This window comes from Felis catus, chromosome E2 (genome assembly GCF_018350175.1).
Source record: "Felis catus isolate Fca126 chromosome E2, F.catus_Fca126_mat1.0, whole genome shotgun sequence".
NCBI classification, from domain to species: Eukaryota; Metazoa; Chordata; class Mammalia; order Carnivora; family Felidae; genus Felis; species Felis catus.
Window position 1 is genome coordinate 14557172 of NC_058382.1, and position 123202 is coordinate 14680373.

Genomic DNA, 123202 nt, shown 5'->3' on the forward strand with positions numbered 1-123202 from the left:
TAAATAAGATTAGGTATTCAGGGCACATACACCCCCCAACTTAGTACTATAGTAGAAAGCTGTTTTCACAGGAAGGAAGGACCAAATTAGATAAACAGGCAAATAGGGCTATAGATCAATGCAGGTAAAGCTGCCCAGAGTGGAGCTAATTAGCAAAAGAAAGGTGCCTTGTTAATCCTGAGGTTACATGCTCTATCTGTCTTATCCCCTAGGCTGGCTAAGATAAACAGACATGGCCATTAACATCCATCTACCCAGTGCCAGGATTTTGGTTTATATTGACCCAAACCCCTAACACCATATATTTTCAAACCCCCTTCCCCTCATGCCCATGAGTTCATGTTCACAGATTCATTGTCTCTTTGTGCACGTCCATCACGTTTGTAAGCCTTCTGATCTTAATAAATACAGAGCAAGGATCCTTATTCGGGGCTCTTATCTTTTCCCGGACATTAGCCATCTCTCACATTTTAATCCTGCGTCTGCTTTTTTGCTGGACAAGAAAGAACTTTAGACCCAGAGTCTATGACAAAAATCTTAAGAAAGAAAGAAGAAAGAAAGAAAGAACGAACAAATACATGGGGATACTGATCTATACCTTTCCTTTTTTGTGATGTCTTTATCTGGCTTTGGTAGCAGGGTCATGGCCTGAAAAAATGTTTTGTAGAATTCAGCAACAAAGCCATCTGGTCTAGGGTTTTTCCTTGTTGGGAGATGACTGATTCAATCTCTTTACTTTTATGGGTTTATTCATATTTTATATTTCTTCTTGAGCCTGTTTTGGTAATTTGTACATTTCTAGGAATTATACATTTCCCCTGGCTTATCTAATATAGCCATATAATTGTTTATAATATTCTGGTATAACCTTACTTATTTTGTTAAAGCTGGTAGTAATGTCACCATTTTTATTTCTGATCTTAGAAATTTGAGTCTTTATTCAAAGTCGGTCCAGCCAACAGTTGGTCAATTTTGTCAAATTTTTTTAAATGTTTACTTAGTTTTGAGAGAGAGAGAGAGAGAGAGAGAGAGAGTGCATGCAGGGGGAGGAGCAGAGAGAGAGGGGGACAGAGGATCCTAAATAGGTTCCACGCTGACAGCTGCGAACCCAATGTGGGGCTGGAACTCACAAACCGTGAGATCATGACCTGAGCCGAAGTAAGACGCTCAACTGCCTGAGCCACATAGGTGCCCCTGTCAATCTTATTAAAGAACGAACTTTTGGTTTCATTGACGCTATTCTTTTTTGTTGTCTCTTTTTCATTGATCTCTGCTCTAATCTTGTCTCCTTCCTTCTGCTAGCTTTGGGTTTAGTGTGCTCTTCTTTTTCCATTTCCCCTTAGCACAAAGCAAGGTTATTGATTTGAGTCAATAAACACAGATAAGAATGCTTAGGGGGCATCTGGGTGGCTCACTCGGTTGAGCGTTCAACTTTGGCTCAGGTCACAATCTTGAGGGTTGGTGAGTTTAAGCCCCGCATCCAGCTCTCTGATGTCAGGGTGGAGTCCACTTCAGATCCTCTGTCCTCTTCGTTCTCTGTTCCTCTAGCGCTCGTGCTCTCTCTCAAAACTAAACATTAAAAAAAAAAAAAAAAAATGCGGGGCGCCTGGGTGGCGCAGTCGGTTAAGCGTCCGACTTCAGCCAGGTCACGATCTCGCGGTCTGTGAGTTCGAGCCCCGCGTCAGGCTCTGGGCTGATGGCTCAGAGCCTGGAGCCTGTTTCCGATTCTATGTCTCCCTCTCTCTGCCCATCCCCCGTTCATACTCTGTCTCTCTCTGTCCCAAAAATAAATAAACGTTGAAAAAAAATTTATAAAAAAAAAAAAAATGCTTACTAATGTGATGCTATGTCATGGGTTTTCACTACCCCACTTACCACTAGCAATGGGTCTTTATTGTGACCAGAGCAATAAAATTTCCCATAATAAGGGTCCAGCTGCCTTTTAGGATTTTTCCAGCATCCGCTTGGTTTCCACCCTTCCCTCTTAGCTGTGCAGTGTTTCTTCATACTCTCTGCCTAGGAAAGAAAAGGAAGTATTTTTTCATCTTCTCTCATCCCTCATGTTAAGAAGCCACCCTCTTGGGGCGCCTGGGTGGCGCAGTCGGTTAAGCGTCCGACTTCAGCCAGGTCACGATCTCGCGGTCTGTGAGTTCGAGCTCCCGTCCGGCTCTGGGCTGATGGCTCAGAGCCTGGAGCCTGTTTCCAATTCTGTGTCTCCCTCTCTCTCTGCCCTTCCCCCGTTCATGCTCTGGCTCTCTCTGTCCCAAAAATAAATAAACGTTAAAAAAAAATTTTTTTTTTAAAAGAAGCCACCCTCTTGGGGTGCCTGGGTGGCTCAGTCTGTTAAGCATGTCAGCTAAGTCTGTCAGCTCAGGTCATGATCTCACAGTTTGTGGGTTCGAGCCCCACCTAGGGCTCTGCACTGACAGCTTGGAGCCTGCCTGGGATTCTCTCTCTGCCTCTCCCCCACATGTTCTCTCTCTCTCTCTCTCTCAAAAATAAATAAATAAACTTAAAAAAAAAAAAAAAGCCACCCTCTTGGCATTAATTTCCCTGCAGTGAGGGTTTGTGAGTGTATGGGTGCTGAGAGGGCTTCGCAGGGGTGTTGGGCCAAAAGTCAAAGACGCCCAGTGGCAGGCAGAGAAAGGTCCTGAGGAAAGGGCTGTCGGCTCACACCCACTTGAAGCCAGCAGGAAATCTGTGCGGCCCTGGTCGCCTCAGTAAAGCAGTAACGGTGCTGTAAAGGTGAGCCTGAGGTTATAAAGGGATGCAGATAAAGCCTGATATACTGGCTTCCTTTCAGTTCGTAGTCACACCAAGCTCATTCCTGTGCTTGGAGCCTTTCACATGACAACTGTCCTGGAAACTTCCCAAAATGACATTAACAAGGCAGGGAGAATGTTCTAGATTAAAAGAGACTAAAGAGAGCAACCCTACGGAATGCCCGGCACTTGATTGGATTCTGGGTTTTAAAACAGCTATAAAAGGGGGCTCCTGGGTGGCTCAGTTAAGCACCTGACTCCGGGTTTCAGCTCAGGTCATGATCTCATGCTTCGTGGAATCCAGCCCCGAATAGGCTCCGTGTGCCGACAGCGTGGAGCCTAGTTGGGATTCCCTCTCTCTCCCTTGATCTCTGACACTCCCCTGCTCATGTTCAAGCACTCGCTCCCTCGCTCTCTCTCTCTTAAAATAAATAAACTTTAAAATTTTGTTAAAAATAAAACTGCTATAAAGGACATGCTTTTGGATGATTGGAGACATTAAAAAAATTTTTTTTAATGTTTATTTTTTTTTAATTGTTTTTTTTTTCAACGTTTATTTATTTTTGGGACAGAGAGAGACAGAGCATGAACGGGGGAGGGTCAGAGAGAGAGGGAGACACAGAATCGGAAACAGGCTCCAGGCTCCGAGCCATCAGCCCAGAGCCTGACGCGGGGCTCGAACTCACGGACCGCGAGATCGTGACCTAGCTGAAGTCAGACGCTTAACCAACTGCGCCACCCAGGCGCCCCAATGTTTATTTATTTTTAACAGAGAGAGACAGAGCACGAGTGGGGGAGGGGCAGAGAGAGAGGGAGACACAGAATCCAAAGCAGGCTCCAGGCTTCCAGCTGTCAGCACAGAGCCCGAGGAGGGGCTCAAACTCACAGACCTCGAGGTCATGACCTGAGCCAAAGTCGGAAGCTCAACCCACCGAGCCACCCAGGGGCTGACAATTGGAGACATTTAAGTGCAGACTGTGTATTCGTCTCTAATTCTTTAGCAGCCTCAGAGCAGAAGGGCTAAGGAAGAGACAACAATGGGAGCTTAGTGCCCGCCAAGGGGAGGGGATCTGGTTAACACCTTCAGCTAAAGTCGGAGCCCCAGAGGGATACACCCTAGGGGAAGGGGTGTACCAATCAGCTCTCAGAGCAACCAAAGACTGAGTCTGATCAGCTCAGACCCTATTTGGATTAAAAGAATCTGCCTCCCCCACCTCCACCTCCCCATTCTCACTGTGTGAGAACCTGATCCACTTGAGACAAAGCTAATACCTTTTCAAGTTGGAACTATGCCTGCAGCTCCGTGACAGGAGTTAACACCCATTGGGTATTTACTTCATGCCAGATATGGTTCTAAGGTGCTTTCGTATATTATTTCCTTTAATCTCCACAGAAACCCTGTAATGCAGGTCTGGCACTGGTTTTACAGATGACGAGCATAAGGGACAGACGTCTCAAGGAACCGGTTCCTACCCCTGAGCTAACAAGTGGCATACTCAGGTTCTGAATCCAGCCGATCCGGGTCCAACATTTCCCACCTTAATTGCAATGGTATTCATTGTTATCAGCCTCTCATCTGATCTTGAGGCTTGTGCATCTCGACTTCTGATCTCATCGTGACTATCTCAAAGGATCACTAAATCTCCAAAGTCAAAGTCCCGCTTGCTCGGGGAACCAGTCCCCTTCCCTCCAGGTAGGTCAGGCGTGGCCTTTTCCCCATCTCTGTCAGATCCTAGACCCAAGTTCTCAACGTCTCCCAGTGGTGGGAGCCAGGACTCAGTGCCCTCCCCCCCAACACCCCATTCTCCAGGATGTAGTAAGAGGTTTTCTTTCAAATGCACATCGAAGCATGTCACACCCTCTCATCACACGCCAGTGTGATATTTCCTTGCTTTATCAGCTCAGAGGACCTAAAAGTAGCAACACTCCAGTAGTAAGGGTCACACCCACCACCCAGATCAGACACAAGGAGTGAGTGACAGGGTCACATCTTAAAAGACATTTGTAACAATATCCTTACCTAGTACTTACTACATGGCCAAAATCCTTTCCCAATTTCAGACAGCTAAACCAAAGATGTCAGGTATCTGTCAACTGCCGCAGAATTATAATGGTGGCTGTGGGGGGCGGGGAGGGGGGGAGGGAGGGAGGGTTACTTTGTAATTTGAGGAACGCCAGGTGAAAAGTTGCCCTCAAAGAATGCCTTTTCCTTCCCGTAGGCAAAGATTTATTTGCGAGACTTTTCCAGTTTCTGTGGGCAGACATAAGTTTGGAAATGAATTGTCAGGGTTTTAGACCAAGGAAGATAGCATTTGTTAGAACAAGCGCAATTCATACACATGGATAACAGTGACCAGACTCCTTGTCTTGCTGTTGTTCGAGATAACAAAATAGCAAAGCGTTCCCAAATGTATTGGCTTCAAACAGTAATTTATGATTCCCTCGTCCAGTTTTGCAGGTGTAATACGCCCATGGGTCGTGCACCGTGTGGTTTTTATCATCACAGTGGGGACTCAAGTTTTCGGAAGGATACACCAGGCTGGGCTTCCACATGGATGTGTTTGCTCACGTCTCACACTTCACTTGGTATGGCCAGAACATGGCTGTCTTAGACTTCCTCAAATCCCAAGGATCTCATGGTTTCTGGACTTAATGGTGACTGGCTTCTACCATAGTGAGCCTATATGCTATCCAGTCTCCTCCATTTTTCTTGCTTCTTCCAGCTGACTAACCCCCACAGGGAAGTGGGGTTAACACAACTGAAATGTCTGGGGTTTTGGTTTTTTTTTTTTTTTTGAATGGTGCTTTTGTGAATGATCACAGCTTCTTTCTTGAAGCTTGAAACACCTGGAAATAAAGGAACAGTATATTCCGCAGGGGTTCCCAGTAATACAGTGCCACCATTGACAAAGTACAGCAATCCAGGCACATTAGTTGCTAAACATCTTCATATTTTCCCAGGACACAAATACAGAGAGAAATGGACAAATCCACCATCACTGTGAACAATTTTAACACATCTCTCTTATAAATTGATAGCTCAAACATGTAAAAATATAAAATGATTAAGCAAAACAATTAAGGAAATTGGCCTAAGAAAGTTACACAGAATACTGTTCTATCCAACCAGTCTACAGAGAGAAGATAGAATATGTATTATTTTCAGACGTACACAGAATAGTCACAAAAATTGGCCATATGCTCTATGCTATATAGCATATATATGCTTTGCTATATGCTATAAAGCATATATATGATATATGCTATATGCTATAAAGCATATATATGATATATGCTATATGCTATAAAGCATATATCAACAAATTTCAAAGTAACAAAATGATTTAGAGTCTAAATTTTTATTTTTTTAATATTTATTTATTTATTTATGAGAGAGCGAGAGAGAGAGAGAGAACACAAGTGTGGCAGGGGCAAAGAGAGAGGGAGACACAGGACCTGAAGCAAGCTCCAGGCTCCGTGCTGTCAGCAGAAAGCCCGACACGGGGCTCAAACTCACCATCTCAAGAACTAGGAGATCGTGATCTGAGCCAAAGTCGGACACTTAACCAACTGAGCCACCCAGGCCCCCCTAGAGTCTAAATTTTTAGAGCATACTCTCTCCCCCCAAATGTATAAATAATGCATGAGTTAGGGAAGAAACATACATTGAAATTAGAAAATAGTTTTAATCAAACTACAAAAATTCTACATATCAAAATTGTGGGGTGCCAAAAAAGGATTCGTGTGTAGGATATTTTTTTATAACTCCTACAAATCAATAATAAAGTCAGATGACCCCATAAAAATTGAGAAAAGACTGAAGCAAACATTTCACAAAAAAGTATATCAAAAAACACTGTTCAACCTTAGTAATCCTTGAAATAGCAGTTAAAATGCAAAGACATAATATTACACCCCACAACTAGTAAAAAACAAATTGTTTGGCATGTGAAGAAACGAAACACTCTAGAGGGTGTGTAAGTTGATACAACTACTTAAAAAAAATTTTTTTTTTTACGTTTATTTATTCTTGAGACAGAGAGAGACAGAGCATGAACGAGGGAGGGGCAGAGAGAGAGGGAGACACAGAATCGGAAGCAGGCTCCAGGCTCTGAGCCATCAGCCCAGAGCCTAACACAGGGCTCGAACTCACAGACCGCGAGATCGTGACCCGGGCTGAAGTCGGACGCTCAACCGACTGAGCCACCCAGGCGCTCCGATACAACTACTTTAGAAAACTTTGACATTAGCTAGTAAAGTTGAAGGTATGTATTCCTTTTGACCCCCAAATTCCATCCTTAGATATATATCCCTAGGGAATTTTTTAACATGTCCATACAAATATCATTCATAATGGCCCAAAACTAGAAATAACCCAAATCTCAAAAATAAGTGTCACTCCCCATTGCCTCCCACTTACTGACCTTCCCAAGCAAACTACACCCTGAATTTATCAGGATATTTTTATTTAGAGTGTTCCTACCTATGTCTGCAAAACAATGATAAAGAAAATTATAAAACTCATGTAATAGAAGACCTGAATAAGTGGACACACATAGCACATTAGGGGAGGAGAAGAATCCGCTTTAAAGATGCCAGTTCTCCCCCTAAATTCATCCAAGAATATGCATTTCTAAGCAAAATCCCAATAGGATTTTAATGGAAATTCTCAAACTGACTCAAAAATTCACACAGTATGAAAGGCCAGGAAGAGTTAAGACCATCTGGAAGAAGAACGGGGGAAAAGGACTCAGCCTTCTCAGATGTCAACAAAGCATATGTGTATAAGTGCCTGATATAATTATAGTAGGATCATTTGCATTGGGGTAGATAAGCAAATGCATTAATACAAGAGAACACAGGGTCCGAAATAGACCAAGCAGAGGGGTGGCATTACAAATGGGCCTGGAAGACAGATCCCCTAGAAGCAGCCGGGGCTGGAACTTTGCGGGGGGGTGGGTTTACAACAGGAGGGTAGGCAGAGAAGTCTGCTAGAGATTTAGAGTTAAGAGGGAGGGCAAGGGAAGGAGGAGATAGATAAAAGAAAGGAGGGAGGCTGGGAGAAGGAGAGAGGATGAACAGGGGCAGAGAGGGAGAGGAGGAGGTGGAGGAGGTTGGAGGAGGGGATGCTAGGGGAGGAGAGGAAGGATCAGGGAAAGAGGGTGGAAGGGAAGGAGGGAAGGGAAAGAGAAAAGCAGGAGCAGAACGAGAAGAGGGGGAGACCATGTCACACAACAGTAGCGGTTGGAGGGACACTTTTAGGTTTCCAGCATGGAAAGTTACATAGCTTTCTAAACCAAGCTAGGGACTGAGATCCGATCGTGTAGGTGTGTCTTACAAAGAATTAACTTGGCTAGGTTTTAAAATACGAAGCGACTTTTGTCCTTCCTTGGGGGTTGGGGACAACTAGAGCCTGGCCGGAATGTTGTCCACGTGCGGATTCGTCTCCCAGGCACGGTCTCCACGAGGGCGCAAGGGTTAAACACGCACGCGCGCGCAGGCGCACAGGCACGCGCTAACGTGTTCCCACGCACCATGGCGCCGTGGCGTTTTTTCTGGTCTTCCCGGGAGCTGCCCAGCGGACCCAGCCGCCTGAGGTGCCCCAGCTGCCCGCGGACAACAGTGTCCCGCGGACAAATGCAGCAAATGACGACCGCGACGTCCTGCAGGCAGAGGTCCCGATCTGGCTCTGCTGCCCTCTCGGGAGACCCCCAGGCAAGCGCAGCCTCTGGGGGAAAGACGCCCAACACCCGCGGCAACCAGTTAAGAGGGTTTGACCAACCCCGCTGAGTGTTCCTGGGTGGGTTTGACCAACCCCGCTGAGTGTTCCTGGGTGTGTGCAGAGAAAGGAAGCAGCCCAGGATGCCAGCTGGCGAACGCGTTTTCCCAGCATCTATCTGGATTATTTTACATTTATCGAAGGTCTACTTTGCATCTGTGGCTTAGTTTCTGGCTGCAGAACTCGGCTTGTGATAGGCTCAAAGATAGGGAATAGTCACATGCGAGGCCCTTTACATCACCAGGGAAGGAAGCTACCTTCCGGGAACCGTGCCATTTTTTTTTAGATTCAAGACCATCTCTCTCTCTTTTTTTATTTTTTTATTTTTTTTTTTTCAGCGTTTTTATTTATTTTTGGGACAGAGAGAGACAGAGCATGAACGGGGGAGGGGCAGAGAGAGAGGGAGACACAGAATCGGAAACAGGCTCCAGGCTCTGAGCCATCAGCCCAGAGCCCGACGCGGGGCTCGAACTCACGGACCGCGAGATCGTGACCTGGCTGAAGTCGGACGCTTAACCGACTGCGCCACCCAGGCGCCCCTCTCTCTCTTTTTTTAAATGGTTGTTTATTTTTGAGAGGAAGACAGAGCGTGAGTGGGGGAGGGGCAGAGAGAGAGGGAGACAGAATCGGAAGCAGGCTCCAGGCTCCGAGCTGTCAGCACAGAGCCCCACGTGGGGCTTGACCCCACAGACTGCAGATCATGACCCCAGCCGAAGTGGGTCGCCCAACCCACTGAGCCACCCAGGTGCCCCCGGCTTTTGCCAGGGGCTCCTGGCGGGCTCAGTCCGTTGATCACCCAACTCTTGATCTTGGGGTCATGAGTTCACGCCCCATGTTGGAGATAGAACTTACTTTAAAAAGAAAAAGAGAAAGATAGTTGCTTGCCAGTCCTACAACTAGAACGTTTTTATTGGGCGGGTGGGGGGGGAGGGATATTTTCGATTAAGGGAGAACAATTTTTACACGACTGAAGAAGAGTAGCATCAGAAACGACAGAAAACAGTGGAATGCTCGTGGGTCTTTTGAAGCCTGTTTTCAGAAAAATCCTGAGTGATGCAGATTCTTTGCATCGCAGGAAGTATCTTTCCTGTTTGCCTCCCTGCAAAGCAGCTTGGCTTTGTGAGAATAAAACTTGACGCAACAACTTGCCATGTGATATTAACCCAGATGAGGAAAGAAGTGACTACAAGCCCCAACTTTCTAAACCTTTATCTGGAAAATGAGGACTGGAAGACTTTTGAGAAACCTCCGAAATTTCAGAATTTGTAATCTCTTCGTGTCATAGTCAACAAAGACAATTGCTTAGTGGAAGATTAATTTGATGTTTTCAAGGTATTTAAGACGACAGGTAACATAAAAATACAACAGAGCATGTATCACATATATTATGTGTTAGTGTTTTCAGGAACATGAAATATGGGAAGGACGTGTTTTTGTTTAACTTTTTTTTTTTTTTAAGATTTTATTTTTGGCGGGTGCCTGGGTGGCTCAGTGGGTTGAGTGTCTGACTTCAGCTCAGGTCATGATGTCACCGTTCGTGAGTTCGAGCCCCGCGTCGGGCTCTGTGCTGACGGCTCAGAGCCTAGAGCCTGCTTCCAATTCTATGTCTCCCTCTCTCTCTGCCCCTCCCCCACTCACGCTCTGTCTCTCTCTCTTTCTCTGTCTCTCTCAAAAATCAATAAACATTAAAAAAATAAATAAATAAAATTTAAAAAATCAATAAACATTAAAAAAATTTTTAAGAAAAAATTAATGTTCCATTAATTAATTAATTAATTAATTAATGGATTAATTAATCAATTAATGTTCCATTAATTTTTTTATGCTCTGAAACAGCTTAAAATGCATTGGGGAGGCAAGTTATATTATGAGTCCCAAGAGAGGAATAGACTTGCCATCCACTGACCTCAGGCTTGGCCAGTTTGACTTAATTTGACCAGTGAAGTGTGAGCATTAATGATGAATGTCACTTCTGAACAGAAGTTTGGGGGCACCTGGGTGGCTCAGTCGGTTGAGCGACCGACTTCGGCTCAGGTCGTGACCCCGAGGTTCGTGGGTTTGAGCCCCGCATCGGGCTCTGTGCTGACAGCTTGGAGCCACAGCGGGCCCAGGGCAAGTGGGCCCTAAACTTCCTAAACCGGCCTAAACGATTGAGCTTGTGGTGATGTATATTATCAGCAAAAGCTGATGGACGGAGAGAGACAAAGTCCTTTTTGGGGGACTTAGTAGGATTTCCCTTTGGAACCATTTGGAATGGTTCTTTTGGAAGGTGAGCTCTTTGCTTTGGGAAAAATATTTACACGCTGATTGAGAACATCGCACTGTCTGAATTGTTTATCTCGAACTTACTCGTTCCATGCCTGTCTCACAGCCTTAGGGTAGCAGCAGGCTTTGCTAACCTAGCTGAATCATCAGGTAATGTGTAGATCTTTTTTTTTTTAATGTTTATTTATTTTTGAGACAGAGAGAGACAGAGTGCAAGTGGGGGAGGGGCAGAGAGAGAGGGAGATACAGAATCTGAAACAGGCTTCAGGCTCCGAGCTGTCAGCACAGAGCCCGACGCGGGGCTCGAACCCACGAACCGTGAGATCATGACCCGAGCTGAAGTCACACGCTCAACCGACTGAGCCACCCAGGCGCCCCAGCCTATTGTTTTTTTTAATGGGTAATGTGTAGATCTTAACGTTACACGCATTTTTAAAATGTATTTATTTTGAGAGTGAGAGAGAGAGAACGAGTTGCGGAGGGGCAGAGAGAGAGGGAGAGAGAGAATCCTAAGCAAGCTCCAAGCTGTCAGCGCAGAGCCCGACTCGGGGCTCAAACTCGTGAACCTTTAGATCATGACCTGAGCTGAAATCAAGGGTTGGACGCTCAACCGGCCGAACCACCCGGGTGCCCCTGCGTTAAAAGCATTTGAACAGTCGCTCCCGTAAATTCAATTTGCACTTCACCGTTTCCTGCTCCGACAGTGCAGGTGGACATCTAAAGGTTCGTGGCGTTTCCTTGAATTTCCTCAGATTTCAGAAACCTGCTGGGAATCTTCCTTCACCAGGGCTGCCGAGGGACCCCAGGGGCCACGTGTACTGGAGAAGGAGGTCCTGGCTGCCCAACAACAAGGATGGTGAGAATTTGATGCCCCCGGCTCGTCCACAGCTTAGTCACTCCCTGGGTCACGTGAATTGCTTGCTCAGGAGGGACTAGAAGTGAATGTGAAGTCGTCCCGGGTCTGTCTGACTGCTCTCTGCACCGTCCTCCGTAGCATGCCGTCCTCGGGTGGCGTCAGCCCTCGAGAGGACAAAGCAGTCAAGTCAAGGGCACAGAGTAGAGCAGAGGGGTCAAGGGCACGGCCTCTAGAGTCCGATTGCGTGGGCTCACACCCTGATGCTGACATTGGCAAAAGCATGAGCCTGGCCATATTTCTGGCCCCTTGGGTGCCTCACAGGTGTATCCTAAACCCTCTCTCCATTTTTTTTTTTCTCTCCTCTGCTTTATCACCGATGCAGGATTAGATGGGGGCTGGCAGGGGGGTGGGGGTGGCGGGTACAGGCCTTTGAGATCCGCGAGAGAAGGAACGAAAGAACCCGGGGCTCCTAGACTCACACACGGGTTCAGGGAATTCATGCCAACGGGAAGGTTCTCGGCTCCCCTGGTGGTGATGGTGACCGTCCACTCACATCTGAGCTCCGGGCTCAGCGGATTTTGGAGAGATGCCCAGCCCCGCCCCGCACAGAGGCCCGGGCAGGAGAAGCGCTTCCGTGGAGAAGGCAGCCGACAGCCAGCTCCAGGCGGGACCGACAAGAGACACACTAGGGAAAGGGAAGAGTAGACGGAAAAGAGAGAAAAGGATGTTCTTTCATCCCCTTGGCTAATAAAAAAATTAGCTAAAAGGTTCTCATTTCCTCCCACATCTCCGGCAAGAAAAACAACACAGGCCTCCACCTCTCCTGGAATGGGTAGGTCTCGGGGCATTGACTACATGAAAAGGGGAAACATCCCCAGGGAAAAACGCTGTTGTTGTTGTTGTTGCTGTTGTCTTTAAATGGTCTTATTCTCTTTCTTAATGGTTATTTATCTATGGGGGGGGGGGGCAGAGAGAGAGAGGGAGAGAGAGAATCCCCAGTAGGCTCCACACTGTGAGTGCACAGGCAGATATGCGGGACTCAGTCTCCTGAGTTGTGGGATCCCGACCTGAGCCAAAATCAAGAGTCAGACGCTTAATCGACTGAGTCACCCAGGCGCCCCCAACCCACTTTTGAAACAAGAGAATGTCCTGATTTTTAAAAAGACGGTAGCCCCCCAACTTATCTGCGAGGAAATACGTTCCAAGACCCACTCCCCCCCCCCCACCGTGGATGCCTGAAACAGTGAATACCAAACCCAACACGTACGCTGTATTTTTTCCTATGTATGCATACCTTCGAGAAAAATCTGTAAATTAGGCACAGAGACAACAGCATATAATGAAAAAGGACAGGGGTGCCTGGGTGGCTCAGTTAAGCATCCGACTTCGGCTGGGGTCACGATCTCGCGGTCCGTGAGTTCGAGCCCCGCGTCGGGCTCTGTGTTGACAGCTCAGAGCCTGGAGCCTGCTTCGGATTCTGGGTCTCCCTCTCTCTCTCCGCCCCTCCCCCCCTCGCGCGCTGTCTCCCTCTGTCTCAAAAATCAACATTAAAAAAAATTACAGTACAAAAAAAACTTTTTTTAATATTTGAAAACTAAATAATTAAAAACGAATTACCCTCCTGCAATTTTAATGCGACACAAAATTTCACAGCCCGGTATCGTGCCCTTGGGTATTTTCTACATGATTTGTAATCGCTGCAAACAAGCACCCGTCATTTAGATGAACTGTGACCAATTTATCCAAGCCCCTGTGTGAGGCATTTTTGTTGAACGGCCCCCAAAAGGGGATGATACAGACCCAGGCCATGCCCAGGAGAAGCTGGAGATTAAGACGACCTTCATGTTTCTGGCTAACAGGACAAGCGTCCTGTATAGACAACTGTCTTGGGCCATCCAGCCGCATTCCAGAAAGCTGTAGCTTCGGGTCATTTGGAGCCATGCGGGTATTCTTAGACTAAGGATGAAGAAAACGAAGCGTTTGTGTCACACCCTGGCACCGGAAGGAGGCTCCCGAGAAAGTCTTCGGTTACAGAGGGGAAAGGCTCCGAAAACAGAGCAAGTGTCTGGGGCGGTCGCATGAAAACCCCCCACCAGATACCCCCTTGAAAAAGTGTCTCCCCATGGGGTGCCTGCGGGGCTCAGTCGGTTAGGCATCTGACTCTTGGTTTGGGCTCAGGTCGTGACCTCATGGTTTGTGAAATCGAGCCCTGCATCGGGCTCTGTGCCGACAGCACGGAGCCTCCTTGGGATCCGCTGTCTCCCTCTCTCTTTGCCCCTCCCCTGCCCCCGTTCCCTCTCCCTCAACATAAATAAACATTTTTACATTTGTTTCTGTAGGGGCGCCTGGGTGGCTCAGTCAGTTAAGCACCTGACTTCTGGTTTCGGCTCATGTCATGACCTCAGCGTTTGTGAGTTCGAGCCCCACATTGGGCTCCACACCACTGACAGTACAAAGCTCTCTCTCTGCCCCTTCCCTGCTCGTGCGTGTCCTCTCTCACTCTCTCTCAGTATAAATAAACTTAAAAATGTGTTTTTAATTTTTAAATCTCCTTTAAAAAACATTCTCTTTATTTTTGTCCTGTAAAAAAACAAAAAAACAAAAAATTGTGAATCCCCTAATATGAGTTCCTTTAATTGTTTAGTCTGTGGCATGATTGACACTGTCCTCAAATGATCCAGAAATAGTGGCAGCAAGTCAGAGACAAAGATGCTTCAGCCACTGGAAGTACAGTCTTGGGAGCACTAGCCAACCCGGAATCTATCTCTAAGTTTTACTTTTATCTCCCCACGTGAGCACTTCTATTCAAGACACTATAATTTTGTTTATAGCCATTCCTATGCCCAGATAATAGGAAGGATTTTCAACTTCTGCTGTAAGGTCATTTGGGGCCTCAGAGAGCAGGATTATATGTGCCTCCATAGGATTATAGCAAAATTACTACAATTTCTAGTTCCTCCCCTAATAATATATGTTGTTACCTACGTCTGGGAACTCTTTTGTTAAGTATTTGTGATTTTCTGGGCAGCCTGAGAGTGGGAGCACGGACCTGTGGGTCTCCAGCCCAGCCTGGGAGCTGCCTTGAAGGAGCCCCACATGGGGTGTCTGTCTGGCTAGGTCACTGGAGCACACAACTCTTGATCTCGAGGTTGTGGGTTCAAGCCCCACACTGGCTGTAGAGATGAGCCACACCTAGAGTGATGGCAGAGAGTCTGGTGAAGAGCTGTGTTTGAAGCAGCGAGGAGGCTGAATGTTGTGTTTTATAAATGCGATGCTCGGACCAGGAAAATTAAATGAGAACATATAGCTACTCCTTTAAAAAAATTTTTTTTTAAGTTTCATTTGTTTAAGAAATCTCTACACCCAACGTGGGGATCGAACTCATGACCCAGAGATCAAGAGTCACATATTCTCCTGACTGAGCCAGTCAAGCGCCCCCAGAATAGCTACTCCTGATAGGGCAGAGAGCAGTGAGTCATTAACGTTACTTGCTGATGCCCGGGAATCACAGCCATCATGATGGGAGTCACCACCAGCAAAATCAAAGATAGAATTTCCTGGGGCGCCCGAGTGGCACAGTAGGTTAAGGGTCCGACTTTGGCTCAGGTCATGATCTCAAGGTTCATGAGTTCAAGTCCTGCACTGGGCTCTGTGCTGACAGCTCAGAGCCTGGAGCCTGCTTCAGATTCTGTCTCTCCCTCTCTCCTCTGACCCTGTTACCCTCTGTCTCTCTCTCTCAAAAATAAACATTAAAAAAATAAATTGAAAAAAAGAATTTCCCTCTCTGAAGTCTTTCCATTAATTAGAATAAAGAGAACGTAATTGGAGAACCAATATTTAAGATGTTGTAATATTATGAGACACATAACAAAAATAGCAATGACTATGTACCTATCAAGAAAATGAACTACTGGGGTGCCTCACTGGCTCAGTCCACGGAGCATGTGTCTCTTGATCTCCACTTGGTGAGTTCGAGCCCCACATTGGGCTTATTAGAGTTTACTTAAAATTTTAAAAAATGTTTAAAGAAAATTAACTATTTATAACCACAATGGAAAACATGGGTGAATCTCATAAAAATAGTGCGTGAAAGAAACCAGACACAAGGGTATACAATTTCAAAAAGTAAGCGACACTGGCAGGTCTGGGTGGCTCAGTCAGTTAATTCACTGGATTTCTGCTCAGGTCGTGAGTTCTAATTCCTCATCGGGGCTCTGCACTGAGGGGGCGAGCCTGGTTGGGATTCTCTATCTCAAAAATAAACTTAAAAAAATTTTTTAATAAGCAAAACTAAAATACAGGAATGCACCCCCAGGAATAGAACAAAAAGCAAAGCAAGTAAACAATGACCATAAATACCAGGCTAGTAGTTACCTCCCGGTAGAAAGGAGATTCTTGTGAAGGGGGAAGGGTTCGGGAGTATGGGGAGTCAATTTCCAGTGGTGGTTACATGGCTGTTCACTTTCTGATAAACCATTCCGCTGTATACTTTTGTATACGTTTCTGCATATAGGTTATGTCACACAAATAAGATTTAGAAGAACATAACCGTCCAAGAGTAGCTAAAGAAGTTTTAAAGATAACAAGGGGGGGGGGGGGGGCGCCTGGGTGGCACAGTCGGTTAAGCGTCCGACTTCAGCCGGGTCACGATCTCGCGGTCCGGGAGTTCGAGCCCCGCGTCGGGCTCTGGGCTGATGGCTCAGAGCCTGGAGCCTGTTTCCGATTCTGTGTCTCCCTCTCTCGCTGCCCCTCCCCCGTTCATGCTCTGTCTCTCTCTGTCCCAAAAATGAATAAACGTTGAAAAAAAAATTAAAAAAAAAAAGATAACAAGGGGGTATTATTATAAAGCTTTAATTGTTAAGAGGATTGTTATGGGGGGGGGGGGGCACCTGGGTGGCTCAGTCCCTTAAGTCTCCGACTTCACAGTTCCTGGGCCCCATGTCCGGCTCTGTGCTGACAGCTCAGAGCCTGGAGCCTGCTTGGGATTTTGTGTCTCCCTGTCTCTCTGCCCCTCCCCCACTCGTGCGCACGTGCGCTCTCTCTCCTTCAAAAATAAACATTAAAAATGTAAAAAAAAAAAAAAAAAAAGAGAGAGAGAGAGGATTGCTATGGGGAAGATAGGCAAATGAATAAATGGAAAATAATAAAGAACATCCTCCCCACCCACCCACCCACCCCCCAAACAAACAAAAAACCAAGAATCTAGGATATCCTGGTGTATAATACAGGCAGCGTTTCTGTTTTTCATTGCAAAAAGCTTTATTGTTTCCATCGGGTCGACAGTTTGGGAGAGGGCTCCGTCGTCGTGGTTAAAAAGCTGCTCAGACAAGCCCAGGCTGAAGCCCTGGCACTAAGGGGATGCCAGAGGGGCCCCTCCAAGGTTGCTGGGCTCCAGAGGCTGCTAGTCGAGCTTGAAGGTGAGCCTTTCGAAGAGATACTCGCCCAGCGCGGCCTGAGGGCCGGCCAGCCTGCGGAGGTTAGTCAGGTGGCTGCCCATCTGCTTGATGAGTTTCACCTCCTCGCCCAGGAAGTGGTTCTCCAGGAAGTCACAGAGATAAGCGTCGGCACGGGCAGAACCCAGGGCATGCAGATCCAAAATTGCCTCGTTCAGGTTCTTCTCCAGGACTAGAGCCGTTTCCATGGCGTCCAGGGCTTTACCCCACTCGTCGTGCGACGGCTTCTGCACGTCCTGGAAGAGCGCGCTGCCGCTCCGCTGGTTTTGCAACTTCAAGAGCCGCTGGGCACCCTCGCGCTTCTTCAGGGCTAACTCGCGGAAGAAGTGGCCCAAGCCCTGCAGAGCCACATCGCTGCTGTCGAAATAGAAGCCCAGAGAGAGGTAGGTGTTGGAGGCCCGCAGATGCATGTTGACCAGGCAGTTGACGGAGGCCTCCACCTCGGGGGAATAATTCTGACGACACTGAGAGCTCATGATTGGCCGGCAACAAGGCGCTAAGCTCAAAAAACGGTGTTGGTTGGCCCCAGAGGCAGAGGGTGGCTGAGAAGGTGGTTCCGGGGGTTGAGACTGTAAAGGCGGCTGGAGGGTGGTCTGAGGCTGGAATAAGGGGTGTCCCTGGGTCTGGTCAGTCCAAGTTCTGTTGAAGCACGAGGCAGATCCAGCGGACCGCCGGGCGCACTGCAGATGTGGCATTATAATCACCAGAGAACAAGCGTAGAGAGGAGCATGTTGGGTGGAACCTGGGGAAAGCCAACAAGAAGCAACCTTGTAACACTCTCCTGGGGTAAACGTTAAACTGACTCAAACGGAAAATAGGGACGCGCCCTTCGACGTGCCGTTGCCCGCTCGGGGCCGTTTCGGCTGTGATGACGCTTCTGGCCGCGAGGTGGCGCCCGGCGGGGCACGGGCGCCGGGAATGACGCGTGCGCAGCGCTCCTAGGTGTATCCGTAGGATAAACGCACGCGCCGCGTTCACCGGTGCGCACAGCGCTCGCGCACACGCACTTACGCGCCCGCCCGTAGTCGCGACGTCCCGTTTTTCCAATTTTTCTGGGAGCGGCCCAGCTGACCCCGGGGTCCGAGATGTCCGAGCTGCCCCCCGACAGCGGTGTCCGGCAGACGGACGCGGCGAATGGCCACCGCGACGCCCCGCGGGCGGAGGTAGGCGGCGGGAGGCGGGAGCCGGCCCCGGCGGGGCCTGCGGAGCCCGGGGAAGGTCCGGTGGCGGCGCCCGGGGAGGCCCGCGACGCACAGGTAGCCCGAGTGTTGGCGGAGCCAGCGGAGGAAGAGGGCGCGCAGGCCAGACCCCGATCCCGGCCCGGGAACGGCCCGGGGCTGGCTGCGTTGCCGTACCTCCGCCTCCGTCACCCACTTAGCGTTTTAGGAATCAATTACCAGCAGTTCCTGCGCCACTACCTGGAACACTACCCGATCGCTCCGGGCAGAATTCAGGAGCTGGGAGAACGCCGCAGGAGGTTTGTGGAGGCCTGCAGAGCCCGGGAAGCAGCGTTTGATGCCGAGTACCAGCGGAATCCCCAGAGGATGGATTTTGACATTTTGACATTTACGGTAGCCCTCACTGCGTCCGAGGTCATCAATCCTCTGATAGAGGAACTTGGTTGTGACAAGTACATAAGCAGAGAATAGTCCGGTGGCGAAACCACTGCAGAGGGGAGCCTCTGTTTTCAAGTCTCGCGCCAGTCCTGTCCCTCGATTTTAGAAGGTCAAAGTGTATGAGATAAGGCGAGGCATAGTTGCGGGGGGGGGGGGGGGAGGGCGTTTATCGCGACAAAGCCTCAGAAAAGAAATTCAAAGCCTTGTGACTCCTGTAACTGTTGAGTTTGGGGTTGATACAGAGCCTTCTCCCTGTGTTGTGGAAATGACTTTCAAAACTGCTTCACTGAAAAGTGAAGGATAGTTTTCAGGACGTTGAGACCCGATGAAGAACTGTGGCCGGTATCGGAGCCCGTGATGACGAAAGAAACTCTCAAATCGTGATGGGGAGGAGTAAGGAGCCACGGCGGAGTTACCCCGTGGAGAGACTGGAAGCCTATGGCGAGAACTTGACATTGTCCGAATATGTGCTCTGTTCACGTCCGGTTCAACAGAAGGTTTTAGCACGAGATCGACTTTGTGTTCTGTGAAGCATTTCAAACGGCAAGCAGTGTAACTTGTTGTATATATTACCTGATAAACCTTGTATTCGAGAATAGCTGAAGATTCTGGATTTTTTTTCTTTCATTTTTAATGTGTTTAAGCTTTTTTATTTATTTTTTTTTTTTGGTAAACCTATTCAGAAAACCCCCAAAACGTGAAATATACACGGAAAGTTCTTCCCATCCCTGTCCCCTCCATCCAGTCCCCGCCACAACCCACATCTGCAAGGTGCCTCTCCTGTCGTTGCCTTGTGTACACACAAGCAAATGCAAATTTGGGTGTTTTTTTTTTTTCATTTCTTCACAAAAGTGGGCATACTTACTGATTTACACGTTGCTTATTCAGTAAGTATGTACCTTGAAGATCCTTCCAAACCACTGCATTGCCTCGTTCTTTGTTCTTTTTCAGAGCTGCGTTCTGTTTCATTCTGTGGTTGATTATGTTGTAATTTACTTATCCAGGAGCATATCGATGGGCATTCACGTTCTCCATCTTTGTCTTTAGATTTTTTTATGTCAGAAATTCATCATTTGGGGCGCCTGGGTGGCGCAGTCGGTTAAGCGTCCGACTTCAGCCAGGTCACGATCTCGGGGTCCGTGAGTTCGAGCCCCGCGTCGGGCTCTGGGCTGATGGCTCGGAGCCTGGAGCCTGTTTCCGATTCTGTGTCTCCCTCTCTCTCTGCCCCTCCCCCGTTCATGCTCTGTCTCTCTCTGTCCCAGAAATAAATAAACGTTGAAAAAAAAATTTTTAAAAAAAAGAAAGAAATTCATCATTTATTTTAGAAGATAATTCTTAGTAAAATCTAATTTTTGATCCGACAGATTTTCCTTTTTTTTTTTTTTTTAACCTTTTATCGCTTCACCCATTTTCTGTTGGCAAAAAAAAAAAAAAAAAAAAAAAAAAAAATGGCTGTGAAAGGTAACCTTGTATGCATATCACAGGGCCTGTGCGCAAATGCTTTGATGGAAATGACCTTGTCGTGTTTTGCCATCTGTGCAATGGGGCATAGCGTAACCTTTGATGGTGTAATACGGCATTTTTCCTTGGGGCATCTTCTAATCAGCAGCTTCTTAGATGCTTTGTTATGTGTAACATCCATAGTGTGAATTTCCAGAAGTGAGAATTCTGGGCCAGGGTACTCATTGGAAATTGTATGTATACTCCCTTTTCTGTGAACCCTGTGTTCGTATCTTTTATCCATTTCTCTCCTGAAGAATTGTTGTTCTTTGTTGATTCCAGTAGCTGGCGGTGTAATATGTGAGATAGGATAATAGCTTGTAATGTGAGTTATGGATATCTTTCCCCAGTTAGTCACTTGTGTCTGGTTTTCCTGAAAGCCTTTGGGCAGGCAGGTTTTTGGTTTTGTTTTGTTTTGTTTTGTTTTTTTTTGCTGTTTTCTTTTAAACCAGTAAGGTATCGAATCTCAAGATTTTCTTGGGGGGTGTGTGTGCGTGTGTGTAGTTTCTTTGTGCATATTTGAGTCTCTGAACACTTGGAATTTATCCTGATGTACAGTAAGAATTCAAAATTTATTTTTCAGGGGCTACTGGTTGCCCCAGCACCAGTTACCAACTAGTCCTTCTTTTCCCTGCTCACTTTGTTTAAAGATGCCCCTTCGTCATATGCTAAGCTGTGTTTTCGATTTTCTGACTACGTAGTTTTAAATCTGGTAGTTTTTTTTTCAACGTTTATTTATTTTTGGGGGGGACAGAGAGAGACAGAGCATGAACGGCGGAGGGGCAGCGAGAGAGGGAGACACAGAATCGGAAACAGGCTCCAGGCTCTGAGCCATCAGCCCAGAGCCCGACGCGGGGCTCGAACTCACGGACCGCGAGATCGTGACCTGGCTGAAGTCGGACGCTTAACCGACTGCGCCACCCAGGCGCCCCAAATCTGGTAGTTTTTGATGTTTATTTGTTTTTGAGAGAGCGCGCGAGCAGGGGAGGGGCAGAGAGAGAGGGAGACACAAAATCTGAAACAGACTCCAGGCTCTGAGCTGTCAGCACAGAGCCCCATGCGAGGCTCGAGCTCACAAACTGTGAAATCATGACCTGAGCTGAAGTCAGATACTTAACTGACTGAGCCCCCCAGGCGCCTCTCAAGCAAAGCTTTTTTTTTTTTTTTTTTTTTTTAGAATCACATAACAGTTAATTTATCATTAAGATACTGAGTCTTCCTATCCCAATGGTCTATTTTCCCTTTAAAATTTTTTTTTTTTTAAGTAATCTCTACACCCAACGTGGGGCTCAAACTCACAACCCTGAGATCAAGAGTCACGTGCTCTGCAGACTGAGCCAGCCAGGCACCCCTATTTTCCCATTTTTTAAAAGACTTCCCCCCCCCCCCCAAAAAATGTGGCACCCAGCTGGCTCAGTTGAGCACCTGACTCTTGATTTAGTTAGGCTCAGGTGGTGATCCCAGGGTCCTGGGATGAAGCCTCATGAGCCTGCTTGAGGTATTCTCTCTCGCTCTCTCTCGCTCTCTCTCGCTCTCTCTCGCTCTCTCTCGCTCTCTCTCGCTCTCTCTCGCTCTCTCTCGCTCTCTCTCTCTCAATTAAAAGAACAAACAAACTTCCTTTGTGTCCTTCAGAAGAGTGTTAGGAGCGCCTGGGTGGCTCAGTCGGTTCAGCGTCCCAACTTCAGCTCAGGTTATAATCTCGCGGTTCGTGAGTTCAAGCCCACATCGGGCTGGTGGCTGTCAGCACGGAGCCTGCTTCAGATCTGTCCCTTTCTCTCTCTCTGCTCCTTCCCTGCTGGTTCTCTCTCTCTCAAAACAAATAAGTAAACTTTAAAAAAATAACCCTAGGATCACTGAAGATTCCGCAAAGGCCTTTGACAAAATTCAGTAATCATTCTTGATCAAACACCCACCGAGCAATAGACACATATGTGAAGAACTTCCACAAAATCAGGAACAAGACAAGGGTGCTTGACTATCATTCACATTGTTTTACAGGAGACAGAAGGCACCGGCCCAGGAATTAATAAGGAGAAAGAAATTCAAGGTAGAAAAGTTGTAAAGAGGCATTACTTTGACTGTTTGATATGACCTGTTCTTCAACCTAAGAACCACAGGAAAAACTACTATAAACAAGAGAATTCGGTGTGTTAACAGGCTATCAAATAAATGTGGAGACATTACATTTTTTTGAAATCAATTATCCTCTTTCTATTTGAGAGAGAGAGAGAGAGAGTGCTAGCAGGGGAGAGGGGCAGCGGGAGAACGAGAATCCCAAGCAGGCTCCACGCTCGGCGCTGAGCCCGATCCCGCAACCCTGGGATCACCACCTGAGCCGATGTCAAGAGTTGGACGCTCAACCGACTGAGCTCCCCGGGTGCCCGGAAATGCATTATTTTCAAACACACAGGCAAACTTTTAGAAAAAATGTAACAGAAAGAATCCTCATTTATGCAGAAAAAACAGGAAAGATAAAGTAGCTAGGAATAAATAGATCTGCCAGAGATCTACTTTCGGAACATTCATTTAGGGGCAAACAATATTCTTTTGGTTTAAATATTTATTTTTTTGAGGGCGAGCACGCGCGAGCCAGCGTGGGCAGGGGAGGGGCCGAAGAGGGGGGTGGAGGTTTTGAAGTGGGCTCTGTGCTGAAGCCAGATCAGGACCTGAGCGGAAGTTGGACCTTAACCCACTGAGCCACCCGGACGCCCTCCTACGGTTATTTTTATAGTCCCCACCATGATGAAGTAGTTACTGATAATGCACGATCTTCGTGTGCCTCGAGTGATCCTTATTTACAAATGAGGTATAAGCCTTTTGATGTGCTTCTGGATGTCTGTCTTTTTTGTTTTTTCTTTCAGTAGGCTTCCCGCCCAGCACAGAGCCCACCTGAGCTGAGGAGTGGCCGGGTGGCTCGATCAGTGTCCCAACTCCTGATTTCAGATCAGGTCATGATCCCAGGGTTGTGGGATCGAGCCCCACATCGGGCTCTGAGCTGAGCAAGGAATCTGCTTGGGATTTTCTCTCTCTCTTCCCGCCTCCACCCCCTCCTCAGCCTCTCACCCTCTTCAAAACAAATAAACAAACTTAAAAAAAAAAAAAAAAAAAAAAAGGCCTGAGCTGAGACCAAGAGTCTGACACTTAACTGACTGAACCACTCAGGCGCCGCCCCCCCCCCCCCCAGCTTTTATTTAAGGATGTTCGTAGAAGTGTTCCCTAAGTGTCATTTTCTTGTGCACTATTTGTTAGTTTTAGAGTTTTTTTGTTGTTGTTGTTTTGTTTTTTTTAATTTTTTTTTCAACGTTTATTTATTTTTGGGACAGAGAGAGACAGAGCATGAATGGGGGAGGGGCAGAGAGAGAGGGAGACACAGAATCAGAAACAGGCTCCAGGCTCCGGGCCATCAGCCCAGAGCCCGACGCGGGGCTCGAACTCACGGACCGCGAGATCGTGACCTGGCTGAGGTCGGACACTTAACCGACTGCGCCACCCAGGCGCCCCAGTTAGTTTTAGAGTTTAAATTTTTTTTCTTTATGTTTATTTTTGAGAGAGAGACAGAGCGTGAGCAGGGGAGGGGCAGAGAGAGGGAGACACAGAATCCAAAGCAGGCTCCAGGCTCTGAGCTGTCAAGAGCCCAACTCGGGACTTGAACTCACGAACTGGGAGATCATGACCTGAGCCAAAGTCGGACGCTTAACCGACTGAGCCACCAGGCGGCCCTGTTACTTTTAAATTTTAATGTTATTATAACATCATTTAAATAATTTGGAAGTTTTTCCTTTCCTAAGTTCTGGAACACCTTAAAATCCACTGGAATTGTCCTGGTGAGGTTTGATAGCATTTCCTTTGGGACTGTCCAGGCTGGTGATTGGGGACAGTGAGGGTGAGAGTCCTGATGTCCCTTTCCCTACTTTCCCCGATGGTAAGAGCTGTAGATTTTGAGGTACTTAGAATTACAAAAGTGTCCACACTGAGTCAGAATGTAGCATTTTTCCTGACTTTATTTTAATGTAAGTTTTTTTTCTTTTTTTTAATGTTCATTTATTTATTTTGAGAGAGGGCACGTACCAGGGGAGGGGCAGAGAGAATCCCAAGCAGGCTCCACGCCATCAGCACAGAGCCCAACAAGGGGCTCGATCCCACGAATGGTGAGATCATGACCTGAGCCGAAACCAAGAGTCGGATGCTTAACCGACTAAGCCACCAGGGGCCCCTTTCCTGACCTTCTTGATTAAATGCCTTTCTTTACACTCAGTGGTAACAGAGGGGAGTTGCTGAACTTGGAGAGTGTTATGCGATAAATAGAAGCACGTGACCTGTAAAACTGCAGAATAGTCTTCGAGAAGCATGTGGTGGGATCGCAAGGTCGGAACCGTCTCTCTGGGTTCAGGAAGTCAGCCTGGAGTTTCTGCTTATCAGGTTACCCACAGAGGCTGCTTATTCTCCCGAGTTCTTCCAGGATCTGGCCTGAGACAGAAATTGCAGGTTTCTGCCCCGCAGGGAAGCTGAACTGGGGTTTAGAGAAAAACGAGGTTTGTTGCCCAAACAGGAAGCATTGTGATAACTCAGGTTTCCACAGTTCTAAGCTGCTTCGTCAAACGTTGTGTCCCTTAGTTTGCCCAGAAAAGGACACTGAGGCTTAGAAGGTCAAATTGTTTTTCCAGATCCATCTGACTCCAAATCGCACCAAGGGGCAGTGACCTAACCGGGCGTTAGCCTCTCAGGAGGGCAGGGAGTGGGACCGGGGGCAGGAGGGTGAACATGAAGAGCATCACTCGTGGTGCCAGGTGTCTTGGGATCGAATTCCGATTTTGACATCCATCTGTGAGGCCCCAGGCTTATTACTCAATGCCCGGTTTCCCATAAGTTTATGCCACCCTGCTGCTTCTACATCTTTCTGACTGTAATCTTGTAATAGAGGTGAAATATATAAGCTTTTGGAATTTCTGAGGAGGGGAACACAAGAATCTAGAGTCCTACACCAACGCACATCCTTAGAATACATAAATATTGTCATGGAAACCAAATTAAGATTTTTTTAATGAAAATCAATACATGGGGTGCCTGGCTGGGTCAGTCGGAACAGCATGGGACTCTTGATCTCAGGGTCATGAGTTCAAGCCCCATGTTGGGTGTAGAGATCACTAAAAAGAAATTAACCTAAAGAGGCGCCTGGGTGGCTCAGTCGGTTGAGCAACTGACTTCGGCTCAGGTCATGATCTCGCGGTCCGTGAGTTCAAGCCCCGCGTCGGGCTCTGTGCTGACAGCTCAGAGCCTGGAACCTGCTTCGGATTCTGTGTCCCCCTCTCTCTCTGCCCCTCCCCAGCACTCTCTCTCTTTCTCAAAGGTAAATAAACATTAAAAATTTTTGAATTAAAAAAAAAAAAAAGCTTAGAACTTTCAGCCCCACCCCCAACCTCTGGGGAAGAGGGACGGGCTGGAGGGTGTTAATCACCCATGGCCGGCGATTTGATCAGTCATGTCTACATAATGAAACCTCCATAAAACCCCTAAACAACAGTTTGGGGAGAGTCCAAGTTGGTGAGCACATTGAGTTACTGGGAGCGGTGCACCCAGCGAAACCGGGGACGTGGCGCCCCCCTTCCCGCAGGCTGGGCCCTATGTCTCTCTCCCATGTGGCTGTTCTTGTGTCTTTAATAATAAACCAGTAATGGTAAAGTGCTTTCCTGAGTTCTGAGAGTCATTCTAATGAATTCGCAAACTCGAAGAGGGGCTGCGAGAACCCCTGAATTGATAGCTCCTTGGTCAGAAGTGCGGCGACAACCGGGGATTTTGAGTGGCATCTGAGGTGGAGGCAGGTCTCGCGGGGCTGAGCCCTTAACTTGTGGGAGCTGACGCTAACTCCAGGGCAGAGTGTCAACAGTGAATTGTAGGACAGCCACCCAGTGTCCAGGGAGTTGGTTACTGGTGTAGATAAAACCCACACATTTGTTGTCAGGCTCATTCAGGATTAACTTCAGTTTGATTCATTCAAAGCCCGTGTAAAATCCTTTTTTGTCATTTAATGTGACGTAGCCTTGGGAGTGCTACCCCATCATATTCACATGTCCCACCCACACTCAAGGGAAGGGGGATCATATGAAGGTGTGGGTCATTGGGGGTCACCTTAGAATTCTACCTACCATAAAAAGTAAATAATTTTAAGTAGTTACTACCTTATTATGATTTATCATATTATGACATAGTTAAAAAAAAAAAAACATAGTTAAAGCCTCTGGCTCACTCACTGCTCTCACCTACTCACTCATCACATCCTCCCAATCCTGGGGTATTTGTTATGATTTGGGTTTGACGGCACATGACGGAGACCCAAGATAACAGCATCTTAAACAGGGAAGCTTGCTTTTCCCTCCTGTCCATTTCTGGCAGTTCTGCCGAAGGACCCCAGGCCCCTTCCCTATTGTTGCCCCATCCTCCCTACTCAACCCCCATGGAATCATTCTGTCTCGTACCAAGATGGCGCACCATCAAATCCCACTTCCAGACACCAGGATGGACGGCACAACCCCCCAAACTGCAGGCGTCACTTTTGCTCACGTCCTATCGGCCATACCTAGCGGCCAAGGAGGCTGGGAAATGTAGTCTTCGGCTGGGGACTGTCAGGAAGTAGTGCCTCTGCCCCAGCGGCCAAGCCTGTGTCTTCATTTTGCAGATGGAGACACCAAGCTCAGAGTGCCGACGTCACCAGAAGGCGATGGATAAATCAAGGGCGGAAAGAGGCGAGGAGAACCTCCTTGTATCACAGCCCAAGACCAGGGCTTTTACCAGCTCCGAAGAGCCGATATCTCATCACTGATGCGGTAAGAGGCATTTAATGAAGGTGGGGAAATGCATACATTTGACGGACAAGTGCTGGGGGATCTAGCGTCCGGGTGTGAGATTGTGGACGGCGTGAGAAAATACCGAAGCACCAATCCTGAACCCTGCCTTCCCCCCGTGCTCCTGCCCGGGCCACCCAGTGTGGTGGGGAAACTCGGGCTCTGCAGACAGACGCGCCTGGATTCTCTGGTTCAAAGTAGAAATAGCCTCGGCGACGTAATAAGATATTGGGTCCTTGCACGGCTTCCATTCCGGCGAGCAGATGTGCCCTAAGAGGTTTAACGTTCACGCAGCTCCTGGGCTATGAAAGCCCTCTCCCGAGACTCTCACAGATTTAACTTGTTTACTCTTTTCAGCAGCCCCGAGTGAAGTGCTATTACGTTCCCCACGTTACAGAGGGAGCAACTGAGGCACAGAGCTGGGAAGTGGCAAAACCGGGAGTGGAATCCCGGCAGGGATTTGGCTCCAGGCTCTGTGCTCTCAGTCGGTAGGTTCTAGGGTCTGCCCCGTTATCTGCACCTGCTCCTCGTCGTCAGGAACAGAAAGAGTCCAGGCTCTTGGCAAACGTGCAGAGCTTGGCTTTGGAAGCCCGGGCAGCGTGTCTGATCTCGCTCTCCAACGATCACGTAGCACCCACTGTGCCACCTGCACGATACCCATCACCTCTTCTTCCGCTGAGCCCAACACGAGCCGTCGTCCTCCCCACCTCGACCCCCGACATCCCCTCCCAGGAGGAAGACAGATCCACCAGGCTGCAGGGGAGTTTGAAGTGTTTGTGAACGGACATCTGGTCCGTTTGAAGAAGGTGCTGGGACCCTGGGGGTGGGGTGGGGAGACCGACAGACAGACTGTGCCGAAAGGTGATGGCTTTGTGGGTGAGGCCAGGCTGCAGAAAACTGTGAGCATCATCGGCGAGGAGAGCAGGTAACAGGCAGTGGGCCGGCGAGCTGGAGGCGAGGTGAAGGGGGGGGGGGCAGGGGACAGGGGCAGGGTGCAGGCGTGGCATCACAGCAGAAGACAGGGTAGAGGCTGCCAGGAAAATCTTGCCTCCCTAGCAAAAAGAGAGTGACCCAGCAGGCAGGTCCTTCCTCACGAACCCTCTTCCGCCTGCAATAAGGTCTCCAGGGGTGGAGGTGCAACAATGAAACGACGTGTGTTAACCATGGCAGGAAAGCAATACGGGAAAACTCTGGGTCGCTGACGGCATCGTCGGACCGCCAGCCGACTCCAGCCCCGTCCCACCAGCACACGAGAAAAACGGTGTATTTGTTGGATGGTGGAAGCCACCGGTGGCCCGGTTCGCCGTCACTTGCAGAGAGGAGCACCCCTGACAGAAACCCACTTTTTCTGTGCCCGGCCCTGGGGACTCCACATTTAAGTAGTGTTACCACGCCCATTTGACAGAGGAGGAAATTGAGGCTCCGAGAGGGGGTGTCCCTTACTGGAGGTCACGGCCACTACATGGCAGAGGTCCCACACCTTGCGGTGACCTCCCGGCTCGTGCCCAGGGACCCCACGGCACCAGGTGCAGTGTAGGCGGCCCATCAAGGTCCGATGAATCCCCAAATGGCCCTCCCCCAGGTCACTGACACCCGCCTCCCGACACTGCGAGTCTAAATTTTGTTTTTAATGTTTCTTTTTGAGAGAGGGAGAGAGACAGCGAGCGAGCAGGGGAGGGGCAGAGAGAGAGGGAGACACAATCCGAAGCAGGCTCCAGGCGCCGAGCTGTCAGCACGGAACCCGTCGTGAGGCTGGAACCCACAAACTGTGAGATCACGACCTGAGCTGAGGTCGGACGCTCAACCGACTGAGCCACCCAGGCGCCCCGCCAACACTGGGATTCTAGGACCTGTGGGTTTAGAAAGTGGGCTCCAGGGTGTAATGAAATTTGGGTTGTCAAGTGTTGGAGACTTGCCACAGTCCATATTTCCATCCCACCCCCTAAAACTGCCAATAAAATGAGAAACTGTCAAAACGTATCCTGGGGCACCCGGGTGGCTCAGTTGGTTGAGCAACCAACTCTTGATTTCACCTCAGGTCATGATCTCACTGTTATGAGATCAAGCCCTGCATTGGGTTCCATGCTGAGCCTGCTTGGGATTCTCTCTCTCTCTCTCTCTCTCTCTCTCTCTTTCTGTCTCTCTCTCTCTGCCCCCCTCCCTCACACTCTCTCTAAAAATTAAAATTTTAAATTGAAAAAAAAAAAGTATCCCAAACCAGGGCATAGGAAATGAAGATGCCACAAAAGAAAGAAAGAAAGAAAGTGGGGCACCTGAGTGGCTCAGTCTGTCAAGCGTCCAACTTCAGCTCAGGTCATGACCTCGCAGTTTGTGGGTTCGAGCCCTGCCTGGGGCTCTGTGCTGACAGCTCAGAGTCTGCAGCCTGCTTCGGATTCTGTGTCTCCTTCTCTCTCTGCCCCTCCCCCACTCCTGCTCTGTCTCTCTCAGTCTCTCAAAAATAAATAAACATTAAAAAGAAAGTGACTCAACAGCACCAGGAGTTGAGGCTAGCCAACCAGGAGCAAACCTGGGGAGCAACAGGAAAACAGGGCTAGGCTTCTCTTCAGGAGTGTTCTTCTTCTTTTTTTAATGTTTATTTTTGAGAGAGGGAGCGAGACAGTGGGTGAGCAGGGGAGGGACAGAGAGAGAGGGAGACACAGGATCCGAAGCAGGCTCCAGGCTCCGAGCCGTCAGCACAGAGCCCCATGCGGGGCTCGAACCCACGGACCGTGAGATCGGGACCTGAGCCGAAGCCGGACACTTGAACTGACTGAGCCACCCTGATGCCCAGGATTAGGCTTCTCTCCAAACCTGCCCTTCCTTCCCCTCCCCACCGCCTCCCTTCTCACCTCAGGAGACAGTGTGGCAACATTAGACGAGGTCAGGCCAGAACAGAGAGGCAGATTGTATTTATTTCCGTTTTCACCCCTCCCCGACTCACCCCAGCCCCAGCTCCCATCAGAAAAGGACCTGACTTGGCAACATTTCAGCCCTTCCCGGCATCCTGCTGAGGCTCCTGAAACGGAGAGGAGAGAGAAAATACTTTAAAACATCAAGAGCGATGACAGCAACACTATAAAAATAATAGCATTTATACAGTGTTTGCTCTGTGTCAGGCACCATCCCAACGCTCCCCACTCTAGTCTCCTTGCCATTTCTCAAACACGCCAGACACATTCCTACCCCAGGGCCTGTGCACTTGCTGCTCCCTCTGCCGGCTATATTTTCCATAGATAACCCCAGATATCCGCACGACTCAACCCCTTCCTTCTTTCAACTGTTTACTTACCATCTTCCCAATAAGGTCTTCCCCGACCACTCAAGTTAGGATTGCAAAAAACTCCCAGCAGTACCCACCCCCGCTCCTTTCCTGCTTTATTTTCTTCTCAGCACTTATCTCCACCTTCTATTTGCCTATGTGTCTTGTTCTTGTCTGTCCCCACCACTAGAATGTCAGCTTCACTAGGGCAGGAGTTCGCATCTGTTTTGTTCATGGCCGTATCATCCCCAGGACCTAGCACAGTATCCAACACAGAGTAAGCACTCAGCAAATATTTGTTGGATAAAGTGAAATCCAAGGAGGTAACGGCTACCATGGTTTCTGCTTGCCAGAGGAGAAGACCAAGGCAGAGAGAGGTGAAGGCATCTGCCTGAAGTCACACAGCCAGTAAAATAGGGATTTGAAGCCAGACAATACTGGCGTAACCATTGTCTATCCTTCCGTTTTTTAATACAGTTGATTGTCGTTCTTGTCCACCCAAAGCTCTCTCCCCATCATCCCTCCCCATGGGCTTAGGGAGACCAACTCCATTCCCAGTTGGAATAGCCACATGACTCAAGACTGGCCAATGAGAGCTCCGTGTTCCCTTGGGCCTCGGTGATTGGTTCAGGGATGAACATGTGACCTAATCCAGGCCAATAGGGATTTACGCCACCAAGATAGGGAGCCTCTCTGAAAATAAAGTTAGCCCAGGGAAAAAGCAGAACACAGAGTAAGGGAGGGTCAGATTCTCAATGCCAACATTTTGCTGCCTGGATCAAGCCATTCCTGAAGCTAATTAGCCCCTAGACTTTTATTCTCATGAGCCAACTTTTTTGTTGTTGTTAAGCCAATTTGAACTGGGTTCTCTGCTGCAATAAGAACATTCATGACTTATTCCAATAACAACTGCTGTTCACTTACTGAAGAAGGGTTTTGACAAGCTCTTAATTCACATCTAACATCACCAGCTTCAGCCTTGTGTGGCTGGCTGGTGGATCCAGGATTTGAACCGAAGTTCCTGTGACCCTGGAAGCTGCATGCATAACTACTCTGGTATTCTGCGTATTGGCAGCTGTGAGAAACAGACGTCTCCTCTGCCTCCCCTGCCCCCATCCCCAGCATGGCTGCTTGAAAACAGACCTACTAAGTGCCTGGCACATAGTAGGCATTCCAAAATACTGTCTGTAAATTTTTAAAAAACAACTAATATAATGTGGACATTGTCTGGATCCTAATTCCCAACCCACCACCTCTAAAAAGATATTTTTGAGACACTTGAGTAGATCTTAGATGCCATTAAGACATTTTAAAATTTTTGTCGAGGGTGGGGGCGCCTGATGGCTCAGGTGATGCAGCATGCAACTCTTGATCTCAGGATTGTGAATTCAAGCCCCACATTGGGTGTGAGCCTACTTAAAAAAAATCAATAAAATAAAATTTTTGTTGGGGGTGAAAATGGTCTTGTACTTCTTTTAAAAACTTAATTTGTTGGGGCACCTGGGTGGCTCAGTCAGTTAGTTAAGCATCCAACTCTTGATTTCAGCTCAGGTCATGATCCCACCATTTGTGAGTTCAAGCCCCATGTCAGGCTCTAGGCTGACAGTGTGGAGCCTGCTTGGGATTCTCTCTCTCCCCCTCTCTCTCTGCCCCTCCCATGCTGTCTCTCTCAAAATAAACTTTAAAAATAAAATAAGAGATGCCTGTGTGGCTCAGGTCATGATCCCACAGTTTGTGAGTTTGAGTCCTGCATCGGGCTCTGTGCTGACACTCGGAGCCTAGAGCCTGTTTCAGATTCTGTGTCTCCCTCTCTCTGCCCCTCCCCCGCTTGCACGTTCTCCCTCTTTCTCTCAAAACTAAACATTAAAAAAATTTTTTTAATAAAATAAAAACTTATTTATTAGAGATGCATACTGAAGTATTTACAGGTGCAATGACGTGAGGTCTGGAATGTACCTTCAAACGCTAACATGCCAAAAAAAAAAAAAAGTGGAGAGGAAAATAGATGGAGAAAGTCGGTAATAATAGTTGACCTGGTTGACGAGCACACGGGGCTCCCTGTACGGGGCTCGCAACTAGGGTACGTGTCTAAAATTTTCCACCAAAAAGGCGGGAAAAAAATCATAGCTTCCATTTATGTAAACGTCTAGAAAGTGCAAACTAATCTAGGAGGACAGAAAGCAGATCAGGGGTGGCCGGGGACAGGGCAGAGGGCAGGAGAAATTGCTGAAGGTGCCCTCTCAGTGGTCTTAAAAATCCAACATCTGGGGCACCTGGCGGGCTCAATCAGAAGAGCACGTGACTCTTGAGCTCGGGGTTGTAAGTTCGAGCCCCACGCTGGGTGTGGGGATGACAGAAATACATTAACGAAATGAAAATGCAAACTAAGGGGCGCCTGGGTGGCTCAGTCTGTTAAACGGCCGATTCTTGGTTTCGGCTCAGGTTGTGATCTCAAGGTTCTCATGGGATCGGTCCCCGAGTCACGCTCTGTGCCCCAAGCACAGTTCTCCCTGATCTTAACAAGGAGGACTCACTGAGCTAGGTAGGACTGGGAGTAGGATGTTTCTGACTCCAAGCACAGAGCCTGCTTGGGATTCTCTCTCTCTCTCTCTCTCTCTCTCTCTCTCTTTCTCTCTCTCTCTCCCCTCTCTCGGCCCTTCCCTCCCTCTCTCTCTCTCTCTCTCAAATTAAGTAAATATTTAAAAAATTGAAAATCCAGGGGCTCCTGGGCAGCTCAGTTAGTTGAGTGGTTGACTCTTGACTTCAGCTCAGGTCATGATCCCGTGGGACCGAGCACCCAGGCGGGCTCTGTGCTGAGCACGGAGTCTGCTTGAGATTCATTCTCTCTCTCCCTCTGCCCCTCTTGCCCACTCACCCTCTCTCTTCTCTCTAAAAAAATAAATAAATAAATAAAAAGAAATAAAAAATAAGAATCCAGTATCGGTGGCCAATAAATGGTTGTGCATATGCTTTAATACCTTAAGACAACGTTAGCAATGGAACTTTCTGCAGTAATGGGTTCTATGTCCTACATCTGCACTGCTCAACATGTGGCTATAGAGCTCTTGAAATGTGGCTAGTGTAGCTAACAAGTGAGTTTTTATTGTATTTAATTTTAATGAACTTACCGTAAGTTGAAAAGCCGTAGGCTGTTATTGGGTGGCACAGCTTTACAACTGAAAGTGAAAGGGAGGGAGGGAGGGAGGGAGGAAGAAATGCAAAGCTCTTTTGAAAAAAATGTCATTGACATACACTGAGCCCTTCTTTGAGCCATGTACATTTACTACCTTAGATGAGGCATCTCCTGGAATCATCTCAACAACCCCATTTTCCAGATGAGAAAACTGAGGTTCAGAAAAGGGTGTGGGTGACCTGCCCCGATCTTAACAGGGAGGACTGGCTGAGCTACGTTGTGAGTAGGTTGTTTCTGACTCCAAGACAGCGCCCGCCCTGTGTGCTGCGCACCCTCAGCCCCGCCTCCGCCCCGCCCACCTCGCCTCCCTCACCTCCTAACCCTCACCTTCGGCCGGTTGCCTGCTACCTTTTCCTAATTTCCTCATCGATAGTGCTCACAATCTTCTGCAGCCTGGCCTCATCCACAAAGCCATCGCCTTTCTGGGCACAGAGGGGAAAGAGCAGGGACATGTATGTCTCCCACCCCCCTCCACCGCCGCCCCCCCAACCCAGCACCGCCCTCCCTCCCGGCCCCGGGACACACAATCATAATCACCTTCTTTGAATGGACCAGTTTTCCATCCACAAACACTTCAAACTCCCCTGTAGCCTGGGCAGATCTTTCCTCCTCCTGGGGAGGGAATGTTGGGGGTGGAGGGGAAGGTGAGAGCTCCTCTCCAAGCCCCTGGGGTCTGGGGACCCTAACTACCCTCCCCCTCACTCCCCCAGGCCACCGGCACACTCACAAAGCGTAGACAATTTGGAAATTGCAGCTCCAGACTCTTTCTCAGTAGAATGTACTGCAGGGAGGAGATGGGATCATGGGTTCACAGGATCAGAGGGTCATGGGGTCAGGGGAGGGGAAACAGGACCTCCTTCCAGACTTCCTGTCCAGCACTCCCCCCACCTCCAAAGTCAAAACTACTCACCCGAAGGCTGTAGCTTCAGAGGCCGCTGGACGCCGAGGGAAAGAGAAGGGAGACAGAGAGATGGAGAGAAGATACTCAATCAGTATCTCCCCAGGCCCAGAGGGAGCCTGTGAACACCGGACTCCGATCCCATCCCATACTGCTAGCTCACCCAAGGCAAAAAAAAACCACAACAGTCCTCTGTATGGTCCACAAGCCCCCACGGTATCTGCCCCATTGCCTCCATTCACTCCCTGGCCCGCTGCTCCAGCAAAGGAGGGAGGGAGGAAGCTCTTTTGAAAAAAATTTCATTGACATACACTGAGCCCTTCTTTAAGCCATGTACATTTATTACCTTAGATGAGGCATCTTCTGGAATCATCTCAACAACCCCATTTTCCAGATGAGAAAACTGAGGTTGAGAAAAGGGTGTGGATGACCTGTCCCAATCTTAACAGGGAGGACTGGCTGAGCTAGGACTGGGACTACCCTCAGCCCCGCCTCCACCCCTCCTACCTCGGAACTCCTCCTCCAACACTGCATGCCTCACCACAGGGCCTTTGCACTGGCTGTTCCCTCTGCAGAATGCTCTTATCTACATGGTTCCCTCTCTCCCCTCCTTCAGGTCTTTACTCATATATCACCTTCTCAAGGAGGCCTTTCTGACTACCCCATAAAATTGTGAACCCCCCCCATTCCTTCTGCCGTTGGCACTGATCGCCTTTTTTTTCTTTAGTTTACTTATTTATTTTGAGAGAGAGAGAGAGAGAGAGAGAGAGAACACAAGCGGGGGAGAGTCAGAGAGAAGGCGAGACAGAATCCCAAGCAGGCTCTGCACCATTAGCGCAGAGCCCAGTGTGGGGCTGGAACCCACAAACTGCAAGATCATGACCCGAGCCAAGATCAAGAGTCGGAAGCCTAACCGACTGCACCACCCAGGTGCTCCAGCACTGATCGCCTTCTACGATGTGAGATAATGTACTGTGTGCCATATTTATTGTTCATTCCAGCCCCCTCCACACCAGAACGTGAGTGCCACACGGGACAGAGATCTCTGTCTTACGCACTCCTGTGTCCCTGGTGCCGAGGACAGGGCCGGGCGCAAGGTAGGTGCTTAATAAATAGTGGTTGAATGAATGAATTAATGAATCCATGGAGTCAAAGAAAGCTAGAAAGGAGGAGAAGGGCAGAGAAAGAGGGGAAGATGAGGAAGCGGGGAGAAGGGGAGAGAGGCATTTACATCGGGAAAGGAAAAGAGACAGTGAGTTGGGGAGACAGAGCAGGAGAGACCACCTGGGCAGAAAAAATGGGGGGGGGGGTGGGGGGAGTGAGACTGGGAGAGATAAGGGGGAGAGAATGTTCTAAAGCAGGAGAGAGACATGGGGATTGGGGGAGGTCCCTGCTGTTACTGTTGTCGTGGACCCAGAAGACCCAGCTCTGGGACCACCAAAGAGAACGGAAGCCAGCCTCCTTCCGCCTCTGCACTTGCGGTTCCTCCTCCCCTTGCCACCTCGATTGCCCTCCCAACACCCAGCTTTTCACGTGGAGCCCCCTTCTCATCACCGCCTGAGAAAGGCCATCCCTGACCACCCAGTCTGGCATTCCCCCACCCCTCCCGGGCCTGGCTTTGGGTCTGCGTGGCCCAGCCTGGCCTGGCGAGAAAAGCAGGTGGCGCTGTTCAGCACTCCATCCATCCTCAGAGCAGGCCTGGCCCTCGGGGGGCAGCACACTCCAAAATGAGTAAATGAGACTGAATGAATGAAGCTCAGAGCAGAGATTTGAAGCCAACAGTTCCCCAGCCCCAGAGAAAATGATAGGTGGAGCCAAGTGTCCAACTGGGAGTGGGGACTCCCTCCCCTCACCCTATCTTCAAATCCCGGAAGCCCCAGCGCCCACCCCCTCTGGGCTTTCCCCAAGGGGAGGAAGGCAGGTGTGGCCGGGGACGCCCCTCACCAGTAGATCACTCGAATCAGGATCTTGCTGTCCTCCGGTAAGTTCTCGAAGGTGGAGGCGAAAGCGGTGGCGGAGGAGTCGGTCTCCAGGATGGGCGCGGGAAGAGAATCGGGAGTGGAATCCATCAACTTGGTGGCTGATGAGTCTGCCCTCGAGGTTGACCCAAGGGTGGGCCCCAGGAAATCAGCGGCCGTTGGAGTGAGGGCAGGAAGGGCCTCTTGGGTGACAGAGCCGAATCCATTGGCGACTGATGGGAAGTGCTTCACACTGGGTGTGGGTGAAAGATCCTTGTCCGGCCACACAGGGGGCTCCGGAGCAGATTCTGAGGCTGGATCCAAAGGTGGGGCTGAGTTCCCTAAGGATTCCGACGCAGGGGCAACGGCTGTGATCGGGACCCGACTGGGAATGAGGTTGGGGCTGGGATCCGGGCCAGAGTCGGGGTCCTGATCGGAGTGGGCGTCCGGACCCGGGTCGGGATCTGTACTGGAGTCAGGGTCTGGACCCGGGTCGGAGTCCCGACGGCAGTCGGGGTCTGGACAGGAGTCTCAGTCCAGACTGGGGTTGGGGTTTGGACCAGAGTCGGGGTCTGGACGAGGGTGGGGGTCCAGGCTGAGGCCGGGGTCTGGACAGGAGTCGGGGTCTGAGCGGGACTCTGGGCCCGGGCCGGGACCGAGATCCGGACGGGATTTGGGGCCCGGCCCGGGGTCAAGGTCTGGGGGGGATTTGGGGTCCGGGCCGGGATCTGGACGGGACGCGGGGCCCGGGCGGGATTCGAGGCCCGGGCCGAGATCTGGACGGGATTCGGGATCTGGACGGGATTCGGGGCCCGGACCGGGGTCTGGGTGGGATTCCGGGTGCGGGCTGGGGTCGAGGCCCGGGCAGGAGTTGGGATGCGGACCGGGATCGAGGACCTGACCGGGGTCGAAGCCCGGACCAAGGCCAAGACCCGGGCCGGTGAGGGATTTGGGGCCCGCGCCTGGTTGTTCATGGGCAGCAGGGGGCCGGGGGGGGGGGGGCGGGGTTGGGATCCCGCGGCGTCCTCCTTCCTTGGGGCGGGGAGAGCCTCACGCACACCAGGGTTCTAAAATGGGAGAAGACCACAAGGGGGCACTGTTACATGGTGTTCCACGCTGTACACAGGTTCTACTGCGCTGGGCCTCCAGATCTCACCTAATTCCTGAACCCTACCTTCAAGGCAAGGAACACAGAGATTGCTCCAGCGTTCCTCTCACTATCGCTAACATTCAGGCCTTCAGTATGTTTCTTGAGTGCCTGCTGTGTGCACGGTCCTGTGCCGAGTGATTCTGGGAACAGAGCCCTGATCAGCAAACCCCTGGTCCAGTGATCAGGTTCCCTGCCCAGTGGGGGAAACATAGCCATCAGCAACCAACAACAGCCCAGTGTGGCTGGGCTGGAGTAGGGGAGGCACAGGCAGAGGGGTCAGAGACAAGGCGAGAGAGGCACAGGAGCCTGCAGAATCCCAAAAGGTGCTAGAACCAGCCTGGGGCGGAGGGGGCTCCCTGAAAAAATAACTGGGTGGTCAGGAGAAAACTAAAAATAATAACTAGCAAAAATAACAAGAGTTTGCAGTTACACAGTGCTAAGTGCTACACATATAAATAACCACAGCTAGTAAGTGGCACAGCCAGGATTCAAATGGAAACTGTCAGGCTCCAGAATGCTGGTACTTAACCACTCTGCAAATGGCCCCATCGCCCTGTGAGCTCCGGGGGGGGGGGGGGGGGGGGGGGGGGGGGGGCGGGACTTACTTGCCTCTTTCACTGCTGAGTCCCCTGCTCCCAGAATAAGAGCTGGCATGTTCATGGGAGGTCCACAGTAGGTGTTTCATAAATATTTACCTTTTTAAAAACAAGTTTTAACACTCACATGAAATTGGAAAAACAGTGTATAGAATCCTGTAGGGGTCTCTGGGTGGCTCAGTCGGTTAAGCATCTGACTCTTCATTTCGGCTCAGGTCACAATCTCGAGGTTCGTGAGAGCCTGCATTGGGCTCTCGAGTGGAACCTACTTTGGACTCTCTCTCTGCCCCTGCCCTGCTCTCTCTCTCTCTCTCTCTCTCTCTCTCAAAAAATAAGCTATAAAAAAAAATTTTTTTTTAAGAATCCTGTATTAACTTCCATCCAGCTTTCCCCAATAATAGCATCATATGTAACTACAGTACCTTGTCAAAACCAGGACTCTGACACTGGTCCAATACTATTAGGTCAGGTACAGACCTTATGTTGAATCATGGAAGAGTTTTAAAAGGAGAGTCATGGGGCACCTGGGTGGCTCAGTTGGTTGAGCGTCCAACTCTTGATTTTGGCTCCGTTCATAACCCCAGGGTCCTGGGATAAAGCGCCATGCTCAGCAGAGCCCCTTGGAATTCTCTCTCCCTCTCCCCTGGCCCTTCTCCCCTGCTCACGCTCTCTCTCCCTCTCTCAAAATTAAAAAATTTTTAAATTTTAAATAGGAAAATCTTGAGAGACATCGAATTTTTTGTGTGATTCTATCTAAGCAAGTTTCTACCCCTCTCTGGGCTTCAGTTTGCCTCCCTGTGAAAAGGGCTTTCCTCTTATCACATAATATTGAGAACTAACACTGAGCATCTATTATCTGACAGCCTCTGATACAAAATGCTTTGTACATATTTAAAACGTGTCTCCAAGTCACCATTCATTTTTCATTTCTTTCCCTCTCTAGTTCAAGACTCTTGAAGCTTGTGAATTCTTTCTTCTGACAATTCAAATCTACTATTGAGCTCTTCTGGAGGATTTTTAATTTTAGATATCCTCCTTTTCGGCCCCAGAATTTCCATTTCTTTTTTTTTTTTTTAATTTTTTTTAACATTTATTTATTTTTGAGACAGAGAGAGAGCATGAACAGGGGAAGGTCAGAGAAAGAGGGAGACACAGAATTTGAAACAGGCTCCAGGCTCTGAGCTGTTAGCACAGAGCCCGACGTGGGGCTCGAACCCACAGACCGCGAGATCATGACCTGAGCCGAAGTCGGACGCTTAACCGACTGAGCCACCCAGGTGCCCCTCCATCTCTTTTTAAAATAACTTCTCTCTCTGTTGATAGTCTCTATTTGGTGCCACATGGTTTATTGCTTTTAGGGTGTTTTGTTTTTTTTTGTTTTTGTTTGTTTTTTTTTTTGAGTGTTTTTTTTTTTTAAGCTTTATTTATTTTTGAGAGAGAGAGAGAGTGCAAGCAGGGAAGGGGCAGAGAGGTGGGGACAGAACATCCCAAGCGGGCTCTGCGCTGACAGCAGGGAGCTTGATGCAAGGCTGGAACTCAGGAGCCTTGAGATCATGACCTGAGCCAAAGTCGGATGCTCAACGGACTGAACCACCCAGGCGCCCTTGCTTTTATTTCTTTAATCACAGTTGCCTTTTGCTCTCCAAACATATTTGTAATGGCTGCTTTGAAGGCTTTGTTCGCTCCCCAGGGTGGGCAGTTTCTCTTGCCTCCCTCCCCCTCCAGTATGCCGTTCTTACTTCCACACCTATCTCATATTTTTTTGTTGGGAACCGGACATTTCAGATCGCACATTATGGCAACTCTGGGCACTGGCCCCGACTCCCTGGGGTTTGTTTTCCTGGTTAGTGACTGGCTAGGTGATTTAAGTCTATTCTCCTTTCTCCAGCAAGTGTAGAGCAGGGGGGAGGGTGGATGGGGACACAGACTCAGGTATGCCCAGTTATCCTGGGCTGGTGGGTTTGGGCAGGTTCTCTGGGTCTTTCTGACTGTGCCGGGCAGGTAAGCTCCACCAACTGTCAGCTGTTTGCTCTGCAGTCCTCATTGTTTTCAACACCATGGGGGCATCAACTTTTTCAGAGACAGATCCAATCAAATTAGGGATCCTTTGAATGGTTAGCTCCCGGAGTCAGTTTGAGATTAGTTCTGATCCCAGGAAGGCTCCTCCCAGCTGTCTCTTTCCTCAGCTCTCCAGCAAACTAGCCAGACCCTACCCATCTCCTTCCATCGCTTTCCAGCACAACTTGCGCTGCTTTTGAGGCACCTTCAGGCTTGAACTCCACACTGTTGTGAACAGTCTGTTCCTTTGAGAAAAGACTTGGGAGCTCTCGGTTCTGCAGCCTGCCTTCCCAACAGACAAAATCTCTGAGCCACAGCTCTGATACTGGGGAGGGGGACAATGGTAGGCTTGGCTCAGAGTAAGCCCACTTTAGGAGCGGAGTCCTCAGCGGGGTGAGGCGGCAGCCCCAGGCCTCTTAGCTTGCCCTCTGGATGTGAACCCCCTGCCCCAGGAGCCAGGGAGGGACAGTCAGGGCTCCGGCATTCTTGGCCACAACACATCAAACACAGAGTCCCCCAAGTACGGGCTGGGCTGGAGAAGGGAGCCCCCACCTCTTGGTGGTGCTCCCCCAGAACTCAGCCTCAGCAACAAGTAGCTGGTGGCAGGATGAGAGAGACTGACGCTCTGCCCCTCCCCTGAGGACAGCCTCCAGCTTGGAGCTGGGGGCGGGGAGGGAGCCCAGGCAGGAATGGAGGAGGGGGGTGTTACTGGAGCAGGGTGGGGAGGGGGTGGGGGGGGAGGGTATTGGTTTACTTGTTACTGATTCTCTCTGTTCTCACCAAATGTTTAGTAGATTTTCTCGAATGAAGAGTTATTAATTCGCTATGTGCCTTCAGGATCATTCCCAGAGGCTTTAAACAGTTGATCTGTCATTTTGTTTTTATAATTTGCACCAGTTTGCCGGCAAGCGGGTCTGCCGAGCTCCTCCTGAGGTGAATGCCAGGTGAACTCCATACAGTCCATTTTTAAAACACAAATGGTAGCACCCTATACATTCCTTTGCACCTTGTCCCTTCCCCCCCAGTCTTGCACAAAATGCATAGATGGTAATTTCATACTAGCACATCGATATCTGCCTCGTCCTGTTAACAATTGTGTAATATCCTGTTTATAAATGGCCCCTAATTAATGTAACCAGTCCCCTCTCATCAGACACTTAGGATGTTCACAGCCTTTCGCTATTCTAAACAACCACTGCAGGGGTGCCTGGGTGGTTCAGTCGGTTAAGCATCCAACTTCGGCTCAGGTCATGATCTCACAGTTTATGGGTTTGATCCCCACATCAGGCTGTGAGCTGTCAGCACAGAGCCTGGAGCCTGCTTCAGATTCTGTGTCTCCCTCTCTCTCTGCCCCTTCCCCGCTTGTGCTCTCTCTCTCTAAAATAAAAACACTACAAACAACCACTGCAATACAGACACCTTTGTGCACAAGTGAAAGTTCACGTGTAATTTGTATCCTAGACACGAAACCACCAAATTGAAGGGAATGTGAATTTTTCATTTCATTTTTTTAATGTCACATATTTATTTTAAGGGAGAAAGAGAGAGGAAGCAAGCAGGGGAGGGGCAGGGGTAGAGGGAGAGAAAGAATCCCAAGCAGGCTCCACACTGTCCGCACAGAGCCTGACACCGGGCTCGAACTCATGAACCTAACCATGAGAGCACAACCTGAGCCGAAATCCTGAGTTGGAAGCTTCAGTGACTGAGCCACACACGCGCCCGTGAATTTTTCATTTTAGAAATTGTATTAAATTACCCTTCTGATGTTTTGTGTGATACGTCATAAACATCAGGGTTGTTTGAGGCAGCCAACACAGCTGCATTTTTGGGGTTTAGAAACAAAGCAGCACAACCACGTCCACACAAACCCTATAGCTCTTTAGCACCGAGGCGTCAGGAAGGACAGCTGCGTCCCAAACCCCGCACTCGCCGGCTCTGTCTCCGCAGTAGTTACTTCCCTCTTTGAGCCTCAACTTTCTCTTCTATAAAATGGATCCCTTCTCCTCTCACTGACTGGTTCTGTTGTGTTAAAAAAGAAAGCGCAGGGGGGGCGCTGGGTGGCTCAGTCGGTTAAGTGTCCGACTTCGGCTCAGGCCATGATCTCATGGTTTTTGAGTTGGAGTCCTGCGTGGGGCTCTGTGCTGACAGCTCAGAGCCTGGAGCCTGCTTTGGATTCTGTGTGCCCCCCCCCCCTCTCTGCCCGCCCCTGCTTGCACTCTCTTTCTCAAAAATGCAAAAAATTAAAATTAAAAAAAGAAAAAGAAAAGAAAGCACAGGCTGGAGGGGGCGGGTGCTGGCTGGCTCAGTAGATGGAGCGTATGACTTATGATCTCAGGGCTGTGAGTTAGAGCCCCACGTTGGGTGTAGAGATTAAAAATAAAATCTTAAAAAAAAAAAAAAAGTACAGTCTCTGACGTCACTTGGGCGAAGTCACCAAACTGGGACTTAATACCCAACCAATTTGCAGTTTCAACTCCGCCGAAAAAAATGTAAGTCTTCACAGGTCAGTCAGGAATTTTCTGGTCAGCACCCATAAGGTGATCAGTCACATGGACCCCCTCCATCCCCCAAAGCAAGCTGAGGTTAAGTCCCCAAGAAGACCCCCTGCCCTTCCCCTAGAGGAAGGTGACAGTGCCTGGAACAATCCTTTCTTTGATAACTTCCTTGCCCCCCTCTCCTTCCTATAAAAACCTTCCACTTTGTGCAACTCCTCGGAGCGTCCCTCTACTCACCAGACAGGAGGCTGCCCAATTCACGAATCCCTTCATAAAGCCAATTAGCTCTTCAAACTTACTCAGCTGTTTTGCCTGCCTGATACAATACTCTCAGGTCTAGTAACAAACCCCGATTTGAGGCAGAGGGAGGGACACTGCTCTGGCCACATTTTCCACCTGATTTGGACAGCCTGACTCACTTCACTTCCCGCCGCACGCTAGACAAATAACCAAGACTGACGAATCACAATAAAACATACTTGGGGGGGGGGGGGAGGCCACGTGACACGCCAGAGCCAATGAAAGCCCCGTTTGCAAATGAAGTCGTTCCCAGACACAACTGGAGAAGCGGGGGGGGGGGGGGGGGGGGACCTCCCGGTCCTGAATCCAGCTCTGCTGAAACTGCACCCACTACAAGATTCATTTTTATGAACTAATACATTCTCCTCCTCATTTAAGCCACTTTTGAGTTGTTTCTGATCCCTCCAGCAGTCTTAACTGGTATGCTTCCCAGGAGACACGCTCTCTCCCTCAGTCCCAACACGAAGTACAAAGCACTTAGCCCAGTGAGTCAAAGCTGATCAAAGTAAGAGCCTTTATAGAGGTCTCTGGAGAGATGGAGAGGAGAAAATAGGATATAAATAACCATTATGTACAACTCCCAACAGTAAAATTCTCCCAGCCACCCCCTCCAGCTCCAAAGTGTCTAAGGCAGAACACTGGGCACCACCAAGTAAATACAAAAATATCCGGGTCCTGTCTCCGGGCGCTGATGGAGAGGGGGCAGGTCAGGCCTAGAAATGAAATGAGTAGGTGGCATTAGAAAGGGCTGCCCCTCTGCCTCCTCTCCTCTCCCCAGGGAGGGGAAAACAGTGAAGCTCCGGCTGAGGCTCCCACCGTGACCTCACGAAGGCCACAGGTCTGCCAAAGAGAAGATGGCAAATAGCTCCAAACGACAGCAAAAGGGCTGCAAACTAGAATTAATTTAAGCCATAACTGAGGGGTGGCTTAAAGACCTTCCAGAGACTCTACCCTCCTCAGCTTACAGATAGGGTAAAGGAGGGCTACGGGAAATGCAGGGGCTGCCTTTGTCCGCCCAGCGTGCCCAAAGTGCGCGGAGCGGGTAGAGGTGGGTAGCTACCTCCCGGGCATAGATGGAAGGCGCAGATATGACGTAAATCGCACGAGAGTCTCCATCTTCGGGGTGACTCAGTCCGCGGGCTGGCTGCGGGAGGAAAAGAAGAAGATCTCGACCCTTCAAATTCTCAGTTCTTGTCTCCCCCACCCACCATGGAGAGAACCCAAGGCCAACTAAGGGGGCTAAGGAACCTCCCAATCAAAGAGGCCTCGGGCAGATAAGAGGAAGGAACCAATCAAGAAGGTGTATCGAGGAAGCAAGCCAATTGCACTATGGAGGCTGAGGTGAGCAGCCAGGAGCGACAAGGCGAACGTCTGCGGTCCCTCACCTCGGGCCATCCTCGGAACCCTCCTGCGTTCTCCGGTTGTTGAGTGCGTCTGGTAGCGCATGCACCGATGGCTCCGGGGTCCCCGCCAGCAAGCGAGACCCAGTATCCCGGACAGGACCACGGCGTCGCACGTGGACCAGCAAGAGCGCAGTGCCGGCCAAGCCCGCGGCCACCAGCAGTCCCAAAGCCGGGGGCAAAAGGAAGCGCTGGGGATCCCCCTGCCTCAGGCCTGGTAGGGCCGCGGGTAACGCGCCTGTGCCGTCGTCCACGCCGACGGGGTGAACCGGAAACTCGCAGCGCGCGCCCATGTAGCCGGGTGCGCAGGCGCAGACGAGGCCGGAGAAGTGGGCGTAGCAGCGGCCGCCGTGGGCGCAGGGGCGCGCGGCACACGGGTCGGCGCGCTCGCGGCAGTCTCGGCCGCCGAAGCCCAGGGCGCAGGAGCAGCGTCGGGCGCCACCACCCTCCAGGCACGTGCCGCCGTTGGCGCAGGCGCGGCCGGTGCAGTCGTCCAGGTCGTGCTCGCAGCGCGGCCCCGCGAAGCCGGCGCGGCAGCGGCAGCGCAGGGCGTGGCCCAGGTCCAGGCAGAGCCCGCCTGTGGGGAAGGGGCGTCAGCAGCAAGGCCCGGGCGGTACTTCCTCGGCGGGCGTCTGCTCCTCGGCTCTGTAACCCCGGCCCGCCCTTTCCTCTGGGTCCCCACTCCCTCCATCTAACTCTAGGGCCAGCCTCTGGGAAAACAAGCCCGCTTTTCTCCGGTGAAGTCTTGGATTAAGTCGGCCTCACCTCTTCGGCGCCCTGTGTCCCTGTATCTTTCTCTCGGCTTCAACAATACTCAAATGGCAGTTGCAGAACATGTTTTAGCCAGCTGGCCTTTGCCGGTGCCTTCTGCCTGGGATGCCCCTTCCCTTTTCACTTCCTCCTTTCCTCCCATTCTTTTCACCTCTTCTCTTCCTGAGCTCACCCTTCAGGTCTCTGCTGTCTCCTCCAGGAAGCCTTCCCTGACTCCATCCCAGCCCTGCGCTCCCCCATCACAACCCTGACAACTCTGGGCTCTGAGGACAAGTGTGCCCTCCCCCACTGGACTGGTACTCCCATGAGGGCGGGGCCCAGAGCTGTTCTGGTCACTGCCACGTCCCTAGTACCTCTCAGCCCAGAGTGAACACTCAGGGTTTTGGAGAGTTTTTACACTCATGATCTTCTAACACCTATATCAGATCAGGTCTCTCCACTGCTCAGAAGACTCCTGTGGCTCCATCTCCCTCGGGGAAAACCAAAATTCCTCATCATAGCCCATGAAGTCCCACCGGGTCTGTCACCTCCCTGACCTCATCTCTCACCACTCTCCCTGCTCCTTCTGCACCAGCTTCCCTGGGACCCTTAACCAGCCAGGTACATTCCGACCTCAGGGCCTCTGCACTTGCTGTTCCCTCTACCTGGAACATACTCTTCCCCCAGATCCCCACATGGCTCCCTCCTTCACTACCTTCAGCAAGCTTTTCCCTAACCACTTTGGCTCAAGTGTCAACCTTCCTGCTCATACACACCTGCCTCTGACTTTATTTTTCTTCTTAGTTTTTATCACCATCTAACGTCCCATATAATTTATTTATTTTGTTTATCAGCTCTTTGAGGGTAGGGATTTTTGTCTATCTCATTCCCTGCTGTTTCCCTAGTGCCTAGAACAGGACGTGGAACACTGTAGATACTCATTTTTTTTTTAAAGTAATCTCTACACCCAAAATGGGGCTTGAACTTACAACCCCGAGATCGAAAGTTACATGCTCCACCGACTGAGCCAGCCAGGTGCCCCCTACTCCAATATTTTTGAGACAGGAATACCACCTTGTGCATTTTACAGAACAAACAGGCTGGGCAGAGGGGGAGGGTCACTTCCCCAGGCCACAGGCTAGAGAGAGCACAGCTAGGATTCCCACCCAGGACTGTCTGAGCCAAGCCCTGCTTTTGCCCACTGACCATGCAGGGACCCCCCCCCCATATCCCCCCCCACACACACCATCCCTCACCATCTGTCCTCCCACCTCACCGTTCTGGCACGGTTTCAGGCTGCACCGGTCCACTCTCTTCTCACAGTTGGAGCCTTGGAAACCGGGTGGACAGTGGCAGACGTAGGCAGAGTCAGGGTCTGCGCCTCCCACACACAAGCCGCCATTGAAGCAAGGTCCATCCGCACACGTCACCCCGCTCACCTCACACCGCAATCCGTAGAACCCGCGGGGACAGGCGCATTCGAAGGATCCTGATGTCTCCTGGGTAGCAGCAAGAGGGCTTCAGAACGGGGTCTCCCGGGAGCAAAATCCCATCCCCCCTCCTCCCTCGAACATGGGGGGGCTGCTCATTGTCCCGTCCTGCCTCACCTGGGAAGTCCCCCGTGAAACAGTCCCTCGCTGCACTCCATGTTTCTGGATCCGCCCCTCCAAGCCCACAGAGGGGAGGCTCTGGAGGCCCGGAGAGCCCCCATTCCCACTTCTACACCTTCACCTACAAATGCTGCCAGCCTGGTCTGCCCTCCCGATTTTGTCCGCAGAGCCAAATCCTACTTCCAGGTCCTAGCCCTAAGACCACCTCCCCCACGAAAGCCTTCTCTGATCTCCCCTTCTCAGGCCCTCCCCCTACCTTGAACCCTGACTGTTCTCACCGTCCGTTGGTGGCACTGTTCAGGTGGCCCACGCTGGGCTCCACTTTATCCCAGTACACCCCAGCTTCATGCCCACTGCCACGTTTGCTTTCCCCAGGCCACTCAGCTGGTCTACCCACTCCACTGCCCCTCAGCCAAATTGGACTTCAGAAGCCCCCAGCCCTGGGCCCATCTCTAGGAAGCCTTCTCTAATGCTCCCTCATCCTAAATTCCCAACTCACCTGGCCCCACTGCTGCCCACTTTGAGCCCTCAGGTTGTTCTCTATTCTGGGGGGGGGGGGAGGGGGGGAAGTTGGTAGCCCCATAGGACTCACCATCCACGTGCCTGCACCTTTAGGTGCCACCCACTGGGCCTGTTCTTCCCAATCCTATTCCCATCATCTAATTCCACCTCGTGGCCCCAGATGCAGGTTGGACAGCCCCAGGAAGCCCTCCCCTGACAGCTACCCCCAGCCCTTCCCGGGGTATGATCTCAAACAGCCCCAGATGGGGGTAAAGTACGGATCAGGATGACGTAGGAGGGGGTGATACTGACACTGCAGCTACCCCCGTTGGCACATGGGTTCCCATCACAGGGCCCAGGCCTGGGTACAAGGCATCCAGTGGCAGCAGAGGATGGGCCCCTGGGAGTGAGGCAGCTGCTGGAGACGGGGATGGTGCAGAGGGGCCCAGTCCAGCCCTCCAGGCATCGACATTCATTGGGCTGCTCACAGAAGCCGTGGTCTGGACTGCAGCCGGCCCGACATGCCGCTACGGGGGAAGAAGAGGCAGAGGGAAGAGTAACATTGATGAGAGCAGGGTCAGGAGGATAGGAATCGGACAAGTGTCCGGCGCTCTGTGTGCACCACCTCGTTTCATCCTTGTGACAGACAACCCTCTGGGCTATATGGTATTGTAACTTCCCCCTCAGTTTCCAAACAGGGAAACTGAGGCCCAGAAAGGAAGACAGGAAGTAGCAGACAGAGGATGTGAACCCAGGTCACCGAGCTCCAGAGTCTGTGTTCTCAGAAGGAGAATGGAGTGGGGGCTCCAGGGTCTGAGCTTGGAGAGAGGAGAGTGAGAGAAGGGGCTTGGGGCTTGGGGAAGGGCCCCTGGCCTTTCAGGGGGAATTGGGAAGGTCTTGAATTTGGGCAGGTCTGGGAGAATCTGGATAAGCCTGGGAGTCCTACGGGCTTCCGTGGGGCTCAGATGTTTGGGGAGGGGGTCTGAGGGTACCCATAATGGAAGTCAGGGATCCAAGCTTTAGAAAGCAATGGTATCTGGCCCGCAATTGCAAGGAGAGAGGATGAAGTATCCTTTAATGAGGGGGTTGTGGGAAACTGCGAGGAGTTTCCAAAGCCCCTGGGTGGGGGGTAAGAAGGGCCCCAAGCGTTAGAAGAGTTTAGAGGGTCCTAGCATCCGGAAAGGGGTGTGGCATGGGTTAGAGGTGGAACCGGGCGTGGGTACCGGCATGGGAAATGGGTGTGGGTTCCTATTAGGGAAGACAAAAGTGTGAGGAAGAGAGAAGCGGGTGGAGTGCCCAGGCAGGGCTAGAGAGAAGTCTAGGGTCCTCAGTTTCCCCGAAGGTGGTAGCTGGATCGTGGGGAGGGGGCTGAACCGCGAGTGGGGCTGGAGCGGGGCGTGGGGTACTTGGCCAGCGGTGAGCAGCATTCCTTAGTTTCCTGGAGAGGGATGTCTCTTGGGTCCCCAGTTCCCTGAAGACGGTAACGAGGTTGTGCAAGGGGCGTGGGGGCCGCGAGTGCAGCTAAGGAAGGGCCGGGGATGGGGTGGGGTGGAACGCAGCACTCACGCGCTGCCTCGCACTCGTCCTCGACCGGCGCGCAGGGGCGCAATTCTGGGCCGCACCGCGAGGGGGCGCTGCGCGAGCGGCAGAGGCGCGCGCATGCGGCCCCGACGGCGGGCGGCTCGCAGCGCGCGCGGTAGGAGAAACGTAGTTCCCAGGCGCCTGCGCGCTGCACATCCCGCGCCCACGGGCCCCCGGCCGCTAGGCGGCGCCGGCCGGCCACGCGCGCCAGAAGGCTCCAGGCGGGTCCTGCGGGAAGAAGGGAGCCGCGCTGGGGTGGGGGGCCGGGCCGGAGCCGACCCGACTCAGTCTCGCAATACAGATGGAGCTTGCACTCTCCCGGCTTGTACTCTCCCTGGCCCTCTTAGCGAGGCCCAAACACCGCTTTGAGAGCCCTGAGAATGGCGGTTCAACCCTTAGCAAGGCTGTAAACTCCTATAATGTGCCCTGGGACCTTTGATGTCGCGATCCCGTTAGTACCCTATGACCATCATGATGAGAACAGTTCTCCCACAGAAGCCGAAATAACCCTATATTTTGCACCAGAATCTGTGTATATTAAGGCAGTAATGAGACCGCTTAACACCCTGTGACATCTGCTGTCTCTATATGACCAAGGGGCAACGGCAGGTCTTTTGAAGTCGTAACACCCCCAAATTGTGTCTCAGGATCTTCCTAGAGCAAAATGGGGACAGAGATCCCAATTACTAGACCATAAATGCCCCTCGTTGCCTGAAGCCTTGGGATACCGAGACAGTGGCATTTTCTCCCCAGCAAAACTGTCACCCCCTCCCCAACATTGTGCCACAGCTTTCTATATCTACACGGTGACAGCACACCCCCACTGTGGGCCTTACATGGTACCCAAATCCCCCTCAAATTAAGGATAAAATACCATATCCCTCCCTGAAACCTTTGCTCAATATTCTCTCTGGTGAAATTGTGACATCCCATTAGGGCTCCGGGGACCTCTATAGGGACACCATGACAGAACTCTGAATGGAGAACAGGAAGTAACCCATATTGAACCCCGGGGTTATCATATTCAGATGGCGATAGAGCAGAACTGTGAGATGCTATATCCTGCTCTGGTGGCTTCGATTCTAAGATAGCACGAGAGCTTCCCTCTGGCATACTTGACCTGGGATCCGGCCAGAGACTCCTACATCCAGAACCAGGACAGGACATTTCTACACTGACATGCCACGAGCCCCGGGGCTACTAACACCCAGCACCACACTCTGGGAGCTGTGGGGACCTCCTGAGTCCAGCGATCCCGTGAACGCTCCGCTCTACAGATAGCCCCATGTCACTATCTTGGAACTTACATCGGGCCCAATTCCCTGGAGCCCCCACACTCCACACTTCAGTCTGATGACTAAAGACACTCACCGCCAATCTGTTCTAACTCTTCTCTCCAGGTTTCGATGATGAGAGAGAAGGTGCCCTGGTTGGGTGGAGGAAGGAGGAAAGGATGGAAGACAGTGGTCAGGGTGGGGGGGGGTACTTGATGAAGGCCAGATTTTAGGGGTGATGGTCATTCCAGGGACCAAGCAGATAAGGGACAGTTCTGAGAGGGACTGGCCCAGGGAAGGAATGACAGTTTGGGCTTCCTTTATTGAGCACTTGCTGCAGATAAAAACTATACTGGAGATACCTGGTTGAATCCCTCAAAAGGGACCCCTGTGAGGTATCATGATGATCCCATTTTATAGATGAGGAAACTGAGGCTGGAAAAGGGAAAGTCACCTTGCCCAAAAGGCCAAGGGGTCTAGAATTCATACACAGGTCTGTTCACCTCTCCACTTTTGGGGCTGTGGGATGGGAGATAGGATTTTGAAGGTAAAATTCATGCACATGGGCCCCAACCGGAATATCTGAGAAGGGATAAAGTGAGAGGAGATTGGGGTCCCAAAGACAGGGTATGGGAAGGTCCCAAGTGCAGGGAGATTTGGAGATAAAGGTAAGGAGTCAAGTGTTTAGGGGTCCCCAAGGAAGAGAGGTAGTATTCTGTGAGTTGAAGATTTACAGAGGTAAGTTTGGCGTTCTGGGAATTTGGGGTCTCAAGCATGCAGGGCGGGGGGGTCAGAACATTTGGGATCTCCATAGGGGAAGTTGGAGTCAGAAGTTTCCGGTACCTTGTGAGTAGGATTTACGGGTCTAAGAATGTGGGATTCCAGATGATAGTTACTGGTCTCGAAATCTGGGGTCCCTAGGTGGCAAGGCTGGGGTCTTGGGAGTTGGCGGGCAGAAGGCCATAGAGGTTTGGGTAAGGCCTCCAAGCACGGGGGGGGGGGGGGGGACGCTGGGGCGGGTTCTCACCGGCCAGGCTTCCCGGAAGGGCACGCGCATGAAGCCGTCGGGCAGCGGCAGGTCAGGCGCCGGCGCTCCAGGCTGCTGGGTATAGACCGGTCCGCGCGCACTCAGCGCCGCGCCCAGGGCGCACGGAGATTCGCCGGCCTCTTCGGAGACCCCTGGCTTCAGGCAGACCCTAAAGAAGAGGCGGCACGGGCCCTGGGCGCTGCAAGGGGACCGCGGGGCCCCCGGGCCTGGTCCCGGCCCAAAAGAGTGGATCTGCAGCTCGAAGACGCCTGCCGGCCCTGCCTGGGGCCGGAAAGGAGTACGGGGTGAGGGGGCGTGGGGGCCCAGGCGTCCCGTCTGTCCCGCGCCTCCGCCGCACGACTCCTGCGTCCCACCCCTTCCCATCCCACCCCTTTCTGTTCCTGCTCTGACCTGGGGAAGGAAAAGAAGCGCCAGGATCACCGTCCGGGACAGGAGCTGGGCCATCTGCGGGCTGACCATGGCCTTTCGGGGGTGCCGGGAGCCGCAGCTGCTGGCTCCCGAGCCTTATATCTGAGGGGACGGCTCCGCCCCTTCAGGCAGCAGCCCGGCTCCAGGAGACCCTAGGGGAGGAGATCGCAGGGGAAGGGGAGCTTGCTGGAGCAACCGTGAGATTGTAATATGGGCAGAAGCAATGTAGTGAGCGTGTGATCTTGTGTGTGGTTGTGGGCACGACTTTGCGTGTGGCTGAAGATGAGGTGGGGTTAGGGGCAGCCAGTGTGTAAAGTTATGTACGATTTTAAGTTCTGTGCGTGTGTGGTGTGATCAAGAGTTACCGGGTGGAGGCTGCACGTGACTGATTGTGTGCCTAAAATTGCATATGGTGAAGACAGGTTGTGAGGTTGTAATTCTAAGATTCTGTGTGTGTGTGTGTGTGTGTGTGTGTGTGTACGCGTGTGCACCAGCGTGGGAAAACAGAGGTGTGCCTGATTTCCTGACTGTGTGACTTCTTGAGATCGGCTGTTGTGGATGTGCGTATCATTGCGTAAATGTGAGATCCTGAACACTGTGTGTGTAGCCGTATGAACCTTTAAATCTCTGGTCTGTGCACGCACCTCTGGGTGGCTGCGTGGGGGGGAGGGTCTGCGTAAGCTGTGAATAACCGAGCGTCCCTGTGTGAACGAGGTTGGGTGTGGGAAGTCCGTGGCTGTAGCCCTGCGTGGACGCGACGAAGATCCAGGGTTCTTTGTGGACCCCCATGTGCGTGTACACGCGCGGTGTGTGCTCCCCTCCCGGAGACAAAGCCACCCTTCCAACCCCCGCTTCGCGGATGCACCAGACGCCGGGGTGAGGCGCCCCCGCCTGAGAGGGGGCTCCAGCTGTATGTAAATGCCGCCATCTGCCGGACGGCCGCGCCCCTCCCCCTTTGGGCCGCAGCTGGGCCGCCCGTTTGGCCTCCGGAAGGTGTGAGGAGCAAATGGGCAGGAAATTCCGTCTTCACAAATCAGGGGCCCGCTCCCTCACGGTGGGGGGGAGGGGGCACCCCGGGTCCTCCAGAAGCCCCTTAGTATTCCCGGACCACGGCAAGGGAAGCCCAGTTAGGAGCAGATGCTCCGGCTTCTCTGGCCGTAATCGTTCTGTGCCAGGTGCCGAGTGAAGCGCTTAGATGACGTGAACTCCCCGCAAGTAACACGTTTTAATAGTTGGAGGCTAATAATTATGGGGGGGGGGGGGGAATACAGGTTCCATTTACAAATTTTTCTTTTGGAGAAGACAGAATGATCAACAAAGCATAGTCCAGCAGAACCGGGCACACACAAGCGCGCAGCAATTTTTTTTTTTTTTAACGTTTATTTATTTTTGAGACAGAGACAGAGCATGAACAGGGGAGGAGCAGAGAGAGAGGGAGACACAGAATCTGAAGCCGGCTCCAGGCTCCGAGCCGTCAGCACAGAGCCCGACGCGGGGCTCGAACTCACGGACCGTGAGTTCATGACCTGAGCTGAAGTCAGACGCTTAACCGACCGAGCCACCCAGGCGCCCCGCGCGCAGCAATTTTCAATGAAGGAGAGTTCGACGAAGTAGTTTGCTCTTAGGGGCGCCTGGCTGGCTCAGTCGGTGGAGCGATTGGCTCCTGAGCTCAGGGTGGTGAGCTCGAGCCCCACGTTGGGTGGAGATAGAGATTAAAAATAAAATCTTGGGGGGGGGGGGGCGCCTGGGTGGCGCAGTCGGTTAAGCGTCCGACTTCAGCTCAGGTCATGATCTCCCAGTTTGTGAGTTCAAGCCCCACATCGGGCTTTGTGCTGTCAGCTCAGAGCCTGGAACCTTCTTCAGATTCTGTGTCTCCCTCTCTTTCTGCCCCTCCCCTGCTCATGCTCTGTCTCTCTCTGCCTCAATAATAAATAAAAACATGTAAAAAAAAAAAAAAAAAACTTATTTATTTTTTTTTTTCCTGAGGCCTGGGGTCTGGGAAGGATTGTGAGCAAGGGGAGCCGTGGTCACTGTGCACACTACCCAGATTCCTTTGTACAGGTCTTCCCTCTAGTTGTGCCTTTTCCACTCCATTTCATTGTCCTCACCAGATCTCCCCTCCTGCAGGCCTTCCCTCACATCCACCAAGGTGGCCAGGCACCTCCTCTGAGCCCCAGAGCCCCCTGATGACTCTCTCCCAGCTGTGACCACTGTGGCTCAGGGGGCCTAAGCACAAATCTGACCCGTGTCCCTCTCCTGCAGGCTCTTGCATGGCTCTCCTGTGCCTTCAAAATACAGAGACTCTAAGGTTGACACGTGAGGCCCTCCTTCCACATACCCTCCCCCTACTCAGACTGGCTCCGTAGCCCTAAACACAGAGCCAGACCTCATGGACTGATTACCAGGAGGCAAATTAGACCCTTTACTGGGGTAGGTGGAGGAGTGAGCTTCCCATCACAGGAGACATTCAAATGGAATTTGGACAGTCCTTAAAAACTGCTGTGGGAGAAGGCAGATTCCTATCCTGGATAATAACTTGGGAAGATAACAGATTCTAGGTCTGAGATATCTCATTTTGAAGATCATAAAAATAACCAGACTTTATTGAAGGCTTGTGCCAGACAGGATAGTGTTTCAGGTGAATTCTGTCATGTCTGTGTGTAAAGTATACTTTAAGAGATTTCCATGAGTCTCTTTGGCTATTCAGAACTTTTCCTTATTTGCCAACCTTAGGGCCCACAGGTCATGCTGAGGTGACATCCAAGCAAAGACATAAGGTGGGGGGGGGGGGATAAGTGGGGGGAAGAGAGGGAAGTGATAAGGATCCTAGGGGAATATTCCTGGCAGAGGATACAGCAAGTGCAAAGGTCCTGAGGTGACTGCACCTGACACACCCAGATATCCCCATGGCTTTTCTCATTTCATTATGGTCTGTCAAATATACTTTCCCAGGAGGCCTTCCTTGACTGTTCCATTCAATCCAAAACAGCACCTCAGGGGTGCCTGGGTCGCTCGATTGGTTAAGTACCCAACTTCAGCTCAGGTCATGATCTCACAGTTCATAAGTTCGAGCCCTGCATCAGACTCTGCGCTGACAGCTTGGAGCCTTGAGCACGCTTTGGATTCTGTCTTCCTCTCTCTCTCTCTCTCTCTCTCTCTCTGCCCCTCTCCCACTTGTGCTCATTCTCTCAAAAATAAACATTAAAAAACAAAAATAGAGGCGCCTGGGTGGTTCAGTCGGTTAAGCATCTGACTTTGGCTCAGGTCATGATCTCACGGTTTGTGGGTTTGAGCGCCACCCTGGGCTCTGCGCTGACAGTGTGGAGCCTGCTTGGGATTCTGTCTCTCTCCTCTGCTCGTGCACTTGCACACGCTCTCTCAAAAACAGATAAACATTAAAAAAAATAAAAATAAAACAGCACCTCAAGTCTCCCAACCGCTCTATCTCCTTAGCATACCCACTCCCCTTATTTTTCTTTATGCATTTATTACCTTGAGAAATATCTGACCATTATCTCCTCCATAAGAACATGTCTGTGAGAACATCAGAGCTCTAGGTCTAATTTGCTCACTGATGCACCCTAGTGTCTAGAACAAGGCTGGGCAGTCAGCACTTAGGAAACACTTGCTGAGTAAGTGAATGAATGAGGGAAGTACTACTATTAACCTCCTATGAATGAGTAAACCGAGACCCCTGAGACTTTGCTGGGGTTACAGATACTACACCTTGGGGCTGGGGGGGTCATGCAAATTTTAATACTTCTTCGTAGACACCTGTGAGCCTTTAAAAAAAACCTATAGTTCAGGGGTTCAATCTGGCCCACACAGTTACATTTTAATTACTGTAACACCAGCAGAGGTCTTTTGAAAATATTGAACCGGTACTAGCACTAAATGCTGGCTGGAGGAAAGGCTGGGACAGCCGGGGCTGGGCGCCATCAAATCGGCCCAGGATACTCTCATCTGTGAAGAGTCAGTATGGGCACCTGGTAAGAAGCACCACAGGAATATAGATGCAGCCTGAGCACGGCCTGTCCTGTTTACGCCTCACAACTGCTCTAAGACAGCTCCTACCATCACCCCCATCCGAGAGACGAGAAAGTGGAGGCACAAAGATGCCCTGCCCAAGGGACACAGCTACCATCTGAGCGCCTCCAGGGAGCGTCTCGCTCAGCCCTCAAGCCCAGCCGACAACGAGGTAGGTACCGTTATCTCTACAGATGGAGAAACGGAGGCATGCGAGGTGAAGTAACTTGCCTGAGACCACACAAGGCAGGAAGTGGTAAAGCTGGGATGTGAGCTTGGGACAGTCTGGGACTTACACTGTGGAATGATACACAACTGCACTGTCCGCTGCAGGAGCCAGGAGCCACATGTGGCTGCTTGAATTAAAATTAAAATGAAACAAGGAGAAACTCCATTCCTCAGTTACTGTCATCACAATTCAGGGAATCCATAGCTCCATAGGGCCACTGGCTGCTGTGCTGGCCAGTGCAGATCCGGAACACGGAATAAACGTCACAGAAAGCCCCACTGCAGAGAAGCACTACACAGTCTGCCTATCCTAGTTAGGGGCCCACATTTAAGAACTGGGAGATTTGGGGGCGCCTGGGTGGTTCAGTCCATTAAGCATTGGACTCCTGATTTCGGCTCAGGTCATGATCTCACGGTTCATGAGTTTGAGCCCCATGTGGGGCTCCACACAGACAGTGTGGGAGCCTGCTTGGGCTTCTCTCTCTCCCCCTCTCTCTCTACCCCTCCCCTGCTCGTGTGCGCTCACACTGTGCTCGCTCTCTCAAACAAACATTAAAAAAAAAAAAAATCCCAATTTCTGGCTCTTTTTTTTTTTTTTTTTTTGGGAGAGAGAGTGCAAGTGTGCGAGCAGAAGAGAGGCAGAGGGAGAGAATCTTAAGCAGGTTTCATGCCCTGGCAGAACCCGACGCAGGGCTTGATCTCATCACCCTAAGATTATGACTTGAGCTGACGTCATGACAAGAGTCAGATCCTTAACTGACTGAACCACCCAGGCACCCAACTTCTGGCTTCTATTGAGAAAGCAGTTCAAGCAACTCCAGGCCCACCTTCCCCGAGGGCCACAGCTGGCAGAGGGAACAGCAGCTGCCCTCCTGAGACAAGAGGGTCTCCGGGCTCCCAGAGCCCCACTGAGCCCACACTCGGCACATACACACAGCAGCCTGGCATCGACCTGTCTCTAAAAGCCCCAGTGCCGCCCTCTCTTCCCTTTTCCACAGATGAGGAATCTGAGGTCAAAGAGGCAGATGCTCTTTTTGTGGGTCACACAGCACATAGGAAGACATGGCCAGAGGGACCCAAGTTTTCAGATTCCCAGGCCAGGATTCAAAACCAGTCCTGATCCACCAGAGAACCTACTCCGTGCTCTGCAGCCGATCAGCCCCCATGGGACGATGACCCAAGAGTCCCGGACCTCACCCTGATGCCCCCATCTGAAGACTCTCCAGACACAGGACTGTGGCATCTGGGATGGACTTTATTGGATGTGGCTGCCCGAGCCATGGTCTGGGAGCACTGGGGCCTGGGGCCCAGGACCTAGGCAGTGAGTCTGCAGAGGCTCAGAAGTCAGGGCTGTTTGGAGCGAGGCCATAAGCGGTTGGTCAGAGAGCCAAAGAAAAGGTTCTGCTTGCTGGACTTGGAGAGCTCGGCCAGGCGCTGCTGTTCCTCCTGGGGTGAGGGACAGAGAGCAAGGTCAGCCTGGGGCCCGCAGTCTCGTCCCAGGCTCCGCCAGCCGAGAGGCCACCTTCCTTAAATCTCTACCCAGCCCAAACCCCTTCCCCAACCCCCTAGAACACCCAGCCCAGACTCAAATCGCAGGGATTGTCACGATCCCCTTCCCCAGGTCCCAGGAAGCCCCTCCCTTGAACCCTGCGAACCTATCCCAGATCCTATTTATCCTAACCTGGATGCTGCCGAGACCCTAGGCCCTTCACCAGACTGCACCGTCCTGCTCCCCAGGCCCCCAGTGCCCAGCCCTCAGCTGTATGAGCCCTGCCTGGATGCTGAAGGATCCCAGGCCTAAATCTCCAGGGCCTTGTCCTTTGGACACTCAGGAGCTCCAGCCCTACTCCCAGGCACCCAACCCGAAATCTGGTCAACTTCCATCTAGACCCCTGAGAATCTCTTTCCCAAACTCCATCCGTATTCTTAGCCTCACTTCCAAACTACCAGGATCACATCAAGACCACCAGAACGCCTTGCCCCATCCCTTCCGCCAAGTGTCCGGGGATCCCTCTCCCCAGGCTTGACTCAAACCCTCTGTCCACACCAAACCTGGGCCCTCAGACCTGCTCAAAGCTATCACAAACTACCCTTCTCCAAGAACCACGCTTGGCGTTTCCTGCCTCCTGTTCTCAAGCAGGCTGTGGAATCTACCAGCCCCTCCCCCATGACAAGAGCCCTCCCAGACAGGTTGTGTGGAAGACAAGGCCCACACTCAAGGTCTTACAGCCAGACAGAGACAGGCTGCTCCACCGCTCCCTGCTGGGAGCTTCGGGAACTGACGTGATGCCCCCCTCCCCCACCCGCAACTGCAGCTCTGAGCACCCACCTGCTCTAGCCGGCTCTGCCGCTGTTTGAAAGCCTCCAGTGGGTCATCCTCCAGGGCGTAATGCTCTAGCACAGTCCGGACATCTTCTACACGGTTCAGTGCAATGGCTGTGGGGACAGAAGGCAGGGGTCAGCCAGGCAGAAAGGCCGCAGGGAAGGATAAAGATGAGAGCTACCTGGAACATCTCTCAACACTCTAAAAGGGCTCCCTTGAACATCCCCTAAATACCCCAGAGCACCTCTAAACCTTCTCAGAAGCTTCTAAAGACTGCAAGGTGCTTGTGAACCTCCACACCTCAAATATATCCAATTTTACATGGAAAAATAAATAAATAGAAGCCAGAATTAAGCATCTATCAGTCCTCTTGAGAGTCATGGGCTCCAGGGTCAGAGGCCAGGAGGTCAGGGGTCAGCCTCACTCTTGAGGAAGGCAGACAGGTCCAATAAGACCCGGTCATCAGAGTTGCCATCCCAGGGCCGCAGAGCAACGCCATTGTAGGGCTGCAGGCGGAAGGCTTCCTTCTTGCAGTCCACGACTACTACGCGGGCAGGGTCCCGGTTCAAACACGAAATGTCCTGGAAATGCAAACGAGGCTGAGTCTCATATAATACAATGATTACAATTACACAGTCCCCAAAACACTCACTTCTGAATGCAGAGACAAGAGACGGCTTCCAAACCTTATATCCATGCACTACCCCCAACTGTCTTGTTTGGAGAGGTCCTATCTACCCCCACTCCCATTCCCAGATTCAGGGGGAAGGGAGAAGAGCCTAGAGGCCCAGCCTGTGCTGGGGGAAAGCTGAAGTCCTGTCAGAACCAGACCTGGGGCAGAAGCAGGATTGAGGCTGGGGTCAGAGCTCTCTCCCTCAGGAAGTGCCAGCCCCCCTACCAAGTCCCAGAAGACTGCCCACAGCCCCCACGTGGCACCTTGACATGGTGCCCATCCATGTATCTTGTGGCATCCCGGAACAGGCGGTAGGAGATGAAGCCATGAGGGTCCACGCTGTCGATGAGTGGGAATGCAGTCTAGGGGTGGGATGGGAGGGAGAACAAGGTCAGGCTGAGCCCTGACCCTCCCCATCTCCCACCTCACTGACCGTCCCTCCCCTGTCCTGAGGCCTTACCATGCCAGTCTCTGACGTAAAGATGACGATTTCATACAAAGGGGCGAGCTGCTGGAATAAGGTCTCGATGCCCGGACGCTTCTTAAACCTCCAGCCAGTGGCCAGCTGGGGAGGCAGTGAGGACAGTGAAAGCAGTGAGGACAGTGAAACCCCAAGACCCAGAAGCCCCCAACAGGATAAAGCTCCCCCCAGCCTGGGGGGGATTCCCAGAACTGGAGGGCTCTCCCCCATCTCTGTAGTTCTTGGGGGCTCAGGAGTACATGGCTGTGACTGAGGTCTGGGTCCCAGAGTAACAGCAGACTCCTCTGTAGCACACACTGGGTGCCGAGGCACACTTACATCAACCTACAGGGTGGGGAGTCTCGCAGTTGAGAAAAGCGAGGCAGTGAGAGTGACACCTTCTTCCCTGGTGACAGCGGAGCTGGTTGCGGAGTCTCTGCTCCTGACCACGTCATCACAACGCAGCCACCCATGTCTATCTAGTGTCCCCAGCCCGCTGCCTTCCCCGGGACACACCGACCACTCAGGGTGCAGGAGGACGCCAGTTAGCTCCAAGACCAGTGTGTAGGGTGGCTGGTAATATGGCTCCTTCAGAGGGTCAGGGAGGAGACAGGGACTGGTGGGCTCAATGATCATCTGTGGAAGAAGGACAGAATGGGAACACTCAGACAAGGAGGCAGGAGCCGGTGCCGGAGGGATGGGGACCGGGCTCAGGACTCCTGCTCACCTGTCTATAGTCTTTGAAATATTTGTAAGTCCGGCGCAACTGCTGTATCAGAATTGGATCTAGGAGGACACCGGGGCACAAAGGGATTCCAAGATGAGCCACTGCTCAACCTCCTGGACACACCAGAGCTTTATTTCCCTACCAGACACAAACAGGTCTACATACCCACCTGGTATGAATGAGTTCATTTCTAAGTCCGAAGGTAGAAGGCAATGACGTGACCGCCAGGCAGGAACAAATACATTTATTCACCTGCCCAGTTTGAACGTGAATACCTATCCCCACACACCACCCCAAATATAGAACAGAATGTTTATACATCTGCCCACTTAAAACTCACAAATGGGGCACCTGGGTGGCTCAGTCTGTAAAGCATCCAACTCTCTTGGTTTCAACTCAGGTCACGATCTCACGGTTCATGAGTCTGAGCCCTGCATCGGGCTCCATGCCGATAGTGCTTGGGATTCTCTCTTGCTCTCTCTCTCTGTCCCTCCCCTGCTCACTCTCTCTCTCTCTCAAAATAAATAAACTTAAAAAAAAAAAATTACTTTTAGGAAAAAAAAAAAAACCCACATACAACTGTGCTGACGTAACGCCGTCATGTGTTTAGCTCATTTTGAACCACTAGGTTTCCAGGTATGCCTGCTTTTAGTGAGTATACTGAGCCTATCTAAACTACACTAAGTATATACATACAGCTATACATATTAACTAATGGTTTTCAACTTGGAGCCATCTCGTCTGCCACTTTCCAGGGAACTCTGGGAATGTCTGAAGACCTATGTGCTTGTCAACATACTGACATCCAGTGGACAGAGGCCCAGGATGATGCTAAACATCCTTCAATGCACAGGGGACTCCCCCACAACAAAGAACTACCTGCTCCAAAGTACCAATTAAAAAAATACTGTTTTTTTTTTTATTATTATTATTTTTTCAAACTTTTGTTTATTTCAGTAATCTCTGCACCCAACACGGGGCTTGAACTCACGACACCGAGATCAAGAGCTGCATGCTTTTCTGACTGAGCCAGCCAGGTGCCCCGAAAAACCCTGGTTCAAACGAATATACTGAATCCGGTTTAAAGCAGGGAACTTACATGACTGCCTGCTTTATTACAGCATTTTTACTCTAATTAAACCACTATCTATGGACCTGCCTTTTCAAAACCAAAATACCGGGGTGCCTGGGTGGCTTAGTCAGTTGAGCATCCAATTTCGGCTCAGGTCATGATCTCAGGGATTCTGGGTATGAGCCCTGCATCAGGCTCATTGTTGTCAGCCCAGAGCCTGCTTCGGATCCTCTGTCCCCCTACTCTCTCTGCCCCTCCCCCGCTTGTGCGCACGTGTGTGCACACTCTCTAACATTAAAAAAAAACACAAAAAAACAAAAATACTGAAACCAGTTACGTTAATAAACACACACAATGCATGTTCACCTGCTCAATTTAAATCAGTACGCTAATCTGTTTAATCCAGGAAGACTACCCACTTAAAACTTCATGCTTACCCACCTGCCCAGCTTAAATAATCAATGTGTTAACATGTGGGTTTGCAAACTTCCCCAGCACAAACAGGTGGCTTTCTGGACCTACCAATTCTATTTTTCTCCGGGGAAGGGCCAAGTGTGACAGAACTGACAACTACTCTCTACTATCCAATTTGTTAGAAACTCTCCACCAAAAGCTGGTTAACTAAAAGAGGGAGGGAGGAAAGAGACATTGTTTTGGAAATGAGGAGCCTGATGGGGTGGGGGACTGGGAGGAACAAGAGGCTGTCATAAAGAGGAGGGGATTAAGGGTGCAGACCCTCAGATCTAAGGCACAGGAAGCCATGTGTTTGGTGGCAGACAGGCCCCTCTTCCCAAGCATTCCCACCATGGACTCCCCTCCCCCATCTGTCCCTGACCATCTGCTCCTGGGCCAGCCAAGAGGACTGGGGCTTTGTAATGCCCCTCCCCCCAAAGCCATCCAGCTGCTGACTCCCCTCCCCCCCAATGGAAGGAGGTGGAGCAGGAGGGCACCAGATGGGAAGGGCAACATCCCTATAAATGGCAGAGTAGAAAGGTTCAGGGGACCTCAGAATCTGTGCTTTTACTCACCATTGTCGAATTCATCGGGAATCTGGAAGGTAGAGACAAAAATGTAGCATCTGGGATGGCAGGGGCAGAACCCCGTCAAACCCAAAAAAGGAATCTCCGGGACCTTGGGAGTAGGCAAAGGTCCCTGGGAGGGAGAGGCTCACCCCTAGACAAGAAATGAGCCCGAACAGACCAAAGGGGAGAGGACACACAGGATGGGACCCCTGGCAAAGCCTCTGGGTCTCTCTCCCTCTCACCTTGGCGCCAGTTTCATCCACAGAGTTGTTTCCTGCAAGGAAGACAGGGAGGAATGAGTGAAATTAGGGCTCAGTCTCCTGGGTCTTGAGGGAGGAAGAGGGCAGGGGGCCCAGACTCCTGGGTCTGAGGAAAGAAGAAAGAGGCATGGTCTCTTAAGATCAAGAGAGAAAGGGGGCTGGTAGTCAGGATTCTGGGCTCCTGAGAGAAGAGGGACTGGGGCAGGGCCTCCTAAGTCTCTGAAGGAAGAAGGGACTAGAGGGAGGGCTGGGGTTTTGGGTGCAAAAGGAACAGGTTGCTTAGGAGGCTGGTCCAGTCCTCTCCTTCTCATCTTTCCCTCTTCCAACTGACTCTCTATATCCTAGTGCAGAACTAAGACTAGAACCTTCAGCAGAGTGGGTAGAAGCAGAAGAAAGGTCACTTCTCCCATTTCCAAGGTAGATGATGTTCCAGTTGGCTGCCTTACGCAGGGGGGAGCCAGGGGATGAAGGTGGGTGAAACCCTCAGGGGAAAGAGGTTCTACAGAAAAGAGGGCCAAGGGAACAAAATTAGGGAACAGGCATACGCCCCTCACCGAAGATATAGATGACGCTCACAGTCCCACCGGCCCCGAGCAGCCCAGCGAGCCAGAGTGCGACTTTTTTGGCGTAGCTGGGACCCTCTGTGCCTCGCTGCTGCTGTGGACCCTGCGCCTGGGCCTTAGTGCCCGTGCGGCTCCCAATCTCTGTGGCCTGCAATTGAGAAAGAGGTAGGTTAGCTGAAAGAGAAGAAAGGTCAGGATGATTGGGGCACCCTGGTTGGAGAAGAATCAAGGTCGGAAGCCAGGAAGCAGACAACCACACGGCCTCGGGGTGTGGTGTCTCTGGAGGCGCGACCAGGAGACTGGATCTCTCAGAATAGTCAAAAACTAGACTGCCCCGGACCAGGCCCCAGGGATTCAGGAGTTGATAGGCCGGGTGTCCAGGATCCTGTGGGGCAGGGAAACGAGATCAGGGAGTCTGGCAAGACACTGGGCTTCCAGGAGCAAAAAAGGGACCGGACGGGTAGGTATGGCATTTGGATGCCCGGGGCTCACAGCAGTAGGGTTCAGAAGGGAAGGGATGAAAGCGAGGGCAGAGGGGCCATCGGAGTTGTAAGGGCACGAAGTGATCAGCCTGGAGGTCAGAATGGCTGGACCTCTGTCAGTGTAGAGGCAGGTTGAATCAAAAGCGCAAACACCACCACCAGCGCGGGGAAAATACCCCCAAGGCCGCAGTGGCACCCCAGCATCCCGGGCCCCTCCCCCTCAAGTATTACCTGGGCGGCCACTGAAACAGGGAACAGGTGACCTCCCCTCCCCTGGCGCCCACGTGGGGTCCAGAGGAGGTGGTGTTCTGAGGACGCACTTGAGCCCACAGCATCTAGCTCGGGGGCGCAAGCGTTGCCCACCCCGGGAGGCAGGAAACTCCCCAAAACGCGGGCGGCGTTCCACTCAGCACCCTGAGGTGCTGCGTCCCGGAACCCCCGTGCGGCGGCGGCCCGCCCAGAACTCCACGAAAGGGCTCCCGGACTCGGGGCCCACCTCCGTCCGGCTCACCGGGTCCGGGGTCCGAGGGGGCGGCGTCGCTAGCCTCGCGCACAGCCCCCGCGCGCCGAGCCGCAGCTCGCTCCACAAGCGCAGGAACAGCGCCGCCGAGGCCGCCATCTTGCGCTGACGCCACGCGGCCCCGCCCACTCGCTCCCTCCTCTCCCGTCCCCGGCTGGGGCCGCGGCCAATGGGGGCGCGGGGGACGGACGGGCGGACGGGAGCCCGAGAGAGACAAAGGCCTGCGGACGGGGAGCCGCGGGCGTGTTACCCTGGGGCCCGCAGGGCACGCCAACCGGGAGGCGGTCCGCGGTCCTCCCTGAGTCTCCCTCGGGCCTTGGGGCGCTCCCCCGCCTCTGCAGCAGCACGGAGCGGGGCACCCAGTGCCCGGGGGGTAAAGCTGAGGCCACCGTGAAGGAACCTTGAAGCCGCGAGCTAGACGGTCTCGCCCTGAGGGGGTCCGCCCAGAAGGCGGGCTGCCCGCCAGCCCTCCCAGACTCTCCCTCCCCTCACGTGGAGCCCGGAGGCCGAATCTGCCTTCTCTCCCGTCCTCAGAGTCCTTTCTTGCTCCTCCTCTGGTGACCTTCTAAGGAAGCGCCTGGAACGCCAGCCATTTCACCGAGGGCTCTGCCAAAGGAATGGCGGCCGGCTCTCTGGGGTCAGGCTTATTGGGACAGAAATCAATGAATAAGGGGCTACGGGTGAAGTAAAAGAGTCCATGGGGCGTCTGGGTGGCCCAGTCAGTTGAACGCCCCACTTCAGCTCAGGTCAGAATCTCGGGGTTCAAGCCCTACCTCAGGCTCACTGTGGTCAGCACAGAGCCTGCTTCGTATCCTCTGTCCCCCTCTCTGTCCTTTCCCTCGCTTTCTTCCCCCCTCCCTAGTGCTTTCTCAAAAATAAAATTTTTAGGGCCGCCTAGGTGGCGCAGTCGGTTAAGCGTCCGACTTCAGCCAGGTCACGATCTCGCGGTCCGTGAGTTCGAGCCCCGCGTCGGGCTCTGGGCTGATGGCTCAGAGCCTGGAGCCTGCTTCCGATTCTGTGTCTCCCTCTCTCTCTGCCCCTCCCCCGTTCATGCTCTGTCTCTCTGTCCCAAAAATAAATAAACGTTGAAAAAAAAAATTAAAAAAAAATAAAAAGATAAAATTTTTAAAAATCTCTTTAAAACGAGGGGAAAAAGTCTAATACTGCTTATGTAAGCTTTCAAAATGTGGAGAACGACCTTGTAACGTTTAGGGATAAATACTAAGGTAGTAAAAGTACAAAGGCAAGAAGACTCGGAATTCAGGATTATGGCCACCTTTGGAGGGGAATGGTCTGGGGCTGCTGCTTAAAGTGGGTCCTATCTGGTACATACTGTTCCCGAGGCTGGGTGCTGGGGACATGGGCGTTCAGGGTGTCCTAAGACCTTTTTGAACATGGGTAACATTTTAGAATACATTTCATAACACATTTATTACAAAAAAGACGTATCAAATGAAGAAGGTGAAGGAAGGTCAAGGTACCAAGCCCCCTTCTCTCTCCCCCTCTCCACCCCCAAGCCACCAGACAAGCCACAGCAATTCTGGGGTCATTGCTCTGTGGGCTCAAGAGAAAGGACCATCAACAGCTGTATCCCGCACCACAGGAGGAATTTAGGTTTTCCAGGCGGTTTACAGATTTTCACTTAACATAACTCGAGCAACAGTACAACGTGGCTAATCACGTGGCAGGCTCTGTTCTAATAATCTCGTGTCTTCTCATACATTCATCCCGAGAACCCTCCGTCTGGAATAGACAGCATCATTTTCCAGATGGGGAATTGGAGGCTTAGGTATCATCCAGTTACTTGCCCAGGAAGTAGGTGGGGTCTGCAAATGACCCCAGCTTAGAAAACACAGACACACACTTTTGACCAAACAGCTTTTTATTGAAAGACCTTAACACAAAAGCAAGCTGGGGAAGGGAGGGTACAAGAAGGTGGGGACCCTCCCCCAGACTCTACTCTGATTCCCATGAACATCAGGGAGGGAAATAGGAACCCAGAAAGGAAAATAAAGGAAATCCTGAACAATCAGATTAGCCCTGGTCCAGGCCCCAAACCTGGCCCAGACCTGTCAGAGCCAAGGGCCAGAGAAGGAAAGAGGACACTCTCCATCTGCCAGATAATCTGCCAAAGTCCACCCGCCCTGCGTTCCTTAGGCCTCCAGGAGCTTCCCCAGGAAGCGGAGGTTGAGGATCTTGAGCTGCTCATCAAGATCCATGCGGACGATGCCATCCTCACCATCGATGCTCAACAGGACGCCTGTGGCTTCCCGATCCTCACCCAGGATCACCTTCACCTGGGAGGGGGGGCACAGGGTCAGGGTCTGTGTCAGCAGCCCAAGGCTCCCACGTCCCCTTGGCCCCCTTACCTTGTTGTTCTTGGTGGGGGTGATGGGCTCCAGGTGCTCACTGGAGATGCTGACAACCTTCTCACTGTCCTTCAGGTACACAGAGCACATGCCGCCCTGTGGGTAGGGACAGCCTGGTCAGCCTGGCCTGTTTCCGATATAGGACTGATGCCCGCACTCAAGGACCATAGGCTCAGGGCTCATTCTAAAAAATCACCTTCCCAAGGTGACACAGGGGCAGAAAAGGCCAAAAGCTGGGCCTAGTTCCTGGGCCTGTGGTGTGTGGGGGCAGGGTGATCAGAGCAGCATGGGAAACATTAGAATGAAGCCAACTTAGGCCAAAAGAGAGACCGCTGCTCAGACACCTGACCCTTCATGTCCGAAGTGGGCCTCATCATCTTTCTCACACTTGCTCCTCCTCCTAGGCCTGCCCAGATCTGAGGGATGGCCCCACAGCCCCCAGGCCCCGGCCAGAGCTCTGACCTCAGGTTGGCCAGCTCTTTCACTGAAAATCTCCAGCTCTGAGGTGTGTTCACTGCCCTCCAGAGTCTCTGCCACCTCCCCCTCTCCTCTCTTCCTTACAGCCTTATAGTGAAGCCTGACCTCCCCTAGGCTCCCAGCCCCCAGTCTCCCCACCTTAATCCATCCCTGCTAGAGCAACGTAGTGAATTAATCCCAAACCACAGACCTGATGCCACCACCGCCCTGCCTGCTCAGATTCCTTAGGACACCGTCCAAGTTCCCTAGGCGGCCATGTGACCTGGCCCAGCCACTTCTCTTGCCTTGTCACTCACCTTCCCCCCTGGCTCTTTGTGTTCCAGCCACAATGAACATACTTCATCTCCCCGGATGTGCCAGCCTTTTCCTCACCCCCAGGCCTTTGCAAGTCCCCCCTTTCTGGAACACACTTAACCCTTTCCCCGACCATTTCTCTTGGCTTACTCCTATTCATTCTTCAGAACTTGGTGCGGATACCTCCTTCTCCAGGAAGCACCCCCCTGAACCCTCCTCCAAAGTTGAGTAAGATGCCTCCTCTAGGTTCCCAGAGCTCCTCTTGCCCTTGGGACTTCCTGTACCCCAGCTCTGGCCACTCAGGCTGTTCCTGTCTGGGGACATGTCTGCCTCCCTCACTAGAATGTGAGATCTGTGAAGGCAGGGCCTGGAGCTGTTTTGGTCTCTGGTATTTTCAAGTAATGTTTACTAGAAGGCCAACAAGGTGCTGGTCCCTCATCTAGGGACTAGGGCTACTTAGGAAGGAAATACAGGCTTAGTAATCAAAGGATCACACCAGAATAAACTTTAAGCTTTTAGGCACCAGGTAGGTAACATGAAAAAAAGTTACATGGGCTTACAAGAGACAGATCTGAGACAGCTTAGGTGTTTCCCTGAAGGATGAATAGCAGTTTACTAGACAAAGGATGGAAGGAAGAGAATCCTAGAAAAAGGAAAGCGATGAGCAAAGGTCCAGAGGCTGGAGGGAACTTGGTGACCGTGAAGAACAGACAGGCTGGTAATGCTGGAGCAGGGGGAGCACTAAGGGCAGTGGAGCCCGGCACTAAGCTGAAGCCTGGCACAGAGGAGCGCTCAGTCCATGTCACTGAACTGATCTCAGAGGAGTATATTAAAATGTAACCAGCTCCTGGGTACCAGTCACTGCTCCAGGCCAGGGGGCCCCAGCCATGCACAGGACAGGCAGAAACCCCCGCCTTGTGGAGCCTACAGGCCACACCTTCTGTACCTGCTTTTCCGGGTACAAACAGGCACTGGAAAATGTGGTTAGATGGTTAAAAAGAAAAAAACCAGTAACAACAGAGACTGGGGACCCCAAAGGAGAGGATGCCTGCCCACCCACCAGCCTGGGGTCCACTTACCGTGACGCTGCGGATGACTCCTGTCTGCCCCACCACCTGTGTATCCAGGTAGGTGTCCCGCACCTTCACCTGGATGTCAGTGGTTACCCAGTCGCTAGAGTTCTGCTCAATTCCTGAGCCTGGTGTGTGCGGGTTATAGCCACCAGGGGAGGGGGCTCCAGGTGTCATCGGACTGTAGCCAACAGGACTCGGGCTGGGGCTGGCCTGTAAGTGAAAGAGAGTGTTGTTGGAAACACGTCATCAAGCTTGGCTGTCCCTATAGACCCGAGGCCCATTCTAGCCCACCGCCCTTAAGGGCATGCAAGCTCACCAATACCTGATAGGCCATGGGGGAGGGTGTGGGGTGGTAGCTGGCTGGAGAGTGGGTGTTCTGGTAGCCCGCTGGGCTTGGCGCCACCTGGTGGTAGCTTTGGGGGCTGGGGCTGGGCTGGTAGGAGCCTTGCGGGGAGGGGGCGGCATAGGGGGAGAACTGGTCTGTGTTGTACCTGCAGAGTCAAAGACAGAAAGGAGCACTTGCTGGGGATGATGGAGAAGAGGAGAAGGTAGTGGCAGTGGAGAAGGTCTGGGCAAGGGTTGATCAGGGCTGGCCACAGTGGACTCACATGGCTGGCGTCCCTGGCGTCTGTGGGTTGTACTGCGGGTTGACCTGTGGGGATGAGGGATCGGGATAGCCGGGTGTCTGGGGGTTGGGGGTGCCCCCATAGGCCTGTGGGGACGGGGTGGGCTCGTCGTCGAAAGCATACTCGTATTCTTCCTCAGCCCTGTTGGACAGAGAAGTCTGTTAAGAACAACTCTGTGGTAATCACAACGTAACAAATGCTTCCCGAGCTACACTGAACACCTCAACACCTCACAACAGCCCCATCAGAGACCTCCATTTCACAGTTGAGACTGGGAGGCAGAGATGAAGCTGCCTGCCCAAGGTCACACACTTGTCATATGACCTAGATCACAAAAATCTGTCTCTGAGCCCAGGTCTTTTCTTTCTTTTTTTTTTTTAAAGTTTATCTTGAGAGAGCGTGCATGTGTGCACCGCTTCCCCTACCCCCCCCCCCCCCACACACACATGGGAGCAGGGAGGGAAAGAGAGAGAATCCCAAGCAGGTTCCCCACTGAGCCTGACTCAGGGCTCAATTTCACAACTGTGAGATCATGACCTGAACTGAAATCAACTATCAGATGCCAAACTTGAGTCACCCAAGAGCCTCTCCAAGCCCAGGTCTTAACCACAGCCTACTACTATGGTGGGGACCATTCTATCGCCAGCCCAGCCCCACCTGCCCTTGGCACGTGACCAGCCTGGGGCTAGGAGCAGAGAATTCAGGGAGGGCCACACAGACCCCACTATCCCACAGACACCCAGCATAACCACCCATACATGCACTCAGGGAACCCTGTCCTCCACCCCAGTTCTCACCGTGATGGCGTGTTAGGGTTGTTGGGGTCCCAAGCACCACTCTGAGCAGGAGTGCGGCTGCCGTCATGCAAGGGTGTCTGGGAACCGTAATGCGGGGTACGGCTGCCTGAAATGGGAGAGTAGGAGAGGTGTGTCTGTCTGTCAGCTCTGTCCTATCTGCAGCTCCCCCACACCGCCCCTCATCCCTGTCCCCTGGGCACACTCACCATCCTGGAGAGGTGTCTGAGAGCCGTACATGGGTGTGCGGGAGCCAGAGCCATACATGGGCGTCTGGGAGCCATACATGGGTGTCCGCCCATAGGTTGAGGTCATGCCACCTGGGCGCCGTGAGCCCCTGTGGACACAGAGAACTAGATGGGTGAGAAGGACCCTCTCACCACCGAACAACCCCCCTCCTGCCCCGGCCCAGCCCGTACACCGTAGTGAGCCGCTGACGGTCCACAGAGATGGTCTGGCAGGTGGAGTGCAGCTCCACGCGGGCCGTGGACTCCGTGGCATCCTTCACCACACCGATGTAGCCTGGTGAGGAGGCAGGAGGTCAGGCTGGGTAGGGTTCTCTACCATGCCCCTCCCCAGGCCTCCAAATGGCCTCAAAGCTCACCTTTGTAGGGCCCTTGGGAGATGCGCACAGTCTGGCCTATGAGTTCGTTGTCTCTCCGCCCTCGGCCCCTGCTCATGCCGCCGCTGCCGCCACCGGGGCTGCCAAAGCCACCACGCTGACCTGGGGAGAAAGGAGAAGATCACCAGTCCCCAGGGCCATGCCCTCCCCTCACATGCTGCGTCCACAGACAGAGCAACCTCAAGCCCCTTCTTCACTTGCTTGACTCCCCCACACACCTACACTGGTTTAGAAGCTTCCTCTGGGTGGCCTGCACCAGAGCTCGGGCACAGCTGTGACCACTGCGGGCTGCCACCAGGAGCAGTGACGGGGGAGGGTCCTGGTCTTCATGGGCTCGGAGCCACATCAGGGCTAGGCCAGCCGAGCAGGCACTCAGGAAGTATGGGCTGAATAACCTCCCTCCTCCATCCCCCAGACACATCCCCGCCCAACTTCCCCTCACCTCCAGCACTGGGGTGCATGGGGCTGCTGATCCGGGGACTCATAGGGGCAAAGCCACCCACTGTGAAGTTGGTCACATCTCGGGGCTAGGAAAGGGACAGGAAGTCAATCAGCAGGCAGGGCCTGGAGGACCGGCTCCTGGCCCCCGTGCCACTGCCTGCCTCCATTTGGGAACAGTTCCTGCCTGAACTGGCCTAGCAGCTATCCCTCTCTCCTTCTGGTGACAATGCCTCCATTTCCCTTTGAGAAAACTGTCACCCCAACACCACTGTGGGCCTGTCAATCAAGAGGCCTGGTCCTCCCCTGGCCAGGACTTTATAACCCTGCATAGCTGGGAGAATTCATGACCCCCACCTTCAGGACCATAAGGAAATCACCTCCTGGTCCCAGCTACCCAGATCCTGGGCCCGATTTCCCTTCTGACACGTGGTTCTATACAGCTTTCCTACAAGTCCTAGGACTTCTGCGTCTGCTGTTCCCTTGAGCTAGTCACACAGCTCTGCGTTCCTTCATTCAGGTCTCTGCTCAAGTGTCACCTCAAGGAAACCTTTCCTTAACCTTTTCCATCTAAATCAGCAGCTCCCATTATTCTCTATTTCCCAGTCCTGTTTTACTTTTTTTCATAGTGCCTTTTTTCAGTGTCACTTCACACTGTACTGTGTACATACGTATTTATCTGTCTGTCTTCTAGCAGCTCTAGGACAGAAATCTGCATCTTGCTCGCTGTCGTATCTCCAGTGTCAGAGACCCAACAGGTGCACAATAAAACCAAGTGGATGAATGATTTGGTGAAAAGCTCTGAATCCCAAGAAACTCTGCCAAGGACCCGACACGGACATCTGCCATCCCAATCCTCCACGAGCCCACTGTTGTCGCTCCCAGGGCCAGGGAAGGCTGGGGAGCTGAGCCAGGGCGCCACCACACCCACCTCACCTTCGAGCCCCCTGCCAGGACGAGGTGGCGGGTCTTGCAGACAAACATGCCCCCATTCTCCACCAGTTTCTTGCAATGCAGGAAGGCGAAGCTGCGGAAGAGATGGCGAATTTCGCCCTCCCGGCCCTGGATGAGGAAAGGATGATGATCACTCTTGTGGCCATGCCGCACCCCAGCAATTTCAGGCGTGGCCGATGGGCAGGAGCTTATACTCACTGAGTGGGGGCCGTCAATGACCTTCACGATGTCTTTCACGTGGATGTTATTCTGTTCTGAGTCCAGGGCCACGGCAAAGCGGTTGTCCTTCTTCCGGGTCACAGCCTGGTGCCTGACAGTCACCACCTTCCCATACATGTTCAGTACCTACGGAGAGAGGGGAGGGATGCTGAGGGGTGAGAGTAGAAAGGGGTGACGTGGAGCAGGACTTTCCTAAAGTAGGACGATCCTTCCTTGTGGGAGGTTGTCCCAAGCTCTGCAGGAAGTCTAGACTCCCCGGCCCCGGGGCACGCAGTCTCAGGGCACCACCCTGTAGGCACTGGATCAAACAAAAACGTTCCCAATCATTCCAAAACACCCTTCAGGAGGAGACTCCATCCTGACTGAGGAACCTGAGGAATGGGTAGAGTAGATATTAACATAATAGCTGATGTCTACCCATCACTCTGTGCCAGGCTCCGTGCTAAATTCTTCACACAAGATTTCACTGAAGCCTCAAAACTTCCCTCTGAGATGAATGCTGTCATGATTCCCATTTTACACAAAGGGAATCTCAGGCCCAGAGAGGGCAAGTCACTAGCCCAGGGTCACACAGCATGGAATAACAGGGCCAAGATATAATTCCAGAGTCCAGGGTCCTAAGCATTAGGCTCTGACTCTCCCATCACCAGGTAGGGGTGAAGGCGAGGAGGGCACCTGCAGCACCCAGCCCCTGAGCAAGCACCTGGGTCTACATATTTGATCTCAGGGCTTCAATCACAATTATTAAAGTAGATGCTACCATTATCTCCATTTTAGAGGATACAAAATAGGCACAGAGAGGGTAAACAATAGGTCACTTGTCCAACACCACACGGCCAACCATGGCTCACAGAGCCAGATCTGCCACCCAGAGCAGTCTGGGTTCTTAGCCACCTCCCAGGATGAGGAGCTCGAGGGAGAGGAAGACCCCTACACGAAAGCCCCGCCACACACACACCTGGAAGGTCTCCCGCTCCAGCCGCACAATGACACCCACGGTCTGGGGGTCTAGCTGCACCAGCTCCCCCCATTCATGCTGGCCCCCCACATCCACACCCGATGCCGTCTCTGAGCAGAGCTGCAGGTCCCGGGGGAGCACCTTCAGCTGTGGGAAATGGAAAACAGGTGAAGCAGGGTCCTGGTGGCTCATCGGCCTGGGTCTCTGTTCTGGCGTGCTCCACCCCTCCCCCCCTCACCCCCACCACCTACCTCATGCATGGTGAGGTCAGAGAACAGAATAACAAAGTTCTCCTCCACTCGCACAATGAGGCCTGTGTCACCCTCAAATCGGCCAGCGATCACCTTCACGTGGTCCCCCATCTTAAAGTACTTCCGAAGTTCCTGGGCCGGGAACTCCAACATGTCCTGGGGATTGGGTGTGGGGACACTGAGCAGGGGAAGGGAAGCCACCACAACCCACCTGCTTCCCCATCTCCAGAAGCCACTCATGTCCTCAGAAAAGACTTCTGCCAAAACCCACCCAGGCTCACACCACCCAACCACAGATTCTTTAGGCCACCTGCCCTGGAGACAGCTGACCTCAGACTCAAGGTATCAGTCAGGATACCCCTTTACTCCACACACACAAAGCCTGTCCCCAAGACGTAGAATGCCAGACTAGACACTCTTCCTCAGACTAGCTGGAGACAGCCTCACCCCAGACACATCATGGTAGCCCGGACAAACCCTCAGACAGACGTACACGCCCTTAAAGCAAACGAAAACCAGGCAGCCGTCTTAGATTACCCACAGGTATGGGCAGCACGGTACCCACCTTGAGGTCCTCGTGCTTGGGCATGATGGTGATCTTGTTGCCGTCCACGCTGAGGATCTTGCCCTGCAGGTTGATGAGCTCACCCTCACACACCTCCACGTTGTCCCCAGGCTGGAAGTTGTGTTCCCGCTCCTTCCCTACAGGGACAGATGCAGGGCCGACTGGGGAGCTGCCTGCCAAGAGCCACCCCCTCTTCTTTGGCCTGAGTTACTGACAGGGACCAAATACCTGTGCTCTCAGTCACCACCTCAAGGTCAATGCCCTCTGGCTGGTCCTCAAACTTCTCCAGCTCAGAGAGTGTGGGCTTCACACCCTCCGTGATCTGAGACAAGGAGAGAGGAGAAAGGTCAGTGTCACAGTCCAGCTGAACGGGCTGGAGAGGTAGAGTGACTGCCCTGGGGATACTCCTGACTTGGAAGGCAATCCAGCACAGATCCAGATAACCCACCACTCTGGGGCCTGGACTGAAGGAGGGAGAGAAAGCTTGGCCTCCCTGCTCCCCACCGTCATAAGCAAGAGGCCCTCCAGGACCCTCACCACAGCAGACATGGCAAAGCTCTTGAACAGAAAGCCCTTCCGGCTGTAACGGTTCCCCTCGAAGATGAGGAAGTCACCATCAGAGGCAACATCGCCACCCAGGGACCTGGGATTTTGGGGGAAAGAGAAGATTAGAAGGGGGATGAAGAAAAGAGTCTCAGTGAATCTCAGGGTCCTCTGCTGGCGAGGGGGGAAGAGGATCACAGGACGACTGACCCGTCCCGTTCCGCCGCGCCCTGCTGGCCGAGCAACCCATCCCAAGCTGAAAGGCTCCTCCCTGCACTCTGCTGCTCTCTCCCCTGCTTTATTGTTCGCCACAGCCCACATCACCCTCTGAAAATGAGCCACTGTTTGATCCGTCTCCCTGACCAATGGCAACTCCCAAAGAGCAGTTTTTCACTCACTGCTATGTCCCCTAGAGCAGCGAGCATCTCGCACCCCGGAGGCGCTCGGTGAACACTAGCTGGACAAAGTATTGAACCATGCCAAACCTTCACATGCACGGAGCCCCGGTCTGCACCTGGCCTGGGCACACACCTCCACAACTCCTCCCCAAAGCCTAGGACATCACTAATGTGACCTATGTTTCCTAGCGAAGTGAGGGAGTGAGGCTCGCATAGGGCACATCTCCCAGGGAGAGTGGTCTGAGTCAGGACTCAAATGTGGGGGGTGGTGGGACTCCCAAACCCGTGCCTTAACTCTACTGGCCCTGCCTGTGGGGCAGGAGGACACTCTGTCCCTGCCCACGCTTCTAGAGAGGAGGGAAAGCCCACCCCACTCCCAAAAAGGGAGCATAGGGGAGCACGCTGAGCTCCCCCTGCCACTCACTCAATCCTCTTCTCACAGCACTCAAGTGCTGAGTTTGGTGGAGGCCCAAACAAGCTCTACAGGCCGGGTCAGGGCGCTCAGTAAAAGGAGGTCCAGTCAAGTGGACAGCAGTGGGATAAGTGGGTCCAATCTAGGCATGTGAAGTATTAGCCAAGTCCTGGGATGCAGCTCAAAAGGAGTTCTGTAATCCCCCTTTAACAGAACTGAAAACAGGCTGGCGGCTCACAGTGGGTTCCAGAACAGGACCAGTGGCAAAGGGTCACTGCACCTCTTGTTTCTTCCCCTCCTCTCCTGCCTTTCCCATCAGGAGCCCTCTGGCTAGCCCTGAAATACTGGGGTCACTGGGCAGAGCTCCAGAGCTCCCTCCAGCTGGGGAGGGCGAGGGACACATCCTAATGGGAAGGGCTCTGTACTCCCACCTCAGGTGCCCAGGCACCAGAAGATCAGTGAAAGAGACCTTGTAAGGCCCGACATGTCGAGAACTCCCATTTCAGCGTGTGATACCACTAATCACACTTACTAGGAGTCAAGTGCTATTCTGGGTCCACACGCTTATTAAGTCATTTGATTCTCCCTACAGTCCCAGGGCAGGTGTTGTTCTTTACAGCACAGGAAACAGAGGTCCAGGCATGTTAAGTAACTTGGCTGAGGCACTGCTGGCAGGCTAACCACTCATAAAGTAGACCATGGATGGGTCGGGGGACCCACTCCTATGGGAGGAACTTGCAGAAGGCACTCTACATCACAGCTGTGGGGACCCAGCCCAGCCAGTCCCCAAGGACATGCACCTGATCTTCTCAGCATCAAACAGCCTCTGTGGAGGTCGCTTAAACTTCTTCCTTTTGGCAAACCAGTCTTTCTGTGGAAGAAAGGTGGCACGGGTGGGAAGGGTGAAGGAGGAGGGCCCAGCCACCCGCAAGGATCAGGCATCCGCCCACCCGTGAGCAGCAGCATGCCCCCTCGTACCAAGCTCATACGGGCCTTGATGCGGTCATAGTCGATGCGTGGGATCATCTTCAAGGAGATGGTGTTTTGGCTGGGCTCCACATAATCCACCTGAGGAGATGGGGGTGGTCAGGAGGGCCCTGGCCCTCCCTCTCTAACCCCAGACACAGGAAGGGCATGGAGATGGCAGGGACAGGGGGTGATGGGAAAGAAATCACACTGATGACAATCCCCCAAGTTCTCTCTGTCCTCTTTCCCCTCAACCCCGAAGCAGACTGTCCATCTCTCCTCGGATGTCTAAAAGGCCCCTCAAACCTAGTGCAACCACAACTAACCTTACTCACCCCCCCCACACCTGCTCCCTGCCAGCCTCCTCCCACTCCATCATTCCTTCTGGTCTGGCACACGAACTGGCAATTGTTCTGGACTCCCTCCCTACTCTTCCGCTCATCTCCGGTGTGTTAGCAACTCCCATGGGCTCTGCCTTCTAAACCCCTCGTCCCCCCTCTGACCTCGTCCCCCTCCTCTCTCCTACAACCCTGGGCAACCCAGGACTATGGTGGCACAGTCCCCTCGCTGGTCTCTGTAGCCCCATCTGGTCCAGTCTGGGGTTTGGCAGCCAGGTCCTTCTTTGTCGTGGGGGGCTGTCCCCTACACTGTAGGGTGCTAGCAGCATCCCCGGCCTCTATCCACTAGAGGCTAGAGCAACTCCCCCCTCAGTTGACAGAACCAAGAAAAGGGACCACACTGTCCCTGCTTGAGAACGAGGAGTCTATCCTCGATGAAGCTCCCAGAGTAATCCTATTAAAATCCACATCACACCGTGTCCCTCCACCTCACTCCGGAAGAAGCCAAAGCCTTACGACAGGCCACAGGTGCAGTCCCCTCCCTGAGCCCACTCCCGGCCACTCTCACCCTCACACACTCTGCTTCAGCCAGGGCAGCCCTGTTCACATGCTGTTCCTTCCGCTGCAACACTCTTCCCCAAGATTTCCACAAAGCCCCCTCGCTCACCGCCTTCAGATCTTTACTCAGTGTGTTTTGAACTCTCACAGGAGATGGTCATCCATTCCCCTGGATGTGTGCTCCCAACAAAATCTAGGCTCTGCATCACCTAATCTGCCCTCTGCACTAGGAAAGGGCTGGGAATGACAAAAGGAAAAGGGAGGAGGACAGAACAGGGGAGCAGGGGCGTGAACACAGGCCCTGGCCCCTCAGCCACCCTGCCATATCCCCACCCCTGGCACCTGGGCGATGTCGTCCTTATAGATGCCCCTCTTGAGGCGGACCCAGGACTTCGGCTTCAGGTTGGCCACCTCCTTTACGACTTTGAGCACATCTGTCATTTCCTTGATGGGCACCATCTGCTGGTTCCAGTAGCCAAGCCGCAGGTTGCCCACGCCCTCGATGGCCTGCTTCACGTGCGTCTGCTTATAGGCCTCCACGTAGATGTAGCCCTTCACGTGCTCTGGTGCCACCACTGACTTAATCTGCAGGGGCTGTGGGGCCACGCCAGCAGAGGGAAACAGTGAGACGCGACTGCTACTAATGGTAATGGCCGCCACTACAGTGCTCTCTCTTCTAGGAATTCATCCCACAGTGTGTGCAACGACCCCAGGGATAAGGATGTCCACCGCAGGGTTCTGAGGTCTGAGTACACTTGAAATGATTTGCAAATCCAACTGTCCACTTGGGCCCACTGACATACACCCACTGCTTCAGCAGGTACAAGCAATGTACTCTCAGCCTGACACGGACTATAGTAAGTAAGAACATTACCGGCCAGCACAGAGTTAGCCGTAGCCCCATGTTTCATGAATTTTGAGCGTACCCTTCATTGGGTTTGCCCTTGTTCCAAAACTGACAATTATGCCTCTGACAATAACTATATTTACTGAACACAAGCTGCAGGCCAAGTCCCAGATGAAAGCTGGACATGTCCAAAGCTACTTAATCCTAGCAATGCTGAGGAGCAAGCAAGGCAACCAGAAAGGGGAAGCAGCCTGAACAAGGTCAGAGAGGTAGGAAGCAGCAAGGACAGGATTCAAACTCCAGCTGTCTAAAGAAATATCTGTGAACTTAACGTTTATTTTTAAGAGAGACAAACGGGGAGGAGGATCAGAGAGAGGAGACACAGAGTCGGAAGCAGGCTCCAGGCTCTGAGCTGTCAGCACAGAGCCTGACGTGGGGCTCAATCTCACGAAATGTGAGATCATGACCTGAGCAGAAGTCAGCCACTTAACCCACTGAGCCTACCCAGGTGCCCCAAGAAAGATCTGTGAACTTAAAACGGCACCTTCGTGCTTTGTGTGTTGTGAGTGAGCCCTGAAGGGTCAGGACCAGCCCTGGCATAGTCACTGCTGTATCCTCAGCACCTCCCAGTGCAGACACCTGACCGCGGGAAAGGTTCAGCAGATGTGTGAAAACTGCACGGAAGAGGGAAGGAAGGAATTCTCCCCCTGACAGGCCTGTCCCCTGACACACTCAGCCACACTGTCCTATCCCAGGACGCCTCCCAAACACTAAAAGGGGGACAGCTGCCCAACAGGGCTGGTGAACAGGCAAAACTCACTCAGGCAGAAAAGGTTCAGGAAGCTAAAGGCTGGGGTGCCTGGGTGGCTCAGTCAGTTAAGCGTCCAACTTCCACTCAGGTCATGATCACATGGTCTGTGAGTTCAAGCCCTGCTTCAGGCTCTGTGCTGACAGCTCAGAGCCTGGAGCCTGCTTCAGATTCTATGTCTCTTTCTTTCTCTGGGCCCCTCCCCCACTTCCTCCCCCCCCCATAAACATTATCAAAAAAAAAAAAAAAAAAAAAAAGATGTTTAAAACAAACAAAAAAGGAAGCTAAAGCCTGACTTCTGGAGGGCTACAGGCGGCTGCTGAACCCTGTCAGGAATGCAGAAAGAACGAAGACAACACCTCTGTCAGGCACAGAAGAATGCTTCAATCCAGGGAGTGGTTGTTTTCTAGCTAAAGCAGCTCACGTAACAGACAATGCTGTTGACCGTAAGGAGCACCTGGTACCCTTGAACCTATACTGTCCCTCCCTCTGGGCTTTTGCTCTGTATCTCATTTCCCAGGTGCCTGCCTATCTGACTTACCGTGTCTGTGAACTGGTAGGCAATGAACTTGCGCATCAAGGAAATGGCCGTGGCCCGTTCCTCCCCAATCTGGAAGAGAGACAGACTTCAGATGGAGATGACAAGGTGAAGGACGGACACAGATAAGGGGACAGAAGACAACAGCAATGCAGAGTAATCAGGCAAGAAAGATAAAATGGAAGAGAGAGAGGAACAAAAAAGATGGACAGATACAGAGAAAGAGGAATGGATGGTAAGAAAGACAAAGGTGGGAGACAGTGAATTAAGTGACGGAGGAGTGAGGAGGGGCCAGGGGCCGGGGGATGAAGAAGCAGAGACAGGACTAAGAGACTGATATGCCAAGGAGACCCAGGACAGAAAGCTGGGAGCTCTCCCTGACAAGGTCATTTCCTCCATTCCCCTGCATCCTGGAGCACACACCTTACATTTGACAGTCCACAGATTTGGATCCCTAGATAGGAGAAGAAAAGGAAACCCTTCAGGGAAATGGCCTCATCACAAAAGACCCGAGTCCCCACACCCATCTTTCTTGCTCTCCCTCCACACCCTCTCCTCCTCCATCCCTCCTTCCAGAAGCAGAAGGGGGCAAGCGCCAACATGCCACCTGTTCCCACTCTCCACCACTCTGTGTCTGCATGGGCGCATCACCCCAATACAAGATTCCCCCATCTCAGCCCGTCCATCCCAGCCCCCTTACTTGACTCCCGGAAGCAGCTGCTGCTGAGTGATGTCATCAGAGAGCTCATCAGATCCTCCATACACCCTGGAGAGAGGACAGCAATTGGGAAGGAGGGGTGATGCTCTGTCAGAAGCCTGACCCTTCCCGAGAAGGGACCACCTGCCCCCACCCAATGCCCTTACGTCTCTCCCACAGACGACTTGGCATATTTCTTCATGTAGTACTCGCCCAGTTCTTCCTCTCGCTGGTCCCTGGGGTGTGAAGGGGAAAGTAAACATGAATGAAAGGCTGTGGAGAGGAGGGTGCGCTGACTTGCTCCCAAGTCCCCCCCCGGAAGCCAGTCTCACCCTTTCACCCACCCCCACCCCCGCCGCTTACCTCCAGAGGTTTTGTAGGCGGCGAGCCCCAGAACGGTCTTCATCCAGGACGACATTATCGATGTTGGAGGCTGCGAAAAAATGAGCAGATGGGGTAAGTAAGGGGAGGTGAAGGGCAAGGGCGTGGAGGAAGTGATGTGGGCTGAGAGGGCCGGAGCTGGGCCCTGGGGCAGGAGATACCTCACCGAGGAACCCCCAACCCTCACCCTCTACTCTGTCCTGCTCAGCATCTTGCTTCTCATGAAGAAGACTTGGGGACAGGGTCCAACAGGTGGGGACATCCAGCCGTTCCCCATCTCATAGCCATTAAGTATGCCCTGAACTCCACCCCCCACCACTTATCCCTGCTGCCACAACGCTCACACGCATACATAAACACACACGCTTCCCCAGGCCGACGGCTGGATACCTGGCCTCAGAACCCCCTGAACTCTGGACCCTATATGAGTCAGAGCCCCCAGGGCCAGACAGGGGTCAGGGATGGAAGGAGGGTACTGTGGGCAGGAAGGAGATGTCAGGATATGGGAGGAAGGTCGGGAAATCACAGTTTTCAGATTCTTACCTTCAATCTCTTCTACTTGGAGGAAGAGGAGGTGGTGGTGGTGGTGGTGGTGGTGGTGGTGGTGGGCGAGGGCAGACAAAGTATGAGCCAAATTATAGCAGCGAAATCAACCAATGGGTTGGGGGAAGGGGAAGGGAGGGACACAGGAAGGTTGAAAATCAAAAGTAAAGGCCAGGCACCAGGTGGTTGGGGGAGAAGCCGAAATGTATGAGGCGCACAAAACGGAAAATAACAGGGAAGTGGGGGCACTGGCCCAGGAAGTGGGGGGTTATCTTGGGACAGAGCCCACCCACCCTACAACCCCCATAAGGGATTCACGGGGGCCCTGGGACCCCAGAGGCCTCTTCCCACAACACCCACCACCCACAACCCCCACCCCCCAACTCATGGGCCTAAAAGGAAAAGGGTACAGAGCTGGTCTCTCTGGCAACGACAGAAAGAAGCGAGGTGAGGAGGGTGGGAGTTGGGGTGGTGCAGGGCATGGGGGTTGGGGATGGGCTCTCAAGACCCAAGACCCCAAAGTGGGCTTGCAGAGGTGGGGCCCACACACACCTTTCTCTAAAATGTCCTCTGCTCCGTCCTCCCACTGGTCCTCATCCTCATACTCATCGTCCACATCTGCAACAAGAAAGCCACGTGGTCAGGGAGGCAGCTGCAGCAAAGGTGACTTCGCGACAGTGGTTCCCAGGAAACATCTCTGGGGGGACAGGCACTACGAATATCCACCCTGCAGATCAGGACTCAGGGCTAGATAGGTGAGGCTCTCACCTGCTGCCCTGGAGCTGCTCCAAGCCGCAGGATCGAGTCTCCGTTGCAGCTTCGCTGCCACCTGGCTCTAAAAGCCATCCCTCCCCTAACCCCATCCAGGAGCCCATTTCAAAAATCAGATCAGGGGCGCCTGGCTGGCTCAGTGAGTAGAACACGTAACTCCTGATCTTGGAGTCATGAGTTCAATCCCCATGCTGGGCGTAAAAATAAAAAATAAACTTAAAAAAAAAAAAATCAGATGGGGTGCTGGGTGGCTCAGTCGGTTAAGCATCCAACTCTTGATTTTGGCTTAGGTCATGATCTCACAGTTCGTGGGTTCGAGCCCCGTGTCAGGCTCTATGCTGGGATTTTCTCTCCCTCTCTTTGCCCTTCCCTCGTACTCACTCGCACACGTTCACACACTCTCTCTCTCAAAAGAAAAAATAACAGATCAAATTAAGCAAGCACAAAAGTTCCCTCCAAACTATCAAAACCAATATATAGTTTAAAAAATTTTTTTTAACATTTATTTATTTTTGAGAGAGAGACACACAGCATGAGCGGGGGAGGGGCAGAGAGAGAGGGAGACACGGAATCCAAAGCAGGCTCCAGGCCCTGAGCTGTCAGCACAGAGCCGGATGTGGGGCCCCAACTCGTGAACAGCGAGATCACGAACTAAGCTGAAGTCGGACGCTCAACCAAACGAGACGGCCAGAGCCCCATTAAAGACACAATTCGTGATCTGTTGGTTTTGTTTATTGTTCCCTTCGGTTTGTAACACTATTGCTTATCGAGTGTACTGTATGCCCTGCTCTGTTGTGAGTTCTTGCCACAGATTCCTCATTAATCCTCCTGGTGACCCTGAAGGAGGTAACACCACCGTTCTGATTTACAGTGAGGGCTCTGAGGCCCAGAGAGGTGACTTCACTGGCCCAGACTCTCAGCTAGTACCTGAGAAACAATCTGGCTTCGGGGTCCGTGCATCTAATCTCTTCACTACATTACATATCCTCTTTTGTATGCAGCCAATGTTACACTAAAAACTGAAAAGTGGTATCTGTACGTGATGAAAAATGCAAAGTGTTCGGAGGATGTATGGGTACAGGTAAGTCTCCCTCCCATTTCTAACCCTAGCTCAGTCCCCTTTACCAAAGGCAACTCTATGACCAGTTTCTTGTCTAGAACTACTAGTCTAGAACTACTTAAAGAAGAAATGCATATAACCCCCCCACTACCGGCCCCATTTTTTTTTTCCCAATGCAACTTTTTAGCACACTGTTCTGTACTTTCCACTTTTTCTAAGCAAAGATACTACCTTGGAACTCTTTCATAGCAGCACATGCTTCATTTACTATTATCCGACTATCTGCCTCATAACTCATTTTACCAGGCTATTACCATCAACAGACATTTAGATCACCGAACACTTACAACTGCAAACAGGACTGCATCAACTATCTTTGGCCTCATATCTTTATGCACCTATTCGAGTTTAACTGTCAGATGAACTCCTAAAAAAGAACTGCTGGATCAAAGGGTCCCTGCGTGTTAAATATCAATGGGCCCTGCCACATAGCCTTCCCACAGGCAGTGCCCAATGACACCCCAGAAAACACATGGCTGTCCCGAGCAGTCCACGTCCAGGTCACAAGGCATGTCATCCATTCTCTTGATCTGGGCACTTCTGCTACCTAAGATCTTTTCTCTAAGAAAGGACTCGCTTCCCTCAGCTGTTAGGAAAAGGGCCAAAGCTCTCCAAGAACAGGAGTGTTCTGAGCATTTCCTACCCCTCTGCTCCCTGGTTTTCCCTCAGGTAAGAGGGTCCTAAGAAAGGGAGGATGGCATTCCAAGTAGCTCTCCCTTACATGCACGTGGGGAACAGGCACTGTTGAGTATGGCTGGAGGGAGTATCTGGTATGATCTTTTCAGGGGCCAGTATTCGGCCACAGACATCAAAAGGCTTTCAAGTCACATACATTCCCTTTGCCCAGTAATATGACCCATACGGTTTGCCATGTAAAAAATCTTCAGGGTCCATGTCAGATAAAATACCACATCTTCAGGGCACCTGGGTGGCTCAGTTGGTTAAGCGTCCAACTTTGGCTCAGGTCATGATCTCACGGTTCATGAGTTTGAGCCCCACGTCAGGCTCTGTGCTGATAGCTCAGAGCCCACTTTGGATCCTCTGTCCCCCCCTCTCTGCCCCTCCCCCACTCATCCTTCTTTCTCTCTCTCCCTCAAAATAAAAAAACTTAAAAATACTACATCTTCATTTTCACTAATCTCTAACTGAAAGTTAGTATTTACATCAATTACGAACAATGGAAACAAATCACGGCAATGTTAGCAGTGAACTCTGATATATTCATGGCACGTTATACAGCTGAAGATATCTCAAAATATCATTTGTGCTCATTGCTACTTCAAAATTAGATTCTTATCAGACCCTCCACTAAATCCTGTTATTTCAGCACATTCCTAACGAAACACACATGTTCTTTGAGTATTTAGGTACCGTATGGCAGTATAATTGTTCTCTCTGGAATCCTATGTATTTTTTCCTTAAGCATTTCAGAACACAATTCTAAGGAGGGGCCACAGACTTCACCAGACACCAAAGAAGCCACAGCACAAAAAAGGTTAAGAACCCCTGGTCTAGGCAATACCTTGTGTCTGAGTCTAAACACGTATGAGAGTGTTCCCAGCAGTGCTGCTTGTAATAATGAAAAACGCAAACTCCAACGTCCAACAAGAGATTGGTTACATAAAACAGATTGTGGAAAAAATACTATGCAGCCATTGGGAAACAAACGGGTATTTCAAGGATGAGGACGATGACAGCATGAGCACTTAAGTGCCATACGTTGCTCAGGAAACTTTCTTTGAGAAACCAAACAGCAACTCACCCAGGGCCACATGGAGAAGAGAGCAGAGCCAGGCCACAAGGGACCCAGGCCTGTTGGCCTCCACCACCCTGTCCTGCCTACATCGAGGTCGTCTCAGCTTCCCACGAGAAGCACAGACTTCAGTTTTTTAAAGGATGGTAATACTACTGTAACTGTTTTAAAAGGATTGATGTTTGGGGAACATATAAAGAAATATTTGGGGGTAAAATCATGTATTTGGGATTTGCCACATCATCCAATAGTGGGCAGGAATGAAGAGGAAGAAGCAAAACGATCGGTACTAAGGTGTTAAGTGTTGACACGAGGTGACGGGACATGGAGGCTCCACACACTATCCTACTACCGTGTGTGTTCGACGTTTACCAAAAGAAAAACCTTTTGGAAAAATTCATTCAAGAAATAGAACCGAAGGTACAAGTCCGGCCAACGCTCAGCACCTGCCAGCCCTGTGACATACCGGCCTCGTCCAGAATGAAGCCGCCATGGCGGGGTTTCTTGGGAGGCCTGTCATCATCTTCCTCTTCCTCTTCCTCATCATATTCTTCCTCCTCTTCCTCCTCCTCTTCTTCCTCGGGCTCTTCCTCCTTCTCGCTGCCTGCTACACTCCGCCGCTCTTCTTCTACCTGCAGGGTTACAAAAGGTTGGGGCACCAGGGTTCGGTACCCCAAAATCCAGATACCAAGCTCCCCAACCCCAAATCTGACCTTAGTTCTGGCTGGCTAGTCATAAGCCCCTCTGCTCTGCATACCCTCCCTTCCACCCCAGCCTCTCTGGGAGCCATCCTACCTCAGTGATAGCACTGCCATCCAGTCAACCAATACCTGGGAGCTGACCCAGACTCCCTGCTCCACTAGACCTCCTTGCTAGCCTCCACCTGGCCCGTAAATGATTTAGCTCCATGAGGTCGGTCCTTGGCCCTCGTCTCTTTCCACTCTACAACTCCCCAGGCCGCCTCATCCACTCCCTCAGCTGGTGGGCATCTCCATGACTATGATTCCTAGATCTCCGGTTCCAGTCTACACTGCTCCCCAAGGTCATCGCCTGCCTCTTGTTGCTAATTCCGAGGACAATCTTCAGTTGTTACGTACGAGACACTTCACACCACTGCCTACTCCCTCCCTAAAGAAATGCTCTTCCCTTGACATCTGTCACATCACATTCTCCCGGCTTTTCTCCAACTTCTCTGGCTGGCCCTCTGCAGGCCCCTCTTCCTCTCTCACCCCTCAAGTGCTGGCTTCAGTCCCCAGGGTTCAGCCAGGGGCCCGCTCTGCTTCTCCCTGCATACACTCTCCCACTGGGCCACTTTACCTTCCAGTCCCAGTTCCTGTCTCTGCAGGTGATACCTCATCTGTCTCCAGCTCCCCACTTTCTTCCAGAACTAGAGGCCCCCCATATGTCAGCAGCCTCCACAGATGCCTCCCTTAGATGTCTTCTGAACCCTTCACGCCCACCGTGTCCCACACTGATCTCAACGTCTTCCCCTAGACCGGTGCTGGCTCCCTCTAGCTCTCATCAGGCACCAAACTCTTGACATTTCTGCTTTTGGAACATTGTCCCTCCAAGCTGTCCCTTCTCCCCCATCCCTACAGCCCTAGCCTAGGCCAGATCACTGCCCTCTAAAACCTAGCCCCTTGCCCAGCCTCCTTTCTGGTCTCTTGGCCTCCAAACCAGTCACAAAAGGAAATGACCCAGACAAAACAGTGTTCCCCAAACTTCAATCTTTTCCGCACTAACTACACGTCTTCTTGCCAAGTTCACATCAGTTCAACCTGTTTATCTGGTATTTTAAATTCACTCATGTTTTTATTTAACTTAACAAAGAAACTTTTCCAAACTTTGGAATATTTCAGAAACAAAAACATTTTTAAAGTTAGCTTGTTACAAGTAAAAAGTAACCATAAAGATAAAAGCAAAACAGGGGCGCCTGGGTGGCTCAGTTGGTTAAGCGTCTGACTTCGACTCAGGTCACGATCGCACGGTTCACAAGTTTGAGCCCCGTGTCGGGCTCTGTGCTGACAGCTCAGAGCCTGGAGCCTACTTCGGATTCTGTGTCTCCCTCTCTCTCTGCCCCTCCCCACCTCTCAAAAATAAATAAAAACGTTAAAAAATTATGATCTAAAATATGAAACTGATCGTTTGGTCCCCTGCTTAAAACAGGGCCAGGGCTCCCCACTGCCCCCAGGTAAAGAACCAGCTGCTTAACAGCTCAGACTAGAAGCACACACTCTGCTACTGCCTCTCCTTCTTATCCTGCCTCTTCGGGCTCCCCCTCCCAAGTGCTAGGTCCCAGCCACACTGAACCACTCGTTCCATGCTCTCTCAGTGCTAGTATCATCCGTGCTGGTCCTCTCCAAAAAAAAAAAAAAAAAAGGTTCTTTTGCCTCTCACTCATACTTCAATCAAAATACTCCCCCTTCTAGGAAGTCATGCCTACCCCCTACCCCAGCAAAGTCAGGCACATCCTCTGAGCTTCCTCCATCACAGCCCCGACCACTGTGAGCTCTCTCAGGCTATCTCAGGCATTGCTGGGTCCCCAACATTACCTAGTTCAGGGATGGGAACAGAAGACAACTTAAACATTTGTTTAGTACATACTCCTGACTCATCCACAATGTCCCGCCTTTTAACAACTCAAACGACTCTGAGTAGCCTGATTTCAAGGAACCCTGTCTTCATTCCCCTGGCTCAGTCCCAGCAAAGCCTTCTTTCCAAACCTGGCTCCCTGATCCCTGAGGAAAAGAGCTCCCATTACTATTTGTGTTATCTTGGGGCCGGAACGTGCTCTTACACTGTCTGTCCTCAGCATCCCCTGAAGTAACCGCTGGTTTATAAAACTATCTCCCCTCCAGGACAGAGAGCTCCATGAAGGAGCCTGTGATCCCAGCCTGATAGGAACACTTGCCGAATGAATGAATGAATGAATGGGCAAGTTACTGTGGCTGAGAACGGGGAAACTGCTGATTCCCCCAACAGTGGCTCATCATCTGCCATCCCAACCTTCTATCCACAGGACCTGGTCCTTCAAGGACCATGCTAACCTTTGGCTATCCAAAAAGCCTATCCAGTCCTATCTCTAGCTGGCCTCTCATTGTCCTCCTGCCTCATCTAGTGACGGGAGACAAGTGAGCAGGTGAGTCAAGAGCCTGGTGTCGTGTTGGGGAAGTGAGATTTGCACAGAGCAAACCAGATGTCTCAGCCAGGAAAAGGACCCAGGGATCCTGGCCTCATTACCACCAGGCTTCAACCACAAGCAAAGTGCCTTGAAGCCATGAGTCAGGGAGACCAAGAACCCAGTACTGCTGCTCGAAGCAAAAACCCTTCCTAGCATCCTCCCACTTGCCTCACCCCCACCATGGCTTCCTGACTCTTCCAACTCTTTGCTGGAAGCGGAGGACTGCCCACAGGGCACAAGGATTGACAAATGCCTACCGAGGGCAAGCAGAGAACAAAAATAAATGGGGCAGCTCAAAGGAAACCCATGGCACTCTCCATCTACCTGATGTTTCCTAGGACACAAGTAAAGGAAAACTTCCTTTTACCTAAATCTTCTGCCACAAGACAGGCATCATGATAAATGGCAACTGATATATCCCAGGAATTGGAGAAAATTCCCCATTTAAAATTTTTTTTTCAACGTTTATTTACTTTTGGGACAGAGAGAGACAGAGCATGAACGGGGGAGGGGCAGAGAGAGAGGGAGACACAGAATCGGAAACAGGCTCCAGGCTCCGAGCCATCAGCCCAGACAGAGCCCGACGCGGGGCTCGAACTCACGGACCGCGAGATCGTGACCCGGCTGAAGTCGGACGCTTAACCGACTGCGCCACCCAGGCGCCCCGAAAATTCCCCATTTTAAAGCAGGCTGCCATTTCTTGAGCAAAGAGCTGCTTGCTGGCTCCTCTAATTTTCCCAGAAAAGCATAAAAATCATGATTTTTACATGAAATCGCCCTTGCAAGTGTTGGCAACTACCTTTAAAAAAACTGATCTGTTTCTGTAGGTTAAAGGAGACATCTATAATCATCCAGTCATCTCTGTTAGTTTGTAACTGTTGCCTACTAAGTGTAAACTCCCTGAAAGCAAAAATTTGCCTTGTTCTATTCTCTCCAACACCTAGGAGGAACCTGGAACAAAGTTGTAGATGCTCAAACATTCATTTGCTCAATAAATAAGTTAGAAATAAACAGACAAGGAAAATAGCTAAAAGGAGACTATTTAAAGTCAGTTATGTCCCAGGAAATGTTTATTTGATTCCTGAAACAGTGATCCTTTTAAAGCATTAGATCACATCCCTTCTTTGCTCAAAACCTCAAGGCTCTGTCGCACTCAATCAGGACAAATTCCTCACCAGAGGCTTCGAGATCCTATATGATCTGGCTCCCGTCACTTTCTTGTGGCGCTCACTCTGATCCAGCCAAACTTGACTCCTTGTTACTTTTTTTTTTTTTAATTTTTTTTTCAATGTTTGTTTATTTTTGGGACAGAGAGAGAGACAGCATGAACGGGGGAGGGGCAGAGAGAGAGGGAGACACAGAATCGGAAACAGGCTCCAGGCTCCGAGCCATCAGCCCAGAGCCTGACGCGGGGCTCGAGCTCACGGACCGCGAGATCGTGACCTGGCTGAAGTCGGACGCTTAACCGACTGCGCCACCCAGGTGCCCCAGACTCCTTGTTACTTTTTGAACACGCAGACATGCTCCCAACTTGGCACTTGCTGTTCCCCCCTTACTGGAACACTTTTCTTCCACACATGACTCACTTTCTCACCTCCAACACGTCTTTTTTCAAATATCACTCTCTCAGACTCACCCTATTTAAAACTGACCCAAGGCTCCCTATTCCCCTTCCCTGCTCTTCTCCAAAGTACTTTCTGCTTTACTAAATGATACACACATCAGTCACATTTGTTTATGTTCACAGGGGCAAAGACTTTCAAAATGTTTTACTAGTGCAGCCCAAGGGCAAAAAAGTGTGCCTAGTACACAGTAGGCACTAAAAATATATTTCTGAAATGACCGTGCATACTCCAAAATAAAAGCTAACAGTGGGTGCTTCCTACATGCCAGGTCCTTTAAACACATCACCTGTGGGGCTCCTGGTTTGCTCAGTCGGTTAAGCCTCTGATTTCAGCGCATGGCATGATCCGATGGTTCATGAGTTTGAGCCCCGCGTCAGGCTCTGTGCTGACAGCCCGGAGCCTGCGCCTGCTTCAGATTGTGTGTCTCCCTCTTTCTGCCCCTCCCTAGCTCATGCTCGCTCTCTCTCTTAAAAATGAATAAACATTTAAAAAATTAAACACATCACATGTTATTTCACTGTATTTGGAGCATCCCTGGCCTCTCGCACCTGTCCTTCTGCTTGACTTAGGCTTGCCTACTTCTCTGTCACTACCAACAATCTGGAGGCCCCCAGAGGCCAGAGCTCGTTCTGATACCCTCCAAGCTCCCACAGGGGCCTTTCTGTCCCGGTCCTGTCCCCAGGCTCAATGCCTCCCCACAACGTCCCAGCCACACACCTCGGCCTCCTCGCCGTCACTGCTGCGCTCGCTGTCCTCCTCCTCGGAGAAGTTGCTGTCCTCACTGTCCGACATCTTCTGCTCTTGCAGGAAAAGACGGCCTCAGTGCGTCCCCCAAACAGCAACCCCACCCCTGCCTCGGTTTCCCCGCCGGTTCCCGGAGAGAAAAAAAAAATCCCTCAGCGCACTTCCGGCAGCCTGGTTCTGGCAAGGGTGAACCCGAAAGGCTACCCCTTAAGCTATCTGCTACACCTTCCGTGTCCCGGAATCCGGTCTCTAAAGCCTCCCTATGCCCCGGCGACCCCCGGTCCTGCCACCACGGCGTCCTACCCACCCCTCACCGCTCCGGTTCCACCTCAACCTTCGGTACCAGCAGCTGTTCACACGACGCCTGGCTGGGACTGATGTGCCCTCTCGCGAGAACCTACGCGTCGACCTCGCTTAACGCGAGATTTCCGGGGCTAGTCCCCGGCGACGCACTTCCAGGACGCCATCTTGAAAGTGGCAGATCCGGCTCAATGTAGAGCATGGAGCCGACATCTTGGGAGGGTCAAAGAGGAAGGATGGTTACTCCCCTTCTGGACGCCACTTCCAACCGGGAATTCGTGTTTGAATTTAATAGTGTGGTGTGCCAAGCTGTGAAGAGGCAGGGAATGACCAAATAACAATGAGTTAGCAAATAAATCAGACTTTATCTCCTACCTCCAAAACATTCCTCGGAGGTAAGTACCCCCATTTTGCTGACAAGGAAACTGAAGCTCAGAAAATAAACTGGACAGGGGCAGACCTAAGACTCCTTCCCCCAAGTTTGAGTGACTCTTAAAACTCTTGTTTTCCTTTACAAATCCCGAAGTTTAAATCAATGTGAATTTACATATTAGTAATTATTTGTCAGACAGATGACAAAGAGGACCAGGCATGATGAGATAAGGATAAGAAAAATTCACTCGATGAAGAGGGAAAAAATGAGAAACTTTTTAAAAAGTGTTTTTATTTTTGACAGAGAGAGCGCGCGCGCGAGCATGAGTCGGGGAGGGAGAGGGAGACACAAAATGTGAAGCAGGCTCCACGCTCTGAGCTGTTAGCACAGAGCCGGATGCAGGGCTCGAACTCACCGACCAGGAGATCATGACCTGAGCCAAAGTTGGACGCTCAACCGACTGAGCCACCCAGGCACCGCGCCCCCCCCCCCCAAATCAGAAACTTTTAAAACACATTGCTAAAATTTCTTGCATAAGCATTGAGACACCTGGATTCAGTTTACAGAAATTTAATATGCACCTGGTTACAGAGTAAGATGGTGTGGTCAGGCCAACAGTGGGCTCACAAGACACTATCAGGGAATGAATACACCACAGGTGTGTCTGTGTGAGCACACACTCCTTGATCCAACAATCTCAGCCTGAACCCAAGACAGACTGGGGAGGGGCTGGTCATTCTATGAAAATGTTTTCCCTTCTATGAGCTTGGTCCCCACATGTTTATACATATTTAATAATTAGGCTTCATGCGTCTAGTGGAGCCCAATGCAGGGCTTGAACTCGTGATCCTGAGATCAACAGTTGGACATGCAACTGACTGAGCCACCCAGGTGCCCCCAAGTTTGATTCTTTTAAACACCAGCTCTTTAAAATAGGATCCCACATGTAAAATGCCTATTGACACTGCTGCAGAAAGCTATTTACTCCAGGAAAGTGAGGGAGCAGTAATTTTCTCCTCGTAGAAGGTTCTTCCTTGGTGTCTCAGTGGTTCTCAACCCTACCACTATGTAAGAATATGTAAGAAGATAGAAGAGAGATGTGCGATAGCCCCAAAGTGGAAACAACCCAATGTCCACCATGAGGAGAATGGATAAACCAATTCGGGTGCATTCATACCATGGAATAGTAACAAACTGCTGATATGCACGTGAGTGAATCTCAAAAACATCATGCTGAGTGAAAGAAGCCAGACACTAGAATATGTATAGTATGATTCCGTTCATATGAATCTCTAGAGGAGGCAAAGCTAATTCTATACAGACAGGAAGCAGATTAATGGATGTCTACGACTGGACGTGAAGACTGGGAAGGGGCATAAAGGATGATGCTTTGGGGTGATGGAAATGTGGCTGTGTGTATATATTTGTCAGAACTCATTGAAATGCACGTTTAAAACGTATGCTTTTTACTGTATACAAATTACACATCAATAAAGTTGTATTTTCAATAAAGTTGATTTTCAAACTATAGCTGTTCAGGATGCACCAGAGACCAATTATCAACATCTAGCCTAGCCATCAGTGTCACCCGAAAGCTCTCCAGATGGTAATTATTTGCAGCCACGGACATGAGGCACAAGACTCTCCCTGTCCTGTAGGGGTGGGGTGAGGTTGGAAGACACCTGTGCAATGCTTTGTCCCTTCCTGAAAGAGGAGAGAGGAGGGAGTACCTCAGATGGAGAAGAGGGGCAGGTGGGGGCCAATTTACCTCACCCCCTACCCCTGTAGGTCAGAGACTTCAGGCTTCAGATTTTCCTCCTTCTCTCTTCCCCTTGGTTCCATGGGCTCCAGATGGGGGCCTCTGGCCCAGAAGGAGAAGGCTTTGGATTGGCAGCTGGGACTGGAGACCAAGTGCCCTCTGTCTCACACCTCCCGGGCCCTCCAGCAGTACTAGGGAGTCTGTGTCCTCCCAGGCTCATGCTGAGGGCAGGTGCCTAGCACAAGCCCCCTGTAATAACTCCAAGAGCTTGGCCAGAAAGAGGGGCACGGGTCTCTGGGGATGTCCTTCACAGGGTGGACAAGGACCCTGGCCGGTCACCCACAGCCGGGACCCCAATGCATCCAGCAAACGCTGTAGCCGGAACACAGCAATCCCCATGGATCGGCCCTCTTCGAACTGGATCACAGAAAGCTCCAGCCGGAAGCATCCCAGAGTCTCAGCAGGACAAACCTGTGGGGACAGAGTGACTTGGTGTCTCTGGGCAAGGGTCTGATCCCAAATCCCCAAACCTAGGGTTTCTGAATTATGTCCTGGCATAAGCCCCTTCACCTCTTTGGGCCTCAGTTTCCTCATCTGTAAAACAGAACTCTGAATAATCCCTATCTTCAGGGATGATGCTAGCCTATACTGTCTGTGCCTGTGTAAGTTAGAAAATGACACTTCTTGGGGCGCATGGGTGGCTCAGTCGGTTAAGCATTCAACTTCGGCTCAGGTCCATGACCTTGTGGTCCGTGAGTTCGAGCCCCGCCTTAGGCTCTATGCTGACTGCTCAGAGCCTGGAGCCTGCTTCAGATTCTGTGTTTCTCTTTCTCTGCCCCTCTCTCAAGAAAGAATAAACGTTAAAAAAAATTAAAAACAATAAACTTTTAAAAAATAAAACAGTACTCCTTAAAACACTTCCAAGTGCTGATTTTGTCGGAACAAGATATTTCATTGCCATCTACCGGAAATTGACAAAAATATCCAGGATGTGGATGCTGACCTTGCTGTGGGATTCTTGTGCAGCGTCCATCCTTCACATCCATACACGGTGGCCCTATCTACCTCATAGGGTCAGTGTGAAGACTAAGTAAGCTAATATAGTTAAAGCGTTTAGACCAGTACCTGGCAGGGTGAGCACTATTAAAAATGTCGCTATCATCATCAGTATCTGTTGTTAGGTGCCAGATGCTGTTCTTGGCGTGGGAGACAGCAGCGAACGAAATGTATTTGTGATGGCTGGGAGCTGGGTCAGCAGCTGGACAGCCAGAACACCAGCCTGCTGCCTCCTGCCCCAAACATACATGTGTTCTCAGCCTAGTGGAATTTCCCTAAATTTCCAACTCCAAGTAAAAAGCTAATGAAATACTCACCGAGAGATCATCAGGGGTGTAGAGAGTGCCATCATTTTTGTTTCCCTACAATTGGGGGCAGGGAACAGAATCAGATCTTGGAAGGGAGAGCCTGACCTTTCCTCGAACGTGCCCCACACCCTACCGCCTCCCTGCCTGTCTGCTGGCTCTCCCCTCCATCTTCCTCACCAGCATCTTCATGATGGCAACAAGGAAGTAGAAAGGCTCCCGAGGGCAGAGGGGTGATCCTAGGCCTCCCAAGGGCCGTACCAGCAGAAGGATGGTCCAGAGAGGCCACATGGGCACCCTGCCCACCCCCCAGGCCTTTTCTGGTCCCAGCCCAGGGTCCTGGAAGCAAGAAGTACAGGAACACTTGAGTGGCTCTGTCGGTTAAGTGTCCGGCTCTTGGTTTTGGCTCAGGTCATGATCTCACAGTTCACGGAACAGAGCCAGTGTTGGGTTTGTACGCTGACAAGCTCGGAACCTGCTTGGGATTCTCTCTCTCCCTCTCCCTCTGCCCCTCCCCCACCACGCACGTGCGCACAGGCAGTCTCTCTCAAAATAAGTAAGCAACAACAAAAAAAGAAGTACAGAGAGATAAAGCAAGCTGGAAGACTGAAGTGTCCTGTCCCCTTCCTGTCCATCTCCACTCAACCCACAGATACTCAGGGAATGTTCTTCAAGAGGCCAGGGAAGATGGTGACCCTAGAGTAGGCCCCAGGTCACAGGCCTCCCTGACACCTCTCCCCCACTCCCCACAGGAAGATATAAGACTGAGCAAGGGTGAGAGGATCAGGCTAGAGAGATTGGAGGGTTGGGAAGTCCCGTCCCCACCCTCCCCACCGCCCCAAGAGATCTATCAGGCAGTACAGCATGTGAGTGCGTGTGAATCCTGTGGCCTATCTTCTCAGTGGGAAACACCTATGCTAGGCTTTAGACATATTTGCAGGTGTATATTTGGGGGGGGAGTCCTTGCTCTCTTTTCTACTTCTAGTTCTTTTTTCTTTTTTCAATAAATGTTTATTCATTTTTGGGAGAGAGAGGAGAGAGAATGAGAGGGGGAGGGGCAGAGAGAAAGAGAGGGGGACAGAGAACCTGAAGCGGGTTCTGTGCTGACAGCCACAAGCCTGATGGAGGGCTCGAACGCAGGAACCGTGAGATCATGACCTGAGCTGCAGTCAGACACTCAACCAACTGAGCCACCCAGTGCCCCTCTACTTCTATTTCTGTATCAAGTACTGTATTTCTGTATTTCAAACATCTTGAAATCTCCATGCTTGTCTGTACCTGTCTGTCTTCTTTCTCTGAGGGCTGGTCTCTCTGCCTCCGAATCGCCGTCACTTGTGTTTTCTGGGTCCATCTGTAATTGATCTTCTGTCTACCTTCTTTCTCCTCTTCTCTATCGGCCCCTTCTTTGTCTTTCTCCTTCATGTGTGTCCGTCCCTCTCTTGTGCTGTGTATCTGCGTGTGTGTCCTCCCAGGTCAGCCTCTGGATGCTCCCTTCCTTCACCTCTCCCCTCTCCCAGCCTTTTGGAGCTGGACTCTGGGCTGGAGGATCCTCCCTCCTGCCACAGACCCACCTACCAATCTCCACCCTGTCTCCATTTTCCAGGCACCAGGTAAGCGACCCTTTGAACCTTGAACCTCGGATTCTGCTGCCAGGGAAACTTTAGAAACTGTGGGCCCTCTGCAGCCCTGATAAAGAACCCTTTTGACTGGGAAAGGAGTATCCTGTGTGTGGAGGGGGGGAGCCAAGGGGAACCCAATCCTGAGATTCCTCAGATGGGATTGGGGGGACTGGGGATGGAGAATACTATGGGGAAGGAGCCTGGAGAGTTGGGTGATTTGGGGGAGTGAAGAGATGATTTGAAGGACCCCAGAGAAAGAGGGATTTTAGGGTAGAGACCTTGAAGAGGCGGAATCTGGAGGGAGGGTCTCTAAGAAGTGGAGAATTCTGGGAGAGGGAAATTCCAGGGGAGGCAGTTGCTGGTTAGAGGACGCGCTGAAGGAAACGGAATTCTTAGGAAAGGTAGATTCTGAAGGAGGGGGGTCTGAAAGGGAGAGAAAACTTGTGAAAGGAGATTCTGGCGGGGACGTTCTGGGAAAAGTGGACTGCGGGCAGTGGGAGATTCTGGGGCCCTTGAGTGGAGGAAGATTCAGAGAAAGAGGGGGGGGTCTGGTTGAGGGCTCTGAAGAGGAGAGTTCTGGGGGGGGGGAGGCGGAAACTTAAAACGGAAGGAAATTCTGGTGAAAGGTAGATTCTGGGGGAAGGGCTCTAAAAGGATTAAAAACATTCTGGGAGAGAATTCTCGAAGGAGGTGGGTTCTGAATCCTGAATCTGGGAATCCTGGCTGATTTCCTGCTGTGGGTTCCGTAGGTGAGATTCCGATGGAGGAGGATTTGGGGAGAAGAGTGTCTAGAGGGCAGGGTGGAGTGTACAGGGGAGGATGATTGCTAGACATGGGGGGCTAAGAAGGGCCCTTTCCAGAGGGTGAAAAGCGACATTTTGGGTGGAAGAAGTGGAGGGAGAGTATTAAAGAGCCGAAATGCAAATGAATCGGCCGCTACCAATGAGGACCGAGAATAGGAAGAACAGCCTGTCCTCGCTCTACTTCCGCGACCGCACCCGGCACATTTCAGGCCCCGCCCCTTCCACTCACGGGCCCTCCTCCTCCGCTCGGGGGCCCACCTTCCCGCCGCGAATCCGAAGTCCCGCCCCTGGCTACAATAGGAGCCGTAAAGCTCTCTCCCGTCGCGACGCAGCACCCAAAGCGCCTGCGCAGACCCTGAAAAGCGGCCGGGGTGGCCCCGCACTTTCCTTTTCCGGTTGCGGCGCCGCGCGGTGAGGATCTCTTGTCTACGTTTGCAGCCATGCCGTCCAAGGGTCCTTTGCAGTCTGTGCAGGTCTTCGGCCGCAAGGTGGGCCGGGCGCCCGATGGGAGGGGCGGAGGGAGGCCGGGGTCTGCAGAGGCCTGTGGGCAGGGTTCTGGGGTCCACATGGGAGCCGGGGGCCGAAGCTCACGTGGTTCCGCTGTTTCTCCCTCGCTTTCCACAGAAGACGGCTACAGCCGTGGCGCATTGCAAACGGGGCAACGGCCTCATCAAGGTGAATGGACGGCCCTTGGAGATGATCGAGCCGCGCACGCTGCAATACAAGGTGCTGGGATTGAGGGTGGGCGTTTGGGTTGAGTAGGGGGGCTCTGGAGAGAGATATTTAAGTGGATTTCTGGAAGTGATCTTGGGAGGCTGAGGGATCTGGTATCAACAACGGGTTGTATAGAAGGGGGAGTTGGGGGCAGAGAAAATGGGGCATTTGGAGATGGAGCTGTTTTCGGAGGTTTCAGATACGGTGCTAAAAGCTTGAGTTGAGAGTGAAAACGTGGATGTTGCAGATTAAGAGGATGGTTTCAAAAGTGGGATATGGAAGCTCAGTGACAGTTGGGGACCCAGTGGCAAGAGGAGTTTGTGTGGCAAGTTGATGGGTCGTGTATTCTGTATACAGTCTAACGTTTGTTTTAACTGATAGAGTGTGTATACGTTTTTCGAGAACAGGAATTAATTTGTTAAAAGATACGGCCTAAAGGTAGGGTTTGGACATCGTAGATGCTTAAAAAGCATTGGGAGAACAGGACCAGAATTTCTGTTTGTTGTGCTTTGCTGTGAAAGGGGTTCCTTGCCTGCTTGTTTCTGTTTTGGCCTCGGTTTTTTCAGCTCAGAATGGAATGAGTGGAGTCTGTTTTTTGCCTCTCTTACCTGTGTTGTTAATTTGAGGCATGTAACCTCGGTTTTTTTTTTTTTTTTTCCCCTTGGGTCATCCATAAAATGGGGATCATTTCTCTCTTGAAGGGTTGTTGTGAGGGTAAGTTAGATTGTCCGGGGGTAAAGTTCTTGGCATGTATGAGAATGCATTTGTTTCTTCTTTAAATTTTGTTGCTTTGTGTTTAATTTTAATTTTAATTTTTTTTGACGTTTTATTTATTTTTGAGAGTGCAAGCGGGGGAGGGGCAGAGAGGGGGACAGAAGATCTGAAGCAGGCTCTGCCCTGACAGGAGAGAGCACGATGTGGGACTCAAACTCAGGAACTGTGAGATCATGACCTGAGCCAAAGTCTGACACAACCGACTGAGCCACTCAGGCACCTTCTAATTTAATTTTTTAAATTTTAGTGTAGTTGACACGCAATGATATGTTTCTGGTGTACAACGTAGTGATAAGAGTGTCACTTTTAAACGTGAAGAATAATATGTGTTCCAGGCTTAGTTAGAATGTCATATGACAGTGTCTGAGATCTTTCTGTGTAGCAGATACCAAGTGCTGTGGTTTACTCTTCCTGATTGTCAGTTTTATGAAGGTTTTGTTATGTAACCGGTGTTGGGTGTTGGGGACCCAGCAGTGACCCAGGTGACCCCAGGCCCTGCCCTTACAAAGCTCTGAGTCTAGTGGAGGAGGCAGACTGGTCCCACTATCAGACCCTGCTCCCGGGTAGTCAGGGCTAGGATGGGGGAGCCCAGAGAAGGCATCTGGCTCGAACCTGGGTGGGAGGATAAGTACAGGCTTCATTGGGCGGGGGGGGGGGGGGGGGGGGGGGGGGGGGGTGGAGATGGGAATCTGTGAGCTGAGAGCTAAGACCTAAAGTATAGATAAAATAAAAGCTTCCGGGCACGTGCAAAAGGTGTAGAGCTGGTAAGGGGAGAGCAGGGCACACAGGTAGTGTAGTTGTAATTTGGAAATGTGAGGCTCAAAGGGCTGGGTGGAGAGCCCAAGGGAGGGAAATCCAGAGAAAGCACCTGACATGGCCCAGGAGTGGTTTTTCACTGTTCCAGGCAGGTATGGTGGCTGTAGGGGTTTTCCTTGTTGAGCTAAAGTGCCAGAACTGGTCCTGGAGATGGGGACTCTGAGGCCCAGAGGGACACAGATGGGAGGGCCCAGCTCGGGTTCCCTTCAGCAGTCTGTCATCTGTCTTCAAATCGTCCCTGCTCTCCTAGCCGTGCAGAGAGGTCAGCGATGGCAGAAGCTACTTGGAGAGAAGTAGGGTGCTCGGTGCGGTGGCTCAGCTGCCCAGCCTGTGATCTAAAATCCTGTCATGTCCCTTGTTCCTCCAGCTACTGGAACCTGTTCTGCTTCTGGGCAAAGAGCGGTTTGCTGGGGTGGACATCCGAGTCCGAGTGAAGGGTGGCGGTCACGTAGCCCAGATTTATGGTGAGTCGCCGGAACGGGGCATACGGTGGGAGGTGGCTCTGAGAGCAAAGCCCTACTCTCGGGGCTTCCCAAAGCTGATACGTCCTTTTGTGTGTCTTGTTCACAGCAATTCGCCAGTCCATCTCCAAAGCCCTGGTGGCCTATTACCAGAAATGTGAGTAAGAATGGCTCCTTCCCATCGGGTGGGTGGCAGGCAAGTGGAGGACCAGCCCCGCATTTAGCCCCAGAGACCAGGAGGGTGCTTCCAGGGTTGTCTCAATCTTCACTCTCCTCTCATCCCCAGATGTGGATGAGGCTTCCAAGAAGGAGATCAAAGACATCCTCATCCAGTACGACCGGACCCTGCTGGTAGCTGATCCCCGGCGCTGCGAATCCAAAAAGTTTGGTGGTCCTGGTGCCCGTGCTCGTTACCAGAAATCCTACCGATAAACCAATTGTGAGGATTAGGGTTCACCTTTATAATAAACAATTGTCACGGGACTTCAGGTTTCAAGGACTGTGCTGTGGTCGTTTTGTGGTGGGTCTTTGACTAAAAGAAATGCGAGAAACAGCCCGGCTCACTGCCGGTCTGGATTGTAAGGCTTTCCAGTGTTTTCAGAAGACACCACGCCTGGGTTAGTGTGGGTGGGTGGGGAGGCGGCGGGGGGGGGGGGGGGCGCCAAGCTTGAGACCCAGTCTCCCCGCGCTTGTAGTAGAGTCCAGCGTGCGGGCACCGTGGAGGCGGGGTGGTTCTAGGCCATTGGTTGTGTGGGGTGTCCTCATGAGTTGTTTTTTTTAGTCCTTTTGCTGCTATTGTGGTGGCGTGTCAGGGAGTAGCGGGGGAAATGTGTAAGATCAGTAAACATTAATAGAAACTTGGGTGCAGCCTGAAGTCGACTAGTAGGGCCGTGATTGGATTGGGAAGGGATCTTTCCTAATGCCAGTCTGTAGGTAGGTAGACTCGAGATGTGGGAGGGGTGGGATCCTTCTGACTGGCTTCATCAGGATGTCAATGCTACCTCCCGGGGAAGGGCCCCCCGTGGCCTCTTGAAAGCAGGTCCCGATGACACTCATTGCAGCAACTGCCTTTACTGGGCTCAGAATGTGGGTCTGAGGACTTGTTCATCTGTTGCGCCTGCCACGTAGTAAGAGCCAACATATTGTAGGCTCTCCATTGCTACCACTGGGCTACACGGTATTTCCGTTGTCGAAAGTTCTGTGGACAGCACTGGTGTATGTTTAAGGAAGCAAAATGTTGCTCGTGGATTCAGTTACTTTTGGTTTTCCCTCCCCATTTTTACAGTGAAGCTAATGAGCTTCATTGGGTGGGAAGGGCATCTCTGCCCCATCAGCCCTTGCAGCCAGCCTGGACACCTCAGCCATCTGTCCCCAGGCAGGGTCCCGCGTGCTCCCCCTGCTGGGGGTACTGGCGAGAACAGCGTACGGCATCTGGACGTTGATGGAGAGGGGAAAATTTTAACAATTTTTTCATGAAAGAAGGAACTTGAAACGTATTGACCAGTTGTCTTTTCGGTACGTGCCCCACGCCATCTAGTAGTCACGTGCAGCTGGCAAACTGGGCAGCGCAGATGAGAGAACGCTGCTGCCGTCGAGGAAAATTGGACTGGACGCGGCACCGATGTGTGGGGAGCGTATGCAAATAGCGTTTCTTACAGATGGACGGTGGGGTTGATTGGTACCAACCAAGCGCCAGGCTAAGCATTGTTAGGTATACTTGACGACGTCCTCGTGAGGTGGCTGACAGGCTGGTGTCTAAATGTTAGGTAAGAAGATTAGCCTAGTGGCCATGTAACTGCAGCTCATCAAGTGTAAATTGCAGCCGTAGTTAACGGGTTTGGATGGCATTAACCGAAATGTCCTGGAGAGGGCAGGAGGCCACCACCCTTGCACTTTGAGCCTGATCGGTAGCTCTAAAGACGCCTGGGCTTACAGTGGACGAGCAACGAAGGTGTTCCTGAGGAGGTGTCGGAGCTGGGGCTGTGAAGCAGGTAGGAGGCAGGCAGGTGGGAGTAATGGAGGGGGGCGGTCAGGGGTCAGGTGGGGCTTAAGCAAGCCTGGTGTCCCTGGTTTCCTACAGGGTTCAGAGACCCCCTTACAAGACTCCTGGCTCCCTGCCAGAGGCACAGCTGGGATGCATCTTGCATCTGGAAATGCTAAGGGGGCTCGCCTCTCTTTCCCCACTTCAGGCTTTGGAGGAGACGGCCCCTTTCTCCCTCCCTGCCGCCTCCTCAAATACCGGGAATTCCGGCGCCACTGGGAGCCCAGGCCAGGCTGAGAACTTTCCTTCAGCTGGGAATGTGCAGCTGGGGGTGGAGGAGGGGAGGGCCAGAGTCCTGACCCTGGCGAGGCTGCGGTGCAGTAGGCCCAGGCCACTCAGCCCAGGCCCTAGTGTATGGCCCAGTAACCAATAAATAAATACCAGAAGCCAGCAGCTAATACTGAGCCAGGCTCTGGGATACTTTACTCCGCCAAGAATCACCTGGAGCCCCTGGTGCACTAGGCTGCAAGCCCTGTTCTGGTAGGGAAGGGTTTTCTTGAACCAGGCCTGGCACAGGATAGACACTCAACAGCTCAGAGCATGGACTCAGGCTACGTGGCGTGGATCTGAGTTCCAACTCTGTCCCTTAGCAATGCGACTGAGCAAATCCCTTATTCTCTATGCCTCTGTTTCCTCATCTCCACAGTGAGGATCAGAAACCATCCTGTGGCACACGGGCGGCTCACTTGGTTAAGCATGTGACTCTTGATCTCAGCTCAGGTCATGACCTGGTTCGTCGGTTCGAGCCCTGCGTCGGGGTCCACATTGACAGTGCGGAACCGGCTTGGGACACTGACTTCCTCTGCTCTCTCTCAAAAAAAATATATAAAAACTTAAAGAAACCATCCTCATGTGCCTTTTAGAGATGAGGATTCAGAGTGAATGAGTTCACATAAAGTGACTAATGCCTGAGCTATGCAGTTAGCACTCCATAAATTTCCACTTTTTTTGTTAGCTGATTGTTAAAACTTCCGATTCCTAGGCTCCTGCCCTGGAGGTTCTGATTCCATAGGTTGGGACTATTGGGGGATCTGTTAATTTGAACAATGCCCCGATGAGTCAGGCTCAGATACATTTGGGAAATGAGGATATGCTCACTGTATCTTTCCAATGATCTTACAAGGCAGGTACTGTTGTCCTCGTACAATTGAGAAAAGCCAGACTCCCAAGGGAGGTTATACACCAACTGGAAAAGTCAGGACTTGGAACTCAGCTAGGACACTGAAGCCGTAGGGAATTCCAGGAAAAAATAAATAAGACAATGTGCAAAAGCACAAGAGGTTTAGCATTCAATGAACAAAGCTAGTATTCCAAAGAAACTGCTTAACTTAGGCAGCTCGCTGGGCATGCCATTGCTGGGAGGGGGCAGAAGGATTCTAACATAAAAGTCTTTGTCTCTGACCTGAATTTCTTTTTTGGGGGGTGTGGGGGCACGCCGAGGCACTCTAGAGGCCCCAAACTAGAGCGAGGGGGTGAAGAGATCCAGTGTGTGTAGGTGGGCACAAGAATTGGAACATTCATGACGTTGGGGAGTGGTTGTCCAGAGAACTCAGATGTGGAACAGACTTCCAGAATCCCAAACACATTCATTCTGGTGTCCGCATGGACTGGTCTCTGAAATTCTGTAGTCCCAAGACCCAGTATGATCTAAGGAGGGATGGGATGGCGATAGAGAACGTTGGATGGTTGCCCTGCTGGATTAGATGGTTGGGTGAATGAGACGTAGGAGCGGCTGGAGGTGACACTGTGAAGGGACAGGTGGATGGAGAGGGCTGGTTGGAGAAAACAGGTGGGATAATGGAGGAATGGATTGGTGTTAGAAAGGATACTAGATGGGGTAGGGGTAGGGTGATGATGGATGAATAGGATAGAGACGGTTAAATAAAGCATGCTGTATGGATTGGGAGATGGACAGGCAGACGGGAGGAGAGAGCTGGGGAGACAACCGGATGGATAGACCCAGGGATAGCTGAGCAGAAGAGAGGACAGAACACATGAACTGGATAAATCGCGGAGGGAACGGACTTCTACGTCCGCCTGGGACAGAGCTGCTTAACTTGGCTTTCCTGGATGGCATCAAGCCGTCCATAAACTCTCTGAAACAGCACACACCAAACTCTCATGGGTGGTTGTCAGCAACGCTCAAAGAAGTTTGAGATTCCCCCCGACCCCGTACTGAGCCACGGATTCGTGCTGTGTCAGACCTTCCCATTTGTTGTCTGGTCCTCCCCCCACTGCCTCCGGAATGGGAAAAGATACAGAACTTCAAAATAGGAATGAACAAAATATTAATGACAGCCCCTTCCCCCATCCCTGTTGAGTTAATCAAGGTAAGTAAGGAGAGCCATTTGCCAAAGCAGATCCCAGTTGCTGGAAAGCTGCGGCAATTTTTACACCTTTGTTCAGTGTCTGGACATCTGGGTGAAGTTCTGAGGGTCTGTGGCATCTGGTTGAAGTCCTTGCTTTTCAAGAAGTCTGATATCCTGGCTCACATGTGGAAAGGGGCATCAGGAGCTCCCTGGGCCCTACGAAGGCCCACAGATTCCTGGGTGGGGGCCAAGAGAGCAGGATGGTTTAACCTGACCTGGGCCTTGGCTGGCCGTAGCCGCCCACCGCCCCCGACATGGATGTTGACCGTGGTGGCATAGCTGAGCCTCCTGGCTGGGGGTGGTGGGGGCTGGGGCTGGGGTGGTGGTGAAGGTGCCCGCGATGCCGGGGCAGAGGAGGACCAGGGACCCCGGGAGGCTGGGGGAACTTCTCCCCCAGGCCCTTGTCTCCGAGCGAGGCTTTGGCTGATGTAGGACGCTGCCAGGTATCTTGAGAGGGCAGCTGCACTGGGACCCAGGAGCTGACGGGTTGGAGGAGGGGGACTGTGGGGTGGGGTCAACTCTGAAGACTCTGACCGGGGGACCTGAGACACCGGGTGGCCTCCTGGTTTGGAGAAAACCACGGTGGTTGGAACCGGGATGGGTAACAGGCCCTGACTGTCCCGAGAGCCTTCCTGCTCAGGCAAAGCGGTCGCAGCTGGAACATGAGTGTCCGTGAGGCTCTTCTGCTCCAACAAAGGTGTAAGTTTTTGGACGTGGAGGTCTGTGAAGCTTTGTTCCTGAAGCAGAGGTGCAGCAGATAGCCCCTGGACGTCTGGGAGGCCTCCCTGCTTGGGCAAAGGCGGGAGGGCTTGGAGGGCTTGGGCCTGGGTGTCCATGAGGCCTTGTTGCCGGGGCAAAGGTGCGGCAGTTGGGACATTCGGGTTCTGGGGCAAGGACAGTGGGGCGTCGGCTGGGATCTGACGGTCTAGGCAGCTTCCGTGTGCAGGCACAGCTGAGGTACCCGGAACCTGAATGTCTGAGAGGTCCTGGGGCAGAGGCAGCGGGGCGTTGGCTGGGGTCTGGTGGCTTAGGCGGCCTCCGTACGCAGGCCCAGGTGAAGTACCTGGGACCTGAACGTCTGGGAGGTCACGCCGCAAGGGCAGTGGAGTGTTGCCTGGGATCTGATGGTCCGGGCTGCTTCCAGGCGTAAGCAAAGTGTTGACGGCTTGCTCACAAACAGCAGCTGGGAACTGAACATCCCCGGAACCGCCTTGCTTCGTTGACAGGGTGGTGGTTGGGCTCTGGCTCTGTAGGTGGCCTTCTTTCTTGAGCACAGGAGTGGTGGCTAAACCCATGGCATCAGAACCACGTCCCTGCTTGGGTACAGCTGGGCTGGTCGGAACCTCGATGTCCATGTGGCCTCTGTGCTCAGGCAAAGGCGTGGTAGCTGGAACTTGGGTTTCCAGGTGGCCTTCTTGATCAGGTAAAGTTGTAGCTGGAACCTGATCGTGTGGGGGGTCTTCTTGCTCGGGCAAGGGTGTGGGGGCTCCAGCCACACTCTGTATATTCCAGGGGCCTCCTTGCCCAGGCAAAGGGGTAGCAGCTGGAACCTGGATGCTCAGACGGTCTTGCTCAGGCAAATTTGAAACATTTAGACCCTGGCCACCCAGGCAGCCTCCCTGCTTAGACAAAGGTGTGGCAGCTTGAACCCGGGTGGCGGGACCCAGAGGGACAGATTCCTGGGCACACGTCAGCGGGAAGGCCAGCTCACATACCAGCACGTGTCCAAAGGCAGGCAGGGGCCCTGTGTGCACGGAAAGAACGGAGTCAGGACCGCGATCTCAGTGTGGGCCGTCTCTGCTGACCACACACCCGGACCTCACCTGGCTCGGCCTGCTCACGGGGCAGGGAGGGGGACAGCTGCGGCTGGGCCAGAGCACGGGGCCGGCGGCGGGGCGCGTTGGCCGACGCCCGGGTCTCCGCCCGCTGCATCTGCTGGATCCGCTCGCTGTAAAGCCGGGCCAGCTCTCGCACTCGGGAAGCTGTCCTCTCCGAACTCGGGGCTCCCGCCTTCCCACTCCCGCCACCTCCACCCAGATCCGAGTCTTCCAGGATGAGCAGTGGCTCTGGGAAACCGGGCCGGGTCAGCTGCCCCTGCTCCAGTGCCTGCCAGGCGCTCCGGATTTCTGAACAAGAGCGGAATCCCAGCTCATCTGAGAATCCCTGGTCTCGGGTGACATCCTGGGACTGGAAATCTGGGAAGGATTCCCCTTCCTCAGGATCCTGCTGCCCTACCCTGCCCCCAGAGGACCGCTCTCCTTTGGTGGAACTGCTTCCGGGAAACAGTTCTCTCCTCGTGGCTAGAGCCTCATCGGGCTCCCGCAGAGCTCCCTGAAGCCAGGAATCACAGGGAAGGGCGGGAGTGCTGGGAAGGCTAGGAATGTCAGGGACACTAGGTATGGATGGAAGGCAGGGCATTTCAAAAACACTGGAGATGTCAGGGAGGCTGGGAAGGTGGGGAATCTTGGGAATTTCAGACAGGCTGGGAATTTCAGGGAGGTTGGGTACGTCTGGACTTTTGGTACGGCTGGGAACGTCGGGAATTTCAGCCGCACTGGAACTTTCGAGGCCTTCCAGCACATGGAGTGGGGAAGGCTCCCGTTCATCCAACTCCAGCTCTTCCTCCTCCTCCTCTTCTGAAGAGTCCCGGCTGGGAAGGGCTTGGAATGTGAGGGCTTCACTGTCGCCTGGCACCTGGGAGTCTCCAGGGAACGTGGTGATGTCGTGGGGGGGCGGCTGTAGTGGGCACTGGGGAAGAGGCCAAAGATACCATGGTGGGCTGGCCCTCCGGCCCCCGGGCTGTGCCTCACCGAGCTAAATCCCAAGGACGCCCTGATGTGACACCCAGCTCACCCCTGGATCCCGGAGGCCTCTTTGGTTCAGCAGTTCCAGGATCTCCTCCGTGATCGAGGTCCCGGAGGGTTCCAGCGTGGGGGGGCCAGTGTCCTCTAGGTCCTCAGGGGGTCCGGAAGCTGGAACTGGTGGCTGAGGCTCCAAGGGGGGGTAGAGCTCCCCCTCACTGCCAGCATGCTGTGAACAAGGAAAGAGGACGGAGGGCAAGAGTCGAGGGCCGCCCATCTCTTCCTCCCAGACTCAGGAGTCCGGGTCCCCAGACCCTGTGCTAGGGTATTTCTTACCTTGAGTCTAGGCTTAGCTGGGATGGAGAGATGAGAAAGAGAAGAGTGAGATGCAGAATCTGGATGATTCCTTACAGCCGATCCGCTGCCCCTATCAGCCCTCCCCCACGCACACGGGGCATCTCTCGGGAAGAGACAGACAGAGAGGCATGGACCCGGCCGGGCTAGGGTGGCCACTTACCATTCTGTGCAAACATAACATACGGGTCCTTTACTGGCTCTGGGGAGAGGACACAGGAACGTCAGGGGCCCAGCTCCCCCCGCGTTCTCTCGTCAACTTTCAGGTGGAGGACACTCACCAGACTGTCTGCGGCCACGGCGGGTAGCAGAGGGTCCTGGAGACGGAGCTGTGGGAGAGGCAGAGGAGAACCCCACGATGAGCCCAGCTCCAGGCTGGAGGAGGCAGGCCGGGGGTACAATTCCTGGGGGAGAAGCGGGGGAACCCCAGGGTTTCATCTTCTTTACCTGTGTTCCTTCGTCCAGGGGTGAAATTTCTAGCATCCCGAGGTCGGGGAGACCCAAGAGGGGGTGTCGGGGGCTCTGGGATGGGCTTACTTTTAGGAGCACCTGCGGGGAGACATTGGGAACCCCGTGATCTACTTTTCCTTGGAAGTCATCCTCCGACTTCCACATCCTCCCAACCCAAGGCCCCAACTCACAGTGCAAGCTGTTTTCAAGGAGAACTTGCTTTGCCTGAAAGAGACCAGGGTGAGGGGCTGTGTCGCTGGGGGCTGCCTCCGAGCGCCCCAGTCACAGTCCTATTAACGGGTGCTACTCTGTATGAGGCACGTCACACGACTGGTGATTATTAATAGTCACCACAGGTTGCGAACTCGGTGCCCTGACTCCTCCAGGTGAGGAAACCGAGGCCAGAGAGGTAGCGTCACTTGCCCAAAGTCACACAGCAGCGACGTGGTGGAGCTGGGATTCAAACCCAGGCGGGAATTTATTTTGATCTACTTGTTTTTTTAAAGAGTTGGCATCCGTCTTACTTACTTTTTTAACGTTTTATTTATTTTTGAGAGAGGGGCGCCTGGGTGGCTCAGTCGGTTGAGCAACCGACTTCCGGCTCAGGGCATGATCTCATGGTTTGTGAGTTCAAGCCCGCGTCGGGCTCTGTGCTGACAGCTCGGAGCCTGGAGCCCGCTTGGGATTCTGTGTCTCCCTCGCTCTCTGCCCCTCCCCCACTCATGCTCTGTCTCAGAAATAAGTGAACGTTAAAAAAAATACTTTTGAGAGACTGCAAGTGGGGGAGGGGCAGAGAGACGGGGACAGAGGATCCCGTGAAGGCTCTGTCTTGACTGCAGCGAGCTCAATGTGGGGCTCACACTCATGAACCGGGAGATCTGAAGTCAGATGCTTAACCGACCGAGCCACCCAGGTGCCCCCCTCCTTTTCTTTTTAAAATGCAACTTACTGATCACGGTCTAAGCGAGCCCCCTACATTCAGGGTCTCGTAGCACTACGGGAGGGGGGGGAATGCCTCCAGCATTCCGAAGCCCCTTGGATATGGCAGGAGCTGTACCTTGGCAGGGATGGAGGCGGGGTGGTTCTCAAAGAAAAGGCGCTGGAGACAGTGAATCCACAGCCTCTTCTCTTCTTGGTTCTTGGCCTGGGGGTGGGATAGGGAGTCGGGAGCCAGGTGGAAGGTCTGGGGGCTGAGGGGAACCCTGACCGCCCAGCCCCACCTTGCACTCACCTGGAGCAGATGCCTGTGTTTGGGAATGGTCAGATCGGACACCTTGAACCCTAGAGGATCTCGAGGACTCTCGCTCACACTCAGGTTGCAGCACTGGGTAAGGGGGACAGAACGGGGCAGGGAGCTCAGAGCCCCGGGACTCAGTGTGTATCTGGGTTCCTACCTCCTAGAAAGATGTGCCCCATGAGGTTGTGTGGCGGGTCCCCTTACCCCCTGTGGAGCCCCCCCACCAGGCTGGGCTCTGCTCTCCCTCACCAGTCCCTCGCCCTCATCTGGGTCCAGATGTGCTCCGCTCATGAAGACGCTTGCCTGATGGGCAAATCCAGCCCCCCCCCCCCCCGCCACCGGCCCTACCTGTATCCTGATGCCCTCACCCTTCATTAAACTTCACCCCCATCCTTGGACTCAAGAAAACACGGCCCTCAAATTGAGGCTGGGTTGTTCCTCCTTGGCAGACCCCGCCTGCCCCCAGCTAGCCCGTAGGTACACAGGTGTAGGTATACAGAATACACCCCGCAGGTGACATCCTGGTCCTGCCCCCAACCCTGAACTCACGAAGATATGGCCCTTGTAGGTGTACTCCGGCCCCCGGCGTTTGGCCACGAGCAGCATCCGTGAGAAGAGAAAGAGCAGCCTCTCGCCCCCTCGAAGTCGGGGGCCGCCCCCTCCGCCACCTCGGAACGCGCCCTCCAGCACCAGCTCCCCGAAAGCACTGAGCTCCGGGCCAGTCCAGCCGCCAAGCCGCCGCTGCACTTCCTGCCGGGCCCGCCAGGTGCGCAGGGCACAGGGGCGCGCACACACACCAAGACCAGGAGGTTAGCAACAAGGCTGCGCTACCCCAGCCCGTCCTCCGAGGCCACCCCCACCAAAGGCCCTCGTGCCTACTGCCCCCATCCAGCAGCCCCGGCCCACCCTGGGGTCACCTGGAGGCGCGCAGCATGCTCCTGCTTGCGTTTCATGTCATTGATGTACCAGGCGACCGCTGTCATGGACACAATGGCCTCCTCCACCATCTCACGGCCCCCGGCGCCCGGGCCCTCTGCCCAGTGTTTGCCTAGCTCCTGCCAGGCAGGCACCCAGGGAGGGAACAGAAACAAGAGAAGAGGATGGTAATGATAGGAGACAGACAGATACCGAGGCAGCGACAGAGGTGGCGACCCAGAGGAGGACAGAGACAAACAGGCAGAGACAGAAAGAGGAATCAGCTGGACCCAGTCCCCACTGGTGGCAAGAACTTGCCCCCGACTGCTGGCCCAGTTTCTAGGGACTTGTCCTGGGTCCACCCTGCAGCTGTACCACCGGGCGGTCAACGGCCAGGACCTTGCCCTCCCCGAGCAGCACCCCCAGGGCCACGGCTGACCTGCAACAGCAGATGGTACTTGAGGATGCGCTGAACAGGCTTCAGCAGGAAGCTCTGCAGGGGCAGCGAGTGGCGGAGCTGGGCCTGGCGCTCCTGCAGCCACAGGGCTGCGGGCGGGGACAGCGACAGCTCCCGGAGCAGGGCTAGGGAGCTGGGGGCGGGGCACAGGTCAGGGGGCTGGCAGCCCCCAGCGGGGAGGGCGCGGCGGGGCGTGGCCAGGGTTTCAGGGGCTGGCAGGGGTCAGGGGCAGCTTAGGGAGAGCTCGGTTAAGGTCATAGGCTGGCAGGGGCTGGAGCTGGATGGGTCGAGGTGGAGGGAGGTTGGCTGGCACATCAACTCAGCGGGCAAAGGCCTGGGGCCCAGCGGGGGCTCCTCACTCCTCACCCCTCACCTCGGGTAGTTCATGCAGTACAATGTGTAGATGTCAAAATCCTCACTCTGTGGGTGACACAGCAGTTAGGGAGACCTGAGGTCCCAACTCCCTGGGACCCCCCGCCTTACCCCCAGCCCCATCCCGGACTGAGAGCCCCCACCCTGACTCACCCTTTGCACGAAGCACTCGGCAATGCCCCCTGCGCTGCTGCTGCCCTCCAGGTCCTCCAGGAGCTCACTGTGGGGGAGAGGGCGAGGTCAGGGACTGCCCTGTCCCCACAGCCCCCCGTGGGACGACTCCAGGAGGCTGGGGACTTGGTGGCTGCCAGGATCTCTCAAGGGGCTATCGTATCCGAAGGGAGTCTTCTGATTGCTACGTGGGGAGATCACAGCCCCGCTCAGACTTTGTCCACGGACAGCGTCCCGTTCCTCAGCCCCAAATCTTGTCACAGCTGCCGTGAGCCTAGGGGTCTCGTGATATGACCCAGGGAGAGGGGTGTCCTGGCCCTCAAAGCTGGGATCATCTTAAGAGGCTGCTGTGATCCTGAGATCTCGTCACGTCACCTCAGAGCTCCTGCAATAACGTGGAGATCGATCTCATCAAGACGCTCAGAGGGGTCGTGATCCTTGGACACCAGCATCTTCCTCACTGGGTCCAGGCCAACCATCTGGTTTGTCTGGGACTGAGGGGTTTCTCGGGACGACGTGGTCACGCGAATGCTCACGCTGTCAGGATCTTTAGGCCCCCCACGTGAGCCGTGGGTTCACCGTGATCTCAGACCTGACCTAGGGCTGAGACCCATCCCCGTACTTAGATCTCATCTGGGTCCTCGGGCTCCTATCCAACTCCGCCTCCACCACTCTGGTTCCTTCACTCCCCATCATGATCCCTGCCCGATGTCACTACCTCCCATGTACCAGCCTGGAGAGGGGGTCGTGGGACTCCAAGGTTTAGGTTAGGATACAGCCCGCCTCCCCTAGCCCTACCAGCTGGTGCCCCTGCCCGTCCCTCCCGCCTCTGACCTGCTGAACTCGTAGATGTCCTCGATGTTGGCAAATAGTATGCCCACCTGCTCCGTGCTCAGCCCTAAGACCCCGCCATCCAGCAGAGGACCCAGGTAGTCCTGTGGGGATGACTGGGGTTATGGGGGGCGGTGGAGGGCTGGCCTGGGTCCCCACTGTGCTCGGGTACCCGCCTGCCTCACCTCCACAATGCTGCGAAGGTCCCGGACATAGGCCCGCTCTGTCTCCACGATCTCGCGAGCCACTCGCTCTAGCCTCGAGGGTTTGGCGGAACCCGGAGTCCCCACAGGTGACAGATGCAGGCGGATGGGGGGTCCTGGAAGGGGCTCTGGCCTAGAGGCTGAGCAGGCTGGGGCGGGCCCTGGAGCCGGGTCCCCCTCGGAGCCCACCGTGCTCAGGGATGTGGAGCTCCCAGAACCTCGGGGGGAGGCCATGGCAGGGGTTGCAGGGGCTGCCAGGGGTGAGAAGCAGGAGATCAGGCCGTCTCCCCAGCTGAATGAATGCAGCCCTACACTCACCCACCCCAGGTCAACATCTGCCCCTCCTCTCCTCCCAGGGCTCCCTTCTCCTCTTGCCACTGCACTGCCTTGGTCCTGTCCTGTTCTCTCCCATCAGGATCTTCTCTGGGCTTCGACCTCCACTTTTCTAATCCACCTCCGTGTATCAGCCTGGGAGATCTTTATTAATTTGCCCGTTTGACCCTGTCACTTTAAGTATAACCCCTTCATGCCCTCAGGAGAAAGTCCAAACTCCTCAGATCCACACTGCCCTATGCAACGTGGCCATCAGAGACTTTTCCAGTCTGTTCTCTTCCCACAGACACACCACTTCTCACACTCCAGACTCCAGTCGTATTCGGCTGCCTTCAGTTACTTAAAAACACAGCCTTCTCTCAACTCTGCGCATACTTTTCCCTCTGTGTGGAATACTCTTCCTTGCTTTTCCCAACTCATTGCTGCTTATCTTTTAATTCTCTTATGTCTCCTCCTCCAGGAAGCCTCCATTGAGTTCCCATACTGGGCTCCCAGAGTGAGAGGAAAGGGCTATCACCCCCACCCCCACCCCTGCCCAGGCTTGACCGCTGGACTCTGGGTGTCCGCCTCCGGACTGTCACCATCTAGGGATGGTTCCATCTGTCCCACCAGACTTGGGAACTCTGTGTAGGCAGAGCTGGGACTGTCTTGGTCACCCTATGTGGCCAGCACTGGGCCAGCCAGTGTCTTGAATGAAGGAACAAATGCCCAGCAAGCTCCACCCTCCCTTGGACTCTCACCTGTCTGGGTCTCACACACAGCTGCGCAGTCACACACTTCACCTGTGGGGCCACGGCCAAGGCTAGGGCTGGGTTTGGACAGGCTCGGTCCGCGGGCTCCCTCGGGCATGGCTGAGTGGCTCAGCGGCTTCTGCGGAAAGACCCCCTGCTCGGATATCAGGACCCCATCGGCTTCCCCGCCGCCCACGCTCACAGATTAGGCCAGAGAATTAGGAGTGTGATCTAAGTCCAGGAGGGACCGGAGAGTAAATAATGGGGCAGACAGAGGCATAGTGATAGAAAGAGGGGCACCGGGAGAGAGAACACAGAGAAAAAGATGGAAAGGTTGAGACAAAGAGGAGTGAAGCTAGGAGTCTGGTCTGTCTGGGGCCGGAGGCTCAGGGATCCTGGGAACGTTTGGGCTCTGGCTGGAGCCGAGGGCGAGGGGCAGGGCTGGGAAAAGCCGTGGGCGGGAGGCCGGGAGGTCCCTGGGGAGGGCGGAGGAGGCTGGGGGACCGGATGCCAGGGTCCTGCAGACGGCTCCCTCCCCCGCCCAGGGCTGCGAGTTGGGGCGCTGGCCCTGAGCCCTCGACCCACTCCCCTCTCCAGCCAGTCCCTCCGCGATCCGCTTACTGTCCCCACCGCCTCAGCGAGGGTCCCCAGCGCCTTCCCACACCCTTTCAGACCCAAACTCCCGCCGGCGCCTCCGCTCGCCCCCCGCCGGCACGCCCCCTCATTGTTCAGCGGCAGCGGCGCCGCCCCCTCCCCCAGCCCGTCGGGGCCCCTCGCCTCCCCCCTCACCTCCCAGGGAGTCTCCAGCCCCGAGCCGAGGCTGCCGGATTCCTATTCAACCCTAGCACGGTCCCCGGGGAGACGCAAAGCCGGACTCCTGGGTCTCTGCAAGTCAGGGGCGTGAACTTCGGGCTCTCAGCCTCCAGGAACCAGAATCCGAGGTCTCTCGGAGAGTGGGATGCAGCGGTCCGAATTTCCTGGTCCTCTCAATGGGGGATGCTGGGAGTCTCGACTCTTGGGTCTCAGATGGGGTGCTGGGGACCCAAGTTCCTGAGTCTTCTAGATAGGGCCGTGGGGCGACCGGATTCCTGAGTTCCCCTAACTCTAGGAGCAGGGATTAAACCATCTCCAGGCGGGAGCGCAGGGGAGTCCCCAGTTCCTGGGTCCCCTGGAAGGAGTGGGGGTTTCAGCACCAAACAGACTGGCCGGGGTGCTGGGAGTCCGTTTGCCAAGTTCGGATGCTGGGCTCGGATATCTGGGAACCGTTGGAGGTAATCACCGATCTGGGATCCTAAGTTCTTTAAAACGGGGTGCAGAAAGCTCGGCCTCCAGGAACGCGCGGGGCTGACGTCCCGGACTCCCGGCTCCTCCAGGAGGGGGCGCTGGGCACCTGGATATCTGGGGTCCTTTAGCCTGGACGCGGGGTCCCGGGCTTCGGGGTCTCTCAGGGAGCGGTGCACAGACTCGCGACGCCAGAGTCCACGACTTTGGACCCTTCGGGTTCTGGGATGAGTACCACGGGGCTCCGGCGGCGGCAGCGCCACATCTGTGGCGGGAGAGTCCGGTCCCAGCTGTGAGGCGGGGGGCGGTCGCCTAGGGCTTCCCCTCCCCCCCGAGCCGCCCCGGCGCACATCCTGTTCCCGCCCGCGGGGGGGAGGGGCTGCCTTCCGGCCAGCCAGTCGGTAAAGGGTTAAGACCCCTCCCCCCCTGATTCTGAATATTCATAAGAAGGCGAGTCCCAGAAAGGCTACACCCCCACATTCCAAAAGCTTCTGACTTTTCCCTTTTACAGCAAGGGCCTTCAGGGCGTGAGAATCCGGAACTGGTAACGCGCTTTCTCCCATTGGTCAACCGAACAATTATTATTTGCATATGCAGTAAAGGCGGAGCTGTCCAGCGGGGAGGGTCACGTGTCCAAAAGCGACTGAAGGACCTCGCGGCGCGAGGGTGCGGCCGGAGCTCCAGTGGCGCAATCGGTTAGCGCGCGGTACTTATACGACAGTGCGAGCGGAGCGATGCCGAGGTTGTGAGTTCGATCCTCACCTGGAGCACCTTTTTTTCTGTTACCAGCATTTTACAAATGTACACGTCTTGTAAGTGAACTAAAACATCTACATCACCACTGAGGGGAGCGAGCATTCGATCTTCGGAGTTTTTGGGTTAGAAAGACTCCTGGAACTAAGGCAGCTGCCCGGGAGTGTTCTGTACTGTGGGGAGGCGCCCTTTCCATCCTGGCCGCCAGAGGGTGGTATCGCCTCTTATATGCCTGCGAATTCAATTGGGTCTGCAAATCTCAGTTTAAGATTTCTGTGTATGTGTCGGGTTCTCCGCAAACTGTCCAAGGCATTGCTTTTTTTTCTCCATCTTCTCCCTCTCTCCCTCTTTTTTTTCCAGTTTCATTGAGATATAATTGCCATATAACATTGTATTAGTCCAAAGTGTACATGATTCGATACATGTATAAATTGAGAAAAAGTTTAGTTGACATCAGTCACGTCACATATTTTTTTTCTCCTGTGTCTTGGATTTTTCACTTTCCCTTTTCCTCCCTCTTTCTGAGTTGGTTTGTTCCTTTCAACAAATACTAAACGTGCACTATGTGACTGACTCCTGTTTAGGGTTTAGGTGTGAGTGATAGAGCAGTGAACAAGACAAAGTCCCTGCCGTTGAGGATTTGACATTCTTAGCTGGAGAGACAAGTTTCTATAAACATGAAAACTAAGTATATTTTATATGTTAGGTGGTGGTGAATGTCGTGGAGAAAGTAGAGCAAATGAGAAAGAGGATGAGGTGTTGGAGGTTCGGTGTGGGCTGCAGTAATAGTAGTCAAACACCATCTCACTCAGAAGGCATTTGAGCAGGAACCTAATGGAGGGGAGTAAGCCATAGGGATAACTGGGGAATATTTCAGGTAGCTATAGTAGCCTGTGCAAAGGCCCTGTGGCTGAAGCAGGTCAGGTATAATGGTGGAGCAGCTAGGAAGCCAGTGTGACTAGAGCAAGAGCAGCCAAAGGTAAGGCCACGTAGGCTGGTGAGGTCTTAGGACTTTGCCTTTTATGTGATGGGACTCTGACTCAGGTGTCAGGACAAGTTCCCTGTGGTTGTTTTGTTGGGGAGTGGGGAGAGACTGAGGGCAGGTCCTGGGCCAGGAAAGCAGGAAGGGACTGCTATGAAGGTTCAGGTGGGAGATGATGCTGGATAGGACCACGGTGGGGGCCACAGGAGGAGACAGGTAGATATATTTAGAAGGTGAATCAGACAGAATTGCTGTTGGACTGGGGTGTGAGTTTGACAACAAAGAGTCAAGGGGAGGTAGCTGCTGGTAGGGACCATTTTCTCAAATGAGGTTCGCTTTTGTTTTTACCAGCAGAGGCTGTTTTTGCTAAGGCAGGGGCCAGAGATGTCAGTTTCTTGTACCTCAAGTGTCTGTAAATGTCTCCTCATGGCTTGTTCTTGCTCTCTGCCTCCCCACTGTCTTTGGGTCTCCGCATTTCTATATATTTTTTTCCAACCCTCTTCTAAATTTGGGGATCTGAGCCCTTTCCCAAAACTGAGGCGGGGGGGGGGGCAGCTTCCTGGAAGAGGAGATCAATGGTCAGGGCCTGCTCGGTGTGCAAGGAGAGCGAGCCAAAGAGGAGGGCAAGAGGAGGGGAGGGGAGAAGGCAGAGGAGGGGAAGCGTCTGGAGAGGGAGAACCCCGACAGGAGACAGCAGAGGGGTGGGGAGGATAGGTGGAACCGAGGCGACAAGGAGTGAGAGGCAGGGGGGGAAAGGGTGGAGAGGGCAGGAAGAGGGGAGAAGGGAGAGGAAGAGAACTGAAGGAAAGAGAAAAGGGGGTAAAGGGACAGGGGGGTGGGGGCTGGAAGGGGAACACAATAAAAAGGGGAGAGGAAGAGTCGGAGAGGGTGAGGGGGGAAGGGTGGCGCAGGAGGGTAAGGGAGGAGGAACTGACGGGGGGAGGGCGGGAGAGGAGAGGGAAGTGGGGATGGGGAGAGGAAAGCGGGGGGGGGGGGATGGGGTAGGGGGGGCGGAGGCGGCGGCGGAAGGGGGGCGGGGCGCCGGCGCTGACGCGGGGCGGCTTCCGGGCTCGGGGCGGCCGGCTCCCCCGCCCCAGGGTGGTTCCCGCCGCCTGTTGCCTTGTATGGTCCGAGGACGCCGCTGTCCTCGGGGCCCCGCCCGACGCGGCCGCGACCCACACTCTTGGCCCGGCGAGCCCGACCCCCGGCTCGGCCCCGCCTGGAGCGCGGAACCTCGAGCTTCCGAGGACCCCCAAATGCCGAGATCCCGCAATGCCGAACTTTTCGGGCCCCGTCGGGCCAAGACTCTGCAATTCCGAGGACCTGGGGGCCCGGAAAGCCAGAATGCTGCATTCTGGGATCCCGGAAAGTTTTCTGAGACACCCAAGGGCCTCGAATTCTAAGTCGCCCAGACTACCTCTGAAATTCTGGAATCCTGAGGCTTTCAAGCTGCCTCCCCCAGGGGGTTCCGAAAGCCTGAGTCCCCCAGGCTCTCACGTCCTGGAACGCCGGGTAGTGGGATCCCAGGACGCCCCGACTTTCGGGACGCCCCCTCCCCCACTCGCCGCGCCCGGCCGCCCCCGTCCGCCCTGGGCTCGCGCCCCGGCACATTCCGTCCTCTCCGCCCCGCCCCGCCCTCCTCCCTCGGCCCCGTGGGGACGGAAACATGCCGTCCCCGCCCGCGCCCGGCCGAGAGCTGGGTCGAGGAGCCCGGCTAGACGGGAACGCCTGCACCCCCGCGCCCCGGGAACTGGCTCTCCGAGTTCTTGAGGTGACCTCACCTGGCCCCGCCCTCTCAGGTGGACGGCCGGGCCAGGTGACGTCACTTCCTGCCAGGTAAGCGCCGCTGGCTGCTCAGTCGGCCGGGGTTTCGGTTGACCCTGTCTATCCCTAAAAAAGGTGCCCCGCCACCCTCCCCGCCCCTCTTACTGCTTCGAGACCGCACAAAATCCAGGATTCAAGTTTACACACAGATTCCTTTTATTTAAAAATTCCAAAAAACACAAAAATAAACTTTTAACAATATATATTACTTAATATATTATTATAGTATACTTATAACAATAATTATTCCATCTTTTCCAATATTACAAAAATGAAGAAGAAAAACACAAGGGAAGCAGACGACCCAATATATATAAATACTATAAAATCTATTAGAATAAATAAAGTCGTCATAAATAAAGGGCCCAATGGCTGGGGGGATGGGGCAGGGTGGGTGTTTGGCAATGGCTTTGGCTACTTGCTTTTGGAGGGAAATTTTGAGCACCAGGATTCCCCCTCAGGGGGAGGCTCCAGTCGCCACCAGACACTGGAACCTCAGGGTCTAGGAGAAATGGGGAGGGGGGAGCAGTAGGAGCCTATTATTCACAGCATTGGGAAAGAGGGGCGGGTAGAGGGCTCACTGCCTTCCTCAAATCTGCTACATTTTTTTTTTTTTACAGGACCCAGAAAACACTCCTGCCCCCAACACCATGAACACCGAGCTTGCACACTGGGGACCCGCCCCAGCGTGGGGTCAGGGGAGTGGGTTAATGCACTTTGGAAGTTGGGGGGGGGGAGGCTACTTGACTGAGTCCCCCAGTTCCCCACAGCCCCAGGGCCCCTGTGGAGCCCACAGCAAAACAGAAATGGCCCCCTTGAGATCCAGCTGATCTGTACCGGGCAGGCACTTATCACTCAGAAACAGAGATTCGATTGAAGATGGGGAGGCGCCGGGGGGCTGCAGGTGGCTGAGGTGGCCCAAAAACCCCAGCCTCGAAGACGGGGGAGTCGGATCCCCCCAGGCTGCTGCCACTGCTGGCATATTCATCAGGATCAGATCCCAGGGAGTGTGCAGAGGGGCTCCGAGCCAGGCCACCCAAGGGCCCCCAGACGCTACCCGGCGTAGCCCTTCGGCAGGAGGGGCAACAGGCTGGGGTGGGGTCTCTTCGGGCCACAGGGGTCCCAGGGGCAGCAGAGAAAGCAGAGGGTGAAAGCGGAAGGTCCCCAGGTGGTGGCGGTGGGGAGCTGGAGGGAGAGAAGGAGCATGAGGACAGGGAGGGGCCTGCCAGGCCGGCTGGTGGCGGTGATGGTCTGCGGCCGGAGGGCAGGCCTGAGAAGCTGATGCTCTGGCGAAGCACATGGGGGTGGCCTGGGACAGCCAGATCCTCGCTGGGGTTGTGGATGAAGTGGCAGCGTGAGCCGTAGGGGCAGCGGCCCTGGAGGTAGAACTTGTGGCAGAGTTCTGTCTTGTACTTGGGGTGGCGACTGGCCTGGCGCAGCTCGCCCAGTCCGTGGGCAAACTGGCACTTAGCCCCGTAGCGGCAGCGCCCGCTCTCTGAGAAGGTCCGACATAGCTCAGTCTTGTAGCGGGATGAGGTGGTGGGGGTCGCAGTGGGTGAGGTGGGCGAGGGTGACAGTTCAGGGCCTGGGCGGGGCGCCAGGGGTGCGAAGCCTGGGGGTGGCGGGACCCAGCCACAGCTTCGACCCTCCACCAGGCTGGTGGAGCGGCCAGGCGGACGGGCACCGACCCCAGCCGGGCTGTTGTCGGAAGAGCTGAGGCTCCAGAGCCCGGAGGAGGCCCAGCCTGGGCTGGACTCAGTCTCTCCGTGGTCAGATGGCAGGTCAGGGCTCAGCGACAGGAGGCTCTGTGGGAACAGGGACCGGTTAAGACACCGAAAATGCTGGGTGACGCCCCACCACAGCTGCAGGGCACCTAAGAGCTTGCCAGTCCGGTTTGTGGGCTCCCGGCCCGAGCCCCACCTGCCCACGTTAAAACATGGGCTCCCGATTTGGAGGTTCTGCGTTTAATCGCGACGGAAGCCCCTGCCGAGGCACCCAGGCACTCCGGCTCCCCCCGCTGGATCAAGAGGAGACCCCAGCCTTCCCGAAGAGGACAGGCACGCCACTGTCCTCTCAGTTTTGAGCCTCTGGGCCTCTCGGGATCTGACCCCCGCGCCTCGGGTTCTCCAGTTTCACAACTGGAGGAGCAGGCAAACTTCACCCAGGCAGGGGCCGGGATCTCGTCGCTTTTCGAGTTCCCAGAGTTCCCCGCTGGGTCAAGGGGTGGAGAGACAGAGAAGTCGGCTTCCCCTCACCCCGAGACTCCAGCCCCAGAAACGCCTCCGCGCAAAACCGCGCCCTCAGCAACTACTAAGGGGGTAAAACCAGGTGTGGGGCCATTTCCGCCTCCAGACAGCCCTAGTCTGAGAAAAGTCTTCCACTTTTCCACCTCCAAGGGCCACCCCACCAATGTCTGGGCCGAGACCCGAAAGTCGCAGGCTCCATTTCACCTCTAGAGGATCGCACAGGTCGGAGAAGGGAGGCAGGGCCCCCGGGCTGGAGTGTGAGGCTCTAAGGAGCTCCAGTTTGAGAAAGGAGCCGGAGGTCCCGGGCCAGAGTTTTCGGCGCTGGGAGCCCTAGCTTAAGAAGGGGGTCAGGCATGCGGACACCGGGGGTGCCGGTCGGCAGGGGCTCACCTCGTAGATGGCGGCGAGATCCATGGCGGCGCGAACGGCCGATGGGCTGAGAAGTCGGCCAAAAGTGGGAGCGCTGAAGTCAGGCTGCGGTTGGCTGCTGGAGCCGGTGTTTTTATAGAGACGAAGTGAGGAGGCGGGGCCAGTGGGGCCCGCCCGGGTGGGTGGGGCCAGGAGGGGCGCTTCCCGGACGCGCGCCCCCAGCAAGGCCCGCCCGGCACCCCGCCGGGACGCGCGGGGAGGCGGGCCCACGACCGGGCGGGGAGTGCCCACGGTGGGGGGCGGGGGGAGGGGTGTCGGCCCAGTTTTCAAGGCTGGAGACTGAGGCGCGGAGAATCGAACTGAGCCGTGGTGGGGGCAGGGCTCCTGGGGGAATTGACCTGGGCAGGGGCCAAGAGGGCGTGCGCGGGAGAGACGGCCGGGGGGGGGGGGGGGGGGGGGGGGGCGGAGAGAGACGCAGAGCGAGAAAGAGACAGAAATGGAGAGACCCGGAGAGAAAAACATAGAGACAGGGAGGGAGAGACACACACTGGGAGACGTACACTGACAGGGTGAGACAGGGCAGGGAGAGGAGGATAAGTTGGGAGACAGCAAAGACATGGTAGAGCGTCCCAAAGAGACAAACTTAAGGAGACAAGCCAGAGGGAGGGTCACAAGAAATAGAAAAAGAGGGAGAAAAACAAGCAGAAACAAACACCTACATACAGAAATCCGTAGGGAACGGAGAGGGGACCAACAGGCCAGGTGGGGGATTCTGAGACCTGCCCGCCTGGTTCGGTCTCCCTCCCAAACAGCCCAGATTCAGCGAGCTTGATCGCCGTCCCCTCCACCCCCACTCGCGGGGGCGAGGGTCCCGGATACCTGGCGAGGCAGGAAAGGAGCCTCTCCTGCTCACGCAGAGCACGGCACTTCCGATCGTTTCCTCTGGGCTAAGCACCGTTCTATGAAAGTGCTTTACGGACGGCAACTCAAGGAGGTTATACACCCGTTTTGCACACGAGGAAACCCAGGCACAGAGAGGCCAAGTTACTGTCCCAAGTGCGTGTTAGTAAGTGGCAACAGTCTAACATCAGGGTCTGGAGTTATGTAAAGAGTGTGCCGCCTGAGAAGCCTCCAGATTGGAAAGGATGAGTGTGCCTTGAGAGCATTCTTAATTTGCGAGGATTCCTCCCCACATTGGCAAGTGTTTGATGGTCAGGAGGGTGCCCTGAGTGACAATCTGTTAAGACCTGGGAAGAAAACTTATTCTTAAAGGGGGTCTTGGTGAGCTGGCCGCCCTGAGTGAAAACAAGGGGGTAGAAATCATAGCCATAGCGTGCAGTCGTGAGGGTGGCAAACTCAGTGTTGCAGGCTGTGGCCGCGGGCTTGTGTTGAGGTGGGAAGAGTCTGCCAGGCACACCGACTTGCCTCGTCGGACCCAGCTCGGGGGAATCCCTGGTGCGGCGCTTTCTGGGGCTGAGGGGCCTTCCCGGCCGGTCCCGTGAGCTGGGCGGCTGCGGGCGGCTTTGGCACGGTTGCAGCCTCCCGCTTGCCCGTGACTCACTCGCAAGGGGCGGGGGAGGGGGGCTTCCTGGAAGCCGTGACGAGGAGGCTCGACCCGGACGCCCGGGTTCCTCTCTCGTAACCAGGGCTTCTGTCGCCTGTAAACACAGCCTGGAGGACAACGGGGAAAAGGGAAAGGGGAGGTGCCTGGCACCCACCTCCCCGCTGGGCTCCAAATCCCAGTGCCGCTAGTAGGACGGAGGCGGCGGGAAAACGGGAGGTGGGGGATACCCTGGGGTCCCCGGAGTCTGGCTCGGCTCTGGCCGCGATCCTGGAGGAGTTTCGATTCCCTGGAGACAGGGAGCATTTCCCATCCCTGAGTCAGACGGACCCCCCCTCCGCTCCCCTATCTGCTGAGTCATCGGCCCCGAGAGCCAGGACGCTAGGGATTGGAAGACGCTCAAAGAGGCTGGAGAGGGGGCTTTGCGCGGGGAAGGGCCGACCATCCACCGAAAAAACGGACGGGTGGGAGCCAAGGGCTCGGGCCTCGGCCCCTCCTTTTTCAGATTTAGGGGTCCGGGTCTCCGAACCACCTCTTCGCTCAGATCCAGACCAGGTCCCCCAGGCCCTCCTACAACAGACCCACAAGTTCGGGCGCCTAGCCCTCCGTTCTCTCAAGCCTGAGTCTGAGCCCCCAGCCCCTCCTTCCTCCGATTTGGGAGTCTGGCTCCCATCCCCCTTTCCACCCCGTCCAGGCCCCAGTCGCCCCAGATGCCCCAGCCCGGGAGGAAGTTCAGGGCAGGCCTCCTCCCCGCTCCCCACGTAGCCAACGGGAAAACCCGTGGCCCCAGCGGCGGCCGGGAATCCCCTCTGGAATGACGGTGGGGAAGGGGATGGCCGGGGTCCCCCGCGGGGTGCAGGGGGGCAGGTCCTGGGCGGGCAGAGGGAGGAGGGAAGGGGCGGAAACCAGCGAGGCTAAAAATACGGCGAGCACTTCCGGCCTAGGGGGAGGGGAACGGAGAGCAGAGTTTCCAGAAAAACAAGCGGGGACGGGAAACGCGGGGGTGTGAGAGCCGGTGCGAGTGCGCGGGCGAGCAGGGGTGCGTGTACCCGCGGCACGTGTGCGCGCCTGGTGTGACTGGGCGTGAGCGGGGCGGCCGTGCGTGCAAGTGCGCGGGCCAGCGGGTGGGCGGACCGTGGCCGTCGCAGCGTGACGGTGTGTGCACTGCGGGCGCGAACGTGCGTTCCCTGATGTGCCCGGGGACGCAATTAGAAGTAGGTGTGGGACACGAGAGTGTGCGCCCCGTTTCCTATGTGAGGGCTGTGTACTTACGGCCCCGCCTGCCACGGCTGTGTGTATAAAGGTGCGAAACCACCCGTGCCTTTGTGGTCGACGACGCGGTTGACTTTAACGGCCTCTGGCTCTAGGGAGTGTGTACTACGCTGTGGCCGTCCTCGAGGTGTATTCGCAAGAACGTGTGACCCACACACCCACCTGCACATCTGTATGTCGTCACTCTGAACCACAGCGGGGTCTGGAGTCACCAAGGGTGTGTAACTCCTTGAGGAGTGCACTTGAAAGCCGTGTGTGTGTGTGTGTGTGTGTGTGTGTGTGTGTGTGTGTGTGTGTAAAGCCACCTGTGTGTCACCGTAGGTGGCCGTGGCTGTGTGCCAGCTCCCTGTAGCTCTTTTGTGTAGTGGATGGTGTTCCCAGGTGTCCGTGTCCTTTTTTGGGGGTGAGGCTGAGAACAGGGGAGGCTAGAATCTGGATGAGGTTCCTCTGAGGCCCAGTCACAAGGTAGTGGCACTGGTGAACTTTGGTTCCTGACGTCTGTATCGCACATCATGGGGAGGGTGGCTGGTCACTGTTTGCCACATCCGGGGGCACAGCAGGCAGACAGACAGACAGACAGACACACACACACACACACACACACACACACACACACACACACACACACACACCCTTCTCTACCTGAGAAGCATGATCTATCCCCAGCTAAGGCTGCTTTTGATAATATTGAGCTGAGTGTAGGGCTGACTCAGCCTGTGATGGGCAAAGTCTGCGATGGGGTGAAAGATAGTGGGTTAAGTGGTGATTAGAGAGTTGTTTATATATTCATGTGGTTGGATTGTTCCTTTAGAGTGTGTTTGTGGGACTGTCACTGGGTCGGAGAGCCTGGGGACACTATGATTGTAGGATGGTGGGTTATGCTGTTCTCTGCTCCGGAGGA

The 123202-nt window shown here is 53.1% G+C and overlaps 10 protein-coding genes, 1 long non-coding RNA gene and 1 other non-coding gene across 31 annotated transcripts; 4 read left to right on the plus strand and 8 right to left on the minus strand.

Annotated features, from left to right (window-relative positions):
* The first annotated feature begins 3623 nt into the window (after positions 1 to 3623).
* Positions 3624 to 5635, plus strand: LOC123382360. The gene is made up of 2 exons (XR_006590624.1): positions 3624 to 4455; positions 5213 to 5635. It is a non-coding gene; the product is annotated as an uncharacterized LOC123382360 (long non-coding RNA).
* Positions 5636 to 16900: 11265 nt separating this feature from the next.
* Positions 16901 to 17963, minus strand: LOC101090730 (ferritin light chain-like). Its single transcript, XM_045046177.1, has one exon. The coding sequence runs from the start codon at positions 17808 to 17810 to the stop codon at positions 17064 to 17066; it is 747 nt and encodes a 248-aa protein (XP_044902112.1). The 5' UTR covers positions 17811 to 17963; the 3' UTR covers positions 16901 to 17063.
* A 97-nt stretch (positions 17964 to 18060) lies between these two features.
* Positions 18061 to 19335, plus strand: LOC102902632 (EP300-interacting inhibitor of differentiation 2). The gene has a single exon (XM_023245348.2). It carries the CDS (start codon positions 18201 to 18203, stop codon positions 18762 to 18764), a length of 564 nt encoding a protein of 187 aa, XP_023101116.1. The 5' UTR covers positions 18061 to 18200; the 3' UTR covers positions 18765 to 19335.
* A 10627-nt stretch (positions 19336 to 29962) lies between these two features.
* SELENOV (selenoprotein V) lies at positions 29963 to 37402 on the minus strand. The gene is given in 8 exon segments (XM_011289881.4): positions 29963 to 30086; positions 33458 to 33505; positions 33850 to 33944; positions 34060 to 34134; positions 34250 to 34303; positions 34433 to 34457; positions 36365 to 36876; positions 36879 to 37402. Coding segments are annotated over 6 exon segments (1218 nt in total). The 5' UTR covers positions 37353 to 37402; the 3' UTR covers positions 29963 to 30086; positions 33458 to 33505; positions 33850 to 33866.
* Positions 37346 to 53318, minus strand: DLL3 (delta like canonical Notch ligand 3). Of its 3 annotated transcripts, XM_045046093.1 has the most exons (10): positions 51532 to 53318; positions 51121 to 51402; positions 50191 to 50245; positions 48805 to 49047; positions 47551 to 47765; positions 46404 to 46626; positions 44363 to 44954; positions 44038 to 44121; positions 38134 to 38223; positions 37346 to 37445 (listed from the first exon to the last, which is right to left on the minus strand). In XM_045046093.1, the coding sequence occupies exons 1-8, from the start codon at positions 51598 to 51600 to the stop codon at positions 44106 to 44108; spliced, it is 1695 nt and encodes a 564-aa protein (XP_044902028.1). In that variant the 5' UTR covers positions 51601 to 53318; the 3' UTR covers positions 37346 to 37445; positions 38134 to 38223; positions 44038 to 44105. The 3 variants fall into 3 exon arrangements, with proteins under 3 accessions (XP_044902028.1, XP_003997855.2, XP_044902029.1); XM_003997806.6 differs by lacking the exons at positions 37346 to 37445; positions 38134 to 38223 and adding an exon at positions 43475 to 43690 and having other exon boundaries at positions 51532 to 53316; XM_045046094.1 differs by lacking the exons at positions 37346 to 37445; positions 38134 to 38223; positions 48805 to 49047 and adding an exon at positions 43475 to 43690 and having other exon boundaries at positions 51532 to 53314.
* A 3720-nt stretch (positions 53319 to 57038) lies between these two features.
* Positions 57039 to 64325, minus strand: TIMM50 (translocase of inner mitochondrial membrane 50). Of its 3 annotated transcripts, none has more exons than XM_011289880.4 (11): positions 63882 to 64325; positions 62895 to 63051; positions 62323 to 62354; positions 62087 to 62108; positions 59987 to 60045; positions 59776 to 59895; positions 59260 to 59364; positions 59063 to 59161; positions 58551 to 58707; positions 58133 to 58239; positions 57039 to 57249 (listed from the first exon to the last, which is right to left on the minus strand). In XM_011289880.4, the coding sequence occupies exons 1-11, from the start codon at positions 64002 to 64004 to the stop codon at positions 57148 to 57150; spliced, it is 1083 nt and encodes a 360-aa protein (XP_011288182.3). In that variant the 5' UTR covers positions 64005 to 64325; the 3' UTR covers positions 57039 to 57147. The 3 variants fall into 3 exon arrangements, with proteins under 3 accessions (XP_011288182.3, XP_044902106.1, XP_019675103.1); XM_045046171.1 differs by having other exon boundaries at positions 63897 to 64323; XM_019819544.3 differs by lacking the exon at positions 63882 to 64325 and adding an exon at positions 63617 to 63763.
* Positions 64326 to 65769: 1444 nt separating this feature from the next.
* SUPT5H (SPT5 homolog, DSIF elongation factor subunit) lies at positions 65770 to 90138 on the minus strand. Of its 5 annotated transcripts, none has more exons than XM_045045836.1 (30): positions 90083 to 90138; positions 89742 to 89819; positions 84685 to 84850; positions 81127 to 81192; positions 80575 to 80586; positions 80014 to 80083; positions 79818 to 79886; positions 79654 to 79719; positions 79377 to 79407; positions 78957 to 79025; positions 77103 to 77354; positions 75877 to 75966; positions 75699 to 75769; positions 74083 to 74188; positions 73774 to 73867; positions 73546 to 73706; positions 72981 to 73136; positions 72730 to 72876; positions 71751 to 71897; positions 71535 to 71660; positions 70603 to 70687; positions 70143 to 70262; positions 69958 to 70060; positions 69748 to 69875; positions 69542 to 69647; positions 68727 to 68885; positions 68441 to 68609; positions 68125 to 68328; positions 66275 to 66370; positions 65770 to 66202 (listed from the first exon to the last, which is right to left on the minus strand). In XM_045045836.1, exons 2-30 carry the CDS (start codon positions 89814 to 89816, stop codon positions 66059 to 66061), a joined length of 3288 nt encoding a protein of 1095 aa, XP_044901771.1. In that variant the 5' UTR covers positions 89817 to 89819; positions 90083 to 90138; the 3' UTR covers positions 65770 to 66058. The 5 variants fall into 5 exon arrangements, with proteins under 5 accessions (XP_044901771.1, XP_006941338.1, XP_044901770.1 ...); XM_006941276.5 differs by having other exon boundaries at positions 73546 to 73682; positions 90076 to 90138; XM_045045835.1 differs by having other exon boundaries at positions 90076 to 90138.
* An 857-nt stretch (positions 90139 to 90995) lies between these two features.
* LOC123382215 lies at positions 90996 to 96311 on the minus strand. Of its 6 annotated transcripts, none has more exons than XM_045045840.1 (6): positions 95137 to 96192; positions 94840 to 95013; positions 93742 to 93900; positions 93574 to 93618; positions 92544 to 92671; positions 90996 to 92145 (listed from the first exon to the last, which is right to left on the minus strand). In XM_045045840.1, the coding sequence occupies exons 1-6, from the start codon at positions 95155 to 95157 to the stop codon at positions 92052 to 92054; spliced, it is 621 nt and encodes a 206-aa protein (XP_044901775.1). In that variant the 5' UTR covers positions 95158 to 96192; the 3' UTR covers positions 90996 to 92051. The 6 variants fall into 6 exon arrangements, with proteins under 6 accessions (XP_044901775.1, XP_044901774.1, XP_044901777.1 ...); XM_045045839.1 differs by having other exon boundaries at positions 92540 to 92671; XM_045045842.1 differs by lacking the exon at positions 92544 to 92671.
* On the plus strand, positions 96310 to 99244 carry RPS16 (ribosomal protein S16). The gene is made up of 5 exons (XM_003997810.4): positions 96310 to 96471; positions 96608 to 96709; positions 98655 to 98751; positions 98858 to 98905; positions 99035 to 99244. Exons 1-5 carry the CDS (start codon positions 96424 to 96426, stop codon positions 99178 to 99180), a joined length of 441 nt encoding a protein of 146 aa, XP_003997859.1. The 5' UTR covers positions 96310 to 96423; the 3' UTR covers positions 99181 to 99244.
* Positions 99245 to 103060: 3816 nt separating this feature from the next.
* On the minus strand, positions 103061 to 113732 carry PLEKHG2 (pleckstrin homology and RhoGEF domain containing G2). Of its 7 annotated transcripts, none has more exons than XM_019819554.3 (18): positions 112803 to 113732; positions 112065 to 112152; positions 110932 to 111200; positions 110750 to 110850; positions 109898 to 109964; positions 109746 to 109792; positions 109355 to 109505; positions 108918 to 109055; positions 108550 to 108750; positions 107821 to 108087; positions 106955 to 106988; positions 106761 to 106862; positions 106595 to 106642; positions 106477 to 106515; positions 106296 to 106312; positions 106012 to 106188; positions 104982 to 105906; positions 103061 to 104902 (listed from the first exon to the last, which is right to left on the minus strand). In XM_019819554.3, exons 2-18 carry the CDS (start codon positions 112129 to 112131, stop codon positions 103278 to 103280), a joined length of 4275 nt encoding a protein of 1424 aa, XP_019675113.3. In that variant the 5' UTR covers positions 112132 to 112152; positions 112803 to 113732; the 3' UTR covers positions 103061 to 103277. The 7 variants fall into 7 exon arrangements, with proteins under 7 accessions (XP_019675113.3, XP_006941341.3, XP_044901929.1 ...); XM_006941279.5 differs by having other exon boundaries at positions 112023 to 112152; XM_045045994.1 differs by having other exon boundaries at positions 112065 to 112167.
* A 239-nt stretch (positions 113733 to 113971) lies between these two features.
* Positions 113972 to 114064, plus strand: TRNAI-UAU. The gene is given in 2 exon segments: positions 113972 to 114009; positions 114029 to 114064. It is a non-coding gene; the product is annotated as a tRNA-Ile (tRNA).
* Positions 114065 to 117362: 3298 nt separating this feature from the next.
* On the minus strand, positions 117363 to 119641 carry ZFP36 (ZFP36 ring finger protein). Its single transcript, XM_003997812.5, has 2 exons — positions 119490 to 119641; positions 117363 to 118658 (listed from the first exon to the last, which is right to left on the minus strand). The coding sequence occupies exons 1-2, from the start codon at positions 119511 to 119513 to the stop codon at positions 117705 to 117707; spliced, it is 978 nt and encodes a 325-aa protein (XP_003997861.1). The 5' UTR covers positions 119514 to 119641; the 3' UTR covers positions 117363 to 117704.
* Between the last annotated feature and the right edge of the window lie 3561 nt (positions 119642 to 123202).

Excerpts from the sequence above, each read along its gene's own strand:
- LOC102902632 (XM_023245348.2), top strand. The coding sequence starts at position 18,201 with ATGTCCGAGCTGCCCCCCGACAGCGGTGTCCGGCAGACGGACGCGGCG.
- LOC101090730 (XM_045046177.1), bottom strand. The coding sequence starts at position 17,810 with ATGCCACATCTGCAGTGCGCCCGGCGGTCCGCTGGATCTGCCTCGTGC.
- PLEKHG2 (XM_006941279.5), bottom strand. The coding sequence starts at position 112,131 with ATGCCCGAGGGAGCCCGCGGACCGAGCCTGTCCAAACCCAGCCCTAGC. Across the intron at positions 106,989-107,820 it reads CCGCCTCCATCCCTGCCAAG|GCAAAGCAAGTTCTCCTTGA; the intron begins GTACAGCTCCTG and ends GGTCTCTTTCAG. Across the intron at positions 106,643-106,760 it reads CCCTGGACGAAGGAACACAG|CTCCGTCTCCAGGACCCTCT; the intron begins GTAAAGAAGATG and ends CCTCTCCCACAG.
- SUPT5H (XM_045045836.1), bottom strand. The coding sequence starts at position 89,816 with ATGTCGGACAGTGAGGACAGCAACTTCTCCGAGGAGGAGGACAGCGAG. Across the intron at positions 79,408-79,653 it reads CAGCTGCTTCCGGGAGTCAA|GGATCCAAATCTGTGGACTG; the intron begins GTAAGGGGGCTG and ends TCTCCTATCTAG. Across the intron at positions 66,371-68,124 it reads GAGTCATCCGCAGCGTCACG|GGCGGCATGTGCTCTGTGTA; the intron begins GTAAGTGGACCC and ends CCCTACCCACAG.
- TIMM50 (XM_011289880.4), bottom strand. The coding sequence starts at position 64,004 with ATGGCGGCCTCGGCGGCGCTGTTCCTGCGCTTGTGGAGCGAGCTGCGG. Across the intron at positions 59,162-59,259 it reads TTACGTCAGAGACTGGCATG|ACTGCATTCCCACTCATCGA; the intron begins GTAAGGCCTCAG and ends TCCCACCCCTAG. Across the intron at positions 57,250-58,132 it reads GGCAGAGCCGGCTAGAGCAG|GAGGAACAGCAGCGCCTGGC; the intron begins GTGGGTGCTCAG and ends CCCTCACCCCAG.
- LOC123382215 (XM_045045838.1), bottom strand. The coding sequence starts at position 95,157 with ATGGAGACAGGGTGGAGATTG. Across the intron at positions 95,014-95,136 it reads TGGAGACAGGGTGGAGATTG|ATACACAGCACAAGAGAGGG; the intron begins GTAGGTGGGTCT and ends ACACACACGCAG. Across the intron at positions 92,672-93,573 it reads ACACCCCTGATGATCTCTCG|GTTTGTCCTGCTGAGACTCT; the intron begins GTGAGTATTTCA and ends CTGTCCCCACAG.
- RPS16 (XM_003997810.4), top strand. The coding sequence starts at position 96,424 with ATGCCGTCCAAGGGTCCTTTGCAGTCTGTGCAGGTCTTCGGCCGCAAG. Across the intron at positions 96,710-98,654 it reads CGCGCACGCTGCAATACAAG|CTACTGGAACCTGTTCTGCT; the intron begins GTGCTGGGATTG and ends TTGTTCCTCCAG. Across the intron at positions 98,906-99,034 it reads GGTGGCCTATTACCAGAAAT|ATGTGGATGAGGCTTCCAAG; the intron begins GTGAGTAAGAAT and ends TCTCATCCCCAG.
- DLL3 (XM_045046093.1), bottom strand. The coding sequence starts at position 51,600 with ATGGTCAGCCCGCAGATGGCCCAGCTCCTGTCCCGGACGGTGATCCTG. Across the intron at positions 50,246-51,120 it reads CCTTCCGGGAAGCCTGGCCG|GGCACCTTCTCTCTCATCAT; the intron begins GTGAGAACCCGC and ends CCACCCAACCAG. Across the intron at positions 44,955-46,403 it reads CCTGAAACCGTGCCAGAACG|GCGGGCTCTGCCTGGACCTG; the intron begins GTGAGGTGGGAG and ends CCTTCCCCACAG.
- ZFP36 (XM_003997812.5), bottom strand. The coding sequence starts at position 119,513 with ATGGATCTCGCCGCCATCTACGAG. Across the intron at positions 118,659-119,489 it reads ATCTCGCCGCCATCTACGAG|AGCCTCCTGTCGCTGAGCCC; the intron begins GTGAGCCCCTGC and ends CTGTTCCCACAG.